The sequence below is a fragment of the Salvelinus alpinus genome, chromosome 28 (assembly GCF_045679555.1).
Source record: "Salvelinus alpinus chromosome 28, SLU_Salpinus.1, whole genome shotgun sequence".
NCBI classification, from domain to species: Eukaryota; Metazoa; Chordata; class Actinopteri; order Salmoniformes; family Salmonidae; genus Salvelinus; species Salvelinus alpinus.
The window spans coordinates 3,229,494-3,333,627 of NC_092113.1; the positions used below are offsets into that span (position 1 = coordinate 3,229,494).

Genomic DNA, 104,134 nt, shown 5'->3' on the forward strand with positions numbered 1-104,134 from the left:
ACATTCCAATGTTAGTCTTTGCGCTTGGGTTTATTTGACGAATGCAGTCATTTTCCCCATTTATATTCTCATTATTGTGACGTTGTATATTGTACTTCCAGATGATTCACCCAAAAGTAGGTTGCGCTGGTGAACAACTCTAACTATTATACCCATGTTATGCCCATCTAATGTCCATAACTTGAAAAGGATACAGGATGGGCTAAAAAGCCTAGACACAATAATCAAACTCTCCTGCAAATCTTCTCACTCAATAAGAAAATATCACATGATCCCTGCGGCTCTTCAGGTTTTTCAGGCCCAGAGATGAAGATAGCCTATGTCTGTGTGTAACTGTTTGAAGACATCAGGTACTGTGATTCAATGGAGCTGGTTAGCTGCTCTCCCTCAAATAGACAAACATGCTGTCTGGAGTAATGATGAGATTTTGTCCAATCTCTGTCTATCTGAGAGTAAGCTCCTGTGATGTGGACTAACCTCTGAAATAACCCCCAAAGAGGAGGTCAGCAACCACCAACTCAATCACTGTCTGACACACACACACACACACACACACACACACACACACACACACACACACACACACACACACACACACACACACACACACACACACACACACACACACACACACACACACACAAAAGTTGGCTCTTTACATCCTGTTTATGGCAGATGTGATTTCCCTACAGTGATGAGGCTCTGTACAGCAGCAGGTATGTCAGCTGGGGAATCCCAGTGTAGACAGGTGGAGGAGCTACAGCTGTTACGCTCGTCGTGGGTGGAAGAAGAGGAGGACCAATGCGCAGCGTGGTAAGTGTCCATATTGTTTTAATAAGAATACTGAACACTGAACAAAAACAATAAACCGACAAACGAACAGTCCTGTACGGTGACGCAAAACACAGAACAGAAAATAATCACCCACAACACACAATGAAAAACAGGCTACCTAAATATGGCTCCCAATCAGAGACAACGACTGACACCTGCCTCCGATTGAGAACCATACTAGGCCCAACACATAGAAAACTAACAACAGAACAAAACATAGAAAAACAACATAGAATGCCCACCCCAACTCACGCCCTGACCAAACTAAAATAAAGACATAAAAAAGGAACTAAGGTCAGAACGTGACAACAGCACAGAGCTGGGTGGGTGGAAATGGGTGGTCCCTTTGATATTTTAATTGGAAATTTTGCACCAATATTGCATTGTCCAGTTGTCCAGTCCATGATGGGTGCCATCAGTGAGAATGGTCCTAGAGACAAAAGCCCACTCAGTGAATTAATAGATTGAATAAATCAAATCAAATGTTATTGGTCGCATACACATATTTGGCAGATGTTATTACGGGTGTAGCGTAATTCTTGTGTTCCTAGCTCCAACAGTGCAGTAATATCTAACAATACACAACAACACACACAAATCTAAAAAAGTATAAGAATAGAATTAAGAAGTACAGAAATATTAGGACAAGCAATATTCGGAGTCCGGAGTGTGTGCCTTCGGAAAGAATTCAAACCCCTTGACTTTTTCCACATTTTGTTACGTTACAGCCTCATTCTAAAATGTATTAAATTGTTTTTCAATCTACACACACTAACCCCTAATGACAAAGCAAAAACAGTTTTTTTGAAATGTTTGCTAATTTATAAAAAATAAAAAACAGAAATACCTTATTTACATAAGTATTCAGACCCTTTGCTATGAGAGTCGAAATTGAGCTCAGGTGCATCCTGTTTCCCATTGATCATCCTTGAGATGTTTCTACAACTTTATTGGAGTTCACCTGTGGTAAATTCAATTGATTGGACATGATTTGGAAAGGCACACAACTGTCTATGTAAGGTCCCACAGTTGACAGTGCATGTCAGAGTAAAAACCAAGCCATGAGGTCGAAGGAATTGTTCGTAGAGCTCCGAGACAGGATTGTGTTGAGGCACCGATCTGGGGAAGGGTACCAACATTGAAGGTCCCCAAGAACACAGTGGCCTCCATCATTCTAAAATAGAAGAGGTTTGGAAACAACAAGACTTTTCCTAGAGCTGGCCGCCCGGCCAAACTGAGCAATCGGGGGAGAAGGGCCTTGGTCAGGGAGGTGACCAAGAACCTGATGGTCACTCTGACAGAGCTCCAGAGTTCCTCTGTGGAGATGGGAGAACCTTCCAGAAGAACAACCATTTCTGCAGCACCCCACCAATCAGTCATTTATAGTAGAGTGGCCAGACGGAAGCCACTCCTCAGTAAAAGGCACAAGATAGCTTGCTTGGAGTTTGCCAAAAGCCACCTAAAGGACTCAGACCATGAGAAACAAGATTCTGATGAAACCAAGATTGATCTCTTTGGCCTGAATGCCAAGCATCATGTCTGGAGGAAACCTGGCACCATCCCTAGGGTGAAGCATGGTGGTAAAATCAAATCAAATCAAATTTTATTTGTCACTTGCGCCAAATATAACAGGTTTAGACCTTACTGTGAAATGCTTATTTACAAGCCCTTAATCAACAATGCAGTTTTAAGAAAATACCTTAAAAAAGTAAGAGATAAAAATAACTAATAATTAAAGAGCAGCAGTAAAATAACAATAGCGGGGCTACATACATGGGGTACCAGTACAGAGTCAATGTGCGGGGGCACCGGTGTCGAGATAATTGAGGTAATATGTACATGTAAATAGAGTTATTAAGGTGACTATGTATAGATAATAACAGAGAGTAGCAGCAGCGTAGAAGGGGGGCAATGCAAATAGTCTGGGTAGCCATTTGATTAGATGTTCAGGAGTCTTATGGCTTGGGGGTAGAAGCTGTTTAGAAGCCTCTTGGACTTAGACTCGGTACCGCTTGGCGTGCGGTAGCAGAGAGAACAGTCTATGACTAGGGCCTTCCTCTGACACCGCCTGGTATAGTGGTCCTGGGTGGCAGGAAGCTTGGCCCTGGTGATGTACTGGGCCGTAGGCACTACCCTCTGTAGGGTAGTGATCCTTGATGAAAACCTGCTCCAGAGCGCTCAGGACTTCAGACTGGAGCGAAGGTTCACCTTCCAACAGGACAACGACCCTAAGCACACAGCCAAGACAATGCAGGAGTGGTTTGGGAGTGGCCCAGCTAGAGTCCGGACTTGAACCCAATCGAACATCTCTGGAGAGACCTGAAAATAGTTGTGCAGCGACGCTACCCATCCAACCTGACAGAGCTTGAGAGGATCTGCAGAGAAGAATGGGAGAAACTCCCCAAATACAGGTGTGCCAAGCTTGTAGCGTCATACCCAAAAACACTTGAGGCTGTATTCGCTTCAACAAAGTACTGAGTAAAGGGTCTGAATTATTTTGTAAATGTGGTATTTCAGTTTTTTATTTGTAATAAATTTGCAAAGAAAATTTGGTTTTACTTTTTCATTATGGGGTATTGTGTGTAGATTGATGAGGGAATAAAAACAATTTAATCCATTTTAGAATAAGGCGGTACCCTAACAAAATGTAGGAAAAGTAAAGTGGTCTGAATACTTTCCGAATGCACTGTATATATATAATGGGATGTATAGACATTATGGACAGTATATGGATAGAATATGTAGTATATCTGAAGAATACTTCGATGTTGATGGGGGCATGCTCCCTCTGCTGTCTCCTAAAGTCCACGATCAGCCCCTTCATTTTGTTGACATTGAGGGAGAGGTTATTTTCCTGGCACCATTCCGCCAGGGCCCTCACCTCCTCCCTGTAGGCTGACTCGCCTATCACTGTTGTGTTGTACGCTAACTTGATGATTGATTTGGAGATATGCGTTGCCACGCAGTCATGGGTGAACAGGGAGTACATGAGGGGACTGAGCACGCACCCTTGTGGGGTTGTGGATCAGCATAGTTGTCACGCTCGCTATCCTCAAACTCCCTGTCATAAATCAACCAAGGCGCAGCGTGCATGTAGTTCCACATCTTTTAATAGGAGTGAAACACTTAACCAACAAAACAAACAGGTAAACAGCAAAGAACGTGACGCAACCGAGGTGCACACAAACACGGAAAATAACAATTACCCACACATTAGATGGGAAAAAGGGTGCCTAAGTATGATTCTCAATCAGATACAACGATAGACAGCTGTCCCTGATTGAGAACCATACCCGGCCAAAACATAGAAATACAGAAACATAGGGGGAAAAAACATAGAATGCCCACCCCACATCACACCCTGACCTAACCAAATAGAGAAATAAACCGGCTCTCTAAGGTCAGGGCGTGACAATAGTGGAGGTGTTGTTGCCTACCTTCCCCACCTAGGGGTGGCCTGTCAGAAAGTCTAGGACCCAGTTGCACAGGGCGAAGTACAAACCCAGGGCCCCTTGCTTAACAAGCTTAAATGTCTTACTTACTTCGGCCAAAGAGAACGAGAGCTCACAGTCCTGAGACACGACGGTGGCCCGCATTGGCGGCGCTGTGTTTTCCTCGAAGCGGGCAAAGAAAGTGTTTAGGCTGTCCGCGAAGCAGCTGGTTTTCCCTTTATAATCCGTGATTGTCTGAAGTCCCTGCCATAAACATCTTGTGTCTGAGCCGTTGAATTGCGACTCCACTTTGTCTCTGTACTGACGTTTTGCCTGTTTGATTGCCTTACGGGCATAACTGGACTGTTTGTACTCAACCATATTCCCAGTCACCTTGCCGTGGTTAAATGACAGACACAAGGGGATATGGTGCCATCGGTGGCTTTGTTTTAGGGACACCCCCGCGACAAATCGATGACATCGATGAGTCAATGGCTCCAGCATTTGTTTTTGTGTGCACATTGTTGAAGAGTGAAAACAAGATGAAGATCATACGTCTTCCTCTGAACTACTGATCTGCTGTAGTATGCAAAATCTCTGCATAATTTGGTGCAGCAAATTGGCAAAAGATTTGCCACAACTTTTGCCACACGCCTATTTTTTATGTAAGGTTATAGAGACAAATTTAATATGGCAAGATTTTTCATTTTCAGAAATCCCCTTCGTCTGGCTTCACTGGATTAAGAAACTGTGTTATAGACAAATCTGTACAAATCCATACAAGTCTAATCCATGTGTTGTTCAGTGCTATTCTGTAACTGGATAAAATATTTGCCCCCACTGTCCGCTTGCCAGCATCCATGGATATTGTCTAGTGCAGGTCAAGTCTATCCACCCACAGTGTGTTCATGTGTATCGTGACTGACTACATACTATAATAGTGACCGCACCGGAGACAAACACATAGATTTTCCTCTGGTCCAGAGCAGGACTGTGATCTCAGCCTGGGATGTGCTGTGCCTGGCAGACAGGCCGTCTCTGGTTCTTTAATGACCTGAGCCCACGAGCTAACTGGCGGTGAAGGTCCGTTCAGCTCACTAATGCCCAGAAGACCCTGCATGGTGTACCTCTGCTCCTTGCTCCAGACTGCCTCTCAAATACCTTGCTTTCCCCCATATAGTCCATTACTTTTGACCAGGGCCCTAAATTAAGTTCTGGTCAAAATCAGTACACTACTGTATGGAGAATAGAGTGAGTTGTGAGTTGAGACAGAAAGGGAGTGATTTGAGAAGTAGGAGCTGTTGTAATGGTACAAATGGAAAGGCACACTAGGGGAGAAAATTGAGTTTTAAAGTCGCAATGCAGTTTCACCTCATTTAACACCTGATTGACTTAACAAAAGGCGCATGACATAGCATAAGTGGGGGGCTGGGCCTTTCCTCTCTTGTTCTTTATTGATCATCTATTGTTCCTCAATTAAGGGGCAGGCCGACGACATCACAGATTCCCATCAGACCAACTCCTTGAATGCCCTACTCCATGAAGCTTGCAGTTGGGCTTAAAACCTATTTTCTTACCATTTAGTGTGTGGACTTTACTGTATTTACACATTGAATATCACTTTTCAAAAGTAAAAGTTAAAAAAAATAGCTGGAGGACGTCTTTAAGGCCAGGCACCAAAGGCTGATATGACATTTCTGCATCTACCTATCAATTTGGAGATTTGTTGGTATTTTGGTCCTTTAATTTTAGTATTTTCAAAAAGTAAACGTAAAAAGGGAGAAAAAAAAAACTTCAGTTACTTGAGGTAATTGAGGTAATATGTACATGTAGGTAGAGGCAAAGTGACTATGCATGGATAATAAACAGAGAGTAACAGCAGTGTAAAAATGGGGGGGTGGGGTGGGGACAATGCAAATAGGCTCGGTAGCCAGTTGATTAACTGTTCAAGAGTCTTATGGCTTGGGGGTAGAAGCTGTTAAGAAGTCTTTTTTGACCTAGACTTGGTACTCCGGTACCGCTTGGCGTGCGGTAGCAGAGAGGGCAGTCTATGACTAGGGTAGCTGGTGTCCTTGGCAATTTTTTGGGACTTCCTCTGACGCCGTCTGGTATAGAGGTCCTGGATGGCAGGAAGCTTTGCCACAGTGATATACTGGGCCGTACGCACAATCCTCTGTAGTGCCTTGCGGTCGAAGGCCGAGTATTTGCCATACCAGACGGTGATGCAACCAGTCAGGATGCTCTCGATGGTGCAGCTGTAGAAGGATCTGAGGACCCATGCCAAATCTTTTCAGTCTCCTGAGAGGTAATAGGCATTGTCGTACCCTCTTCACTACTGTGTTGGTGTATTTGGACCATGATAGTTTGTTGGTGATGTGGACACCAAGGAACTTGAAGCTCTCAACCTGCTCCACTACAGCCCTGTCAATGAGAATGAGGGTATGCTCGGTACTCCTTTTTCAGTAGTCCACAATCATCTCCTTTGTCTTAAACACATTGAAGGAGAGGATGTTATCTTGGCACCACACTGCCAGGTCTCTGACCTCCTCCCTATAGGCTGTCTGATCGTTGTCAATGATTAGGCCTACCACTGTTGTGTCGTCTGCAAACTTAATGATGGTGTTGGAGTCGTGCTTGGCCATGCAGTCATGGGTGAACAGGGAGTACAGGAGGGGACTGAGCACGCACTAGTGATGAGTCGTTCGCGAACGAGTCGGCTCTAAGAGCTGGCTCTTGTAGGTGAACGTTGGGAGCCAGCTCGCATATTAGAAAATCAATTTAGGAAAATATAAAAAAATTAAGATATGAAAAATCAAAAGATTTAAATGAATAGAATTAACTAATTCAAAGAATGAAAAAATAAATAAAATAATATAGGCCTAAATGCTCAAGCGCACACACATTCGTTCTGACTTTCTGCTCAGACTAACAGCCTCACCTGTTGTTCCTGTCAATCAGACATGCAGTGTCAACCAATGAACCAAAGATGTGTGTGTCACGGCTGTGTGGAGAGACGGACCAAGGCACAGCATGCTCTGAGTTCCACATCTTTAATTTAGTGAAACTTACAAAACAAAAGGAAACAAACAACATCAGAGGTGCTACATGCACTAACTCAAAACAAGATCCCACTAAACACAGTGGGGAAATAGCTGCCTAAATATGATCCCCGATCAGAGACAACGAGAAACAGCTGCCTCTGATTGGGAACCATTACCAGGCCAACATAGAAATAAAACAACCTAGATTACCCACCCTAGTCACACCCGACATAACCAAAATAGAGAATAAAAAGGCTCTCTATGGTCAGGGCGTGACAGTACCCCCCCCCCCCCCCAAAGGTGCGGACTCCGGCCGCAAAACCTGACTCTATAGGGGAGGGTCCGGGTGGGCATCTAGCGTCGGTGGCGGCTCCGGTGCGGGGCGAAGTACCCACTCCGCTTGCGGATCCGCCTGCATTGGTGGCGGCTCTGGTGCGGGACTTTGCCCCCGCCCAGACCATGGGTCCGGCCATGGTGCCGGGTAGAAAGCCGTGCCCAGACTGGGCCTCGGCACAGAGGAGGGCTCCTGCCATGGAGCGGGACTGGGCGCAGTGCCTGGACCGGGCACCGGCGCAGAGGAAGGCTCCGGCCTTGGAGCGGGACTGGACGTCGTGCCTGGACTGGGCACCGGCGCAGAGGAAGGCTCCGGCCTTGGAGCGGGACTGGACGTCGTGCCTGGACTGGGCACCGGCGCAGAGGAAGGATCCGGCCTTGGAGCTGGACTGAACACCGTGCCTGGACTGGGCACCGGCACAGAGGGAGGCTCCTGCTATGGAGCGGGACTGGACACCGTGCCTGGACTGTGCATCGGCACAGAGGAAGGATCCTGACTAAGAGCTGGACTGGACACCGTACCTGGACTGGACATCGGCGCAGAGGAAGGCTCCTGCCATGGAGCGGGACTGGATGCCATGCCTGGACATCAGCGCAGTGGAAGGCTCCTGCCATGGAGCGGGACTGGATGCTGTGCCTGGACTGGGCACCGGCGCAGAGGAAGGCTCCGGCCTTGGAGCGGGACTGGACACCGTGCCTGGACTGGACATTGGCGCAGAGGAAGGCTCCTGCCATGGAGCGGGACTGGACGCCGTGCCTGGACTGGGCACCGGCGCAGTGGAAGGCTCCTGCCATGGAGCGGGACTGGACGCCGTGCCTGGACTGGGCACCGGCGCAGAGGAAGGCTCCTGCCATGGAGCGGGACTGGATGCCATGCCTGGACATCGGCGCAGTGGAAGGCTCCTGCCATGGAGCGGGACTGGACGCTGTGCCTGGACTGGGCACCGGCGCAGTGGAAGGCTCCTGCCATGGAGCGGGACTGGACGCCGTGCCCGGACATCGGCGTAGAGGAAGGCTCCGGCCTTGGAGCGGGACTGGACGCCGTGCCTGGACTGGGCACCGGCGCAGAGGATGGCTCCTGTCATGGAGCGGGACTGGACGCCGTGCCTGGACATCGGCGCAGTGGAAGGCTCCTGTCATGGAGCGGGACTGGACGCCGTGCCTGGACTGGACACCGGCACAGAGGAAGGCTCCGGCCTTGGAGCGGGACTGGACACCATGTTTGGACTGGACATCGGCGCAGAGGAAGTCTCCTGCCATGGAGCAGGACTGGACGCCGTGCCTGGACTGGGCACCGGCGCAGAGGAAGGCTCCGGCCTTGGAGCGGGACTGGACACCGTGCCTGGACTGGACATCGGCGCAGAGGAAGTCTCCTGCCATGGAGCGGGACTGGACGCCGTGCCTGGACTGGGCACCTGCGCAGAGGAAGGCTTCTGCCATGGAGCGGGACTGGATGCCGTGCCTGGACTGGACATCGGCGCAGAGAAAGGCTCCGGCCTTGGAGCGGGACTGGACGCCGTGCCTGGACTGGGCACCGGCGCAGAGGAAGGCTCTGGCCTTGGAGCTGGACTGGATGCCGTACCTGGACTGGACATCGGCGCAGAGGAAGGCTCCGGCCTTGGAGCGGGACTGGACGCTGTGCCTGGACTGGGCACCGGCGCAGAGGAAGGCTCCTGCCCTGGATCTGGACTGGATGCCTTGCCTGGAAGCTCCGAACCGTTGACCCTCGCTGGAGGTTACGGAACGTTGACCGTCGCAGGAGGTGCCATGGACCGTCGCAGGAGGTTCCGGACCGTGGACCGTCGTAGGAGGTTCCGGACCATGGACTGTTGTAGGAGGTTCCGGACCGTGGACCGTCGCAGGAGGTTCCGGAACGTTGACCGTCGCAGGAGGTTCCAGACTGTGAACCGTCGCAGGAGGTTCCGGACTGTTAACCGTCGCCGCAAGCTCTGGACTGGGAACCGTCACCCCAAGCTCTGGACTGTGGACCGTCGCCGGAAGCTCTGGACTGGGGACTGTCGCCGGAAGCTCTGGACTGTGGACCGTCGCCGGAAGCTCTGGACTGGGGACTGTCGCCGGAAGCTCTGGACTGGGAAGGTGCACTGGAGGCCTAGTGCGTGGAGCCAGTGCAGGGAGCACCGGACTGGTGACACGCACTTCAGGACGAGTGCGGGGAGCAGGTACAGGACGTACCGGACTGGGGAGGCGCACTGGAGGCCTGATGCGTTTGAGCTGGCACAGGTTGCACCAGACGGGGACACGCTCTTCAGGGCGCGCGCGGGGAGCAGGCACAGGACGTACCGGACTGGGGAGGCGCACTGGAGGCCTGATGCATATAGCCAGCACAAATTGTACCGGAACGATGACACACTTCGCACGGCAAGTGCGGGGAGCTGGCACAGGACGTACTGGGCTGTGGAGGGGTACATCAGGGCGAGTGCGAGGAGCAGGCACAGGACGTACCGGACTGGGGACACGCACTTCAGGGCGAGTGCGAGGAGGAGACACTGGATGTACCGGACTGGGGAGGCGCACTGGAGGCCTGATGCATATAGCCAGCACAAATTGTACCGGAACGATGACACACTTCGCACGGCAAGTGCGGGGAGCTGGCACAGGACGTACTGGGCTGTGGAGGGGTACATCAGGGCGAGTGCGAGGAGCAGGCACAGGACGTACCGGACTGGGGACACGCACTTCAGGGCGAGTGCGAGGAGGAGACACTGGATGTACCGGACTGGGGAGGCGCACTGGAGGCCTGATGCGTGGGACCGGCACAGATTGCACCGGACTGGTGACACGCTCCTCCAAACGCCTGCATTGCCCCATACTCCTCGCCAACTCCATTCTCCGGTATCCCTCCTCGCACTGTTCCATCGACTCCCAGGCAGGCTCTGGTACTCTCCTTGGGTCGACCGACCACCTCTCTATTTCCTCCCAGGTTGTCTCTGGTTCACACCTCGGCCCCGCCGACCACCCCGTGTGCCCCCCCCCCCCCCCCCCCCCCAACAAAAAAAAATATTTGGGCTGTCTTTTGGGCTTTCTTTGTGGCCACAAACCCCGGCGTTGTCCCTGTCCTCCTTTCTCTCCTTGCGTCTTCCGCCAAGGAAGGCGATCCTGTCCTGCCAGGATTTCCTCCCAAGTCCAGGATCCCTTTCCATCCAAGATCTCCTCCCAAGTCCAGGATACACTCTCCTCCTGGGCACCCTGCTTGGTCCTGGTGTGGTGGGATCTTCTGTCACGGCTGTGTGGAGAGACGGACCAAGGCGCAGCGTGCTCTGAGTTCCACATCTTTAATTTAGTGAAACTTACAAAACAAAAGGAAACAAACAACGAACCGTAACATCAGAGGTGCTACATGCACTAACTCAAAACAAGATCCCACAAAACACAGTGGGGAAATAGCTTCCTAAATATGATCCCCGATCAGAGACAACGAGAAACAGCTGCCTCTGATTGGGAACCATACCAGGCCAACATAGAAATAAAACAACCTAGATTACCCACCCTAGTCACACCCCGACCTAACCAAAATAGAGAATAAAAAGGCTCTCTATGGTCAGGCTGTGACAGCCTGAGGGAGGGCCGAGCCAACTCTCTCACAGTCACACACTTAGCAGCTGAGGAGAGAGAGGAAGGACAGCTGTGAAAACAACAGCTGGAAAATGAGTTTCGAAGCAAAGTAGCATTTGGATGCATTTTAATAATGTAGACAATTTTAGAGCACAGTGTAGAATTTGCCAAAACAAAATCTCATATAAAGCCAGTTCTACGCACAACCTACACCGGCATATGCGAACTGTGCACCCAACTGTGAAGCTAGCTGTAGCGGAGCTTCGAGAAACTAGCGGGCCTGCTAGTGATAGTGGTGGAGCCAGCACCTCCACACGTGGAGATGTATCCACTCAGTCAAGTAGGCCTACTCCGCGACCCACAGCAACGCAGTCTTCTATGGACCAGTTTATGTCGAAGTCTATGTCTGTAGTAAAACAAGGCCAAATTGATATTGCATCGGCTAAAATTATTGCCACCGATTTCCAGCCATTTGCGATCGTGGAGGACAGAGGTTAAACAAATTATAGTAATAGTCCAAATCCAATGTACACAATTCCAAGCAGGAAAACCCTTTCAAAATCACTTATTCCACAACTGTACGAGAGCACACAGGCTCAAGGGTAGCCACTTCTTACATGTCGGTTACATGTCACTTCATTGAAGATTTTCCGATGTCTATCTGTCTTCTGGACTGCTTTGAGTTCAGCAATAGACACACCTCAGAGAACTTGGCAGAGGAACTGTTGAGAATAGCAAGTAGATGGAAAAGGGGTCTGTTGTGTTAGCGACAATGCAGCTAACACAACCCCAAAAATTTAGCCATGAAAATCTTTAAATGGACCCATCATCCATGTCTTGCCCACACAATCAACCTGATTGTAAGAGATGCTTTGAAGGTGATGAAGCCCACTGTGGACAAAGTGAAAGCAGCTGTGGAATACTTCCACAGGAGCGCTGAAAACCTAAAGTCTACACAACGACAGATGGGGATGCCTGAGCTGAGGCCTAAACAAGACTGCACTACAAGGTGGAATTCAACATTTTATATGTTGAAGCGGTGAGGGATCAGATGGAGCAGAAGCACCAGCAGTAGTGCCACAAATGTCTGCTGTTTGGATGCTGTTTGATGAGAGAGCAACTGGGGATGCAGCATGAAGGAATCCCTCCATCATGGAGGTCCGATCCTCCTCCAAAGATCTGCAGATCCTCTGAACTGGTGGAAGAACAAGGCCTCTGTCTACCCACGGCTTACTAAAGTCATGACAGGGAGACTCTGCATAGTGGCGGGTCTTCTCGAAAACGGGACAAATAATTATTGAGAGAAGAAACCGCATCAGCCCCTCAAAAGTGAGGCAGCTTGCATTTCTGAATGCAAATCTCTCATAAAAGCAAAATAAGGTCAGCATTGCTATGTGCTGCTGGTTATAACATGGCAATAAAGAAGAGAGAGAAAAGAGGGACCAGTTTAATGTTTTAAGTGGGATGCTGCAGTTTTGCACATTGTTATATATTTTTCTTTGATATGGTGTAATACTCTATTATTATGTTGTTCAGATTGTATTCATTTTGAATTGTTACATTTATATGCACTTTGTTTATAAACATTAAAAAAAGTTTACTTTAAATGCACATGTGTAATAACATCCTTCTTTTTTACATTTATTTCAATTTGTGGGATGCTGCAGTTTTGCAAATTGTTATTTATTTTTCTTTGATATGGTGCAATATTCTATTATGCTGTTCAGATTGTATTCATTTTGAATGGTTAGATTTATATGCACTTTGTTTATATACACTGCTCAAAAAATAAAGGGAACACTTAAACAACACAATGTAACTCCAAGTCAATCACACTTCTGTGAAAGCAAACTGTCCACTTAGGAAGCAACACTGATTGACAATAAATTTCACATGCTGTTGTGCAAATGGAATAGACAAAAGGTGGAAATTATAGGCAATTAGCAAGACACCCCCAATAAAGGAGTGGTTCTGCAGGTGGTGACCACAGACCACTTCTCAGTTCCTATGCTTCCTGGCTGATGTTTTGGTCACTTTTGAATGCTGGCGGTGCTTTCACTCTAGTGGTAGCATGAGACGGAGTCTACAACCCACACAAGTGGCTCAGGTAGTGCAGGTCATCCAGGATGGCACATCAATGCGAGCTGTGGCAAGAAGGTTTGCTGTGTCTGTCAGCGTAGTGTCCAGAGCATGGAGGCGCTACCAGGAGACAGGCCAGTACATCAGGAGACGTGGAGGAGGCCGTAGGAGGGCAACAACCCAGCAGCAGGACCGCTACCTCCGCCTTTGTGCAAGGAGAAGCACTGCCAGAGCCCTGCAAAATGACCTCCAGCAGGCCACAAATGTGCATGTGTCAGCATATGGTCTCACAAGGGGTCTGAGGACCTCATCTCGGTACCTAATGGCAGTCAGGCTACCTCTGGCGAGCACATGGAGGGCTGTGCGGCCCCACAAAGAAATGCCACCCCACACCATGACTGACCCACCGCCAAACCAGTCATGCTGGAGGATGTTGCAGGCAGCAGAACGTTCTCCACGGCGTCTCCAGACTCTGTCACGTCTGTCACATGTGCTCATGTGCTCAGTGTGAACCTGCTTTCATCTGTGAAGAGCACAGGGCGCCAGTGGCGAATTTGCCAATCTTGGTGTTCTCTGGCAAATGCCAAACGTCCTGCACGGTGTTGGGCTGTAAGCACAACCCCCACCTGTGGACGTCGGGCCCTCATACCACCCTCATGGAGTCTGTTTCTGACCGTTTGAGCAGACACATGCACATTTGTGGCCAGCTGGAGGTCATTTTGCAGGGCTCTGGCAGTGCTCCTCCTTGCACAAAGGCGGAGGTAGCGGTCCTGCTGCTGGGTTGTTGCCCTCCTACGGCCTCCTCCACGTCTCCTGATGTACTGGCCTGTCTCCTTGTAGCGCCTCCATGCTCTGGACACTACGCTGACAGACACAGCAAACCTTCTTGCCACAGCTCGCATTGATGTGCCATCCTGGATGAGCTGCACTACCTGAGCCACTTGTGTGGGTTGTAGACTCCGTCTCATGCTACCACTAGAGTGAAAGCACCGCCAGCATTCAAAAGTGACCAAAACATCAGCCAGGAAGCATAGGAACTGAGAAGTGGTCTGTGGTCACCACCTGCAGAACCACTCCTTTATTGGGGGTGTCTTGCTAATTGCCTATAATTTCCACCTTTTGTCTATTCCATTTGCACAACAGCATGTGAAATTTATTGTCAATCAGTGTTGCTTCCTAAGTGGACAGTTTGATTTCACAGAAGTGTGATTGACTTGGAGTTACATTGTGTTGTATAAGTGTTCCCTTTATTTTTTTGAGCAGTGTACATTAAAAAGTTATACTGTAGATGCAAATGTTTAATAGCATTATTTTTCATAACAAAACAATGATTCTGGTTCCCACCTTGGCTCCGCCAACCACCCTGTGTGCCGCCCCCCCCAAAATAATTTTTGAGGCTGCCTCTCGGGCTTCCGTCTTGGCCGCGAACTCCGGTGTAGTTGTTGTTGCTCTTTCGCTGCTTTTCGCTGCTTTGTTGCTCTTTCGTTAAATAAAAAATCTTTGTCTCTTTCGCTGCTTCCGCCTGCTTCCCCGGCAGGCTTTCGTGTCTTGCCAAGACTTCCTCCCAAGTCCAGGATATTCTCTCCTCGACCTCCTCCAAAGACCAGGATGCCATCTCCTCCCGGGCACGCTGCTTGGTCCAGTTGTGGTTGGATCTTCTGTCACGCTCGTTGGAATGAGTGGACCAAGGCACAGCGTGCGTAGAGTTCCACATGTTTTAATAAATGAAACTCACCAAAACAAATACAGAAACAAACGAAACATGAAGTAATGGAGTGCTCACAGGCACTACAGGTGGGAAAAGGCTGCCTAAATATGATCCCCAATCAGAGACAACGATAGACAGCTGCCTCTGATTGGGAACCACACCAGGCCAACGTAGAAAACGAAAAACTAGAAATGCCCACCCTAATCACACCCTGACCTAACCAAATAGAGAAATAAAAGGATCTCTAAGGTCAGGGCGTGACAATATGATCAAACGAAGCAGAACTTAAAGTTACTAAATCAACAGGGTGTGATTTTACCGAATCCTCAAAATAATCTTGACATCCTCACAATATAGATTGATCAGTTTTACCACTAAGCAAGTTCACGACCTTTGACACATGACTTGTGGAAGACGTCATCATGTAACAGGCAGTGGCCAGAGAGGCAGGCTGCTCCACATTAGTTGGCCTATGAGTGCTTGTCTGATGCTCCTAGTGGGTGACCTGACTGCGGTAATGCTTCTCAGCGCAGGGTAACCTGATATGACTCAGAGCTGATCCGGGAAGGTAATTGCACCCCACTCTGTTGTTATTTCCCAGTCATGCATGTCTGAATGGTGACTTCTGCCAATACTAATTCACCCACCCTACCGCCCGCAGTCCTGCCTCTTAATAATCCACCTAATGGGGCCCATTTACTGAGGGGTCCCTCCAGAAACTCTCCAGCACTTTCCACCATTACACATTTCTCAAAGAACTTTGGGAGTGGTTTATTACCAATTTATAACATCTTTCTTCTGACCAGAGTTGGTTCATTCTCACCGGGTACATGGCAGAGCCGGGATGTAGATATCTGTACATCCACATTCTTCTCATTGAAGTAGACATCATTGTCTAGTACTACTATGGACCCCTTGAGTGCAGCAGGTGTTAATTAATGTTATCTTCCTGTTGCGTGACACAGTGTGCTGACCTCCCATCTGTTTGAACAAGTGGAGAGGGATTCCCAAGCTGCAAGTCTATAATAGTCACATAGTGTAGTGATGACGTCTATTGCCTCATCCTTAGTGTTGTCCATTATTACCTCATTGTGTGTCTATTGCCACGACCACCAGGGCCTGAACCGACGTCGGCGTCTTTTGTACATCTTTTTTGTTGAGCGGTAGTCTTTTCTTTTTCTTTTTTTGGTGCGGTCGGGATCGGCCTCGATTTCAACATCCACAGACGTAGATTATTGCTCTGATTTTTGATCCAATTTGGACCAGCATTGATTTGGCCTGGTTCATATTTGGTCCGGTCCGGAAAAGTAAAGCATAGTTCAGTACAGTGAAGTACAGTAAAGCACAGTAGAGTATAGTACAGGTATTCTACTCTACTGTACTCTACTGAAATAAACTCTACTGTACTGTCCTCTACTGTACTCTACTGAATGAAACTCTACTCTCCTGTACTGTGCCATACTGAACTGCACTCTACTGTGCTCAACTGTACTGAACTGTGCTGTACTGTATTGTGCTGTTGAAACTTGTGAAACATAGCCTAGACGTCTATGATTGATTCAGATGTGGTCTGGTCCGGACTGACCAAATTTGTAGTTGTTTGGGGAGCGAAGCGCATTAGAATAATGCCAGTAAGCCTTGCAAGTGTTTGTTTTACATTTACATTTTGGTCATTCAGCAGACGTTCTAGTCCAGAGCAATTTTACAATCAGTGCATTCAACTAAAGTAGATTAACAACAACATATCACAGTCATAGCAGGATTTTTTATTTCTGTAACCGTTACTGAGAATGTTATTGTAGTTGAACTGTTCTGTTGGTTTATTCCGTACGTTAGACTACTTTGAACATCATTGCTGACAGTTTTAAAGCTTTTGAAAAAGCTAACATAAGTGCATGTGACAGATGGGAACAATAATTAACATTCCGTTGCAATTGTCAGTTGGCTCCTCTTTCCTATATTAAATGGATTTAATAATAATAACAATGACCAAAAATACACATTTTCAACGTCTGTAAATGACATATTTTCAACTTTAATTCAGAACAGAAAATGAACCTGATTTCAATGTCAGGAAAATGCATATTTTCAACATCTGGAAAATACGTATATTCAACGACCGGAAAATATGTATTTTCACCTTCCATTCAGTACCTAAAATGAACCTAACTTCGTCTTTTCAATGTCATTTGCTTACTGGGTAGGCCCTATTGAGTGTGCAGAATTGGACTCATGCATAGAAACTGTTAACACTGTACTATTTTGGAAAAGCATCCATGAGACATTACAAACCATGAACATTAACAGAAGTAAATGATATAGAAACATAAATCATAATACTAATCGGCAACTTACACTGAGTGTACAAAACATTAAGAACACCTGCTCTTTCCATAACATAGACTGACCAGGTGAATCCAGGTGAAAACTATGATCCCTTATTGATGTCACTTGTTAAATCCACTTCAAATCAGTGTAGATGAAGGGGAGGAGACAAGTTAAAGTATTTGTAAGCCTTGAGACGTGGATTGTGTATGTGTGCCATTCAGAGGGTGAATGGGCAAGACAAAAGATCCTTTTGAACGGGGTATGGTAGTAGGTGCCAAGCACACCGGTTTGTGTCAAGAACTGCAACGCTGCTGGGTGTTTCCCGCTCAACGGTTTCACGTGTGTATCAAGAATGGTCCACCACCCAAAGGGCATCCTGCTAACTTAACACAACTGGGAAGCATTGGAGTCAACATGAGCCAGCATACCCAGCTCATGCTCCGACAAATTGAGGCTGTTCTGAGGGCAAAAGGGGGGGGGGGGGTACAACTCAATATTAGAAAGGTGTTCCTAATGTTTGGTGTGTATAATCCCATTCAAGGTCCAACTGAAACATCCCTTCCACTTTTATCCCAACCCACCTGAATCAGAGGGGTACAGAGGGCTATCATATTGGGCACCCGGGGAGTTGTTGCTTAAGGGCAGATCAACAGATCTTTCACCTTATCAGCTCAGGGATTCAAACTGGCAACCGTTCGGTTAATGGCCTAATGCTCTAACCGCTAGGCCACCTGCCACAACATGTGGCTTTAGCTGTAGGCTATTGGTCAATAAAAAGTATGAGTCCCTCTGTTCTAAAAGCCAGCCCTCCTCCCTCGCTGCAGCCCAATGTGTTTCCTATCAGAGAGAGGTCAATGATGAAGTGAGGGAAGGAAGTCTTTAATACAGCCCAGTAAAGACAGAGCATTGTGGCACTGCAGGGGGGTACACAATGGGAAATTACGGGTGAGTATAATGAAAGTGAGAGCACACCTGTGTCTTGTAAAGAGTTTCCAGGCCCTACGGGGTGTTATAGTTTTAACCAGTGGTGGAAAAAGTACCCAATTGTCATACTTGAGTAAAAGTTAAGATACCTTAATAGAAAGTGACTCAAGTAAAAGTGAGTCACCCAGTAAAATACTACTTGAGTAAAAGTAAAAAAGTATTTGGTTCTAAATATACTATAAGTATCAAAAGTAAATGTAATTGCTGAAATTTAAGTATCAAAAGTAAAAGTATAAATCATTTCAAATTCCAAATATTAAGCAAAGCAGACGGCACCATTGTCTTGTTTTAAAAGGTATGGATAGCCAGGGGTACACTCCAACACTCAGACATACAAACTATGCATTTGTATTTAGTGAGTCTGCCAGATCAGAAGCAGTAGGGACGACCACGTGTTCTCTTGATAAGTGTATGAATTGGACCATTTTCCTGTCCTGCTAAGGACATTTATCATGTAATGAGTACTTTTGGGTGTCAGTGAAAATGTATGGAGTAGAAAGTACATTATTTTCTTCGGGAATGTAGTGAAGTAGAGTTAAAAGTTGTCAAAAATATAAATAGTAAAGTAAAATACAGATACCCCAAAAAACTAGTACTTTAAAGTATTTTTACCTAAGTACTTTACACCACTGGTTTTACTAAGGTTTAAATCTTTGAACTTAGTCCATATTAGTCAGTCTATTTCTTTCAAAAGTCAAGGAAATATAAAGCGTGGTATTTCATCCAGTCGTAAAAGTAACAATGAATATATTTGACTGTATGTCATGAACAGAATGAAAACATATGGGGTAAGATACATAGAGACACACAAATGTAGGCCTGTATTCTACATTGCACATCATATGAATCACAATACTTTTTCAGTCAAGTGTTTACATCTGATACCCATATGTGAACTACTATATTGATGCAGATGAAGAAATACATCTCCTGGGTTTTAAATATGTTAAATGAACAAAAGTCATGCATTAGACTGGGAACACATGGAAATGTTTATCCGCTATTGTCCATGATTAGGAGTGCATGGAGCTGCAAAACACAAAGGTTTTCAGCTCTTTCCACTTAATGCCTGCTCCATGGAAATAGCGAGGGAATTTAAAGCATGGAACTAAGTACATGTGAAGGGTTTTAACACCTTGCATGCAGCTCTCTAAATCTATTTAACACCTTGAATCCAGGTCTCCAAAGCCTATTTAACACCTTGAATGCAGGTCTCAAAAGCCACCTTTCTGCAACAGCGCCTCTTCAACCTCAGGAGGCTGAAGAAATGTGTCTTGTCACCTAAAACCCTGCACAATTGAGAGCATCCTGTCGGGCTGTATTACCACCTGGTACGGCAACTGCAACGCCCACAACCGCAAGGCTCTCCAGAGGGTGGTGAGGTCTGCACAACGCATCACCGGGGGCAAACTACCTGCCCTCCAGGACACCTACCGCACCCGATGTCACAGGAAGGCCAAAAAGATCATCAAGGACAACAACCACCTGAGCCACTAACTGTTCACCCCGCTACCATCCAGAAGGCGAGGTCAGTACAGGTACATCAAAGCTGGGACCGAGAGACTGAAAACAGCTTCTATCTCAAGGCCATCAGACTGTTAAACAGCCATCTCGAACACAGATAGGCTGCTGCCTACATACAGAATAAAAAAATGGCCACTTTAATAAATGGATCACTTGTCACTTTAATAATGCCACTTTAATAATGTTTACATATCTTGCATTACTCATCTCATATGTATATCCTGTATTTTATACCATCTATTGCATCTTGCCTATGCCGCCCTGTCATTGCTCATCCATATATTTATACGTATATATTCTTATTCCATTCCTTTACTTAGATGTGTGTGTATTTGCTAGTTGTTGTGGAATTGTTAGATTACATGTTAGATATTGCTGCACTGTCGGAACTAGAAGCACAAGCATTTCGCTACACTCGCAATGACATCTGCTAACCATGTGTATGTGACTAAAACAATTTGATTTGATTTGATTTGACCCAGAGAATCCAGCTCCACATTATAACAGCATGTTCGGGGGTTTTGAGCCAATCAAGATGTAAACAGAGAAGAAGGGAAAAAAATCTGTATTTTTGTTACTATCAGCAGTTTGAAGAACGTGAAGAAAAAAGAAATGGCATATTGGCATATTTTGGAACTCTTCCATTGACCATTGCCATTGGTTGGTTGGTGATCACCTCTGCTACTGTAGTCCCACCTCTTTCCCCTCTTTAGCTTTTCCTGGAACACACAGAATGCCTCCCTGAGGCAAGGCCTGATTTAAAAGTATTGTAACACCTTTTATGATGTCTACCTACAGCACACTCTTTACTGCGTCTCAAAGCTAAAGGACACTCCAAAACAATTTGGTTTTGCGACCCATCTAAAGCCTTTAACATTTTCCTGAGTCCCTCGGCCCTCCAGTTGAATCCCAAACTATCATTGTGTGCGACCCTAAAGTGTCAGTTTTTCCTCTCTCATAACCTCCTGTCTTGGGTATGAACAAAGCAAGACGACCAATGACAATTCCCTGTTAACACCAGGAAGTGGCCAGTAAGGCATTCCAGAGGGGAGAGACTATAAGGACAATGCTGACCTGCAAAATTACTAATCCAAATCTAAAACTGACCTTACCTTAACCTTAACCCTAACCTAAACCTAATTTGAATCAATTCTGATAATTAAACATCGGTTTGCAGGTCAGGAGTATCCTCATAGCCTTTTCCATACCGGAGGATGAAATGACACAGAGAAGAAGTGCAGGGCAGCTGTTGTGGTAGTGGGATATGGGAAACAATTGGATTTGATTAAGACTCTCCACAGTGCCCTGTTGGTGTTTTCTCTCATGGACTGCCAAAGTCCTATAGGCCCTCCAGCTACAAATGCCAGAAAGAGCAAAATAATATATCATGTAGTTACAGTAACAATAAGTCTAATATCAGGGTGGGTGGCCCTGAGGCTGTATTTGAGCATTTCTGCGGTGCATGTTATTTAAACAAATCAAATATAAAATATATAATCACAGTGCTCCCAACCCACTCTCCTTCGCCTCTGTGAGAGACACCCTCTCAGAGTTTACAAGACCAGCCTACATACATTTTACAGAAACTAGGAACCATGCCATTTGTAGAAGTTAGACCCCAAAACACAGGGAACTCAGTGCTAAAAAGGTTTTAGTGTTTTTTCCTTGACATTTGAGACCTCCGCCCTTATGGTAGAAGGCGGCTTATGGTAGAAAAAATAACATTCAATTCTCTGGCAACAGCTCTGTTGGACTTTCCTGCAGTCAGCATTTCAATTGTACTCGCCCTCAGAACTGCGGCATTGTGTTGTGTGACAAAACTGCACATTTTAGAGTGTGTAATGATCATGCTGTTTAATCAGCTTCTTGATATGCCACACCTGTCCAGGTGGATGAATTATATTGGCAAAGGATACATGCTCACTAACAGGGATGCAAATCCAATTTATACACAACATTTGAGATAAATAGGCTTTTTGTGTGTATGGAACATTTCTGGGATATTTTATTTCAGCTCATGAAAAAATGGGACCAACACTTTACATTTATATTTTTGTTCAATATAGTTCATGGCAGTTTAGTTGTGACCACTGCCAACCAGACTGGGACTGAGATCATAGGCCGATCTCTCCAAGGCAAAGAACCAGCCCCACATTACAGGCCTTCTTTGCATGAGGTCATTCTGGTACTCGGCCCTTTTGTTGTCTAGATGTGCGAGGCAGTCCCTTGCCTACAGACACACTGCATGCATGACTTTCAGGTATTGTTTTCCTCTTGCTACGCCATTACATCAGCTGCACTGTGCCAGACATCTGTACCTGCACTGCCCACACATACCCCGAAAGATTCTAAGTGCAAACAAAAAAATATGTTTTACAATCCTCAGGTGTCACCATACCTCTACCAACTCTTGCTATACTGTCTGGAGACCATACCAAGCCATACCAAGACCAGTATTTTTTCTTCAGTTGAACAAAGACTTAGAACTCAAGTCTGGTCAAGTGCCAGAGGGTACAGTACCCCAGCAGTGCTTGATCGGTACAGTTCTCCCCTTATAGACTTAACACTTAAGCATGTTTGGAACTTAAAGATGACCATCTCACCAACCATTCTGAATGGAGCGACACTACTAGGGCCAGCAGTTAGCGATCTGATCTCACTGGTTAATGCTCTCTGACTAATATGGCAAGACATGATCTAAAACACGTGAAAACAAATGTCGCTGTGAATCACGCTGTGCGTCTCCCAGTGTCCAGGAAACCAGCCACACAATCTGGGCTGAACGTGGTGGTAACAGGATCAAAGAGAAAAGGGATACACTTTGGAATCAGAGGAGACATAGAGAGACGAATTCAGACTGTGGGAATTAAAATTGGAAATCAGTCCGTGAGTGTTAACTCATGAACCTGCATGAGCTCATAAGCTGCAATGCCAACAAATCATTCCACATACACAAAGAGCTGAAGGATAAATCACTTGTCGATCTATCTGGTTATTGTTTATTCCCTAATTCAAGACATTTCCTAACGTGATGTCATTTTACTAAACCAGCTCTGTCCTGTTTTCATCTTCTCTGCCATGCTTGAGGGTTGATTTATGTATGTAGGCAGCAGCCTCTCTGTGTTCGTGATGGCTGTTTAACAGTCTGATGGCCTTGAGATAGAAGCTGATTTCACCCCATGCTTCCTGAAGCACATCCCACAAGTTGGTTGATGGGCACTTCTTACGTACCATACGGTCAAGCTGCTCCCACAACAGCTCAATAGGGTTGAGATTACAGGTCGACCGATTAATCGGAATGGCCGATTAATTAGGGCCGATTTCAAGTTTTCATAACAATCGGTAATCGGCATTTTGGGACACCGATCATGGCCGATTACATTGCACTCCACGAGAAGACTGCGTGGCAGGCTGACTACCTGTTATGCAAGTGCAGCAAGGAGCCAAGGTAAGGTGCTAGCTAGCATTAAACTTATCTTATAAAAACAATCAATCTTAACATAATCACTGGTTAACTACACATGGTTGATGATATTACTAGTTTATCTAGCTTGTCCTGCGTTGCATATAATCGATGCGGTGCCCTTCACAAAATAATCAGATACTGTCGCCTCATTTGAACTGTACCACCATCTCCTCCAATGTCTTATTTTCGACTGATAGTCCATGGAGAAAGCAGGTGCTGTGCATGTATTTTACATTTTTACATTTAAGTCATTTAGCAGACGCTCTTATCCAGAGCGACTTACAAATTGGAAAGTTCATACATATTCATCCTGGTCCCCCTGTGGGAATTGAACCCACAACCCTGGCGTTGCAAGCGCCATGCTCTACCAACTGAGCCACACGGGACCATGTATGATAGACCTTTCTTGTAAAATAACTCTGACTTGATTATAGCTATCACTGCTTGACTGCAAATTATTGTCTCTCTCTTTGGCACAGGTGACAATTAGAGACTGTGATCATGTCTCTGTTTTTGACTGCATAGCATTTCATTTTCAAGCACTCCCATGGCCACTGTCTATCGTGATACAGTTGAAGTCGGAAGTTTATTTAAGTGACAAGTGAGCCATTTATTAAAGTGGCCATTTTCAATATAATGTGGATATATTGAAGCAACATCTCAAGACATCAGTCACATCAGTCAGGAAGTTAAAGCTTGGTCGCAAATGAGTCTTCCAAATGGACAATGACCCCAAGCATACTTCCAAAGTTGTGGCAAAATGGTTTAAGGGCAACAAAGTCAAGGTATTGGAGTGGCCATCACAAAGCCCTGACCTCAGTCCTATAGAACATTTGTGGGCAGAACCGGAAAAGCGTGTGCGAGCAAGGAGGCCTACAAACCTGACTCAGTTACACCAGCTCTGTCAGGAGGAATGGGCCAAAATTCACCCAACTAATTGTGGGAAGCTTGTGGAAGGCTACCCAAAACGTTTTACCCAAGTTAAACAATTTAAAGTCTATGCTACCAAATAATAATTGAGTGTATGTAAATTTCTGACCCACTGGGAATGTGATGAAAGAAATAAAAGCTGTAATAAATCATTCTCTGCTATTATTCTGACATTTCACATTCTTAAAATAAAGTGGTGATCCTAACTGACCTAAAACAGGGAATTTTTAGTGGGATTAAATGTCAGGAATTGTGAAAAACTGAGTTTAAAAGTATTTGGCTAAGGTGTATGTAAACTTCCGACTTCAACTGTATGAGTTTGATTTTTGCATTCCCATGATCTAGCTATTGTCTATTTAAAAACTAAAATCACAAACATTTCTGCATTTTACTTCATGCATTTTCTCTGTCTGATGTCTGTATTAATCTTGTTTTTATCCCGAGCATTGCTAATCTCCTGCCTCTCCAACGTATAGCCCTTGGCCAGATTTGCATAAACAATTTGATCTCTTAATTATGACCCCCAAGTAAAATAGAAATAAATGAGCAAATCCATAATTATTGCTACCATACAGATGAATGTTGCCGGTGATTAGTAAATCTGTTTTTTCTGAAAATGTGTATTTTCTCCCTTAGGGGGTGCAAATGAACTGTCTCTATTAGAGATGTACACTGATATACACATCAAGAACACCTGTTCTTGCCATGACATAGACTGACCAGGTGAATCCAGCTGAAAGCTATGATCCCTTATTGATGTCACTTGTTAAATCCACTTCAATCAGTGTAGATAAACGGGAAGAGACAGGTTAAAGAACTTTTATTAAAGTCTTGAGGCTACTGAGACATGGATTGTGTACAGTATGTGTGCCATTCAGAGGGTGAATGGGCAAGACAAAATATGTAAGTGCCTTTGAACAGGGTATGGTAGTAGGTGCCAGGCACACCGGTTTTTATCAAGACCTGCAATGCGGCAGGGTTTTTCATGCTCAACAGTTTCAAGTGTGTATCAAGAATGGTCAACCACCCAAAGGACATCCAGCCAATTTAACAAAACTGGGAGAAGCATTGGAGTCAACATGAGCCAGTTGCGCCTGGCACCTACTACCATACCCCGTTCAAAGGCACTTCAATCGTTTGTCTTGCCCATTCACCCTCTGAATGGCACACATACACAATCCATGTCTCAATTGGCACAAGGCTTAAAAATCCTTCATTAACCTGTCTCCTCCCCTTCATCTACACTGACCACGTTTACAAGCGCACTAATATCACGCTATTATTCGGGATACTCAAGTATTCTGTTTTTGCTTTAATCCTGGTTATGAGAAACCCGGATAAAATGCCTGGGATATGCTGATCTTAGACGGGATACTGTGGCATGTAAACATCTGATCTTGTTTGCTGTTGATTTTAGCGTTTTGCGTAGGCTCAGTTTCCAATATCATGTTGTGTGATTATGTTTTCATCTGATAACTTCTTATGGCTGCAATCCCATTAATGGGATGATATGACAATAGCCAGTGAAAGTGCAGGGCGCCCAATTCAAACAACAGAAATCTCATAATTAAAATTCCTCAAACATACATGTATCTTATACCATTTTAAAGGTAATCTTGTTGTTAATCCCAACAAAGTGTCCGATTTCAAATAGGCTTTACAGCGAAAGCACCACAAACGATTATGTTAGGTCACCACCAAGTCACAGAAAAATTCAGCCATTTTTCGCGCCAAAGAGAGGAGTCACAAAAAGCACAAATAGAGATAAAATTAATCACTAACCTTTGATGATCTTCATCAGATGACACTCATAGGACTTCATGTTACACAATACATATATGTTTTGTTCGATAAAGTTAATATTTATATCCAAAAACCTCAGTTTACATTGGCGCCATGTTCAGAAATGCCTCCAAAATATCCGGAGAAATTGCAGAGAGCCACGTCAAATAACATAAATACTCATCATGAACTTTGATGAAAGATACATGTTTTACATAGAATTAAAGATACACGTGTTCTTAATGCAACCGCTGTGTCAGATTTCTAAAAAACTTTACGGAAAAAGCAAACCATGCAATAATCTGAGACGGCGCTCAGAAAAATAAAAAAAAATATCCGCCATGTTGGATTCATCAGAAATCAAAAATAACATTATAAATATTCCCTTACCTTTGATGATCTTCATCAGAATGCACAGAATGCACTCCCAGGAATCCTAGTTCCACAATAACTGTTTGTTTTGTTCGATAATATCCATTATTTATGTCCAAGTAGCTACTTTTGTTAGCGCGTTTAGTACACATATCCAAACGCTCGTGCAGGTCCAGCCGAATGTCGGACGAAAACTTCAAAAAGTTATATTACAGGTCGAAGAAACTTGTCAAACTAAGTATAGAATCAATCTTTAGGATGTTGTTATCATAAATATTCAATAACGTTCCAACCGGAGAATTCTGTAGAGAAGCAATGGAACGCAGGTCGCTATCATGTGAAATGCGCGTGACCAGGACCTGGCTCTCTGCCAGACAACTGACTCAAACAGCTCCCATCCGGCTCCACATTACAGTAGAAGCCTCATTCAAGGTTCTACAGACTGTTGACATCTAGTGGAAGCCGTAGGAAGTGCAAACAGATCCATATCCCACTGTGTGTTCAATAGGGGCTGGGTTGAAAATCGACCAACCTCAGATTTCTCACTTCCTGTTTGGATTTCTTCTCAGGTTTTTGCCTGCCATATGAGTTCTGTTATACTCACAGACATCATTCAAACAGTTTTAGAAACTTCAGAGTGTTTTCTATCCAATACTAATAATAATATGCATATATTAGCAACTGGGATTGAGGAGCAGGCCGTTAACTACTGCCTCTGCAGCCATAAGAAGTTTTAAACGAATCACTTTAAAAAAAGTAGGCTACCTGCTCAGTTCCATCCACCATAATAATTTATGTTGCTGATACTGGACCATACTGGCTACTTTCACCCCTGATTTAGACAATTTTCTGCTTATAATTTCCAACATTTGGTAGGCCATTTATTTGTCAACTGTAGTTGGATACATGCAGCTTCTCTTTTATCATAACTTGTTGCTCTATGAGACTAAATATAGTATAGTGCTCACCAGAATAATGTCTTATATCTATAAAATGAATGCATTAGTAATCTAGTTAACATTGGTAAAGTTGTCTGTTGAAAACGCAATAACTCCAAAACAGTGGAAAGATTGGTAGTCCTCCGCAAAATGGCCAAATGTCATCAGTTTGACGGTTTTAGGGAAATGAAAAGCTGAGAAAACAATGTAACACGTTTCTGATAAGACAGTTGGTGCATATTTTCTGAGGTTTAAATACTGTCTGTTTGCATAACAGTGTCAAAGACAACACATTACAGGCACATTCACATTTGTATTCCTCCAGTCCTGTTTCTGAGACAAAATGAACATTGTTCTATAATTTTACCGCAAGAAATGCATAATTCTGCAGGATTTAATATTATATTACGCTACATGTGAAAGGTTATAGGCCTACAGTCAGTGTCCATATTTCAGTTACTATTCAATTTAGCCCATATGAACTTTAATCAGAAATATTATGTTTATTCACGGATACAAGGATACTCGTGAGCAGGATATCAAAGGTAAATGTAAACAGCTTATCCCGAATAAGACAGGCGGGATATAACCTACTTTCCAGAATACTGTGCGCATGTAAACGTGGTCACTATTTGCATTGTGTGCCCCCCAACCCCTCTTTTTACGCTGCTGCTACTCTCTGTTAATCATATATGCATTGTCACTTTAACTATACATTCATGTACATACTACCTCAATTGGGCCGACCAACCAGTGCCCCCGCACATTGGCTAACCGGGCTATCTGCATTGTGTCTCGCCACCCACCACCCCCTCTTTTACGCTACTGCTACTCTCTGTTCATGACATATGCATAGTCACTTTAACCATATCTACATGTACATACTACCTCAATCAGCCTGACTAACCGGTGGAGCCTGTAAGTAAGCATTTCACTGTAAGGTCTACACCTGTTGTAGTCGGTGCACGTGCCAAATAAACTTTGATTTGATTTGATTCACTGATTGAAGTGGATTTAACAAGTGACATCAACAAGGGATCATATCCCATACAGTATACACAAAAGTATTTAGTGACCCCTTCAAATGAGTGTATTCGGCTATTTCAGCCACACCTGTTGCTGACAGTTGTATAAAATTGAGCTCACAGCCATGCAATCTCCATAGACAAACATTGGCAGTTGAATGGCCTTACTGAAGAGCTCAGTGACTTTCAACGTGGCACTGTCATAGGGTGCCACCTTCCCAACAAGTCAGTTTGTCAAATTTCTGCCCTGCTAGCTGCCCTGATCAACTGTATGAGCTGTTATTGTGAAGTGGAAACGTCTAGGAGCAACAACGGCTCAGCCGCGAAGTGGTAAGCCACACAAGCTCACAGAACGGGACCTTGCCATGGAAACACGTTCTCTGGAGTGATGAATCACGCTTCACCGTCTGGCAGTCCGACAGACGAATCTGGGTTTGGAGGATGCCAGGAGAACGCTACCTGCCCCAATGCATAGTGCCAACTGTAAAGTTTGGTGGAGGAGGAATAATGGTCTGGGGCTGTTTTTCATGGTTCGGGCTAGGTCCCTTTGTTCCAGTGAAGGGAAATCTTGATGCTACAGCATACAATGACATTCTACACAATTCTGAGCTTATAACTTTGTGGCAACAGTTTGGGGAAAGCCCTCTCCTGGTTCAGCATAACAAAGCCCCCGTGCACACAGCAAGATCCATACAGAAATGTTTTGTCAAGATCAGTGTGGAAGAACTTGACTGGCCTGCGAGACAGGCCTAATCGCCCAACATCAGTGCCCAACCTCACGAATGCTCTTGTGGCTGAATGGAAGCAAGTCTCCACAGCAATGTTCCAACATCTAGTGGAAAGCCTTCCCAGAAGAGTGGAGACTGTTATAGCAGCAAAGTGGGGACCAACTCCATATTAATGCCCATGATTTTGGAATGAGATGCAGGTGTCCACATAGTTTTGGTCATGTAGTGTAGTGTTCACCTGATCAGTCTATGTCATGGAAAGAGACATGTTCAAATACTCATACTAACCATACTATTTGTGACATGAATTGAGTATATAGTATGCTTATTGGTCATAGTATGGATATAGTTAGTTTTGTTTTAACTAGGCAAGTCAGTTAAGAACAAATTCTTATTTACAATGACAGCCTAGGAACAGTGGGTTAACTGCCTTGTTCAGGGACTTTTTACCTTGTCAGCTTGGGGACTCGACTAGCAACCTTTCGGTTATTGGCCCAACGCTCTAACCACTAGGCTACCTGCCGCCCCAGTTAGTAAGCCAAACGTTCCCAGATATCGTACTAAATTCGCCAAAATACGAAGTATACACGCAGAGGACCCTATTTCCGTACTTTAGGGCCCATAATGCAATTCTTCAGGAAATGGGCGTGGCTTCACATCGTTTTCAGATATGAAGAAAATGGCGGAGAATATGCAGCTGAGGTCCAACGACAGCAGATACAAATTCATTGCTTTAACTAATTATGACAAATATTAAGAACATGTAATAAAGTAATGACTTTTCAAATAAGTTACCTTACACGTTATGTTGGCTGACAATTTGTTAGCTGCGCTGTCTTTACGAACCACATAGCATATCATTACAGCAGTATGTACCGGTCTGTTAGCTAGCTACACATTAGTTGCCTACTTATACATCAAACTTGCCAGTATATTAACTATAGGCTGTCTAACTAACTACCCAACGTTTATTGACTTGATTATTCCCGTCATTCTTAGCTAAGCTAAATGGTATAGTTGTGCGTTCTCAATGGACATTTGGGTGCTTTTTTAAATTCGCGCAGAGTAATGAATTTACAACCGCTCAACACCCGTTGAATATGGCCTTCGGCAAAAAAGTGTACTTAAATTGTTGCCAGCAGCACAGTACAGTCATCACTCTGGATAACATGAAAACTGCCTAACCAGCTCTGCTAGGGCGAGTAAATGGTCAGAGTGGTCTCATTTGTGTCTGGAAGTAGCTAACAAGCTAGCCAACATTAGCTTGGGTGCTTGACTGCCATTGTAAGGTCAGAACTCTCAAATCAACCCTACTCCTTGGCCCGAGGACAATCTGAAAATGCTCTGAATTTACGAGCGAACTCTGGCCCTCCAGAATGAATTTAAGAACACACCCGAGGTCGTAAAATGTCTAACTAGTCATTTGTTATGCTAACTTGCTAGCAAGAGGTTGAATAGACAGGCGGTAGACAGGCGAAGAGCTAGTATGCTCAACTGAAAGGATCCCATTCGTTTACAGTATACTAAAATGAACTAATAGTATATAGTATGTAGCATATACTCATTAAGTATGTGGTATACAGTATGTTAGTATGGGTATTCGAACACAGCTCAGGTGTTCTTAATGTTCTCAGTGTAGAATAGAATAGACTAGAATAGAATTGAATAGAATGGAATAGAAGAACAACAATGTTTCAAAAACACCCAATTTCAGACCAAATAGTATATCATTTGAAGGTATATCTATCTCTATACGCCTATTTGAACATAAACATAGAACTCCCAAAGAGTGCTGAATGACCCATTCCTGCACATTTGAAGGCTCTGAAGAACAAAATTAAAACAGCTGTCACAAACCACGTTTCCATCCATGAGCGTAAAGGCATAACGTTACCATATTTAAAAAAAATCAAGACATCTGTGATGGAAACATGAAATGTCGGTACAATTTCATAAATTCCTACAGATAAATTGGTCGGGATCTTTTTTTCTGTCAAATGAAATGAGTAATGACGGTGGGAGCGCATTTATGCGCAAATATTGATATAATAACCATCATATCGAAGTAAACTTGGAGTCACGTGATGACATTGTGTGTGGTCATCCCATTACGACTCAAAAAACAATGCAGTTTATTAGGCTACAGATTCAATAAATTATTATTAACTTCACATGGTGGTGAATGTGTTTGGTATGAGCTTGATGCTCCTTTCCAAGAAAAGTCGAGGGTCTTATTCTGGTGACATGATGGTCGATGATGACTGCCACAATACAAACATTCTCGCACTTTTCCGAATCTCATCCTGTAGACTAGCCTACCTCGCTACCCGCAGAGCCTACCTGAACTGTATCTGTGAGCTGCTGGCTAGAGCGCACGTGCCAAGACCAGAGCAAGGCACATTTGCTATTTAATGCAACAGTTTTTGTGTCAAAAATAATCTTTAGAGTAGAAAATTAGATGGGAACACATTCAACATTAGATTTGTTTCTGGTACATGAAAAAGTACATTGTGTGAGCATACCTCATCAGGCAATGATTTTTATCTGCAACAAGTTCGTTTGGTGGAAACACCACTAGTGGGAAAATGCGCATATTTTCTTTATGCGGATTTTAGAATATTCGCGTGAAAATCTCCACTAGTGGGAAAATGCGCATATTTTCTTTATGCAGAATTTAGAATATTCGCGTGAAAATCTGTCACCAATTGGATGGAAATTTAGCTAGTGACATCTAGGGGTGGAAAGGGGCGCACTACATGCAGTTAGATGCATCACCTGGTAAAAATATACAAGGTTAGTGATAATATCATACACAAGGTACTTACTTATGACTTGAATCTTTTGGTTGACCTTTGCCCAGTAATGAACAGAAAATAATTAGCCTTTTTGTTATACCTTTGTCATAGGCTGCATCACATTCGGCCGTGATTGGGAGTCCCATAGGGTGGCGCACAATTGGCCCAGCGTCATCCGGGTTTGGCCGGGGTAGGACATCATTGTAAGTAAGAATTTGTTCTTAACTGACTTGCCTAGTTAAATAAAGGTAAAACCTATAGATTTTTTAAATATAACAATTACTATGCAGAGCCAAAAGCTGATTAAGATAGCTCAGTGATTGTACAAAATGACAAGACCCTAGCAAACATAACCCAATTGGCCCCATGTGGGTATTCGGTGGGCAAGGAAGGCATTTCTGCTTGGCCATACCAAGCCCATAAAAGCCCCAAAACGGCTAGCTGACACCAGCCCAACATGGGCTAACCACACCAGCCCAATATGGGCTAGCCCACACCAGCCCAACACAGGCTAGTCCAGACCAGCCCAACTTGGGCTAGCTTACACCAAGCCCCATCAGCCCAACATGGGCTAGCCTTAGGGCAGGACTACCACATTTGGGACCCTGACAGTTTGTGTTGAAAAACGTAGCAGTTTTATATTGCTATTCTACACATTTTGTAATGAGGCTATGATAAAATGTTGCAGTTTTAAAGTGAATTTCCTGCAATTAATCACCCCCAACTATTGTGTGCCCATTCAGTAACCCGGCCCTCGCTAGCCTACAACAGCCCAAGTGCATGTGACATATAAGACACTCAACAGTTTCTCTTGTAAAAAAATATATGTATGATAGTAACAACTTGGTTGTATTTCTGATACAATGTATCACATTCCCTAAATACCTTTAAGGGCTTGAAAAATATGCAATTTATGTATTGAATAAAAATTGGCATAAATAAGTACATTCCTATTAAATAGCAACGGCACATCGACCCAATGTATTTTAGCCCACATTGGGCCAATATGCATATTTGTTGGGAAAAGATGGTCTTTTTTCAATTGAGGGCTGCCTTCAACAAATATGGAATGCCCACACTGGCTACATTCTTTCAGTTGAGGATAAGAAGATCTACTTTGACAGTGCTCAGTGCACCTTAAAAATACTATGCCATACATCTGACAGAGAAGCGGCTTGCTTTAAACCCGGCAGCACTAAAAGCTCTGTGTTTGATCCTGAAGTACATGCTCCCGGCTTATTGACTCAACTCCTCTAGTTGTAAATGGTTGGGGCCAAACATCAAAAAATCAAAATCTAATTGTATTTGTCACATGCTTCGTAAACAACAGCTGTGGACTAACAGTGAAATGCTTACGTTTGGACACTTCCGAACAATGCAGACAGAAAGAAAATAGAGAAATAATCGAAAAGTAAAACACATAATAATAAAAGTAATAATAGATACATAATGTGTAACTGTTATTCATGCTCTTTTAATATTGTATCTTCATTGCCTTTCATTTCCTTCTACACTACCATTCCACTACCTTTCCCACTTTCCATCCCCATGTACATCCCATATTCATCTTCCTCAGTGTGTTTAATTAAAGTTCCCTGTGTGTGTGTTAACTCCTGAGCTGCTTAATTCCCCTCTAACCGAGGGCGGTGTCAGTGGGTCACAAACCAGTAAAATAAAGCCGGGTCGCTCTCTTTCAGACAGAGCGGCTGGTAGTTAAAGGAAGAATTGGGTTGCTGAGAGTTGTTTAGACCTGCTGACCTCCTGAACAACAATCACATTGAGGAATGGTGCAGTACTCACTAACTAATGCTATACAGTGATCCTCATCAGTCTGGGGTCAAAGCAGAGACCAAGGCAGCGTTTCCTCCCCCCAGAGAATCACAGACATTACAATCAGTGTTTTGAAACCACACTATAATTGCTTTTATCAGTAGGACTCTATGTATCAGACTACCAGTAGTTTCATATCTTGAGATAGGCTATACAAGGGATATAGTAACATGTCCAGATCACACCTGGACATATTTGTTCCTGTTATAAGGAGCATTCATAGTTCACCTCATGATCAAATGCACTGACTGAGTTGTCTTTCACAATAGGTGACTGAATTAGTATGTGAGTGGTATGTAAGTGGTGCTAAGACATAGGCTGCCTACGGTATGTTGCTGGAATGCTGGTGAGTTAAAGCAGAGCTCCTCATGTACATGAAAATATTTAGGCATAAATGGTTCCGGCAAAAAGCGCAACTCTGCATCTTTAAGACAAAGCGTCATCATAGACTCACATTTCGACTTTGTAAATGACGTCAACAGACTCCCAGCATGCACGCTGCAGCTCCAATTATTTGTAATGGCGGGTATTTCTGCATGTCCTGTGAATTATATTTTTTGTCTAAATTAATTGAATCGTTCATTTAGACGTTCGTCGGAAGTCTACTGTATATTTTATCTAAGAGCTTTGTAGGAAACTTGAATTGAACGTGTACATTTAGGGGAACAAGTGAAATGATCATAGTCATGCTGTCGCGGCTCTCCGTTAGTGTAAGGAATTGAAACTAAGTAACGTTAGCCTGTCAATGGTTCGAATATTTGCTGAAATAAATGGTTACAGTAGCAATGTTAGTTTAATCTAACGCGTACCTACCTACCTCTTGGTGATCACTCACTGTCGGAAATGTTAATTGAGGATCAAAGAATGATACAATTATTGAACTGCAGTAGGCTATAACCTCTAACAATTTGAATTTATTTTATTTTATTATAATATAATCTATCTGGCTTTCAAAAATGGCGGTTTTTGCGTTGATTTCACTATCAGTGTTTTTGTTTTTGATATCAAGTACAATTCACACCACGTGTGCCTCAAAGTTGAATATCCCCAAAGTTTTATTACCACTTGCCCGAAGCACTAGAATAAATTTCACGCTGGAGGCAACTGAAGGCTGTTACAGATGGTAAGTGAATATCTTTTAAAAAGATGGGTACCTTTCCTAGAATATTACCGCCATGGAAACGTGTTGCTTGGTCCACGCATGTATCATCTTACATACTAGGTCATTACTATGCACTGTGGCATATAACTAAATATTAAATCAGAATAATGATTTTAGTTGATAGAAAGTCAATATCTTTATGGAAGAAATAGTTTTGGCTTGGGTATTGTCTAACAGGCATGACCGTGTCTGGAAAATACCGGGGATCATGCACATGGATATGAGCCCAGGCCCTGCCATATGCCTCCCATAAACTGTCCAGTGGATGATAAAAAGAGTAGCAGCAGCGTAATAAATGAAGATTGTATGTGTGTGTAGAGTCAGTATAAATGTGTGTGCATGTTTAGTGTGTTGGAGTGTGAGTGTGCATAGAGGCAGTGCAAAATGAAATAAACGTTATGCTTTTCATTTTAGAACCTGTGCCTCATCAATCAGAGACATTTCCTGTCAAAATCTTTAATTTGATAGATAACCGCTCCCAACACGTCCTTGGGCAAAATATAATCTCTCGTAGACAGACTACGTAAACAAATTGGTAGATCTGTCGTCATACATTGGGAAATGTGAGATAAGGAGTAGCGTTAGTTCCAGTGCTTTGGACAAATCACGATTTTGCATTAGCATCTTTTGAATTTAGTAATAAAATGTGACATTTGGCACAGATTTGCCTGTAACTTCAAAGAGATCGGGTGGAGCTCTTCGTTTCGGATCCTTGTTCAATCAATCTCTATTCTTAACACTTATGGACCCAAAACTTAATCGAGCGTCTGACCAATTATGCAAGACTTCAGTTCTGTGTTAACTGAGATTAGGCAAAATGTGAGTTATTAGACCGATTTTATGTTCATCGGGTTATGCTGAATAGCACCCTGATGAAAGCAAAACACTTCAGTTTTTAATAAATAAGAGGTTATTTATCTATAAACTTAAATTGTCCCCAGAGAGTGTCTGAATACCTTTCGTTCCTCCAGGTCTTCCACCAGACCGGAGGTGGCCAGCATCGAGGCTGTGGAAGTTGACATCAGCAGACTGTGTTCCCAGAGAGCTGTCCTCCAGGCCCGCTCCACCCAGCCTTCCAGACTCACCAGCATCATACTGGCTGAGGATGTCGGTGAGTACAGTACCCAGTTGGATGAAGAGAGATGCAAAGGTGTCTTTATTGTGGCTAAGCTTTTGGTCAAACAGCCATGGAGGGCCTTTTCATCCAGCATAATACGAGCCTAACGTGAACAGGTGAAATGGGCCTACCTGCTAATACAGAAGTTCATGAGGGTAGTATTGAAATAGCATATTCTCACATAAGCTATTCTTGAATCTCTCCATAGATGTGTTTCCATCCAATTGGCAACATATTTTCATGTGAATATTCTCTGACTTGTTGCAGATAAGTCTGTGCTTGATGACATAGTGCACATAAAAACGAGTTTGCGGTTAAATTCCCAAATACCAAATATTATTTTTACTAGTTAACCTTTTCACACATATCAACAAACGGATGTGAACATTCTACGCAGAATACGCTCAAACTGGTGTGATTAGAACTAGAGGTCAACCGATTAATCGGCATGGCACATTACATTAATGCCGATTATGGGCGATTACATTGCAATCCACGAGGAAACTGCGTGGCAGTCTTGACCACCTGTTACGCGAGTGCAGCGTCAAAAGGACCTTGTGGCTGCAAGGAGCCAAGGTAAGTTGCTAGCTAGCATTAAACTTATCTTGTAAAAAAACAATCAATCTTCACATAATCAGTAGTTAAATACACATGGTTGATGATATTACTAGGTTAACTAGCTTGTCCTGCGTTGCATATAATCAATGCGGTGCCTGTTAATTTATCATCGAATCACAGCCTACTTCAACTTTGACAAACGGGTGATGATTTAACTAAAGCACATTTGCGAAAAAAGCAGATAAGCGAATAAAGCACAATCGTTTCACATATGTACCTAACCATTAACATCAATGCCTTTCTTAAAATCAATACACACAAGTATATATTTTTAAAGCTGCATATTTAGTTAAAATAAATTAATGTTTGCAGGCAATATTAACTAGGGAAATTGTCACTTCTCTTGCGTTCAGTGCAAACAGAGTCAGGGTATATGCAACAGTTTGGGGGTCCTGGCTCGTTGCGAACTGTGTGAAGACTGTAATTAATTTGCCTGAATTTGCCAATTATGACATAACATTGAAGGTTGTGCAATGAAACAGCAATATTTAGACTTAGGGTTGCCATCTGCTCGATAAAATAGGGAATGGTTCCTTATTTCACTGAAAGAATAAACGTTTTGTTTTCGAATTGATAGTGTCTGGATTTGACTATATTAATGACCAAAGGCTCATATTTCTGTGTTTATTATAATTAAGTCTTTGATTTGATAGAGCAGTCTGACTGAGCGGTGGTAGGCAGCAGCAGGCTCGTAAGAATTCATTCAAACAGCAGTTTACTGCGTTTTGCCAGCAGCTCTTAGCAATGCTTGAAGCACAGCGCTGTTTATGACTTCAAGTCTATCAACTCCCGAGATTAGCCTGGCAATACTAAAGTGCCTATAAGAACATCCAATAGTCAAAGGTATATGAAATACAAATGGTATAGAGAGAAATAGTCCTATAATTCCTATAATAACTACAACCTAAAACTACTTCGTTGGGAATATTGAACCACCAGCTTTCATATGTTCTCATGTTCTGAGCAAGTAACGTTAAACGTTAGCTTTTTTACATGGGGACGTATTGCACTGTTACTTTCTTCTCCAACACTGTTTTTGCATTATTTAAACCAAATTGAACATGTTTCATTATTTATTTGAGACTAAATAGATTGTATTTATGTATTATATTAAGTTAATAAGTGTTCATTCAGTATTGTAGTAATTGTCATTATTACAAATATATATACAGTGGGGCAAAAAAGTATTTAGTCAGCCACCAATTGTGCAAGTTCTCCCACTTAAAAAGATGAGAGAGACCTGTAATTTTCATCATAGGTACACTTCAACTATGACAGACAAAATGAGAGAAAAAAATCCAGAAAATCACATTGTAGAATTTTTTATGAATTTATTTGCAAATTATGGTGGAAAATAAGTATTTGGTCAATAACAAAAGTTTATCTCAATACTTTGTTATATACCCTTTGTTGGCAATGACAGAGGTCAAACGTTTTCTGTAAGTCTTCACAAGGTTTTCACACACTGTTGCTGGTATTTTGGCTCATTCCTCCATGCAGATCTCCTCTAGAGCAGTGATGTTTTGGGGCTGTTGCTGGGCAACACGGACTTTCAACTCCCTCCAAAGATTTTCTATGGGGTTGAGATCTGGAGACTGGCTAGGCCACTCCAGGACCTTGAAATGCTTCTTACGAAGCCACTCCTTCGTTGCCCGGGCGGTGTGTTTGGGATCATTGTCATGCTGAAAGACCCAGCCACGTTTCATCTTCAATGCCCTTGCTGATGGTAGGCTTTGTTACTTTGGTCCCAGCTCTCTGCAGGTCATTCACTAGGTCCCCCCGTGTGGTTCTGGGATTTTTGCTCACTGTTCTTGTGATCATTTTGACCCCACGGGGTGAGATCTTGCGTGGAGCCCCAGATCGAGGGAGATTATCAGTGGTCTTGTATGTCTTCCATTTCCTAATAATTGCTCCCACAGTTGATTTCTTCAAACCAAGCTGCTTACCTATTGCAGATTCAGTCTTCCCAGCCTGGTGCAGGTCTACAATTTTGTTTCTGGGGTCCTTTGACAGCTCTTTGGTCTTGGCCATAGTGGAGTTTGGAGTTTGAGGTTGTGGACAGGTGTCTTTTATACTGATAACAAGTTTAAACAGGTGCCATTAATACAGGTAACGAGTGGAGGACAGAGGAGCCTCTTAAAGAAAAAGTTACAGGTCTGTGAGAGCCAGAAATCTTACTTGTTTGTAGGTGACCAAATACTTATTTTCCACCATAATTTGCAAATAAATTCATTAAAATCCTACAATGTGATTTTCTGGATTTTATTTTCTCATTTTGTCTGTCATAGTTGAAGTGTACCTATGATGAAAATTACAGGCCTCTCTCATCTTTTTAAGTGGGAGAACTTGCACAATTGGTGGCTGACTAAATACTTTTTTGCCCCACTGTATATATATAAAAAATCAGGTATCGGCATTTTATCGTCCTCCCAACAATCTGTATCGGCGTTGAAAAATCATAATCGGTTGACCTCTAATTAGAACGCTTATTTAGAACATCCAGTTTCGATTGACTCAACAATCAACATTTAAGCTGGCCACTTTTTGTTTTCACAAATATTTTGCACAAACACAGTCCTTACAAAGTTATGTCCAGAATGTGAGCAGTTTATTTTTGAATACAATGTTCAGACATACACAGAAGTAGCTACAGCATAACACAATCATCCAAACTGGAAAATGTAGGCTACATTTGTCCTAGAGCTAACTGAGGAAAGATTGATGTAACACAAGCAGTCATATTTTCATAACTCTCAGTTGACCGAAACTACAATATGAATTAGCTAATAGCAATTACTATGTATAATTAATCACATCACGGGTGAGCTCACCGTTGATCGAAATAATTTAGTTAAACACTTTCTAGAAATCGAAAGTAATCCGAAGAAGGGTAGTTTGTGGGCGCCGGCATGTTTTTTTCCCGCATCAACCAAAGATAGTAAGAGGAGACAAGATGAGTTGTCTGTTTTATAGTATGCATGTTGAAGAGGGTGTGTCGTCTACGATAATTCACTTCCCTTCATTCACTTCCGGAAGTTTACCCGAAAGATGAGTGAACCATTCCTTCACCTCATTATAACATCTTTGGTCTGACAGAATGCATTGTATAATGTCAACAAACATGGCGCCACACATAGCTGGCAAAGAGCTTAGCATTAGCTCATTATTATCAGTACAACCTTCAAAAAAGTATTTTACACACATCATAAGTGTCCATTACAATCTATGCAATAATCAGAATGCATTATTTGTCACCAGAACTTGAAAATGTGAGTGAAACTGTAAATACATTATGCTACATACATACATACATGCAGACTGTATGCACCTACAGTAGAAACGACAACACGATATGCAGAAAATAAGGAACTTACCTTGATTGGAAGGTGCATTCTGACATTGTGTGCATAAAACAACTCGCGCTGGGGCGACCGTTAGAGATATGTGGAACTTGGCCTACCGTGTGGCTCAGTGGTCGAAGGCACTGCATCACAGTGCTAGCTGTGCCACTAGAGATTCTGGGTTAGAGTCCAGGCTCTGTTGCACCCGGCTACGACCGGGGGACCCATGGAGCGGCGCACAATTGGCCCAGCGTCGTCCGGGTTAGGGGAAGGCTTGGCGGCAGGAATGTCCTTGTCCCATTGCTCACTAGTGACTCCTGTGGCGGGCCGGGCGCAGTGCACGCTGTCACGGTCACCAGGTGTAGGGTGTTTCAAGAAAGGGCATTGTGTCAAGAAGCATTGCGGCTTGGTTAGGTTGTGTTTCGGAGGACGCACGGCTCTCGACCTTCGCCTCTCCCGAGTCAGTATGGGAGTTGCAGCGATGAGACAAGACTGTAACTACCAATTGGATACCACGAAATTGAGGAGAAAAAAAAGAATAGAGATATCTGGAACTCGTGTTTGAAAAGGTTAAATGGGTTTTCATCGCATTTTCAACTCTACTGATGGTTTGCGTTATATAGCGAATGTGCCCTCTCTGGTATTGGCATGTGCGCTCAAGCCAACTGCTCACAGATACAGTGCGGGTATAGCCTACATGATGAAATGATTATGGACAAAAGAGCGAGATTATAAAAATGTGTCAAATGGCAGCCAAGCATCGATCATCATGTCACCAGAATAATAGCCTCGATATTTATTGGAAAGAAGCATCAAGCTCATCACCTTGCACTTTCACCACCATGTGAAGTTCATCATCATTTATTTCATCTGTAATCTAATAAACTGCATCAATTCCCTAGTCATAGTGGGAAGAGCACACGTGTCATCATGTGACTCAGTTTACTTCGATATTTTATTTTTTTATTTTTTTTATTTAACCTTTATTTAACCAGGTAGGCAAATTGAGAACACGTTCTCATTTACAATTGCGACCTGGCCAAGATAAAGCAAAGCAGTTCGACACATACAACAACACATAGTTACACATGGAGTAAAACAAACATATAGTCAATAATACAGTGAAAAAAATAAGTCTATATACAATGTGAGCAAGTGAGGTGAGAAGGGAGGTGAAGGCAAACAAATATATGTATAAATAAATAAAAATATAAAAAGGCCATGGAGGCGAAGTGAATACAACACAGCAAGTAAAATAAAAACTAAAAACACTGGAATGGTTGGTTTGCAGTGGAAGAAAGCGCAAAGTAGAGACAGAAATAATGGGGTGCAAAGGAGCTAAATAAATAAATAAATAAATACAGTAGGTAAAGAGGTAGTTGTTTGGGCTAAATTATAGATGGGCTATGTACAGGTGCAGTAATCTATGAGCTGCTCTGACAGCTGGTGCTTAAAGCTAGTGAGGGAGATAAGTGTTTCCAGTTTCAGAGATTTTTGTAGTTCGTTCCAGTCATTGGCAGCAGAGAACTGGAAGGAGAGGCGTCCAAAGGAAGAATTGGTTTTGGGGGTGACTAGAGAGATATACCTGCTGGAGCGCGTGCTACAGGTAGGTGCTGCTATGGTGACCAGCGAGCTGAGATAAGGGGGGACTTTACCTAGCAGGGTCTTGTAGATGACCTGGAACCAGTGGGTTTGGCGACGAGTATGAAGCGAGGGCCAGCCAACGAGAGTGTACAGGTCGCAGTGGTGGGTAGTATATGGGGCTTTGGTGACAAAACGGATGGCACTGTGATAGACTGCATCCAATTTATTGAGTAGGGTTTTGGAGGCTATTTTGTAAATGACATCACCGAAGTCGAGGATTGGTAGGATGGTCAGTTTTACAAGGGTATGTTTGGCAGCATGAGTAAAGGATGCTTTGTTGCGGAATAGGAAGCCAATTCTAGATTTGACTTTGGATTGGAGATGTTTGATGTGAGTCTGGAAGGAGAGTTTACAGTCTAACCAGACACCTAGGTGTTTGTAGTTGTCCACATATTCTAAGTCAGAACCGTCCAGAGTAGTGATGTTGGACAGGCGGGCAGGTGCAGGCAGCGATCGGTTGAAGAGCATGCATTTAGTTTTACTTGTATTTAAGAGCAATTGGAGGCCACGGAAGGAGAGTTGTATGGCATTGAAGCTCGCCTGGAGGGTTGTTAACACAGTGTCAAAAGAAGGGCCAGAAGTATACAGAATAGTGTCGTCTGCGTAGAGGTGGATCAGAGAATCACCAGCAGCAAGAGCGACATCATTGATGTATACAGAGAAGAGAGTCGGTCCAAGAATTGAACCCTGTGGCACCCCCATAGAGACTGCCAGAGGCCCGGACAACAGACCCTCCGATTTGACACACTGAACTCGATCAGAGAAGTAGTTGGTGAACCAGGCGAGGCAATCATTAGAGAAACCAAGGCTGTCGTGTCTGCCGATGAGGATGTGGTGATTGACAGAGTCAAAAGCCTTGGCCAGGTCAATGAATACGGCTGCACAGTATTGTTTCCTATCGATGGCGGTTAAGATATCGTTTATGACCTTGAGCGTGGCTGAGGTGCACCCATGACCAGCTCTGAAACCAGATTGCATAGCGGAGAAGGTATGGTGGGATTCGAAATGGTCGGTAATCTGTTTGTTGACTTGGCTTTCGAAGACCTTAGAAAGGCAGGGTAGGATAGATATAGGTCTGTAGCTGTTAGGGTCAAGAGTGTCCCCCCCTTTGAAGAGGGGGATAACCGCAGCTGCTTTCCAATCTTTGGGAATCTCAGACGACACGAAAGAGAGGTTGAAGAGGCTAGTAATAGGGGTGGCCACAATTTCAGCAGATAGTTTTAGAAAGAAAGGGTCCAGATTATCTAGCCCGGCTGATTTGTAAGGGTCCAGATTTTGCAGCTCTTTTAGAACATCAGCTGACTGTATTTGGGAGAAAGAGAAATGGGGAAGGCTTGGGCGAGTAGCAGAGGGGAGGGCAGTGCTGTTGTCCGGGGTAGGGGTAGCCAGGTGGAAAGCATGGCCAGCCGTAGAAAAATGCTTATTGAAATTCTCAATTATAGTGGATTTGTCGGTGGTGACAGTGTTTCCTATCTTCAGAGCGGTTGGAAGCTGGGAGGAGGTGTTCTTATTCTCCATGGACTTTACGGTGTCCAAGAACTTTTTTGAATTTGTGTTGCAGGAAGCAAATTTCTGCTTGAAAAAGCTAGCCTTGGCTGTTCTAACTGCCTGTGTATATTGGTTTCTGGCTTCCCTGAAAAGTTGCATATCACGGGGGCTGTTCGATGCTAATGCAGAACGCCACAGGATGTTTTTCTGTTGGTTAAGGGCAGTCAGGTCAGGAGAGAACCAAGGGCTATATCTGTTCCTGGTTCTAAATTTCTTGAATGGGGCATGCTTATTCAAGATGGTGAGGAAGGCATTTTTAAAAAATGTCCAGGCATCCTCTACTGACGGGATGAGATCAATATCCTTCCAGGATACCCCGGCCAGGTCGATTAGAAAGGCCTGCTCGCTGAAGTGTTTCAGGGAGCGTTTGACAGTGATGAGTGGAGGTCGTTTGACCGCTGACCCATTACGGATGCAGGCAATGAGGCAGTGATCGCTGAGATCTTGGTTGAAAACAGCAGAGGTGTATTTGGAGGGCAAGTTTGTTAGGATGATATCTATGAGGGTACCCGTGTTTACGGAATTGGGGTGGTACCTGGTAGGTTCATTGATAATTTGTGTGAGATTGAGGGCATCAAGCTTAGATTGTAGGGTGGCTGGGGTGTTGAGCATGTTCAAATTTAGGTCGCCTAGCAGCACGAGCTCTGAAGATAGATGGGGGGCAATCAGTTCACATATAGTGTCCAGAGCACAGCTGGGGGCAGAGGGTGGTCTATAGCAGGCGGCAACGGTGAGAGACTTGTTTTTAGAGAGGTGGATTTTTAAAAGTAGAAGTTCAAATTGTTTGGGAACAGACCTGGATAGTAAAACAGAACTCTGCAGGCAATCTTTGCAGTAGATTGCAACACCGCCCCCTTTGGCCGTTCTATCTTGTCTGAAAATCTTGTAATTGGGGATGAAAATGTCTGAATTTTTGGTGGTCTTTCTAAGCCAGGATTCAGACACGGCTAAAACATCCGGGTTGGCAGAGTGTGCTAAAGCAGTGAACAAAACAAACTTAGGGAGGAGGCTTCTAATGTTAACATGCATGAAGCCAAGGCTATTACGGTTACAGAAGTCATCAAAAGAGAGCGCCTGGGGAATAGGAGTGGAGCTAGGTACTGCAGGGCCTGGATTCACCTCTACATCACCAGAGGAGGAGTAGGATAAGGGTACGGCTAAAAGCTATGAGAATTGGTCGTCTAGAGCTACTAGAGCAGAGAGTAAAAGGAAGTTTCTGGGGGCGATAAAATAGCTTAAAGGAATAATGTACAGACAAAGGTATGGTAGGATGTGAATACAGTGGAGGTAAACCTAGGTATTGAGTGATGATGAGAGAGATATTGTCTCTAGAAACATCATTGAAACCAGGTGATGTCATCGCATATGTGGGTGGTGGAACTGAGAGGTTGGATATGGTATAGTGAGCAGGGCTAGAGTCTCTACAGTGAAATAAGCCAATAAACACTAACCAGAACAACAATGGACAAGGCATATTTACATTAAGGAGAGGCATGCTTAATCGAGTGATCAATAAGGGTCCAGTGAGTAGAGGTTGGTTGGGGTCACGGCGATCCAGACAGTAGGCCAGGTAGAGGCTATCGGTAGCAAGATAGCATAGGATGGAGGTCTAATTGTAGATACCTCGTGCGTTTCCGTCGGTAGGTTAGTGGGGTTCCGTGTGGTAGAGGGGATCAATCCAAATTGGCAAAATAGATATAGTGGCCCAAGAAAAAAAAAGAAAATATAATAATAATAATAATAATTGTCCGATATACTTATTCAGATAGCAGCCGATAAGACAGCTAACGATTAGCGGGCCCCAGATGAGCGTTCAGGTAACGTCGGGACGGGGGTGCCAGTTGGATAACTCCCTCGGGCAGATAACGTCGGCAGTCAGTCGTGAAGGCCCGGTGGGGCTCCGTATCTGCAGCAACAACAAAAAAACAAAAAAAACGGGTCCGGATAGGTGACTGTAGCCCAGGAATGGCTGATGGAGCTCCTCAGCTAGCTCCGGAATAAATTACGTTTGCTCCGGGATCGACGTAAGCCAATAGACACACGGTTTGCAGCTAGCTAGCTGCGAAAATCAAGGTGCAAATGTCCAGAGCCTGCGGCTGAAATCCGGTGATGAAGTAGAAGGGAAAAAAAAGAAAAAATATCCGGTGATGTGGTAGTGAAAAAGCAGTCCTATATGCTCTGGGTTGATATCGCGCTTGCAGACTGGCAGGTATTGGCCCGAGCTGAAGCTGGCTGGTGTCCGAGTTAAGGGTGAAGACCGCAGCAGTGGCTAACTGACTACTAGCTAGTAGCTAGTTATCTGGCTAGCTTCTGATTGGGGTTACGGTTCTAAAGTATAAAAGAAATAGCAGATCCGTACCACATTGGGTGAGGCGGAATGTATATTCAGTTCCTAAATGGAAAGTGAAATTAAAATATATACGAAATGCATACGAAAAAGAAACGAGGACTATTTACACGGGACAAGACAAACACGCGTCCGACTGCTACGCCATAATGGTTATTATATCAATATTTTAGCATGAAAGCATTTCAACTCCCATTTCTCGCATAATTCATTTTACACAGACGAAAAGATCCCACCATGTCTAGCGTATTTTGTTTTGTCAACATTTGGAAAGTTTATCGACAAATTTGCTGTTTCCATTAGGTCTGTCATGACATTTTGTATCCGACATGTGCTTTACTTGCATGGAAAGGTTGTATGGACACTTGGTTCAAGGTAAGGACTTGTTATACTTTGGTCCATGGAAGTTGAGGTGATTTAGCCTATAGGCCATCACCAGATAATCTACTCAGTGTATTGCTTAAATCGACCTTATGAACTAGGTCAACTGAGGTCAAGTGATTGTGGAGGCCAGGTCATCTGATGCAGGACTCCATCGCTCTCCTTGGTCAAATAGCCCTTACACAGCGTGGAGGTGTGTTTTGGGTCATTGTCCTGTTGAAAAACAAATGATAATCCCACTCAGCGCAAACCAGGTGGGATGGCATATCGCTGCAGAACGTTGTGGTAGCCATCCATACTGGTTAAGTTTGCCTTGAATTCTAAATAAATCACAGACACTGTCACCAGCAAAGCACATCACACCACCTCCTCATTGCTTCAAGGTGGGAACCATACATACGGAGATCATCCGTTCACCTACTCTGCGTCTCACAAAGACACAGCGGTTAGAACCAAAAATCTGAAATTTGGACTCATCAGACCAAAGGACAGATTTCCACCGGTCTAATGTCCATTACTTGTGTTTCTTGGCCCAAGCAAGTCTCTTCTTCTTATTGGTGTCCTTTAGTGATGGTTTCTTTGCAGCAATTCAACCACGAAGGCCTGCTTTATGCAGTCTCTGAACAGTTGATATTGAGATGTCTGTTACTTGAGCTTTGTGAAGCATTTATTTGGGCTGCAGTCTGAGGTGCAGTTAACTCTAATGAACAGTTTCATCTTAGCGCTTGATGGTTTTTGCGACAGCACTTAAAGAAACTTTCAGTTCTTAAAATGTTTTGCATTAACTGACCGATTGTGACCGATTGTGATTGTCTGATCGATTGTCGTTTCTCTTTGCTTATTTGAGCTGTTATGGACCTGGTCTTTTACCAAATAGGGCTGTCTTCTGTATACCATCCCTACCTGGTCACAGGACAACTGATTGGCTCAAATGAGAAGGAAAGAAATTCCACAAATTAACTTTTAACAAGGCACACCATTCCAGGTGACTACCTCATGACTGGTTGAGAGACTGCCAATAGTGTGCAAGTCTGTCATCAAGGCAAAGGGTGGCTATTTTGAAGAGTAAAATATATTTTGATTTGTTTAACACTTTTGTTGGTTACTACATGATTCCACGTGTTATTTCATAGTTTTGATGTCTTCACTATTATTCTACAATGTAGAAAATAGTAAAAAATAAAGATAAAAACCTTCAATGAGTACGTGTGTCCAAACTTTTGACTGGTATTGTACATGTTGAAATATTTCCCTTTCATTAGCTTAATCCGGTTTGTAAGTGCTTGGCTAGATCTAAAAAGTGCATCCCCGTGGGGCTCAGTAAAATGAATGAAAACTGCTGCTTTACCACATTGTGCAATGGTACTGCAAGCCAGATGTTTACTCCAGCGCTATTGGCTTGTCATGGGGCAGTCATTCGTGATACAGACTGTAATTAGAGGTGCCTAACACACAGGTCCTTTCAGATGCCTTTCTTATAAACGTCTTTAACAACAATCACGTTGAAACTGTACAGAACAGTGCAGTAATACTTGAATGTAGCCCGTCGCTAATCACAGCAGGACCTCTGAGCTGTTTCCTTTCTTGCGTTGAATACTGGCCTGCTCGCCTCCCTACCACTGAGGAAGTACAGTTCCCGCTCAGCCCAGTCAAAACTGTTCGCTGCTCTGGCCCCCCAATGGTGGAACAAACTCCCTCACGACGCCAGGACAGCGGAGTCAATCACCACCTTCCGGAGACACCTGAAACCCCACCTCTTTAAGGAATACCTAGGATAGGATAAAGTAATCCTTCTCACTCCCCCCCCCCTTAAAAGATTTAGATGCACTATTGTAAAGTGGCCGTTCCACTGGATGTCATAAGGTGAATGCACCAATTTGTAAGTCGCTCTGGATAAGAGCGTCTGCTAAATGACTTAAATGTAAATGTAATACACCTCGTACCGTATCAGTCATTGCTAAGGTTTGGTGCGTTTGATGATAACTGGCTGCATTACCTGTGTGTGTGTGTGGCTGTCCTCTCCTCTTGTACTCAGTAACGGGACAGGTACTGCGCTGTGACGCCATCGTGGACATCATCAGTGAGATCCAGATAGTGTCCACCACCAGAGAGCTGCACCTGGAGGACTCGCCACTGGAACTGAAGATCCACGCCCTGGACTCTGAGGGTGAGGAGTGTTCAAGGATACACTGTTGTGCTTTATTGGACGGCTTGTAGCACCGGTTCTCTTTTGCTCCGAGAGATTTACGTCACAGTATGCTGTCATCACGCCACTTTACATTAAGTTGCTCTATGCCTACCTCTGTATTAACCGTGTACTTACTCTAGTGACATTGTATCACCATTGTAGGAACAAAGTCCTGATATTCCACTTGTGTAAACGTTTTTACATTGCAATTGCTCTGCAACATGTTACTGCAATGTTCTTAGTAGAGTAATTACAGCTTTACTACAGATATAAGAATAACTTCAAAGTGCTATCCGCTTCAGCTTAATGCATAGAGAGATCCACGGTATTGTTGTGTGGACTAGCCAGTTTAATGACTTTTCCAGTAGTGATGATTGTGATTTCCCCCGTGGCAGGCCTTCCCTGTCCTCAGGCAGTGGTTAAATGTCTCTTTGTTCTGTCTCACTGGTTCCATTTGGGCCAGGCACAGACAAACTCTGTTCAATGAGCTGGAGCCGCAACCTGATTCCGTTTGACGACGGGCCCCTAAGGCGCGCTGCGTTTTGTTGTTTGTTTTAGCCTTTATGTGTACTACTCTCCGATCTATCAAATGGAAATAGCTGAAATGCCGTGTTGAAGGAGGATTATTGGTGTTTGGGCTCATAGGACCGTGACCTTTAGGGACTAGTCAAAGTGGTGTGCTGTATTTGCCGTCTTGTCCACAGGGATTTAAGTCCTTTCAACGCAAATTCACGGGGCAATTTTTTGCCTGTAGCAGTGTGATGTATATTTTCAAGTTGAAACTTAAATTGCACAACGCACGTTAAATCTAATCCCAAGCAATGGGTGCATGTACTTGGCCACGTCTCTCACCCCCAAATTGTCGATTGTGCAGGAAACACCTTCAGCACCCTAGCAAGCCTGGTGTTTGACTGGACCATAGTGAAAGACGCAGACATGGATGGATACCTTGACTCCTACAACTCATTAAGGTGCGTTTCCTCGCACTCAATCATGGAGAAAACAACCTGCCCGTGAGGGTGAATGTAAAGTAGATGGTCAACAACATCATTATAGCAACTGGTTTAAGGATGGAAATTCAATGCAAATTCAATCTTACCTGTGACTTATCAGGTTATTTAAATACATTTGGTTATGATTAGCCTTGTGCCAAATTTGACCTCAAAACCTGAGGCCTATCCTATACTGAAGTAATCTTGTCACAAGTCTAATATATTATCCTCTGTATGTGGAGGTTAATTGTAAGATGTCCATTTGTCACTGTCGATAATAGGCATGTAATGTATTTTCCAATCCCTTTCCGTCCCTCAAGGGTTCTTAAGTTCTCTGAGTCTACGTACACCCCCCCTGGTTACATCTCTGAGATGGAGAAAGTGGGGAAACAGGGAGATATCATCTTGGTGTCAGGACTGAAAACGGGCCACGCTAAGCTCAAGGCCAAAATCCAAGAATCTCTCTATAAGGTTTTGAAAATGTCCTGAATTTCTTACCTTGTTTTTTGAAGTAGACTGTATCATACTGTATAGTTAATAATTAAATACCGTCTCAAGGACCTCAAATCAGAAGTGTTTTTTTGTTGTTTTTGTAGAAGCGAGGGAAGGGAACATCAGAGGGGTATAAAAACTTGAGCTTAGTTGAAGTAGTTTCCTGCCATCGTCTCGGCTCGTGGCAGGCAGCAGCCCTCCGGGGGCATTGACGGCTATAAATAACAATCGGACTTGCGTAACAGTGATGTCTCCTCTCCAGTCTTATCTGTGATGTCACAGCTAGTAGAGCCTGTCTAACCTGTCTGAAATGAGACTCCACAGTCATAGGGCAGGCGTAATATTCGATTACACCGAGAGATTACAGTACCATTGAAGGGTGTATTTACAACAGTCAATTATATACCAAAAATGTAAAGTAGTTTTGTACGTGATGATATGAAATACGATTACAAAGTTGACACAATTAGATTAATGACATGCCTTGGAGTGTTGGGAGCTATTGCTAGCGTGTGAATCATACTGTAACCGATTTGGTCTGGTTTTCTCGGCATGTCAAACGGCATGTGTAGTTTGCTGTGCCGTAACTATGGTATCTACCCTTCACACAGGATGTGGGTGCAGCAGAGGTGAAACTGCTGATTCTGGAGAACATCCTACTGAGCCCTGCACATGATGTCTACCTGCTGGTGGGCACATCCATCCAATACAAGGTCCAGAAGATCAGGCAGGGAAAGATCACAGGTAGGTCTGCGTTTGAATCAAGTAAATGAACGATAAATCACGTATTGAATCACATGTGCCAATAATGGTTAGATGGTATTCATATCACAGCTCAGGGTGGCATGTTACAAGTTTATGAAGTAAATAATGGCGATATGTTGTGTTCCAGAGTTATCCATGCCCTGTGACCAGTATGAGCTGCACCTCAAGAACAGTGTGGCTGGGCCTGATGGAAACCAAGAGCTGGCCGTGGCTAGTCTGGACCAGAGCACCTCCACTGTCAATGGCCTGCACCTGGGACAAATCAACGTGGTGCTGGATCATAAGAGTATCCTTAAAGACATATCACACTTTACATGATCTTGATTAGTTTTGGACTCCTCTACTGTGCTATGACATTATTTGGGAACTATGCAGCAACATTTAGGCCTGTGGCAGTCATAACATTTTGTCAGCTGGTGATTGTCATACGAATAACTGCCTATCTTATGATAATCGACTATTAACATAAACACGTTTAGCGTCTCTGGCTTCCACGCATAGCCTACAAGCCACTGATGTGAACCTTTGGAACATGTACATTTAAAAAAAAGTCTAATAAATCCATTGAATATAGACTACACCATCACAATAAATCCATTATTTATTTTAGGCAGGTCTAAAGAAACATGATATGAAGAAAATGTAGCCTATTTCAGAAGAACGGAATAGCATATTCTGAGTCATCCTTACGTTAGGTCCTGATCTGGCTATGCCATATGGCTGTGGGCTACACTAGTTAATTTAGCAGACAGTATTTGCTTAATTCCAGTGGCATTTATTTTCTTTTCTCAGTAGGAACAATACAATTGAACATAGCTGAATAAAATAGAAAGGATATGTTTCCCTAATGATTTCTGATGGAGTGTGCACGTGCGGCTATTCTGTGTTGAGCTGTTAACAAACAGGTACTCCTATATGCTTAATTTTGAGTTATTTAGGCAACTTTAGTTGAGATACAAATGTTAGGCTATATGTTTTCATTTCTAATACATTCTAAGGGTGCATGATGTGACTGATGCTGATTTGAAAAAAGTTACATGAAAGATGAGCACTTTTTTTGTATGCCAGGTAAGCTACACTGGTTGTAAAGCGGATGAATGTGCTTAATGTTAAGAATTGAGCAATAAATCTAGCAGCATGAGAAAGCTCGGATCCTGTTTTAAATGGTGGCCAGTCAAAACTCTGTTTTCATACATGATTGCGCAGTGACGGGCTTATAAGAACACGTTTCACTAGGCTGTGTAGGCTATGGGCTATCAAACCGTGTTCCAGGGGTCTTGGGCCTGTAGGCATTGTGAGACCAACCTTTTCAAAACATGTAGGCCTATGGGCTCGGCTACGTGATGCATGGGACTGATTTGGAAAAAGTGACAAAGTATCTTAGACTGCACACGCTGGCCATCATTCACAAGTGATATTGTCATCCATCAGACAATTCTCAATGTAATCTTGTCTTTATATTTACCAAATAATATATGCGTGATATTAGTTTTGATTTAGAGTGTGCCATTATCATGCATGCACCTGTCGTATGCACTAGCATTTGCATTGATGTCAGAGTGATTAGCGGGACAATAAAGGGCTGAGTACTGACCATTAGCAAGTTCGGCTACTAATGACCATCGGTGGCATCAGAGCACAGTTTTGGAGAAGCCTAGTTACTGTGACTCAACGGTCATGTGGAATTTGACTGCGGTCATGACTCGTGACTGCCGGCGTGTCGGTAATACGGTCACCGTAACAGCCCTAATCATGTCACAACACTTGTCACATCAACAGGGTTGCGTAATGGTTGATGTAATGACATGCAATGGTGTGTAACATGAATGGTGTACTGTGTAGGAACGGAGTAATGATGAAGTTGAGTGTTCCATTCTATCTTATAAACTGTATGGTTTGAGCCCTGAATGCTGATTGGCTGACAGCCGTGGTATATCAGACCGAATACCACAGGTATGGCAAAACATGTATTTTTACTGTTCTAATTACTTTGGTAACCAGTTTATAATAGCAATAAGGGACCTCAGGGGTTTGTGGTATATGCCCAATGTACCACAGCTAAGGGCTGTATCCAGGCACTCTGCGTCGCGTCTTGCCTATGAACAGCCCATAGCCGTGATGTATTGGCCATATACCACACCCCCTTGTGCGTAAATATATCCTCCTCAGTGGATTGCAGTGCTTTATCTGTGTATATGGAGGAGGTGAGTGCGCCTAGTGGAGCAGAGACGGGCAGTAATATAACAGGACTTGACAGACTGACTAGCTAAAGCGCTACTTAAGACCCTACCCCAGCGAGTTGTATTGTGCACTTGACAAACACGAGACATGAACCGTGTTGTCAGTATAACTAGAACGGTCCCAGAATGCCACTCTTTGTGTACCTAACGTTATTGTCCTTAATAAGAATTGCTCAGGCCTTCGCATGCAAGGGGTGTCTCGTCTGCCCAACGGGACTCTGTATGTGGTGGAACCAGGCTACTTGGGTATGTTTGCATGCTTTCATCCTTGTGTGTAAGCGATTTTTAATTTTAAAACAAACCGTTCCAGTTCAAATTTGAACTCGTATTGTCTTTCTCTCCCAGGATTTAAGATTAATCCTGGAGAGAGCTGGGTCCTGGAAACAGGACGAGTGTATAATATCCTCATCGAAGTGTTTGACAAGTCAAGCAATAGGATTTACTTATCTGATGTAAGTAAGCTCTGCCTATGTTGTCTTAATTCTATACCGTCATTGGTTGATCTGTTTGTTAAATCTGTAACACTGTCACTCTTCTCACTCTTATAAAATGGAAAACTGAATTTATTGTCAGTATAATTTTGCATCTTCCTCTTGATGTTTAATCAACTGCAGACTGAAATACAGCCGGGAGACATAAAAATACTGGAAAGGAAGATTTAGGATATTTGGGGCGACATCGTTTGTCCTCTTTGATGGTTGTTTTGTTCCACACTTTAAAACAGTTCTTCTCTGTCTTATTTCCTTCTGTATTTTTAAGTGCTACTCTCTTGATTGTTTCTGTCTGCAGAACATTCGGATCGAAGCTGCCTTCCCAGAGGAGTACTTTGAGATTCTGGAGTCCTCCCTGAATGGCTCCTACCACCGTGTCAAGGCTTTGAAAAACGGGCTAACACTAATTGAAGCTGTGCTCAAATCGGTGGTGGATCAAGTGAGTTTTGTCATAACCTTGAATTAGTTTCTTTCGCAGATATTTTGAGTGTGTTGTCTTTAATCATTTATGCTATCTCATATCCAACGGTGAGAGATCATTATCATTGGTTAAAAATAGCTTGGCTATGTCTTAACACGGTTGTTGTTTTTCTGTTCTAGAATGGAAGAATCCATGAGCTGGCCAACACAGTCCATAATGAGCAGGATGTCGAAATCTACAATCCCATAGTCCTCAGTCCCAGTATCCTCACGTTTCCATGGCAGCCCAAGGTTGGAGCCTACCAGTACACAATACAGGTATTTGTCCTTTTTTTTAATACAAGCCAGTCTAGAATCATTCGGTATATGTTCACTGATACCCTTTCTTTTGGAACCCATGTTGCTGAAGAATCTCGCAAATCAGCCACTAGACTTGCATCAAGTTGTGTGTTTTATGAATATATTTAGTAGGGCATTTATTCGACTGGTCTGTTGTTTGGTCGATAGGCTGTTGGTCCACTGAGATTTCTTTAGTCAGTAGCAAAAAATGATAATAATTGAATGGTGTACCTGTCTGATTCGCGGCAGTCTGAGTGGACTAATCCATTGTGGAGGCTGTGGGGATGGCACAGTCCATCACTAAGACGTGCTTCTAAAATTGTATATGGGTTATATTACGTAAGAACAATGGTACAACACCAATACAAAATATATAGTTTTTTTTAAACAAATGCACTTCTGTTTTGGATAGCGGTTGCTGTCTGCGGCTCTGAAACACCAGTGCTCTATTGAATTGGCGTCTTTTGTTAGACCATGTTGCTCTGTGCATAATAGCACATTTAACCAGCATATTGGTGTTGAGAACAATGGGGCTGAGGCAGCAGCGGCATTAGGAGATGAGAAAACAGCACTTTCCTTAATTGTCTAAGAAAAGTGAGGAGAGAGGAAACATCAATCAATCAATATCCTAACTGGCTTTGTAGATCATCCATATATGTACGCAGAAGTAAGACCGGTCCTGCTTCTGTTTGAGTGTTTAAGACCTACTGATTCCGTGAGCACCAAACCTAACGCAACCACAACACGTTGGAAAAACTATTTCGCAAATTCGGCTGTTTTTAATATTTGCTATGCTGTAATAAAGGCTTTATACATTTTTTTTGTTAGAACAGCCTCTCTGGTATTTATTTATTTAGTGTTTACATTGTTCCAAATTGTCAGAGATGTATTTCTAATAATAACGCTCCTTTTTCTTGATCTCCTTGTTGTTAATAATAATAAGTGATGTTGTTATCATTAGTAAGCTTTGCATAGCCTTGTATAACCACCCTAGAGTTGTAGGCCAAAGAGCGCATCCTGTTTTAGTCTTAATACCATCATTTAGTTAAGCCTATATTTCAATACTTATAAACAGTACGAGTCAAAAGTTTGGACACCTACTCATTATTATAATATTTTTTTTTTACTATTTTCTACATTGTAGAAACATAGTGAAGACTTCAAAATGATGAAATAACACGTATGGAATCATGTAGTAACCAAAAAAGTGTTAAACAAATCAAAATATTTGAGATAGTTAAAAGTAGCCACCCTTTGCCTTGATGACAGCTTTGCATACTCTTGGCATTCTCTTAACCAGCTTCATGAGGTAGTCACCTGGAATGCATTTCAGTTAACAGGTGTGCCTTGTTAAGTTTAATTTATGGAATTTCTTTCCTTCTTGCATTTGAGCCAATCAGTTGTGTTGTGAGAAGGTAGGGATGGTATACAGAAGACAGCCCCATTTGGTAAAAGACCAAGTCCATATTATGGCAAGAACAGCTCAAATAAGCAAAGAGAAATGACAGTTCATTACTTTAAGACATGAAGGTCAGTCCATCTGGAACATTTCAAGAACTTTGAAAGTTTCTTCAAGTGCAGTCGCAAAAATCATCAAGTGCTAGGATGAAACTAGCTCTCGTGAAGACCGCCACAGGAAAGGAAGACACAGCGTTACCTGTGCAGCAGAGGATAACTTCATTAGAGTTACCCGCCTCAGAAATTGCAGCCCAAATAAATGCTTCACAGAGTTCAAGTAACAGACACGTCTCAACATCAACTGTTCAGAGGAGACTGCATGAGTCAGGCCTTCATGGTTGAATTGCTGCAAAGAAACCACTACTGAAGGACACCAATAACAAGAATAGACTTGCTTGGGCCAAGAAACACGAGCAATGGACATTAGACCGGTGGAGATCTGTCCTTTGGTCTGGAGTCCAAATTTGAGATTTTTGGTTCCAACCACCGTGTCTTTGTGAGACGTAGAGTAGGTGAATGGATGATCTCTGCATGTGTGGTTCCCACCGTGAAGCATGGAGGTGGCGGTGTAGGGGTGCTTTGCTGGTGACACTGTCTGTTTGGCTGCCACAGCATTCTGCAGGAATACGCCATCCCGACTGGTTTGCGATTTAGTGGCACTATCATTTTTTTTGTAACAGGACAGTGACCCAACACACCTCCAGGCTGTGTAAGGCCTATTTGATAAAGAAGGAGAGTGATGGAATGCTGCATCAGATGACCTGGCCTCCACAATCACTTGACCTCAACACAATTTAAGATAGTTTGGGATGAGTTGGACTGCAGAGTGAAGGAAAAACAACCAACAAGTGCTCAGCATATGTGGGAACTCCTTGGAAAAGCATTCCAGGTAAAGCTGTTTAAGAGAATGCCAAGAGTGTGCAAAGCTGTCAAGGCAAAGGGTGGCTACTTTGAAGAATATAAAATATATTTAGATTTAACACTTTTTTGGTTACTGCATGATTCCATGTGTGTTATTTCATAGTTTAGTTTTACAATGTAGAAAATAGTAAAAATATAAACCCTTGAATGAGTAGCTGTGTCAACTTGGAAATTGCATTCACGAATGAATGTGACTGTTTTTAGTCTTTGCTGTAATTAAGGCTTTACCAAAAAAAAACGAAAAACATTACTCTCTGGTACGCTTATAATTTAGTGTTGTTTACATTGTTCCAAACGGTCCGAAAAATCATATTGTAATCTGACAGCACACATATGCAGCGCATGCTCCTTACGTTCTTTTTCTTGACCTCCAGTTTTATCCACAACTAGTCAACTGTTTTCCAAACGTCCGACTTCTCCTTTACCTCGAGTAACCAGTAAAATTCTCCTATTGGTCACGTGCACGTGATGCATACATGCGTCACGTAAAGAGAGCAAGGGTTGAGGGAATAGGGAATGTTTTTCCCAAAACAAATGAGGGATTTCAGTAACAGAACTTTTCAGTCAGAAATGGCTGTAATTGCAGTGCGTTCGGAAAGTATTCAGAACCGTGGACTTTTTCCAGATTTTATTTACGTTACAGTAGCCTTATTCTAAAATGTATTGTTTTTTCCCCCTCATCTACACACAATACCCCATAATGACAAAGCAAAAACAGGGTTTTAGAAAGAAAAAAATGGAAAAGTCACATTTACGTAAGTATTCAGACCCTTTACTCAGTACTTTGTTGAAGGACCTTTGGCAGCAATTACAGCCTCGATTCTTCTTGGGTATGACGCTACAAACTTGGCACACCTGTATTTAGGGAGTTTCTCCCATCCTCTCAAGCTCTGTCAGGTTAGATGGGGAGTGTTGCTGCACAGCTATTTTCAAGTTTCTCCAGAGATGTTCAAGTCTGGGCTCCTGCTGGGCCACTAGGTCATTCGGAAACTTGTCCCGAAGCAAGTCCTGCGTTGTCTTGGCTGTGTGCTTAGGGTCGTTGTCCTGTTGGAAGGTGAACCTTTGCCCCAGTCTGAAGCCCTGAGCGTTCTGGAGCAGGTTTTCATCAAGGATCTCTCTGTACTTTGCTCCGTTCATCTTTCCCTCAATCCTGACTAGTCTCCCAGTCCTTGCCGCTGAAAAACAACCCCACAGCATAATGCTGCCACTACCCCGCTTCACCGTAGGGATGGTGCCAGGTTTCCTTCAGACGTGACGCTTGGCATTCAGGCCAAAGAGTTCAATCTTGATTTCATCAGCCCAGAGAATCTTTAGGTGCCTTTTGGCAAACTTTTACTGAGGAGTGGCTACCGTCTGCCCACTTTACCATAAAGACCTGATTGGTGGAGTGCTGCAGAGATGGTTGTCCTTCTGGAAGGTTCTCCCATCTCGACAGAGGAACTCTGGAACTCTGTCAGAGTGACCATCAGGTTCTTGGTCACCTTCCCGACCAAGGCCCTTCTCCCCCGATTGCTCAGTTTGGCCTGGCGGCCAGATCTAGGAAGAGTCTTGGTGATTCCAAACTACTTCCATTTAAGAATGATGGAGGCCACTGTGTTCTTGGATCTTCAATGCTGCATAAATGTTTTGGTACCCTTCCCCAGATCTGTGTCTCAGCAAAATCCTATCTTGGACCTCTACGGACAATACCTTCGACCTCATGGCTTGGTTTTCCCCCTGACATGCGCTGTCAACTTTGGGATATGTCTTTTCTGAATCCTCTGTCATTACTTCTTATTACTACCTTCTAATTTGGATAAGGCCAGACACTGGCTTAAAATGACAAAAGTTGAAGTGTCTCCTGATGTTGGTGTATTTACCCATGTTGCATTGTGTACCAGGCAGCAGGAGGCAGTGGGAATTTCAGCTGGTCCTCCTCTAACCTAGCCGTTGCCACAGTGACAGTCAAAGGAGTGATGACGACCGTCAGTGACATCGGCGTCAGTGTGGTGTACGCCCATGATGTACGCAACCCAATGCACTATGGCACGATGAAGGTGAGACCGTATGTGTATATATATAGATAGATAGCCCCCCACCCTTCATTTTACAGAATAACCTCATTACATTTCTTACGTCTTTTTGAACTGATATTAAAACTGTACTTGTTAGTATATCTATAATGTTTGGAAGAATGTTACGTCAATTCAAATAATTAAACAAGCCCATTGAAAAATTTAACAAGAACTGTTACCGTTGTCTGGACTTCAGCTGACATGTCTCACTGTCCTTCTATCCCCCACCCCCAGGTGTATGTGGTAGAGCCCGTGGGGATGGACTTCTCTCCCTGCCCGGTGGAGGCACGTGTGGGGCTGGTGCTGGAGCTGCCCCTCCGGATCTTTGGCTTGCTAGGGGAGGGGGGAAAGTGGGGAGTGGAGCAGCGGGTGATGCTGAGCGACTGCAGTCACTTTGACCTGCAGGTGGAGGAGGAGACCCAGGGAGTGTTCCAGCTGCTGGAGGGTGAGGCATTCCCTCATACTCTGCTCATAAAAACCTGCAGTTAAAACCCTGACAATACTTTACCTAGCTTGGGGGCAGAGCCTTCAAAAAGACTCTCTGTAGTCTTCAACTTTTATGTCCTTCTCAGATTGGCAATACGGTTTTAATTTCCCTTGATCCACAGAGGAGCACAAGATCTACCACTTACATTTCATTACTAGCCTTGGATTTGAAGCATCTAAAAATTGTTGTCTGTTGTGTTTCTGTGTTGAGTAAGATGTGTGTGAAAACAGGTAGACTTTGTTGTCCTCTAGGGCTGGGATTGCAGCCATATGTCTCTGTCTGTCTCTCTCCCTCCCTACAGGTGTTAGACTTCAGTGCAGCTTTTGACTTTATTGATTATAGTCTACTGCTGGAAAAACATATGGCTTATGGCTTTACACCACTTGCTATAATGTGGATAAAGAGTTACTTGTCTAACAGAACACAGAGGGTGTTCTTTAATGGAAGCCTTCCAAATATAATCCAGTTAGAATCAGGAATTCCCCAGGGTAGATGTTTAGGCCCCTTGCTTTTAATTTCTTTAAATTAATGACATGCCACTGACTTTGAGTAAAGTCAGAATTTCTATGCATGCGGATGACTCAACACTATACACGTCAGCTACTACAGCGACAAATGACTGCAACACTCAACAAAGAGCTGCAGTCAGTTTCAGAGTGGGTGGCAAGGAAAAAGTTATCCCTAAATATTTCTGAAACTAAAAGTATTGTATTAGGAACAAAACACTCACTAAACCCTAAACCTCAACTAAATCATGTAATAAATTAGGTGGGAATTGAGCAAGTTGAGATGACTAAACTGCTTGGAGTAACCCTAGATTGTAAACTGTCATGGTCAAAACATATTGATGCAGTAGTAGCTAAAATGGGAAGAAGTCTGTCTATAATAAAACGATGCTCTGCCTTCTTAACAACACTATCAACAAGGCAGGTCCTACAGGCCCTAGTTTTGTCGCACCTTGACTACTGTTCAGTCGTGTGGTCAGGTGCCACAATAAAGGACTTAAGAAAATTGCAATTGGCTCAGAACAGGGCAGCACGGCTGGCCCTTGAAAGTACACAGAGAGCTAATATTAATAATATGCATGTCAATATCCTGGCTGAATGTGGAGGAGAGATTGACTTCATCACTACTTTTATTTAAGAGAGGTATTGACGTGTTGAATGTGCAGAGCTGTCTATCTAAACCACTGGCACACAGCTCGGACACCCATGCCCCACAAGACATGCCACAAGAGGTCTCTTCACAGTCCCCAAGTCCAGAACAGACTATGGGAGGCACACAGTACTACATAGAGCCATGACTACATGGAACTCTATTCCACATCAAGTAACTGACGCAAGCAGTCAAATTAGATTTAAAAAACAGATAAAAAAACACCTTATGGAACAGCGAGGACTGTGAAGCAACACAAACATTGGCACAGACGCATGCATACACACACACACACGCAATAACATACACACTATACATACACATGGATTTAGTCATGTAGTGGTGGAGTATGGGCCTGAGGGCACACAGTGTGTTGTGAAATCTGTGAATGTATTGTAATGTTTTAAAATTGTATAAATTGCTTTAATTTTGCTGGACCCCAGGAAGAGTAGCTGCTGCTTCGGCAGCAGCTAATGGGGGATCCATAATAAATACAAATACAAATACAGGTAGGCTGGCTCCAGGGCAGGACCACTGCAGTGGGGTACGGGCCCAGGCTCTTGCCCCAGGATACACAACCCTGACGGTCAGCTACACCCATGGCAACGTCCACCTCAGCACCAAGATCACCATTGCTGCCTACCCACCACTCAGAGTGAGTCCATGCCCTCCCTACCTGTACCTTAAGGCATGGCCTATTCACACACGTTCATTTTATATTGGTCTACTTCAACCTCTTCCCCGGTCAAAGCACAAAAGAGACTTGAGATTGAAGTCGTTTTTGTATCTTTGTGTTTTGTAAAGCTTGTTTTGAACCCCTGCACGTACACACCCTGATGAGTTGTCCTTTACCTGTGCTCTTTGTTGTGATGCGATCTAAAAATCTGCTCAGTGTTCTTCAGTCACTCTACTCTCCCAGCCAACTCTTCCCCCAGAGCAGAAAAGCCTTTCTCTTAATTGGCGGAAGATTGGGACACGCACACACTTGCGCTAAAGCCTGTCGCATGCTTCCCAGTCGGAACAGTTTGCGCCTATACTATGCCGAAATGTTGTGACTTTTTTAGATAGTTTTGGTGTTAGGCAGGGTTTTTTTTCTTAGCTGTTCGCACACCCAACATTTTCTTAAGGGAAGTCTAAGTTCAGTAGCCGAAGTAAATTTGAATACAATTTTATTAATCACATGCTAAACAACAGTTGTGGACTAACAGTAAAATAAATGCTTACTTAAGGGCCCTTCCCAACAGTGCAGAGAGAAAGAAAAGTAAAATACGAAATAATAGATTTAACTTGGCTATATACAAGGGGTACCTGTACCGAGGTGATATGCAGGGTATGAGGTAGTTGAGGTAAATATGTACCTACAACTAGCAATAAATTGACAGATAGCAGCAGCCTATGTGATGAGTCAAAAGGTGTATGCAAAAAGGGTCAATTGCAGATAGTCCGGGTAGCTATTTGGTTAACTATGTAACTAACTATTTAGCAGTCATGGCTTGGGGGTTGAAGCTGTTCAGAGTCCTGTTGGTTCCAAACTTGGCGTAGCGGTACCATTTGCCATGCAGTAGCAAGAGAGAGCAGTCTATAGCTGGAGTCTGTGACATTTTTAGGGTCTTCCTCTGACACCGCCTGGTATAGAGGTCCTGGAAGGCAGGGAGCTCGGCCCCAGTGATGTAAGCCCCTTCGTCGGTGACTGGTCAACGGTACTACTGTTGTGTTTGTCATTCACTTACTGCACCAAACATCTTAGTTGGATGTAAAATTATGCGACTCTGCAAAAACATGACAGATTTTGTTTATTTATCTTAGATTAATTCTGACTAATTTGAGGAAGTGTATACTGGGTATGTTGTTGCTATGGCGTCTCAAGAGGGACAAACAGTAATATTACCGTAATATCAGCATTTTTGGGATTATATTAAGGGATTATGCGAGTCACAGACACACACACACACTTTCGCAACACGCACACTTTTTCTCTGCGATCGGGGCAGAAGTGCAAGGATCAGCTAGTGTTAAATTACCTCCTGGGTTTCGACAGTGTTTGGTGCGTTTTAATTATGCCCCCATGCACTCAATACACTGATTTGTTTTCTCTCTTGCTGCTTTGGCTCAAGTACTTCCCTGTAATGGAATTGATGTCAACTCGGCCCATAGAATGGACAATTTATGTCAAGCAGAGAGGCATCTCCATTCCCATGCATGGGATCATTTTGTTATGCATCCTCTCTTCCTTGACCATGGGTTTTCATCCCATTAACCCAAGTGCATGGTAAGGCAGTGCTCTTTGGTACACTACCAGGAAATTGTTATTTTAGGAGGTTAAGATAAGCTTTTAATGAGTGAGCCAGACTTGTCGTTACTCTTACTCTGAGAAGGACTCTGGGAGTTTACGCTCCCTTCAAATAGCTACTGTAGCATTTACCAACCTATTACCACGTTGTCTGTCTGTCTACCTACTTGACCTAGTTTGGCTGTCTGACTTGAACACATTCATGTGTTATTTTCTTATTGAAAAACCTCCTGAAGTTGAACCATTTAGGATTAGCAGTGTCAAACCTGAGAGCTTTATCCAGAAAACATCTCACAAAAAATATGCAGTAAATGTTCATCAAATATAATTTGACTCTACAAAATACAGTATGCCACTTCTCCATTCACTAACCTGTACATGCTCTACATGTTGTCATGTGCAGGCTGTGGACCCTGCCTCTGTTGCCTTGGTGACCCTGGGCTCCTCTAAGGACATGCTTTTTGAGGGCGGGCCCAAGCCCTGGGTCCTAGAACCCTCCAAGTTCTTCCGGAACCTAAAGGCTGAGGATGAGAACAGTGTTAGCCTGGCTCTGACCGGGCCCACCTCCCGCAGCTACCTCCGACACTGGGTCAGAGCCACCTGTAGAGCCCTGGGAGAACAGGTGAGGGAATGGGCTTTTCCTTGTTTGGCACCTACTGAATATGGCCCTAGGCTTTGAAAAACGTTCTAGCTCTTTAAGATACACTAGATTAAATGCTTTGTTACAAATGGTAATACGTGTGTTATGAACAGGTAATAAGCGTGTTATAACTACCTCTCCAGGTATTGGCACTTACTGTGGGGAACCAGCCTAGTCTGACCAATCCCTATCCTGCGGTGGAGCCAGCAGTGGTGATGTTTGTGTGCGCCCCTCCGTCTCGCCTCACCTTGGTCCCTGTGTACACAAGTCCCCAACTGGACCTTACCTGCCCTCTGCTGCAGCAGAACAAACAACTGGTGAGGAAAATACAAGGACAGTGTTTACACAGCACACATACAAACACACTTGGCACAGGAGCTGGCTACACAAAAAAAGGCAGCGGCAACAGTAAACATGTCGTCCCTCACGAATGATACATTAAGTGATCTCTATGGCAAGACACATCATTCACCCAAGTGGAGTAAAAAATTGGGCCAGTGGTTGCTGAGATATCGTGTGGGTTAGCTAGACTCATATTCCTGAGTCAAATAGAAGTGATCAAATCAAGTGATCTAAACATGTGCCTGTTATAGCACCACGTGAAGTCGATATGAATATTCTTGCATATATTGAGTCTTCACTGTGTTTGCTACATGTGTACCAAATGTGGTTACAATACAAATATTCTTGACTGATTTTATATGCATTTTTGTTCCAGACCACGTAAATGTTTATTGGTCAATAGTGGCCATGTTGTTTTAGGTACTAGTCTGGAAAATGTTGACCTTTGTCCATAGATGCTACACATCAAATGTAGTGCAGATCGGTCATTCGGTGTCAGAAGAGTAGCGTGTTTTTCACAAAATTCTAAATGGTGGAAAATCCTTCATGGCAACCTTATGGGTCCCTGAGGCAAATTTTGTTCCTCGTAAGGAGAGACTTATGTGCCAAATTTCATGACTTAGGTCAAACTGGGTGAGGGGTGTGACCTTTCAAAGTTTGCTTTTTCAATCTCTTGTAATAGCGCCACCATCTGGCCAATTGGTGTCATTTTGTAAATGCCTGCTCTCTATGGCAAGACGCATCATTCACCTAAGTTTCTTCCAAATCGGGCCGGTGCTGTTTTGAGCGATCGTGTGTGACTAACGTAAGAACGAACATGCTAACGGATGGAGACAGATCCACATCCCCCTCCCCAATTTCATTGTGGGGGACAACTAAAGAAATAAGATCATGTCAAGTTTGCCGTTCTGCCTTTCTTAATTGCACCTGGGGGGGGGGGGGTAAATAAAGTTGTATTGAATGTCTTCATCCCTGTCAGTTTAATTTAGAAAGAAATAGTGCGTTGGAAGAACTGTGTGACATTATTTGTTGCAGGTGCCTGTCTCGAACTACCGCAACCCTGTGCTGGACCTGGCTGCCTTTGACCAGCAAGGCAGGAAGTTTGACAACTTCAGCTCTCTGAGTATCGTCTGGGAGTCGACCAAGGTGTCCCTGGCCAGTATCGAACCCACCATGCCAATGGAGCTGGAATTACTGCAGGACAGCAACAAACAGAAGAAACTTCATGGTATAATTTTGATATTCCTCATGATGGTATCCTTGCTTGATTTTATTTTTATTCTTTGGTTTAATACCAGATGAAACCAGGTATAATACCAGTTGTTTTTGAAGGCAATTTCAACAGTTTTGTCCAACCGAAATGTCCTCTTGTGTGTGTCAGGTCGTCAGACGGTCCTTGTCCACCACCAGTCTGGGACTGCTGCTATCACAGTAACAGCTCTGAGTTACCAGGTCCCCCACCTCAAGGATGCTAAGGTCCTCAGTCCGGTAAGACAGAAACACGACTTTTAGCCGAGAAACATCACACTTATCTTATGTACGTAGACAAGCCACCATTTTGAGAGCCATTGTGAACATTTGCGGGTTTTTCCACTTCCTGTGACTGGCAGGCAGGATGTTGTTGGCTGAGTGTGTGGTGGCCTGTGACCACAGAAAATAAACATTTCATCAGCTTAGAGGTTGCTATAGCAACACAAGACATGAGAGCCGAAAGTCAGATCTTCAAGAACTGTACAGATGTGACCCACCACCTGGATTCGGTCCTATGTAGTAAAATTTGACATTGGATGAAAGTAGAGAGACTGAGCTAGAAAACTGTATATCATACACTGCAGTTGAGGAACAATGGGGAAATAATTCTGCTTTGAAAGTTGATAAACTTGTAACCCCACTTTTGAGAAAATGGCCCGTGAATGTTTTGGTACATATACCGGAGAGCTCTAATTTGTCTACACACATTTAGCAATGTTCACACCCTCTTAAGCCTTAGCCCCACCCATCTCTTAAGGATTCACAGTGTGAAAGTAGTAGTAAAAATACATTTTATCTAGTCCTTGGCCTATATCCTAATCGGACTTTGATGCAGGTCATGTTCTTCACATTACCATCTCTGGTAAACACACACTATATCAAATAAAATCTAGGGTTATTTGTCACATTACATTTTTTACATTTTTAGTCATTTAGCAGACGCTCTTATCCAGAGCGACTTACAGTAGAGTGCATACATTTTATTACATTTACATACTGAGACAAGGATATCCCTACCGGCCTAACCCGGACGACGCTATGCCAATTGTGCGTCGCCCCACGGACCTCCCGGTTGCAGCCGGCTGCGACAGAGCCTGGGCGCGACCCCAGCCCAGCCTGGGCGGGAACCCAGAGACTCTGGTGGCGCAGCTAGCACTGCGATGCAGTGCCCTAGACCACTGCGCCACCAGGGAGGCTGGCATTCACAGTATACAGAAGGTGTAAACGGTACAGGGAAATGGTTACTTGCATAGTGGAGTCTTTTGTTTAGACATCTAGCTAGCTAAACAATGAACTATAATCTGAAATCTAATGCCGCGTTCAAACTACTGGGATATTCGAAATATCTGACTTCCGACTTCAGTGCGTTCAACTGGAACTCGGGGAAAAAACTAGCTCCGACTGGGGAAACATTTATTTGAATGGTCATCCAACTTGAAATTCCAACTCGGGACTCTTTCTAGAGCTCCGACTTTCTAACCTGAAGATCACTGAAGTGATGATTTGACCTCGTATTTTTCGTATTTCCCAGGTATTTTGAACACGCCAATACTACCATGCACGGCTCTGCAGGTAGCTAAAGCTAACCAACTAGGTTCAATGTTAGCTAGCTAGCTAACATTAGGCTTTAACTAGAAATGCAAATGGTTTCAGAGATACTATTACTACACAGATCATATACGTAACATTAGCTAGCGAGCCAGCTAGCTAACAGTATGCATTAACCTGCAATGAAAACGACTTTCTGGCAAAATTAGTAACTTCTAATATCTGAAAATGTAGCTAAACTTACCCGTCGGGATACATGGATGAACACTTCTCCCTCTCTGTTACGGATGTGAGGGTTGCCCTTAGTTTGAAGATGTAATCCGGAGACCAGTGTTTTATACAACAGTTTTCTTTCTTTTTTGACTCTCTCCGCATTTGGCAGTCGTCTCTCTGCTTCCACCGGGGCATTACACTGATTTCAAAACTCGTTCAACTTCTTCCGTGACAACGACACCGTTTCTTCCCAACCATTGTCATCAGAAGACTCGACCATGTCTGGTTCAATTCAAATGTTTTTACCTAAATCAGGGATTTCCTCATTGTCTGATTCATTTTCAGAGTCAGCATGGCACAATCATCCTCTAGAAAAGTAGTCCATAGCAACTTTTTCCCTCTGAGCTTTGTCGAGGGCACTATTACATTCAGGGCAGCAATGTTGAGGGAAGTAGAAAAACGTTTTCAGTTCTTCATGATATCTTTCAAAAGAAAGCTGCAGTAGAAAGGATTATCCACACATACTGAGCAGCTCATGTTACAGACAGAAGCGTGCTACTTGTCCAGCCCATCCATTATCTCAACCAATCATGGCTAGTGGGAAGGTTCCTGTATTTTTCCATGGCTAAACCGACCCTCGAAATGTAACAATTTCATTAATTTTTACAGATGGCATACAAGTTTGTTATTAAGGCACATGAAAGTTTACATGTTCCCGAAGGCATTTCTGCAATAACAACAACAACAAAAAACCCGTTCAAATGCCTCTCCTGTGAAGTAGTGACGTGCGACATAGGCCTAGTTTCTTGAAACGGGTCACAAATACTAAATTACAGCATTTAGTTTTACCATTGATACTAAGACTTCCCCTATGATTTCACTTGACCTTAACCACAGAACTCAACTTTTTAAGGACACCGCCATGTAGGGTAATCTCATCTTGGTGTCACTCTGACACCTGTAACCATGACACCCATCCTGTTTTTATCTCTCCCTCTTTCTGGCAGTTTGACCCGCTGACCCCTGTCTCAGCCACTCTGGAACTCCTATTGGTGGAAGACGTAACCGTTAGTCCTGAAGCTGTCACCATATACAACCACCCTGACGTGCGGGTAAGAACTGGAGCCTGTGAAATTTTCAGTAGTGTTGCAGATAGAAGTGTATGGCATAGAGCTGACAGAATACAATGTGACCCATCCTTCACTGTCGCTGTCAAAGGTAATATCTGTTCCATGTATCCCGTTTCTATGGTCCTCCAGTCTTCCTTCACTCACCACTAGCTGCCATGTAACCCCCTCATTCAGTCTCCCTCTGTATCACTGATTGCTCACAGATCCCAACTAGCTGCCATGTAACCCCCTCATTCAGTCTCCCTCTGTATCACTGACTGCTCACAGATCCCAACTACCTGATAGCACTGGATTATGATGCCTTGAAATTAGAGCTGGGACGATAAACCGAAAAATTATCGACTCCGACCACTTATTGTGGACATTTTGCTGATATAGTTCATTGTAATAAATAACCTATAAAGCCCTACTGGAGAAATGTGAAGTTTGAAATGAAATAAGTTTGCTAATATGGGTGATTGTTGGTTGGACAATTGATAGCTACAACATTGAAAGTAGTAGTAGGAGTTATTTATTTTTTTACTTTGGTGCACATTAATGTTATAAACTTATCGTTCAATTTATTGTGGTATGGATATTTTTCTATATTGCCCATCTCTACTTGAAATATTATACACAGGTGACCCACTGGCCTGGCTGATATATTACACACAGATGGCCCACTCAGCATGGCTGATAAATTCTGCTGCATGGATTCTCACTATAATTACATATTATTACTTGTGGCCATGATTTGAAAAACATGTACCTTTTCAGCTGCTATTGTGATGGGCCTTGACTGCTTCTTTGTCATCTTGTCCATTGTGGTGTCATACTTTCATCCGTGGCTTCTCCTGTTTGTGTATCCTGCAGGCTGACCTAGCCCTGAGGGAGGGCTCTGGGTATTTCTTTGTCAACACCAGCGTTGGAGGGATAGCAGATGTGGTGTACCAGGAGGCCCAGGGATCTGCTGAGGTGAGGAGAATCACGGAACACTCAGAATGACAATGCTGCTGAGCATACCACTCTCTTTTGAGTGTACTTTTTACAGGGTTAGCATACCATGGTTAAATAGATGTGTTGTATACCTGTCTTAGTTCCTACACCTCCCTTGGCCCCTTATCATCCTACTTTCGAACAATATTGTAGCTGACGTGATGCTCTGAATGCAGCATTGATGAAACATCCGTGTGCCTTGAGAAAGGTGTTGTGACATAAAATAAAAACGTCCTATAAACCCTTTTATCACGGTGGCCTCTCCATGTGCTCTAGGTGCATCCAGTCCAGCCGGGGACAGTGCAGGTGATGGTTCATGACCTCTGCCTGGCCTTCCCAGCCCCTGCTACGGCTACGGTCCACATCTCAGACATCCTGGAGGTTTATGTCCGAGTGGTTGACAAGGTCAGTGGCCAGCCTCAATACTTTATCCTGCAGGGCAGAGACCCAAAGGCTGTGTGTCACTGGTTTTCTGAAACCACAGGAAAGTATTGTTCACTATGTGAAGTATTCAAGAAATGGATATATACATACAAACAAACAGGATTAAGATGCTGTGAATGTTGGTCGATCCTCTCATGGCAATAAAGCCAACTTGAATTTGAGTGTAGCTGCTTGTATACTTAGTAAAAAGAAACACAAACAAAACACTTTTATGCAAATAACTAATGCAATTAGAGCCCAAAATAGTGCTTGTCGTGTTAAAAAAAACATGAACTGGTTTCTTGCAGGTGGAGATTGGTAAATCTGTGAAAGCCCATGTCAGGGTTCTGGATGACAACAAGAAGCCCTTTTTGGCCAAATATTTCCGCTTTTTGAATCTGAAACTCAGTGCAGCGTCCGGTATCATCTCTCTGCAGTAAGTTACTGTTACATTAATGAGTCATATAAGTATAAAGTTTTGTTCTTAGAGCAGATACTATTACATGCACACCATTGTCTGTGTCACTGGGAATGGAGAAACGGATAGGAATTACTCCTGCATGCACCTCGGCACGTATATTTTGCCTACGTTTCAGTAAAGTAGACATTGAGTTCACCATTCATGTTATGTTTTCCCCAGAGCACTTTCAGATCCTTCCGAGAAGGACACGGCAATCTTCCTGGTCAAAGGCTTAGCAATTGGACAGACGAGCGTGTCTGCTATGCTAGTAGACAAAACTGGAAGGAAGATTGCATCTGCTCCTCAGCAAATAGAGGTAGGGTGGTTTTCATGAGATTCACTGAAACATGTTGTCCAATGATGTTATATTATGCGTGTTGAAAGACGCTCATTTTTGTTTCGGTCTCCCTAGGTGTTCCCACCATTCAAACTGATTCCCAGGAAAATGACTCTGATAATCGGAGCCATGATGCAGGTACATTGGATTGTTACATTTTCAGTGTATTGTGGGAAAACTCTGGTCTCTGCCCCTGCTGTCCCCCACACTGATAAGACAGGTGGTCCTGTTTGGAGATCCTCCTTTTGTGAAGATAATTTGAATCACCATACGCTTTAAAATAGGCCTTTCCAGCTTACCCGTTGAGCAACTGCTCGTTTGTGTTCTTTGCATTTGTGAAGCTCTCCACATGCTATTTAATTGCTGAATATTAAGTAATTGTAAATACACACACCCTGTGAGTAACCTGTTGATTTAATCTCCAAATCTATCGTGTTGATTATTCTAACAGACCATGCATGATTTGATTGCCTTGAGAAATTGAAAGACCCCACATTGACAAGAGTTGAAAACGCTGTCAGTATCCTCAGGGCCAGTCACGTGGAACTGATAGTCTACCATATTTATGACACACGCAGACACCACCCTTTAACTCGTCTCCATGTTCTAGATCACATCCGAGGGCGGCCCACAGCCCCAGTCCAACATCCTCTTCTCCATGGCCAATGAGGAGATGGCATCTGTCAACGACATAGGTCATGTCAGGGGCATTGCCATTGGCAACGTCACGGTTACAGGACTGGTTCAAGCTGTCGATGCCGAGACTGGGAAGCTTGTTGTTGTCTCTCAGGTAAAATACCTGAACATCATCGGTACATCATCTCTTTTTCACCAACTGAAAGTGATGTACTTCTATTCTAATGTTTCTTATGAACAGGATCAAGTAGAGGTTGAAGTTGTGCAATTGAGGGCCATTCGCATCCGGGCCCCTATCACCAGAATGAAGACTGGGACACAGGTAACGCATGATAAATTAACTCTAATCTCAAATGGTCTCTGACAGTTTCCACAGAACATACATCACTCTAAGTGAGATGCGTTATATTGTGAATATCAAGACTTACAGACGTGTGAGCTGCTTTGAGTTGCCTCATCCTGTCCCTTCTCCTAGATGCCTGTGTATGTGATAGGGCTCACCAGCAGTCAGACCCCCTTCTCCTTTGGCAACACCCTGCCTGGCCTCACCTTCCATTGGTCCACCACCAAGAGAGACATCCTGGACCTCCAATCACGACATGCCGAGGTAGGAACCAGTTTTTGATATTGAGTTTTTCGTCTTGATGAGTGACAAAGGTTCCATTCAAGGCCACAGGCACTTTAGTTTTCAACTGATTCTATAATAAGCCATAAATAGTGTAGTGGAAAAACTATTTTGATTAATTTATAGATGAGTTGGATCTTTTGTTTCGAGCTCCTATGATCCTTTGTATCAGAGTGACTGAATTAGGACAAAATGATGCTCCACCTTCACCAGAGAAACAACATCTGACATGTCTACTGTCTCGTTTCTAACTCTATTTCTGCTTTAATTTACTGATTTTAAAATGCTATCTCTTTGTAGGCCTCTTTTCAGCTCCAGTCAGAGCATAACTTTGCTATGAGCGTAACAGGAAAGACTAAAGGAAGGACAGGGCTGAAGGTGGTGCTCAAAGTCAACGACCCAAAGGCTGGACAACTGGAGAGGAAGCTACTAGAGCTCAGTGATGAACTTCAGATCCAGGTACTATACTTATGTAGGCACCTACAGTACCAGTCAAAAGTTTGGACACACCTACTCATTCAAGGGTTTTTCCTTATTTGTACTATTTTCTACATTGTAGAATAATAGTGAAGACATCAAAACTATGAAATAACACACGTGGAATCATATAGTAACCAGAAAGTGTTAAACAAATCAAAATTTATTTTATATTTGGCATTCTTCAAAGTTGCAACCCATTGCCTTGATGACAGCTTTGCACACCCTTGGCATTCTCTCAACCAGCTTCAACTGGAATGATTTTCCAACAGTCTTGAAGGAGTTCCCACATATGCTGAGCACTTGTTGGCTGCTTCACTCTGCGATCCAACTCATCCCAAGCCATCTCAATTGGGTTGAGATCGAGTGATTGTGGAGTCCAGGTCATCTGATGCAGTACTCCATCACTCTCCTTCTTGGTCTAATAGCCTTTGCACAGCCTGGAGGTGTGTTGGGTCATTGTCCTGTTGAAAAATAAATGATGATCCCACTAAGTGCAAACCAGATGGGATGGTGTATTGCTGCAGAATGCTGTGGTAGCTATGCTGGTTAAGTGTGACTTGAATTCTAAATAAATCAGACAGTATCACCAGCAAAGCACCCACCTCCTCCATGCTTCACGGTGGGAACCACACATGCAGAGATCATCCGTTCACCTACCCTGCGTCTCACAAAGACACTGCGGTTGGAACCAAAAATCTCACATTTGGACTCCAGACCAAAGGACAGATATCCACAAGGTTAATGTCCATTGCTCATGTTTCTTGGCCCAAGCTAGTCTTTTCTTATTATTGGTGTCCTTCAGTAGTGGTTTCATTGCAGCAATTCGACCATGAAGGCCTGATTTTTATGCAGTCTCCTCTGAACAGTTGATGTTGAGATGTGTCTGTTACTTGAACTCTGTGAAGCATTTATTTTGGCTGCAGTTTCTTAGGCTGGTAAGTCTAATGAAGTTATCCTCTGCAGCAGAGGTAACTCTGGGTCTTCCTTTCCTGTGGCGGTCCTCATGAGAGCCTGTTTCATCATAGCGCTTGATGGTTTTTGCAACTTCACTTGGAGAAACTTTCAAAGTTCTTCACATTCTCCACATTGACTGACCTTCATGTCTTACAATAATGACGGACTGTCATTTGTCTTAGCTTATTTGACCTGTTCTTGCCGTAATATGGACTTGATCTTTTACCAAATATGGCTATCTTATGTATACCACCTCTACCTTGTCACAACACAACTGATTGAGTCAAACGCATTATGAAGGAAAGAAATTCCACAAATGAACTTTTAACAAGGCACACCTGTTAATTGAAATGCATTCCAGGTGACAACCTCATGAAGCTGGTTGAGAGAATGCCAATAGTTTGCAAAGCTGTCATCAAGGCAAAGGGCTATTTTGAAGAATCTCAAATATATATATATATATATATATATTGTTTTGGTTACTACATGATTTCATATGTGTTATTTCATAGTTTTGATGATAGTATTGATTATTCTACAATGTAGAAAATATTAAAAATACCTTTCGAATGAGTAAGTGTTTCCAAACTTTTGACTGGTATTGTATATGCCAGGGGAACTCATATCCCAGGTTCGCTGTTTTCATAAATTTTCTGTCTCAGAAATGTATGACACGACTACTCAGTTTATCGTGCTTATTTATGGACCTCCGCTTGTTCTCCTGTTCCCTTCCGCCTAAAACAAACTGAAAGTGAACAAACACTGCAAGAGCAAACATGCTGAGAAGTCAAATCTTTTATGTAAATGTTAAGTTATAAAAGGGTCCAGACACTTTTTTTTTGCTGTTTCACTAGTTATCTTTTTTTCCTGAACCCAACCAGCGATTCACTTCCTCTATTCTCGTTGTGCAATACGGGGTCCCCGAAAACGCCCAGATACGTTCTTTTAGAAACGGATCTCAGTATCGCGATGCAGGTCTTTCGATGTTGTATACATGAAATTGTGTCATTCCGAACTTTATCCGCATCACTATTCCATTTTGTGCGATTCGAACTGTTTCCCCTAACTAGCTGTTCCATTCTCTGTGAAGCCTGCTGCTAAAATGGACGGAGAGGTATCGCTCGATTCGCAAACACACTGGAATATAACGCAGCAGTTCGTAATGACACCGTTTCATGTGTACGACCTCTGAATACCTGCATCACTATACCGAGAGCGTTTCAGTTTGTACAAGGATGAATTTGGGTGTTTTTGGAGTCTTTGTTCACGTTTGTTCGGATCCCCCGTACTGTACAACGAGGAGGTGGAAGTGAATCTCTGGTTGGGGTACGTTTCTCAAAAACAAGTGAAATCGCAAAAATAAAAGTTTCCGGGGCCCTTCTATAACGTGCCATTTACATCAAAAATAGAGATTTGGTTGTAAAAAAGCAAACTTCTCCTTTTTAAAGTGTACCTTTTTGTAAAGTGATAAGGCAGATTGGTCTGCGACGTGACGTGTGCATCCCGCTTCAAACTGCATTAGACTATGTCGTGTCACGAAGACCCAAACATCAAAGGATTGGTAAAAAAAAAAAAACTCCAGTTAATTAGACCATCAACTCTTCCCTTTGATCAAGGTTTATGACAAGCTGCACATGCTTAATCCAGCTGTGGAGGCTGAGGAGATACTGATGGCTCCCAACTCTGGGCTCACACTCCAGACTAACCGGTAAGGGAATAGAGACCGACAGTTGAAGTCGGAAGTTTACATACACCTTAGCCAAATACATTTATACTGAGTTTTTCACAATTCCTGACATTTAATCCGAGTAAAAATTCCCTGTTTTTGGTCAGTTAGGATCACAACTTTATTTTAAGAATGTGAAATGTCAGAGTAATAGTAGAGAGAATTATTTTTTTCAGCGTTTATTTCTTTCATCACATTCTCAGTGGGTCAAAAGTTTACATACACCCAATTAATATTTGGTAGCATTGCCTTTAAATTGTTTAACTTGGGTCAAATGTTTCGGGTAGCCTTCCACAAGCTTCTCACAATAAGTTGGGTGAATTTTGGCCCATTCCTCCTGACAGAGCTGGTGTAACTGAGTCAGGTTTGTAGGCCTCCTTGCTCGCACATGATTTTTCAGTTCTGCCCACAAATTTTCTATGGGATTGAGGTCAGGGCTTTGTGATGGCCACTCCAATACCTTGACTTTGTTGCCCTTAAACCATTTTGCCACACCTTTGGAAGTATGCTTGGGGTCATTGTCCATTTGGAAGACCCATTTTCGACCAAGCTTTAACTTCCTGACTGATGTCTTGAGATGTTGCTTCAATATTTCCACATAATTTTCCTGCCTCATGATGCCATCTATTTTGTGAAGTGCATCAGTCCCTCCTGCAGCAAAGCACCCCCACAACATGATGCTGCCACCCCCGTGCTTCACGATTGGGATGGTGTTCTTCGGCTTGCAAGCCTCCCCCTTTTTCCTCCAAACATAACGATGGTCATTTTGGCCAAACAGTTCTATTTTTGTTTCATCAGACCAGAGGACATTTCTCCAAAAAGTACAATCTTTGTCCCCATGTGCAGTTGCAAACTGTAGTCTGGCTTTTTTATGGCGGTTCTGGACCAGTGCCTTCTTCCTTACTGAGCGGCCTTTCGAGTTATGTGAATATAGATACTTTTGTACCTGTGTCCTCCAGCATCTTCACAAGGTCCTTTGCTGTTGTTCTGGGATTGATTTGCACATTTCGCACCACAGTACGTTCATCTCTAGCAGACAGAACGCATCTCCCTCCTGAGCGGTATGGCGGCTGCGTGGTCCCATGGTGTTTATACTTGCGTACTATTGTTTGTACAGATGAATGTGGTACCTTTAGGCATTTGGAAATTGCTCCCAAGGATGAACCAGACCTGTGGAGGTCTACAATTTTTTTTCTGAGGTCTTGGCTGGTTTCTTTTGATTTTCCCATGATGTCAAGCAGAGGCACTGAGTTTGAAGGTAGTCCTTGAAATACATCCACAGGTACACCTCCAATTGACTCAAATGATGTCAATTAGCCTATCAGAAGCTTCTAAAGCCATGACATCATTTTCTGGAATTTTCCAAGCTGTTTAAAGGCACAGTCAACTTAGTGTATAGTAACTTCTGACCCACTGGAATTGTGATTCAGTGAAATAATCTGTCTGTAAGCGATTGTTGGAAGAATTACTGGATGTCCTAACCGACTTGCCAAAACTATAGTTTGTTAACAAGAATTTTGTGGAGTGGTTGAAAAACGAGTTTTAATGACTCCAACCTAAGTGTATGTAAACTTCCGACTTCAACTGTACCTACCTAGCTTCACACATTTGTCTCCAGCTGAGACACTTTGAAAACTCAACATTTTTCTTTGAGCACTCAGCATTGCACAGTACGTCTTCAGTTCCATCTCAAATGACAACATATCCTCTGTATAGTGCCCTACTCTTGACAGTAAAACAACCGCTTGAGTCGTCTCCAGAAAATAGAAGGCTACTAACTCTGGTGGTGTGTGTGAACAGGGACGGTGTGGTTGCTCTCTCCTACCGGGTGCTGGACTGTCCCAACCAGGCTACCATTGTCCAGGTGGATGAGAAGGGCCTCTTGTCCTCTGGCTCGCTCACTGGCTCCTCCTCCCTGCTGGTGACCTCACAGGAAACCTTCGGTGTCAATCAAACCCTGGTCCTCGCAGTGAAGGTGAAACCCTCTGCTCCTTAATTCAATTCTATTAATCTTTATTGTCCCTATGGGAATAAATACAATGTTAACACAGTACAATGAATGAGAATATGAAATCATTTCCATACAAGTTTACCGCATCTCATGCAAATGTTGCCAATAACCAAAACTTCATTACCCATACTTCCGTCTATCATCTTAATTCATGCCGTTATAAAGTAATGGCAACATGTTTTAAGACTACTAGTGAGAGACGGATTGCTTTGCAGTTGACTTCGGTCTAAGTATATTTCCTTACACTGTAGTCTATCCCTTTCTGTGGTTTCCCAGGTGGCCCCAGTGTCGTACCTGCGTTTCAGCACCAGTCCAGTTATCAACAACCCTTCCAGGGACAGCCTGTCTGCTATTCCTCTGGGCATGGTGCTTACTTTCACTGTTCACCTCCATGCGAACACTGGAGAGGTCCTTCACAGTCATAACTCCCTGCTCACGTTCACCACCAACAGGTAAGTTCACAAATGTTATTTCTGTTTAATTGTGGGGTTTGCGCAGCAAGAGCCCTATCTTAGTTATTCGATCTTCTTGTTCTTTGTTCTTGTTGTTCTAGAAACTCCCTTCAAAGTTCAAAACGTCCAGAATGGTCTCCCTCGAGTTGTTTGTATACCACTTTTTGACATGTTATACTTTTCCGTTATTAAACTTATAGTCGATTTCTTTTTGGCCTAAATCCGCTTTTCATCGAGATTATAATGATCCCCATTGTGACATCACTTCCAACTGCCATTCTCTAAGTAAAATCCTGCAACTTTTGACACACATCATCTAATTATTCCACTTTGCAACAACTTAGACAAAGTCTACTTCTGTGCTACTCAAATCTGGAGTTCAGACAAAAAATTATATTCGGATAAAAAGTTACAACAGTTTAAGTAACTGCATCAACAACATTTTCTGTAACGTTTTTGCAAACAACTGCCGTTTTGACCACTACCCCAACAAGTTAGACAAAGTCAGAGTCGATGGGATATTTGTCTACTCTACTATTCATATCTGTTCGCAGAATCAAAATATTCACTACAGAACTTACGGTACAGCTGTTTTAGGTGCATTACCATATGTTCTTCCAACGTTTCCCAAACAACTGCCGTTTTGACCACCAACGGAACGAGTTAGACATTTTTTCTAAGGTAGAAATCTTCACCTACTTCTCTGCTTGTCAAATCCGCAATCGTAATTGTGCGTACCAATCTGTAACTAGAGCCATTTTAGTAAACCATCTCCGGTCTCTTTCTAGCTGCTATAAATCATGTCAGAAGCAAGCAGATTCATTATTTTACAAACAACTACCGTTTTCACCACTGACCCAACAAGTTAGACAAAAATTTGAAATATTCCCCTACTTCTCTGCTTTTGAAATCGGGAAGCGGATTTGGAATCGTGTGTAACAATCTCTAGATAGAGCAGTTTTAGGAACCTGCGCCTGCTCTTTTCTAACAGCAGCTCTCTGTGTCAGTATTGAGTTTCCAAAACGGAACTTTTGCTAGGATACTCACTGGCACTGAGGGCCAAAATTATGAGGAGAGAGAAGTGACCACAATTACTGACCACAACACAAATATTGACCACACAACTGAGACAAAAAGTTAAAGCATTTACGTATTCATCTAATTCTCTGCTGGCGTTTGAACCAAAAATATTTTGATAAAAAGTGACAGCAATTAAGTACTGTAACCGCATTAACAACATTTTGACCGGTTTGACCACTACCCCAACAAGTTAGACAAAGTTGCAGCGTAAGGAATATTTGTCTACTTCACTGCTATTCATATCTGTTCGCGGAATCAAAATATTCACTACAGAACTTACGGTGCAGCTGTTTTAAAAACTGCATTACCACATCTTCAACTTTTCTGATTATACAGATAGCAGGCAGAACACACACGGATCCCCTACCAAATCAAACCCACCCCAAAACCAGACTTAACTTCTCTAGGGTAGGGGGCAGCATTTGGAATTTTGGATGAAAAGCATGCCCAAATTAAACTGCCTGCTTCTCGGGCCCAGAATATATGATATGCATATAACTGGTAGATTTGGATAGAAAACACTAAAGTTTCCAAAACTGTTAAAATAGTGTCTGTGAGTATAACAGAACTGAAAATCGAAAATCCATTCGGGAAGTAGTTTTTTGGGGGGTTTTGTAGTTTTCTATTCAATGCCATTACAGTATCCATTGACTTAGGACTCAAATTGCAGTTCCTATGCCTTCCACTAGATGTCAACAGTCTTTAGAAATTGTTTCAGGCTTGTATTCTGAAAAATGAGGAAGTAAGAGCAGTCTGAATGAGTGGACCCTAAAGTGTTACAGAGCTTTTTCATGCGCACGATCGAGAGTGCCTTTCTTGTTTACCTTTTTATATTGACAACGTTATTGTCCGGTTGAAATATTATCGATTATTTAGGCCAAATACAACCTGAGGATTGAATATAAACATCGTTTGACATGTTTCTATGAACTTTACGGATCCAATTTGGATTTTTTGTCTGCCTGTTTTGACTGCGTTTGAGCCTGTGGATTACTGAAGAAAACGCGCAAACAAAACTGAGGTTTTTGGATATAAAGACTTTATCGAACAAAAGGAACATTTATTGAGTAAATGAATGTCTGCTGAGTGCAACCATATGAAGATCATCAAAGGTAAGGGATTCATTTTATCTCTATTTCTGACTTGTGTAACTCTTCTACTTGGCTGGTTACTGTTTGTAATGATTTGTCTGCTGGGCTATGTTCTCAAATAATCGTAAGGTATGCTGTCGCCGTAAAGCATTTTTTAAATCTGACTCCGTGGTTGGATTCACACGAAGTTCATCTTTAAACCTATGTAAAATAGGTTTTGTTTTCTGAATTTTTATAATGAGTATTTCTGTATTTGAATTTGGCGCCCAGCAGTTTCACTGGTTTTTGAAGAGGTGGGACGCTAACGTCTCACATACCCAAGAGAGGTTAAACAGGCATGATATATAATCAAATAGTATTTATTTTATTTTATAGAAAGATATTATAAAACAAAGTAAAAAATAGTGAAAATAATTATACAGTCGTGTCCAAAAGTTTTGAGAATGACACATTAATTTCCACAAAGTTTGCTGCTTCAGTGTCTTTAGATATTTTTGTCAGATGTTACTATGGAATACTGAAGTATAATTACAGGCACTTCATAAGTGTCAAGGGCTTTTATTGACAATTTCCTGAAGTTGATGCAAAGAGTCAATATTTGCAGTGTTGGCCTTTTTTCAAGACCTCTGCAATCAGCGCTGGCATGCTGTCAATTAACTTCTGGGCCACATCCTGACTGATGGCAGCCCATTCTTGCATAATCAATGCTTGGAGTTTGTCAGAATATGTGGGGTTTTGTTTGTCCACCCGCCTCTTGAGGATTGACCACAAGTTCTCAATGAAATTAAGGTCTGGGGAGTTTCCTGGCCATGGACCCAAAATATCGATGTTTTGTTCCCTGAGCCACTTAGTTATCACTTTTCCCTTATGGCAAGGTGCTCCATCATGCTGGAAAAGGCATTGTTTGTCACCAAACTGTTCCTGGATGGTTGGGAGAAATTGCTCTCAGAGGATGTGTTGGTACCATTCTTTATTCATGGCTGTGTTCTTAAACAAAAATTTTGAGTGAGCCCACTCCCTTGGCTGAGAAGCAACCCCACACATGACACACTTTACTGTTGGCATGACACAGGACTGATGTTAGCGCTCACCTTGTATTCTCCGGACAAGGTTTTTTCCGGATGCCCCAAACAATCGGAAAGGGGATTCATCAGAGAAAATGACTTTACCCCAGTCCTCAGCAGTCCGATCCCTGTACCTTTTGCAGAATATCAGTCTGTCCCTGATGTTTTTCCTGGAGAGAAGTGGCTTCTTTGCTGCCCTTCTTGACACCAGGCCATCCTCCAAAAGTCTTCGCCTCACTGTGCGTGCAAATGCACTCACACCTGCCTGCTGCCATTCCTGAGCAAGCTCTGTACTGGTGGTGCCCCGATCCCGCAGCTGAATCAACTTTAGGAGACTGTCCTGGCGCTTGCTGGACTTTCTTGGGCACCCTGAAGCCTTCTTCGCAACAATTGAACCGCTCTCCTTGAAGTTCTTGATGATCCGATAAATGGTTGATTTAGGTGCAATCTTACTGGAAGCAATATCCTTGCCTGTGAAGCCCTTTTTGTGCAAAGCAATGATGACGGCACGTGTTTCCTTGCAGGAAACCATGGTTGACAGAGGAAGAACAATGATTCCACCCTCCTTTTGAAGCTCCTTTTGAAGCTTCCAGTCTGTTATTCGAACTCAATCAGCATGACAGAGTGATCTCCAGCCTTGTCCTCGTCAACACTCACACCTGTGTTAACGAGAGAATCACTGACATGTCAGCTGGTCCTTTTGTGGCAGGGCTGAAATGCAGTGGACATGTTTTTGGGGGGATTCAGTTCATTTGTATGGCAAAGAGGGACTTTGCAATTAATTGCAATTCATCTGATCACTCTTCATAACATTCTGGAGTATATGCAAATTGCCATCATACAAACTGAGGCAGCAGACTTTGTGAAAATTAATATTTGTGTCACTCTCAAAACTTTTGGCCACGACTGTACATTCTAATTTGGGTTGGTTTATGGAGTTGTGAAATTAGCTGGGTCCATGTTTTCTACAAAGGAAAGGTTTCCAGATATTATAACATGTAACTACAGATCCCCTAACGGAGTAGGGTATTTTCTTTAGCTTGAGATATTGCATAACTTCCTTTATCCAATGGTTAAAAATAGGAGGCAACCGATCCTTCCACTTAAATAGTATAAGACGTCTAGCTAGAAGAGTAGTAAAATGCCAGCCTGTTGCCATAGAACTGTTTAGAAGGGCCTTCTGTGGTGTAAATAATCCCAATCCACCCGATCAAATGTTTTCTCAGCATCAAGTGATAATATCTCTGGAGTGTCAGATGAATAGGGATTGTAAAGTATATTATAAAGACGTCTGATGTTGAAAAAAGAGTGACCATTTTTTATGAAACCAGTTTGATCTGTAGAGATAAGGACTCAAAACGGCAGGCAATCATCTTAAACTCAGCAAAAAAAGAAATGTTCTCTCACTGTCAACTGCATTTATTTTCAGCAAACTTAACATGTTTAAATATTTGTATAAACATAAGACTCAACAACTGAGACATAAACTGAACAAGTTCTATAGACATGTGACTAACAGAAATGTAATAATGTGTCCCTGAAAAGGGGGGGATCAAAATGAAAAGGAACAGTCAGTATCTGGTGTGGCCACCAGCTGCATTAAGTACTGCAGTGCATCTCCTCCTCATGGACTGCACCAGATTTACCAGTTCTTGCTGTGAGATGTTACCCCACTCTTACACTCTTCCACCAAGGCACCTGCAAGTTCCCGGACATTTCTGGGGGGAATGGCCCTAGCCCTCACCCTCCGATCCAACAGGTCCCAGACATGCTCAATGGGATTGAGATCCGGGCTCTTCGCTGGCCATGGCAGAACACTGACATTCCTGTCTTGCAGGAAATCACGCACAGAACGAGCAGTATGGCTGGTGGCATTGTCATGCTGGAGGGTCATGTCAGGATGAGCCTGCAGGAAGGGTACCACATGAGGGAGGAGGATGTCTTCCCTGTAACGCACAGCGTTGAGATTGCCTGCAATGACAACAAGCTCAGTCCGATGATGCTGTGACACACCGCCCTAGACCATGACGGACCCTCCACCTACAAATCGATCCCGCTCCAGAGTACAGTACCATCTCCCGGGTGGCGCAGTGGTCTAGGGCACTGCATCGCAGTGCTAGCTGCGCCACCAGAGTCTCTGGGTTCGCGCCCAGGCTGGGCTGGGTTCGCGCCCAGGCTCTGTCGCAGCCGGCCGCAACCGGGAGATCCGTGGGGCGACGCACAATTGGCATAGCGTCGTCCGGGTTAGGGAGGGTTTGGCCGGTAGGGAGGGTTTGGCCGGTAGGGATATCCTTGTCTCAGTATGTAAAAATGTAATAAAATGTATGCACTCTACTGTAAGTCGCTCTGGATAAGAGCGTCTGCTCTTGGCCGGTAGGGATATCCTTGTCTCAGTATGTAAAAAAAAAAAAAAAAAAATGTAATAAAATGTATGCACTCTACTGTAAGTCGCTCTGGATAAGAGCGTCTGCTAAATGACTAAAATGTAATGTACAGGCCTCGGTGTAACGCTCATTCCTTCGACGATAAACACAAATCTGACCATCACCCCTGGTGAGACAAAACCGCGACTCGTCAGTGAAGAGCACTTTTTGCCAGGCTTGTCTGGTCCAATCGACGGAGGGTTTGTGCCCATAGGCGATGTTGTTGCCGGTGATGTCTGGTGAGGACCTGCCTTACAACAGGCCTACAAGCCCTCAGTCCAGCCTCTCTCAACCTATTGCGGACAGTCTGAGCACTGATGGAGGGATTGTGCGTTCCTGGTGTAACTCGGGCAGTTGCCAAAATATGAACAAATTCTTATTTTCAGTGACGGCCTAGGAACAGTGCCTTGTTCAGGGGCAGAACGACAGATTTTTACCTTGTCTGCTCGGGGATTCGATCTTGCAACTTTTCGGTTACTAGTCCAACGCTCTAACCGCCATACCGAACGTCGGACCGTCCGCGGAGCAGACTCTTGACATCATTGAAAGCGGCATGGTCACGAGCAACGCTGGGGGCATAGTCTGGGAAGATGGAGATGGGTGCCCGTTGCATCGAAGTGGGCCAAATTCTCTGGCACGCCGAAAAACATCAATACAATCCTGATAATAGTGTAGTTTAGCCGCAACGATGCAAGGTTTTCCACCAGGCTTTCTTGCTTGAGAGCCCCGACTTGAGTGGTCTACAAGGATGTCTTTATCCATTTTGAGGGCTTCCTTCAATACCTTTGAGACCGATGAAGTAGAACTTTAGCCCGGGTCCTCAGCTACCGAGCAAGAATCTCTTAAATTCCTCAGAGTAAATATTTTTTGCCGTGCCGAGGGGTGGAGCAGCTCAGCTCCCACTTGTTGAAGAACTCACTGACAAAATAACTTTCTCTTGTCAGTGACTCCGCTGGACTTAAACTTTTGCAGGTTATGTGCCATTTACGCATTAAAACTAAAATTAAAAGTTGAACAAGGTAAAGCACGTAACATAATTTTTTAAAATGTCACTACCACCATTTTTCTTTAAAGAGCTTTAGCAAGCCGCACAACTTTACTTGTAAAGTTACCATCTAGTGATGGTTGCTTTCTGTGAATTTCCTTAAAGGTATTCATTTTCAATTTACAAAGAACCCCACAATTATACTATTTTGGTGCAGACTTGAAAGTCAAATGAAGGGCAACTTGTACTTGAGATACTGTTTTGAAGCAGTGTTTGCTGCTGAGGGGAGGGCGGATCTTAATAATGTCTGGAATTTAGTGTAATGGAGTTTATGGAATCTTATCAAACATATGAATTTTGAGCCGTTTTACTCCCCTCTGCAGCCTCCACTGGTATGAAGGTGTACACATTGGGGAAGAAAATATTAATAGGAAAGGTGAAAGCAGCAAGGTAGACTATTGAGATGGGGTGGTAGGGTTTAAGAGATGGCTGTTGGCTATGTGGACCAAGGCTGCTGGAAATATTGTGCCATCTCTTCTCTCTGAGTGCTTTTTTAGTTTGAGGAAGCCTGGAAGAGCTTGCACTAATGTACGACACTCCAATTTCTTAGGAAAAAATTGCTTAAAGAGAGTTAGACAGGAGATGACAGCACTCCAAACGGTTCTGCCTTTACCAGTGGAACAGAAAATTGAATTTGGCAGTTAAATCTCTCAGAATGCATTTATTCAATCAGGTCTTGTAGCCTTCGCAGCAAAGTTAACATTGTATATAACATAGCAACACCATCCCTGGTATGCATTTTCTGAATTACATTTAAATGTTTATTTATTTATGTATTTAACTAGGCAAGTCAGTTAAGAACAAATTCTTATTTACAATGACGGCCAACTGCGGGTGGGTCAACTGCCTTGTTCAAGGGCAGAACGACAGATTTTTACCTTGTCAGCTCGGGGATTCGACCTGGCAACCTTTCGGTTACTGGCCAAACGCTATAACCACTAGGCTACCTGCCGCCCCTGAATGCATTGTATGTGGTGTATTTCTTTAAATATACAATGACTTAGGAAAGTATTCAGACCCCTTGACTGTTTCCACATTTTGTTACGTTACAGCCTTATTCTAAAATTGATTAAATTAAGAAAATAAAAATCCTCAGCAATCAACACACAATACCCCCTAATGACAAAACCAAAACAGGTTTTTAGACATTTTTGCAAATCTATTTAAAATAAAAAACAGATACCTTATTTACATAAGTATTCAGACCCTTTGCTATGAGGCTTGAAATTGAGCTCATGTGCATCCTGTTTCCATTGATCATTCTTGAGATGTTTCTAAAACTTGATTAGTGTCCACCGGTGGTAAATTCAATTGATTGGACATGATTTGGAAAGTCACACACCTGTCTATGTAAGGTCCCACAGTTGACAGTGCATGTCAGAGCAAAAACCAAGCCATGAGGTCAAAGGAATTGTCCGTAGAGCTCAGAGACAGGATTGTGTCGAGGCACAGATTTGGGGAAGGGTACCAAAAAATTTATGCATCATTGAAGGTCCCCAAGAACACAGTGGTCTCCATCACTCTTAAGTGGAAGAAGTTTGGAACCACCAAGACTCTTCTTAGAGCTGGCCGCCTGGCCAAACTGAGCAATTGGTGGAAAAGGGCCTTGGTCAGGGAGGTGACCAAGAACCCAATGGGCAGAGTTCTACAGTTCCTTTGTGGAGATGGGAGAACCTTCCAGAAGCACAACCATCTCTGCAGCTCTCCACCAATCAGGCCTTTCTGGTAGAGTGGCCAGACGGAAGCCAGTCCTCAGTAAAAGGCACATGACAGCCCGCTTGGAGTTTGCCAAAAGGCACCTGAAGACAGACCATGAGAAACAAGATTCTCTGGTCTGATGAAACCAAGATTGAACTCTGGCCTAGAATGCCAACCGTCATGTCTGGAGGAAACCTGGCACCATTCCTAGGATGAAGGATGGTGGTGGCAGCATCATGCTTTGGGGATGTTTTTCAGCGGCAGGGACTGGGAGACCAGTCAGGATCGAGGGAAAGATGAACAGAGCAAAGTACAGAGATCCTTGATGAAATCCTGCTCCAGAGCGCTCATGACCTCAGACTGAAGCGAAGGTTAACAGGACAAAGACCCTAAGCACACAGCCAAGACAACGCAGGAGTGGCTTCGGGACAAGTCTCTGAATGTCCTTGAGTTGCCCAGCGAGAGCCCAGACTTGAACCCGATCAAACATCTCTGGAGAGACCTGAAAATATCTGTGCAACAACGCTCCCCATCCAACCTGACAGAGCTTGAGAGTATCTGCAGAGAAGAATGGGAGAAACTCCCCAAATACAGGTTTTCCAAGCTTGTAGCATCATACCCAAGGCGACTCTATGCTGTAATCGCTGCCAAAGATGCTTCAACAAAGTTCTGAGTAAATAGTCTGAATACTTATGTCAATTTGATATTTCAGTTTATTGTTAACAAATTAGCAAACATTTCAGAACCTGTTTTTGCCTTGACATTATGGGGTACTGTGTGTAGATTGAGGGTTTTGAGTAAGGTCTGAGTACTTTCCGAAGGCACTGTATATTGGCACGTACAAGATCGGTACTTGACATTGAGATATGTAGAAGTGAAAGCGCTGTTTTTCTGCTGTGTTTTGCTGTGAGAGTGCAACACAAAGTGTGCGTATGTGTGAACGTTGCACAGCCCAAGTCTGTTTATCCGGATGCTGCTGCAGTCCAACTACAGTTAATGAGTGCACCGTGGCGGTGTTTAAAGCCAGCATGTCTCTCCCAAGGTGCCCAACATTAATTTAGACTGCTTTTCGTTCCTCCCCATTCAGAGTGAGTAGTTTCCACCTGAGTGAGCTAAATTAATGGGAGTGTGTGAAGAAGGGAGACAGCACTGCTCAGCCCGGCTGGGGACTCCCTCATTGGCCTGCACAATAAATTGATTCCATTACTTTATTCTCAAGGTGCTGACAGACTACTTTAGGAGAGACCTGTCCAAATAAGAGTAAGGAAGGGGCTGATGGTGGGTTACTAAGGGGTTCTGAATGTGATTGGGCCACAGGAGTGTCACTTTGTCTTGTGCCCAGACAGAGGTAGTTGATTACTGATTATGCAAGGAAAGCCATTGGTTATGCATACCAACCTACATGTTGACCATTTCCTATCCTGTCTGTCTGTAGGGATGACCTGGTGCAGATGGGCCGGGGCCCGGGTAACAACACCCTGACGGTGCGGACAGTCAACGTGGGCCTCACCCTGCTGGCGGTGTGGGACGAGGAGCAGGCAGGCATGGCTGACTACCTGGCGCTGCCCGTTCAGCACGCCATCCACCCCGAGGAGGCCACGAGGCTGGTGGTGGGAGACGTGGTCTGCTTCAGCGCCCAACTCCTCAGCCCCCAAGGTGAGAGGTCAAAGAGGGGTTCATGTGGTGTTGTAAAATAACAGGTACGCTGTCACTGGTAGTACTACCGAGGTGCATGAAATTCAGATGAGGCTTATCTGCAAAGATGTTGAGACAATATTTGGAGCAAAATGGACGTTTCGTTGGATTGATGCAGTTTCACATGGGTCTCTGGGATGTTGCGTCTTTAATATGCGATATCAATGGAGGCTGGTGGGAGGAGCTATACGAGGAGGGGTTCATTGGAATGGAATTGATGGTATCAAACGCATGGAAACCACATTTTTGACTCCGTTCCATTTATTCCATTCTAGCCATTACAATGAGCCCATCCTCCTATGGCTCTTCCCACCAGCCCCCACTGTGTGATATTGATGTCTTTTGCAATATCCGTGTTTGTTTTCATCTACTTCGGAATGGAGTATATTTTTCTGCTGATTATTTAAACATTACCATTGTCAGCCCTGCGGGAAGGAGTGTGGCGGATGAGACAGTCTTACAGTAAATGATGTGTGAAAATTCAAGATGAGTGTTGAACCAAGGGGAGTTTCTCAGCTCTACTCTTTTCCCTACAGGTGTCCCGGGTACCTGGAGCTCCTCATCCACTGGCGTGCTGCAGGTAGACTCTAAAATGGGCGTGGCCGTGGCAAGAGACGCAGGCACCACCACTGTCTACTATGAGATCCCTGGGCTGCTGAAGACCTACAGAGAGGTACTGTAACGACAACCTTGCTACCAGAGGACATTTGTGTGTCAGAGAGGGAATGAAAGTATGTTGTGCAACAACAAATGGTTTAATCATGATTATCCAAACCGTATACACTACCCCGGTTTCTAGAGAGGTGGACAACACTGCCCACTGGGCACACACTGGTTGAATCAACGTTGTTTCACGTAAATGACGTTGAACCAACGTGGAATAGACGGTGAATTGACGTCTGAGGGGGTGCAGCAGTCTAAGGCAGTGCTAGAGGCGTCACTAGAGATCCGTGTTCGATCCCGGGCTGTGTCGCAGCCGGCCTCGACCGGGAGATCCATGAGGCGGCGCACAATTGGCCCAGCGTCGTCCGGGTTAGGTGAGGGTTTGGTGTTTCCGCCGACATATTGGTGCGTCTGACTTCCGGGTTAAGTGAGCAGTGCGCCTTGGCAGGATCGTGTTTCGGAGGACGCATGGCTCTCGACCTTCGCCTCTCCCGAGTCCGTACGGGAGTCAACAGCGATGGGACAAGACTGTAACTACCAATTTGGACATCACGAAATTGGGGATAAAAAAATAATACAAATAGAATTGACGTCTGTGCCAGGGGGTACCTAGTTGCTTCTCCTAGAACAAACCTGAAGTCTTAGGGTAGAGTTCTACACAGTAAACATCTGACACTATAAAGATGCTTATAAGACCATCATCATGATCAGTACCAGATGATCATGGCTGTCTCAGTGTAACGTGTGTGACGGCCCTCCCCTCCCACCCCCTGCTGTGGGTCTGAAGTCTCCACAAAGAGACACGCAGGCAGCATGGAGAAGATTAATTAGCCCAGCCTTCCTCTTTGAGATGGAGCACTCTCTCTCTCTCTCTCTCTCTCAAAGAACATCTCTCACCGCCTCTCATGTCTGTCTGTCTCTTCTAGTCAGCTCCCTCTTTCCGGCTGCTACAGGCTTCTATGTGTTCCTGTTTTTACATATGAATCTTTCCCAATTAGCTGGGAGTGAGTGACTGAGGAGAATCAGTGTGGAGTGGATTAGATAGATGCTATCAGGACCAGTAGCTAACACTCCGACAGGAACAACACATCTTAAAGGAGAAGGCTCTGAATGGAGATGTTAACCGGTACCGTGTTGCTGTACTGAACACTGAAGTGAATAGGCCCAGCTGTTCACTTCAATTTGCACATACATAGGATTTAAATCACAGGACAGGTGAATGCAATGTGGAGGCTAGCCGGCTAGCTAGCTGTTTTTACCAGTCCCTGTAACTTTTATATCAGTGCAGATGAAGGAAAGTAGACAATGAGCTGAGACTTCGTTATAGACTTGAGATTCACCCCAAGTAATACCAGTGTTATGACTCACTGTGTTGGTTTGTCCCAGGTGGTGGTGGAGGGGGCCACCAGGACAGCGGTGATGGCTCACCCTGCAGCGGTGAGGGGGGACAGGGACACCAGGATACTGCTCACCACCAGAGAGACGGGAACCAACCTCATAGGCTCCTGCTCCGCTGCCCAGACCGCCTCCATCGCCCTGCTGCACCCAGAGACCTCCGTCAGCTGCCGTCTGAGCTTCACCAGCGACGCCGTCAACTTCTCCGCCCATGACGTCTACCTCACACACATCAGCTTCGACCCCAGCACCGGTAAGACCTGTTCTCGGGCTCAAGGAAGTTGAGGTGGTGAATGTTGGGCAGTATGTTTACTGAATGGTCTTTTCTCCAACCTTCAGTTTACTTGTGCATAATGGATTTGACCTTCACATCATTAATCACCCATTAGACATGCGTGCAGCAGGAGGGATTTACTAAACCCACAGTGGGTCAGCTGGTGCGGTGCAGTGCACCAGGGGCTGCTCTGGCAAAGAGGGCAAGGAAGTTCTGTTTACAAGGGAATCATTTACTGGAGGCCATAAACGGTGTTGGGGTGATATATTCAGCAGAATGGGTCTAATTGTTTTGGGGAGTTTGGGGCTCCTCTCCTGCCCCGGCCCAGTGCAGGCTTGTGGTGGGGGGGGGGACGACGACGACGACTAATGTATGTGAGATGACTCTGGAGTAGGGTTGGAGGGGAAGGTAAACTGACTAAACACCAGCACAGGTTGGGAAAGATTCTCCCTCCACTGTTGCTACATAAGGGATTAGAATTGAGTGGGTTCTAATCATGTTTTAAATGGAATTCTCATGGCTATTGCGTTTGTGCCTTTTTTAAATAATGTTCTAGTGAAGAGGCTTCTAATGGGGGAAATCACGTTTTAAGCATCTGCGACCGTGTGGTTGTGGAAGACCAGCATCGTCTTTTAAGAAGTAGATTCTTAGAAGCATCCATAAACATGAACAACTTGAAATAAGACCAATTTTGACGTCACCTTTCTCATTAGAAACACCGACACCTATTGTTACCTCTCTACCTCCGCCCTCTCTCCCTCTCCCTCCCAGGCTTCTACTCCTGCTCTCTGACCCTGCAGTCTCTGAGTGACCAGCAGACACGGGTGCTGAGCCTGTCCATGACCAGCCTGTTGGTGAGGGCTGGGGTGGAGGGCAGTGCCTTCTCTGGGGAGCAGGTCAGTGCCAGGCTGCCCGTGGAGACAGGCCTGTATTCTGACCAGACAGAGCTGCTGCTCAGCAACCTGCAGCCCGACGCAGAGCTCACTGTCTACGGCCCTACCGCAGCACTCGGCAGCCTGGAGGTACGTCTGTCTGTCAACTTTATCAACTTTATTTGAAAGTGCTTTTTGACGTGGGTCTCATACCTTCCAGAAGCTGTTAAAAATGGAAAAGGGAAATGAATGATGAGGACAATGAGGGAGGTATAACATTTGGCACTGGATGTCACTTCTCCATAACCCCAGTGTTTCACCCACCATTTACTCCTGTCCGTTAGGTGTCGTCCAGCTCTCCGTCCATCTCGATCCAGGAGAGAGAAGTGTTCCACGGCTTCCCCAGTTACTCTAAGTACACGGTCAGTGTGGTGGACCCCCAGGCTGCAGCCTCAGCCTCCGTGTCCATAACCAGCTCATCCACTGGCCAGATCCTCGTCATCCCAGTCACCGTCATCCACGTGACTGATCCCAGCACCACAATGCAAGGTCAGCTAGCCATCTCTGAGTGGAACAGGGTTGACGATATGGTAGATGTGATAACTCTGATGGTGCAGAATACAAGATATACTGTAAAAGGGGGATACTTTCAACATCCTAATTATAGCAGTGTTGGGACACTTTCCTTGAAAATATTCAGGTCAGTCATTTTATCTGAGAGCGGTATTATTATAGCAACAGTAGGAAAGTAGCAGACTGCAGTGTGAAGCCTGCATCCTCTGACCAGCCATCCATAAAGCCATTAGTTGTTCATGGGCTTGAGAAATGGAGCACGTTAGGATTTCGCTGAAGTGTCAACTAGCATCACCCCATTGTCGTTGCAGTATCAGAACATTCAACTGTGAATTATTATTATTATTTTTTACATTTGTACAAGGTAGCGCGCTTATAATTGTTCAAAAGAAGCACTGAGCAGTGCCATGTCCTAGTCTCACCCGTCCCTTTTGTCCTCTCCAGCTGCTGCTTCCGTGGTTGCCATGGAGGGATCCCATTTCCTGCAGGCCTTCATCGACTCTTACCAGATGATGTTCTTCACCATCTTCGCGCTACTGGCTGGCACCGCCATCATCATCATCGGTGAGTAGCCACATCCCCCAACTAAGATTGTGTTTGTCGCAGGAAACCCGTCGTCACTTTACCTTGTTAGCAGGTCCGCGTGATGACTCGATATAATTAAAAAACCAAGTGGGTTGGATAGTGAAGGTTTTGATGTTGATACTGCAATGCTTCAGGGACCATGAAGACATTTGACCATTCTAACAGGTAACATTTAATGTTCTCTTCCTACCCAGTGTGCCATGCACTGTTCTCTCAGAGGGACTTAGCGCCTCACCCAGCCTTCATTCAGAGGACACCGTCCCCTTCAGGTAGAGACCTGTCATTGTTTACATTATGTTCCCTTTTAAATAGTGTTGACTTCAGCTTGCCCCTTTCTAATAGGCTTTATACCTCTGCAACACAATCGAATTGAAAGAGGTAACTGCGGTAAATTGGTATTTTACTTCAGCTGTGTTTGGCAAAATGTTTTTTTTCTCATTTGCTTAGTAGACATTTGTTGAATAGCTGTTTGGAGACATTGATCAGAGCTGTTTATTGCTCATATACTCTGCTCCGTTGAGGGTGCTTGAGTTTCAGTGCTGTTCCGTTTGTTTAGCCTGCTGTGCCTCACTCCCACCTCTGATTCAGGTTTTGCCTCACCCGTCTCAAACTCCTTCACCAACAACATGACCTCCCCGGACACAAGGAGCAGCCACAAACTACGACTCTTCTCCCCAGACTACAACTCCCGGTAGGGATCCCTACAGTACCTACCCCAGCTTCTGACAACGCCCCAGGCCTGAACTCTACATGGGATTGGGCAGTGGTGCCTTTGTCACTCAGAGGAGAATGGCAGAGAATCTTACCGCTTAATTCGGTCATATGTCATATACTGTATTCAAAAGTATGTGAAGTTTGTTTTAAAGAGGGGGCAAACTCTTACGAAGTTGCATTTTCATTTAGTCATGCATTGATGTCAATGGGAGACTAAGTGAACGTTTGACTTAAATGGAAGTTATGATTTGCCCCAAAATGTGCACTTCAATTAGGACTGAAAACAGACTTTAAGCAATATGAAGTCAACAGGGCTATCTTTGTGTGTGCGCGCGTTCTCAATTGGGTAAAAGTCTGTCCTCTCCTCGACGACTCCTCTCCAACATGACTCGGAAACCAATAAGTGGTCGCCATATGTAGGAGGGTGTAAATTCGTGAACTGAGAAGTTTGATCGTCTCCTTGATACGCTACTTATCTGTTGTCTGGCACAACCAGCAACATTTATTTTTACCACATAACACATATTTTGGTATTCCTCCTCTGCAAATGTAATTTGCCTTATGATGCGCAAGTGGATAAGTCTCATTTCATACAAGCACATTTGTTTGCAAGTTTCCTGGAGTCCCTTTGACCATTTTCAAAAAGAGGAGAGGATGGAGGAAAGGATGCTAGGAGTCGAGCAACACCAATTGAGAATCTCCCGGTGTGTATGTGAAGCACTGCACAAACCATCCCTGCCCCAACTGCAACAAGATTTGTAGGTCACGGATTGGCCTGATCAGCCATCTCCGGACCCATGACCAGTCAGACCATGTGTGAATCATGGTGTGTGTTTTTGTGTGTGAAGCATGGTACATTTAAACTAGTTTGCTTTTTTGTTTTTGTACTCTGTTTTCAGTATTTGTAGTTATACCGTGTTATGTTTGATTTCATACCAATACTTAACTGTTGCAGCCTCTTAAAATTAACTAATTTATACTCCCATTTTGCTTTTCACATTTAATAGTTTTGCTTTTCAGAAATGTACTTCTAAGCTTGAAGATATGTTTTGTTGATCAAGAATTGTTGCTTTGAAACTCAGGAATTTGACAAACTACTCTCCTGGATGGCCTAGTTGTCAGCAGCAAGTGATAACATGAAGATGCTGATTTCAGGTTATGTTTAAATGTTATTTTGGGGAAATGTAGCATATTGATTTTGTGAAGTATAACCACTGAATCCGTCCATTTTGTTAGTGTGCATATTAAGGACATATCACCTATGTTCAAAAGCAGGATATGGTCAGTCATTGTGTTCACTTTGATGACGTTTTTGTTTTGAAACTCGGTTGTATTTAACCATTTTTAAATGCTTTGGTCAGTACAGTGCTAATTGAGCCTAAAGAAAGGCAGCTCTTCTGTCAATCACCAATGTGAAATAGTTTGGAAATGTGAACCATGTTTCAGTTTTTCATTATATACTGAACAAAAATATAAACACAACATGCAACAATTTCAAAGATTCTACTGAGTTACAGTTCATGTAAGGAGATCAGTCAATTTAAATAAATTCATTAGGCCCTAATCTATGGATTTCACATGACTGGGAATACAGATATCCATCTCTCGGTCAAAGATGCCTTACAAAAGATGGGCCTCAGGATCTCGTCCCGGTATTTCTGTGCGTTCAAATTGCCATCGATAAAATGCAGCTTATGCCTGCCCATACCATAACCCCACCGCCACCATGGGCACTCTGTCCACAACGTTCACATCAGCAAACCGCTCGCCCACAAGACGCCATACACGTGGTCTGCGGTTGTGAGGCCGGTTGGACGTACTGCCAAATTCTCTAAAACGACGTTGGAAGCAGTTTATGGTAGAGAAATTAACATTCAATTCTCTAGCAACAACTCTGGTGGACATTCCTGCAGTCAGCATGCCAATTGCACGCTCCCTCAACTTGAGATATCTGTGGCATTGTGTTGTGACAACTGCACATTTTGAAGTGGCCTTTTATTGTCCCCAGCACACGGTGCACCTGTGTAACGATCATGCTGTTTAATCAGCCTCTTGATATGCCACACCTGTCAGATGGATGGATTATCTTGGCAAAGGAGAAATGCTCACTAACAGGGATGTAAACACATTTGTGCACATTTTGAGAAATAAGCTTTTTGTGCATATGGAAAATTTCTGCGATCTTTTTTTCAGCTCATGAAACATGGGACCAACCACTTTACATGTTGCGTTTATATTTTTGTTCAGTGTACAATCCCTTCAGTATCTTATCAACCGAAGTGAACTAGCAATGTTGTAAATTACCTATGTATTACGAGGCATATGTTCATGTACTGTATGTATGTGCCGAAGGCCTTGAAGCAAGCTCTGATAAGTTATCTGATAAGGCCTTTTGAGACTGCACTGCAATTTTTTGGAAGAATAATCACTATTTTGGTATTTGGCGAAGGAAAGCTGTGAAACTTTCAAGGTGATTTATGTTGAATGCTTTCAGTTTTAATGTGCAGACAGTGTATTATTCCCCTGCTTTCCTTGTGTTTTAAGCGTCTTGCCTTACTCATCTCACAGCAGTGCTATGCAGCGAAGTGGAAATACTAGAATTACCGTCCGGCTTGAGTGTTTGTGAGATCATTGCTGAATAATAAACATTTTACTTTTCAAATGCCGTTGCCTCTATGAATAACCTGTGTTTATGGCTTCCTGTTTCTTGATTGGCACCCTGCAGGAAGAAAGGAACACACATTCACATTGGAGTGAAGGGGCGTGTCCTTAGCTGGAACAATCACATTGATTGGAACAGAGGCTACTGTGTATTTAAGGCATCCAACAATTGCAGCACACCATTTCCTAAGCCTCTGTGGTAGTGTCGGGGGAAAATTAATAGCATATCCCTGCCATGTGATACACAAGTTTGTCCCCCTTCATATCCCTCCCGTGTTTGAGCTGTAGGAGCAGGTCCTCTGCATCACAGCTAACTGATTTCCCATCTGTCCCTAAGCCCAGTGATGGTGTCACACACCACGCTTCCTCCGTCTGCCCTGCCACAGACAGAGGAGATGTAGTGAGTGTCATCATTCCAGGGTCTCTGGAGATGTGTTAAAGGTCTGAAATCGCTGATCAAACACCTCGTCCCCTTGCTTGCGTCAGTGGCCTGGCCTAGTGGGACTCAGTCGGTTGCACATAGCTCATCTGTATGCCTGCTCTGGCACCGCGGATGCCAATAACTGCTCGGCAGCCTTAAGTGGGTGTGGAGAAGTGCATGATGGGAAGCAGGATAAGGTGAGCCAAATTGGCCAGCTGTGGCGTGCCCATGAATGAGTTCTTAAATCTGTGAGATGCTAATGTGTTATTTTAGTTGATAGCGTTACATATACGTTGAGCGCTTGAATGTCACAGTCTGTATAGTACGCAGATTAATTAAGGCGCAGGTATACCAATTAAAATGGGACTGGAGGAAAAATGTACACAAAAACACCAGAGATATGTAAACACACATGCATACACCTCCTCCAATGATTGGGATGTGCATTACCGGTCCTTGGTGTTTGACAATATATTTCACTCAGTTGTAAACAGATGCTGTAAAGAAAGAGCCTCTGCCCTTGCTTGAATGTTGTGTGGCTTTTGAAAAGAAAGCCAGTTGCTTAGCTCAGGCCATGGTCAACACCGTGTGGTTCATGGGCGCATTTTAGAGCAAGACCTGCTTATACAGTAAATAGAGGAGAAAATAATACTAACACGAGGAATGAAATGCACAAGAATTAAGCTACATACAGGGCTAAGCAGTACCAGATCAATATGCAGAGGTAGATATATGTACACGAAGGCAGGGTAAAGCAACTAGGCATTAGGATAGATAATTAGAGTAAGAATAAAAAACAGTAGCAGCAGCATATGATGAGTGAAAGTGTGTGGGTTTTGTGTGAGAGTGTCAGCGTAGTGTGTGAACACACGCACAATCGTTTTTAGTTATATTGTTTGTATATCGTTGTATATAACATTTGTGTGACTGTCCTTGTCCATCAGTGTTTTGTTACTTTTTGTGGAACCCAGGAAGATGACATTAGCTGCAGCTTCGGCAAAAGCTAACGGGGGATCCAAATAAAAAATAGACAAAACAGCATAGAGTCAGTGCAGACAGTCCGTGTAACCATTTAATTAACCATTTAGCAGTCTAATGGATTGGGGATAGAAGCTGTCTCGGAGCCTGTTGGTCCCAGAGCCGATACTCCGGTACCGTTTGCCTGACGGTAGCAGAGTGAACAGTCTATGGCTTGGGTGGCTGAAGTCTTTGGCAACTTTTTGGGCCTTCCTCTGTCACCGGCTGACATAGAGGTCCTAGATAGCAGGGAGCTAAGCCCCAGAGATGTACTGGGCCATCCGCAGCACCCTCTGTAGCGCTTTGCGGTCGAGGATGGTGCATTTGCCATACCAAGCAGTGATGCAGCCAGTCAAGATGTTCTCGATGGTGCAGCTGTAGAACTTTTTGAGGATCCAAGGACCCATGACAAATCTTCTTGAGGGGGAAGAGGCACTGTCATGTGTGTGGACCATGTTTAAGTCCTTAGTGATGTGGACGCCAAGGAATTTGAATCTCTCGACCCGCTCCACTACAGCCCCGTTGCTCTGGATGGGGGCGCACTCTCCCCTTTGTCGTGTAGTCGTTGATCAGCTCCTTGGTCTGACTGATGTTGAGGGAGAGGTTGTTGTTCTGGCACCACACTGCCAAGTCTCTGACCTCCCTGTAGGCTGTCTCATCGCTGTCGGTGATCAGGCCTACCTCCGCCATGTCGTCAGCAAACTTGATTTTGTACAAGGGTTAATTAAAGTGAGATTGTAATCAAGACTGTTTTTTATTTTTTATTATAGACTTGTCATTGTTTGCAGAATACCACATGCACTGTGCATACAGACATCATACAAGCAGGACTGAGGTCAATCATGCACGCTAAACTAAAGTAGACAGTCAATTTATTTTCCCCCATTTAAGTGTGTGAGAGTTGTGAAAAAACCTACCTGTCTACCTAAAAGCTGTCTTGGTCACCACATGTGTTCCAGATGGGTTAATGTACTGACAGGGGAGGAAATCAATGAGACCCTGGGTTGTGAAGGAGACCTGAGAGGAATATCAAGGCTGGCTATCCCCTCTCCCTGAACGATCCGGACCAGAGCAAAGATTTCCTATCGACCACCGTCTGGAAGCCACAGTGGTTATAGATGATGAGAAAGATTATGAGCCAAACGGAAGCCGTTAAGATGTGACATTATCCACAGAGCTCAGCTAGTTTATGGAATACAATAGCTACGGTACGGTATATTACACCTGAGATTGTGTTGTTTTTGTGAAGCCATGCAGGATGAATGGGCTCCAAGATGAATAGGTTGAAAGTGTATGTGCAATCTCAATCTCCTGTTCCTCTTAAATTCCTACAGCTTTGATTTATAGTGATTTGTGATGAAATACCTGACATACGTAATGCCTTTCATTACATAGGACTTTTCTGAAATGTAGCCCTATAGCCCACCAGAATTCTGTACATGCGATATTTTCTTCAATGGTGTGCCCACTGCCCACTCACATCCATCACACAAGTACTGCATGCTGCATGGACTCCTATATCTTCATGAAGAATTGGGCTTTGTAGAGCTGAGCACAGGGTACTAGGCTGCCGGAGTTCTTGGCATTCTCTGTCAAAACTCTTTCCACACTGCTTGCTTAATGATAGGGCCTCCTTTTCCATCACAGAGCGGGTCAATGCTTTGTGAAGCTGAACTCTGAGAGAGCCTCGAAATGGCTTTGCCTCAGCGGAATATATGAGTGGTTTCACACTGGAAATCTACAGGGCGGGCACACGTTTCACTGGCACCAAGCACAGAACTGACCGGTCATCCAGAGGAAGGAAGAAGAGTGCAGAGAGAACCAGAATAATAACAATGTCTTTCAGAGTGCTTTACATCTTGTGGGTGGTGACTTCCCTCATCCACAACTAATGTGTTGTACCCTGGAAGGTGATGCACATTTTTCACTCCTGGTTAGACTTTCAAAACTAGCGTCCTGTCCAAAGGGTGTACTGGTACATGAAGTTGCCTCACGCTACAGAAACAGGAGATGAGCTGTTCCAGCTCGCTCAAGCCAAGGCTACTTAGTTATTTATTACTCCTGGTGCCGGAGAGGTGAGAGGTTGATTACCGGCAACTTGGAGCAGAGGGATAGACTGGGAAGCAGCAGACCGCTATGTACACAACTGAAGGGGATACTTGACGTTGGTGAAGGTTGAATGCTGCGTGTCAGACTGGGTGGTATGTCATTTGACACCGGGGACAAATGCTGGACCCGAAATGGAAGCCACTGGGGTAAGGCATCTGGTAACACACGTCTGGTAGCATCTGCAAGGGCACATAGCTCCGATACCAGCTACTGGTGAATGCTGCACTGCATGCCCATCTGGATACCATGTGTCCGAGCCTGGGTTAACTCAGGCATCAGCAGGCCAGGCCCGCTCACTGCCATGGGGATTAGGGAACTGCAGCAAAAACCCTTATACACTACATCTGCACTGGCCTGTCACTCACACTTGGCTTTCTGCTGCATAGCCCTACTGTCTACTTTTATCAGTGAATAACTAACTTCCAGTACTGTAGCTAGTGTACAATCCTTCCTGGCTCCTTCTGGACGTACAGTGGAAGTGAAGCAATCCCCTCTGGTTTACGAACATAATGTTCATCCAAATGCAGTGTAACAGCATCCAGGATTACAGCACCTCGCTTGTTCGTTGAAATATTGATCAAAGGGAAAAAGAGTGTGGAGAAAAACAAGACTGAAAAGAGAGATTGGGAAGGGAAATGTGTCTGAACATGGTTGTGTGTTTCTGTAGACTAGCAGGAGCTGTGTGCATCTCTCTCTCTATCACCTCCCCATTGGCTTTGATAACAGAGCCACTAACAGGGAGAAGATGATCACAGCCAGTAGAGTGAATAATGCACTACTCCGGTACCATTCCTCAGTCTCATTTAATGCATAATGTACTTCCAAACCTCTCGAGGATGAAAGTGATATTATGAGATATCATGGAGATGGCTTCTTAAGGCAGGCGTCAGGGCGGTGTCGTGGTGAAAGAGCAGAGCTGTCTTTCTGAGGGTTGCTTTCATCTGATGGATTTGTTGTTTTTGAGGTAACATTTCTCAAAACAACAAGTTTCTCTCTCCATGATGTAGTAGTAATGGTATACACACAGTATGATTCCAAACAGGTTTCTAATGTTTACTGCCAACACTGCCAATCCTCATTTCAGTGTAAATACATGTGATACCCTGTTGGTCAATAAATCTGAATAGATCAGCAGACCTGTGCAAACACACAGTCACACACACATGCACATCAATGTAAGTCGGAGAATGATCACCTGTCTCATAACCTCTTTTGAGGCCAGTCACGCCACCCATGGACAGCCCTCTCTTTCCCAGTGTCATTTAGCATAGGGGGCTGCTCCAGGCCCTTGGGGACTGGCTCTGTGGAAAGATGCTACCTGCAGCCACGCATACCAATGTGCTGAATCGTTACAGATAAGTCCTTCCTGACACAAGCACTGTCACATGCAATTCCCGCCACACCAGCACAGAGGCCAGTGACACAGTTGCTGTTTTTGTGGAATGTATTTTGGGGACATTCACCATGTGACGGCTCCAATATACTACACATCGGAACTGATCCGTTGTAAAATAGATTGACACGGATGTCGCGCTCCTTGCTTAGCGAGTACCATTTCCTCCTGATTCGGCTCACACTGAGGCTCGAACACAGGACCATTTCCTTACTAGCCCACGTGGCCGCCCTACTGAAGCATCTTACCGGTCAGCGGCGCAAATGGCGACACTCCAGGCTGAGGAGTACATTTCACACATCCTCATGTGCTACACTGGCATTTATGGCCAGTAAACGCTTTTTTAGATGGATTTACTATTGAACAACAAGGTTCCATCACAGAGGGTTAAGAACAACTGACATTTGGGGGGCGGGTGACATTTTGTTACATGGGTTTGGGCCACGCCCGTAATAAAAAAATATTTTAAATGCTCATTTCTAGTGACTTTTGCGAAAAGGATACCGACAAATATTAACTTACAAATGAGCAAATTTACAAGGTTAAATTGACATGCAGTGGCCATGTATTGGGCCTTGGCCAGTCATACTGTACTGAATACCAGTGAGACTGTTAATGTGGATATATTCAATTAAACAACCATTTTGTACTCTTTCTCTGCTATTGTATGATTTCTTTACTAGTATTTTTCTCACTTAAGATAATGATTTTTATTGTCACATACACCAGATAGGTGCAGTGAAATGTGTTGTTTTACAGGGTCAGCCATAGTAGTACACTAAATTAGGGTTAAGGGCCTTGCTCAAGGACACATCGACAGATTTTTCATCTTGACGTCTCAGGTATTCAAACCAGCACACTTTCGGTTACTGGTCCAACGCTGTATGGTTTGAAACTTAACGTAATATTTTCAACTTATAATACAGTTATTATGCTGTAATAATAACCAGTAACATAACACAGTTAAAAACTGTTTTAATTTCAAAAAGGGTAGTCATAAAAGGTCAAACTGAAATTAATCAATCTCCACTCTACAAAAGTATTATTATTTTTAAATATTATCATGGCTGCCTCTCTCCTACACAAAGTTAACACATGTAATATACCCTCTAGACGAGGGATGAGCAAAAAAAAAATTGTTGCCCACTTGACAACAGAGAGAAAAAATTGAAGTTTTAGACCTGCCATGTTTTTTTTCGGGGCATTACTGAATTATTCAATGTAACAAATCAAACATTAAACCTCGTAAACAATACATGGTAATTCATGGTAACCTTGTAAACAATTAATTTAGACCTGGTGTCTATTTGAAACAGCTGTTTATTTGCTGAAATGTGTGCCGTTGCCCAGCTATTAAAAGGGACAGGCAGCTATTTGAGACTTGCCTGCTTTAACCTGCTTCTAACATTGGGGGTCCCCCCTGACCACCCTCGCTCCGTCATATGTCTCTAATGCGCTATTAGCACAGGACTCGTGTTTACTGAACGTTGGTTATGTAATTATAGCCCCAGAATGTCTGTTATTCCAATGGACAATTCAGGAGAAAAAAAAATCCAAACTGTATTTCTTATATTTTTTCCCAATAAATTATGATGGAAGCCTAGACGGGTTTTTTTTCTAGGCGTGAAGATATAAGTCCAGGTGATAACAGGCTACACTGAGAACTCGAGCTTTGTTCCCAAGTTTCTAAACCATACCAAACCATCTTTGGTATATTGTCGCCATAATATTTGAATTGAGGAAGTGTGATCATAATCAGTGGTGACCCGTCATGCAGGGCAGATTGGGCACATTTTTGCAACAACGTAAAAACATAATAATAATTGAGTTAATAAAGCCTCCCTACAAACATGGTCTTTTTTTTCCCTTTCTTGAGTAAGGCAGTTGCAAAATGCAGGTTTTTCAGCCTAGCTCAGTGCTTTCTGTGGTGGTGGGACAGCCAGCGGAAAATACGGAGCGTAGGGGTTGGTAATGTTCTCTAGTTGCGCCGTGATTGGATCAGTGTTCTGTCACTCATGGGGACACGACGTCACTACCAAATCTAAGGGTAGAGCCTGAAAATTCAAGCCCCTTGGGTGCTGCCATAGAGTTACATTAGATGTGCTCATCCAAGAAGGCTCAAATGACGTCAAATCACTTTATATCTCCAGTAGCTTTAACTGGACTGAATATCCAAGCCTCACAGAAGACGGCAAGCATGCTAGCTAGCTACGATGAGAACCAGAGAAGCATGGATACACAAGATGCTGCGAGCTCAAGCAAGAGAAAGAACAAGATGGACCAGGACAAGATCCTTGCAACCTCTTTACCTCATACCCCAATTAAAAATCCACCAGAGAAAAAAGTGAGAGTACATTTCCATGTCTGAACTTTTCTCTGCAATCCAGACCCTGACTACTAAACAAAATACCACATTCTCCAAAGGGTCTATCATAGAGCGGGCTACTGAAGAAACAAAGGAAATGGATAATTTGTCAGAGACTGTCCGTCAGCTTCACACAGTTGTGAGCGAGAACACGAAAAATAAAACGTTCCTTGAGAACAAGCAGAAGATACTGCAATCCCAAAATAATGAGCTGTCTGAGAATGTAGCTGAACTTCAACAGTACTCTCGCAGGTGGAATCTGAAAATTCAAGGTGTAAGAGAGGTAGAGGGAGAGGACATTGGGGAAGTAGTCATCAATATCCTGGGAAAGGTTGTTCCATGCATCAAAGACAAGCTAAGAGACGTGATCGACGTGGTACATCGACTTGGGAAACAAAGATCTGATGGACCCCCTCGCAATGTCATCCTGAGCTTCACTATTCACCACTACAGGGACATCATCTGGAAAATGGCCAAGGGGAACAAGTTTCTGGATGGGAAGAAGCTTTGCATCAAAGAGGCTCTGATACCGCAGGATCATACTGCCAGGGAGAAACTGTGGCCGCTTATACAGAAGGCACGACAAGACGGAAAGAAGGCTGGGTTCAAAGGCCTATACATGTTCATCAAAGGAAGAAAGATTGCTGGTTAACTCTGATGACATGAACCACACTTGAACTGTGAGTACTGCCAATAGTACGTTTACTGTACTGAAACGAGTACATTTACCATTCAAACTACAATTTATGAACACTTGCCAAACAAAAAAGGGAAAAAAGGGATTTGTTATACTGTTAACCACTGCTACCTCAACTGAGCGTGGTTTTCCGTCGGAGTAACCCTCTCAAGCTTTGCTGTTTGTTTTATTGTTCACATTACTACATCTGTTGTCTAGTTTGTCTCTTTCTTTTTTAATGCATGAGTTTGTTTTCAACTCACTTAATATTGGTAGCCTGAATGCAAAAAGGAAAGTATTTTTTTATATTGTAAATGCGGTAAAGAAGATGTTGTCCTTCTTCAGGAAACTCATTCATGTGAAAGTGACTTGAAATTTTGGAAGTCACAATGGGGAGACATGGCTTATTTCTGTCATGGATCAAACCATTCTGCTGGTGTTTTGACACTTTTCCACAATTTTAAAGGCGACATTCTAGAATCCACATCTTCACAGGATGGGAGATGGGTCCGAGTAACTGTTAAACTTGACAATGCTATTTTCATCATCTGTAATGTGTATGGATGTTGCGTAATCGTACTGAAGGTAGGTAAGGAGTCAGGCGCAGCAGAGCAGAGATGTCAATGTAGCGTCTTTAATAGGCAAGTCCCAAAACGGTGTCCATAAACGCCCAAGACAAAATAGAACCCACAGTTATTCACGGAAGGGGGAAAACAACGCTCCTTACTATACTAAACACACGGTACACGTGAATAAACTGAGGAACAAACCTCCACGAGCAACACAAAAATAACCCCTCACAAACCTAAGCGGGGGGAACAGGGGTAAATATACACACAGAAATTAAAGCAAATGAAAACCAGGTGTGAATGAACCAAAGACAAAACCAACGGAAAAGGACAAATGGATTGGTGATGGCTAGTAGGCCGACCGCCAAGCACCGCCCGAACAAGGAGAGGAATCACCGTCGGTGGGAGTCGTGACAGTACCCCCCCCCCCCCCCCCCCGGCGCGCCGACGCCGGCCTCGAGGACGACCCGGAGGACGAGGTGCAGGGCGATCCGGATGGAGGCGGTGAAACTCCCTCAGCATCGATGGGTCTAATACGTCCTCCACCGGCACCCAGCATCTCTCCTCCGGGCCGTACCCCTCCCAATCCACGAGGTACTGAAGGCCCCTCACCCGACGCCTCGAGTCCAGTACGACGGACCGAACTGCATACGCCGTGGCCCGCTCGATGTCCAGAGGGGCCGGAGGAACCTCCCGCACCTCAGCTTCTTGACCAGCCACAACCGGCCTGAGGAGTGACACATGAAACGAGGGGTTAATACGGTAATCGGGGGGGAGCTGTAACCTGTAACACACCTCGTTTATTCTCCTCAGGACTTTAAATGGCACCACAAACCGCGGACCCAGCTTCCGGCAGGGCAGGAGGAGGGGCAGGTTTCGGGTCGAGAGCCAGACCCGGTCCCCCGGTGCGAACACCGGGGCCTCGCTGCGGTGACGGTCAGCCGCTCGCCTTCTGCCGCCCTTAGGCCCGTTTCAGGTACCCGTGGGCAGCCTCCCAGGTCTCCTTTGAGCGCCTCACCCATTCGTCCACCACAGGAGCCTCGGTCTGGCTCGGATGCCACGGTACCAGAACCGGCTGAAACCCTAACACACACTGGAAGGGCGATAGGTTAGTAGAGGAGTGGCGGAGTGAGTTCTGGGCCATCTCTGCCCATGGAAGGAACGTCGCCCGGTCCTGGCAATACGACCGCAGAAACCTACCCACATCCTGGTTTACTCTCCACCTGCCCATTACTCTCGGGGTGAAAACCTGTGGTAAGGCTGACCGAGACCCCCAGATGCTCCATGAACGCCTTCCAAACCCTGGGCGTGAACTGTGGACCCCGATCAGAAACTATGTCCTCAGGCACCCCGTAGTGCTGGAAGACGTGTGTAAACAGGGCCTCCACAGTCTGTAG

The 104,134-nt window shown here is 43.8% G+C and overlaps 1 protein-coding gene across 1 annotated transcript; it reads left to right on the forward strand.

The window, feature by feature from the left end:
- Positions 1–34,160: 34,160 nt before the first annotated feature.
- On the forward strand, positions 34,161–94,188 carry nup210 (nucleoporin 210). The gene is made up of 39 exons (XM_071371141.1): positions 34,161–34,824; positions 35,835–35,974; positions 47,895–48,026; positions 48,922–49,018; positions 49,360–49,510; positions 50,143–50,275; positions 50,424–50,582; positions 52,714–52,782; positions 52,882–52,988; positions 53,326–53,466; positions 53,628–53,765; positions 58,046–58,201; positions 58,454–58,664; positions 60,371–60,516; positions 62,555–62,773; positions 62,935–63,108; positions 64,169–64,361; positions 64,515–64,621; positions 67,153–67,257; positions 68,128–68,229; positions 68,527–68,655; positions 68,982–69,109; positions 69,314–69,449; positions 69,546–69,608; positions 70,081–70,260; positions 70,348–70,428; positions 70,582–70,713; positions 71,032–71,190; positions 73,782–73,873; positions 75,692–75,866; positions 76,179–76,354; positions 86,191–86,411; positions 86,987–87,123; positions 88,500–88,761; positions 89,554–89,804; positions 89,999–90,203; positions 90,672–90,791; positions 91,007–91,081; positions 91,401–94,188. Exons 1-39 carry the CDS (start codon positions 34,658–34,660, stop codon positions 91,505–91,507), a joined length of 5,676 nt encoding a protein of 1,891 aa, XP_071227242.1. The 5' UTR covers positions 34,161–34,657; the 3' UTR covers positions 91,508–94,188.
- Positions 94,189–104,134: the final 9,946 nt, after the last annotated feature.

Excerpts from the sequence above, each read along its gene's own strand:
- nup210 (XM_071371141.1), top strand. The coding sequence starts at position 34,658 with ATGGCGGTTTTTGCGTTGATTTCACTATCAGTGTTTTTGTTTTTGATA. Across the intron at positions 76,355-86,190 it reads CTCACGTTCACCACCAACAG|GGATGACCTGGTGCAGATGG; the intron begins GTAAGTTCACAA and ends GTCTGTCTGTAG. Across the intron at positions 86,412-86,986 it reads CCAACTCCTCAGCCCCCAAG|GTGTCCCGGGTACCTGGAGC; the intron begins GTGAGAGGTCAA and ends TTTTCCCTACAG.